This window comes from Alnus glutinosa, chromosome 6, assembly GCF_958979055.1.
Source record: "Alnus glutinosa chromosome 6, dhAlnGlut1.1, whole genome shotgun sequence".
Taxonomy (NCBI): Eukaryota; Viridiplantae; Streptophyta; class Magnoliopsida; order Fagales; family Betulaceae; genus Alnus; species Alnus glutinosa.
This window is the reverse complement of record NC_084891.1, coordinates 19,870,636-20,014,814: the sequence shown is the minus strand read 5'-3', so window position 1 is coordinate 20,014,814 and position 144,179 is coordinate 19,870,636. Positions and strand designations below refer to the sequence as shown.

At 37.2% G+C, this 144,179-nt stretch overlaps 4 protein-coding genes across 7 annotated transcripts; 1 reads left to right on the top strand and 3 right to left on the bottom strand.

Annotated features, from left to right (window-relative positions):
• Nucleotides 1–2,528: 2,528 nt before the first annotated feature.
• Nucleotides 2,529–21,844, bottom strand: LOC133870038 (nucleotide-sugar uncharacterized transporter 1). 2 transcript variants are annotated; one of them, XM_062307070.1, is made up of 8 exons: nt 21,712–21,844; nt 21,346–21,504; nt 14,946–15,097; nt 14,626–14,834; nt 14,455–14,548; nt 12,925–13,091; nt 12,646–12,816; nt 2,529–3,114 (listed from the first exon to the last, which is right to left on the bottom strand). In XM_062307070.1, the coding sequence occupies exons 2-8, from the start codon at nt 21,434–21,436 to the stop codon at nt 2,832–2,834; spliced, it is 1,167 nt and encodes a 388-aa protein (XP_062163054.1). In that variant the 5' UTR covers nt 21,437–21,504; nt 21,712–21,844; the 3' UTR covers nt 2,529–2,831. The 2 variants fall into 2 exon arrangements, with proteins under 2 accessions (XP_062163054.1, XP_062163055.1); XM_062307071.1 differs by having other exon boundaries at nt 21,757–21,811.
• A 7,537-nt stretch (nt 21,845–29,381) lies between these two features.
• LOC133870541 (uncharacterized) lies at nt 29,382–30,235 on the top strand. The gene has a single exon (XM_062307707.1). The coding sequence runs from the start codon at nt 29,485–29,487 to the stop codon at nt 30,004–30,006; it is 522 nt and encodes a 173-aa protein (XP_062163691.1). The 5' UTR covers nt 29,382–29,484; the 3' UTR covers nt 30,007–30,235.
• Nucleotides 30,236–36,822: 6,587 nt separating this feature from the next.
• On the bottom strand, nt 36,823–41,385 carry LOC133870540 (plant intracellular Ras-group-related LRR protein 6-like). Its single transcript, XM_062307705.1, has 3 exons — nt 41,019–41,385; nt 40,025–40,194; nt 36,823–37,768 (listed from the first exon to the last, which is right to left on the bottom strand). The coding sequence occupies exons 1-3, from the start codon at nt 41,217–41,219 to the stop codon at nt 37,081–37,083; spliced, it is 1,059 nt and encodes a 352-aa protein (XP_062163689.1). The 5' UTR covers nt 41,220–41,385; the 3' UTR covers nt 36,823–37,080.
• Nucleotides 41,386–71,737: 30,352 nt separating this feature from the next.
• LOC133872070 (calcium-transporting ATPase 10, plasma membrane-type) lies at nt 71,738–137,607 on the bottom strand. 3 transcript variants are annotated; one of them, XM_062309580.1, is made up of 36 exons: nt 137,439–137,607; nt 135,960–135,997; nt 135,372–135,541; nt 132,513–132,629; nt 132,385–132,424; nt 118,878–118,987; nt 118,648–118,779; nt 118,417–118,506; nt 117,296–117,365; nt 97,849–97,919; nt 97,658–97,741; nt 97,492–97,569; nt 97,340–97,411; nt 91,350–91,433; nt 91,189–91,271; nt 90,988–91,096; nt 90,823–90,878; nt 88,885–88,927; nt 88,685–88,768; nt 88,416–88,553; nt 88,262–88,327; nt 88,070–88,168; nt 87,230–87,340; nt 86,742–86,912; nt 77,580–77,639; nt 75,851–76,015; nt 75,616–75,732; nt 74,996–75,094; nt 74,324–74,461; nt 74,135–74,235; nt 73,621–73,666; nt 73,488–73,499; nt 72,810–72,917; nt 72,631–72,722; nt 72,308–72,412; nt 71,738–72,208 (listed from the first exon to the last, which is right to left on the bottom strand). In XM_062309580.1, exons 3-35 carry the CDS (start codon nt 135,537–135,539, stop codon nt 72,313–72,315), a joined length of 3,114 nt encoding a protein of 1,037 aa, XP_062165564.1. In that variant the 5' UTR covers nt 135,540–135,541; nt 135,960–135,997; nt 137,439–137,607; the 3' UTR covers nt 71,738–72,208; nt 72,308–72,312. The 3 variants fall into 3 exon arrangements, with proteins under 3 accessions (XP_062165564.1, XP_062165562.1, XP_062165563.1); XM_062309578.1 differs by having other exon boundaries at nt 73,365–73,499; nt 137,439–137,606; XM_062309579.1 differs by lacking the exon at nt 135,960–135,997 and having other exon boundaries at nt 73,365–73,499; nt 137,439–137,606.
• Between the last annotated feature and the right edge of the window lie 6,572 nt (nt 137,608–144,179).

Here is a 144,179-nt window from a genome sequence, read left to right as displayed (position 1 = left end):
ATACAAATCTACCCAATCACAAATGACAAAAGCACTTATTTTGGACATCGAATAGGCCAATAAAAAACCTAAAAATAATAAAAATTTAATTCTATCCTACAATTGAAACATGACAAATCCCATTGGCATTGAATTAAAACAAGCATGTGTTAAGGTTCTTCAAAATCACATCAATGTGATCCCTGCCATCCTATAATTAAACATTTTCATAATGACAAAAAATAAAAAATAAAAACTCATACGCGGACAGCCAAAAGAGCTTCCTTTCTGTTTCTGAGTTTAAGATTTGGATGCTTTGCCAGTGCACATGAGGGACTTCTTAGCCCTGCATGCCATCTCTCAGACATCTCTTCAATAAACGATAAGGGCTGAAGAATTCCTGTATACCCTTCTGCCGACACCATGCATCCACTGACAGCAAGAACTCTATCACATGTGAATCAATCCAATGATAATTAATATCATTTCTTCAGCAATTCCAATTTCCAAGGTTAACCAGTTCGAATTATATATATATATATATGTGTGTGGATTATAAACTACGTACGTACTCCATGATATATTTGGCTCATCCAAGGCAAGTCAAGTGCTCCTGATTATGGTCAATTGTAAAACTGGGAGATAACTTGCTGTTTAATTGTTACCGTGTTATGGTGAATTTTCGATGGAAAATAAATTTTCTGTTTGTGCCAGATTCAAAACTAGCTTACTCTATAGTGAAAATAATAAATCAAACTTTTTATCCAAGAAAAACACTAGTTACATCTGCACTATCACTTCAAAAAGATTAGCGAATTTGAAGCTTTTTTAAAATCATTTATAAAGCCATGTTTCACCTAATAATGTCAGACTTAGCACTTATGAGTGTTTTTATAAACCGTTCACTAAATGTGGGCTACATCTTCTCAATATAGGATCAGGGTGTTACAATATTCCTCTTAAATCCCTGATATCCTCGTCAGGGCCACGTCATGCAATACTCCAGTACTACATAAAGTTACTAGCTAGGTCATGACTTTGATACCATTTGTAACGACCTAGGAAAAACGCTATTACTTCAAAATGATTAGTCAATTTGAAGCTTTTTTCATTGTAATACTCACGTCTCATATTGGGAAGATGAGTAGCCCACAAAGAGCGAGTGATTTATAAAAACACTCATGGGTGCTAAGTCTCATAATATTGCTTACTAGGTTAAACTCGGCTTTGTAAATGATTCTATAAAAGTTTTAAATTGGCTAGTCCTTTAATTTAGGTGAGAGCGCATATGTTGGTTAGCGCTTTTTCTGGGTCTTTACAAGATATATATCACTGGGGAGTTGACGAATTCATTTGACACCTCCGGTAATTTACTAATCTTCTTCGTAAAGAGAAAATGTCTTCTCTAGGTAATTTACTAATCTTCTTCATAAAAAGATGACTAGGAAAGTTAGGTTGAAGCTTCGTCAATTCGAACACACACACACACATGTATGTATGCTTTTATTTCGACTGCCTACATTCATGGAAAGACACAAGAATTAACCAGAAAACAATTGAAAATCGCCGAAAATACCCAACATCTCCAAAATTGCAAGCTTATTCCCTCTGGTTTATGCGGGGAATACTAACAATCATATCAACATAATTTAAAAATAAAAACATATTTTCTTGGTATTCATAATTTTGAATATAATAAAGAATAATAGAATATAATACAAAAAAATCGCACACCCAAACGAACCGATACTCTTCAAGGAATAATAAAAGTTTGGGTGGCTGTTTCAAGCACATCAACATCAAAGATTTGGTAGTTAGAGATAAGAGTTAAAGAATGGCAAACAATAGTACATGGTTGTAGACCCATTAACTAATTAAGGACTTGTGCCCAAGGTTCTCAAAGCATTTATCTCGGATGTCTTCTAAGCATATTGGATCAACTGTGGTGTTTTTATTCGTTCTCAAAACAAAGCATTCTAAAATAATACTAGAAATCAATCACTCAAGTGACTCTGTGATAATACATTGATTGTGGATTTTTGTTTGCTAGAATGATAGACTCATATATTATTGAGCGATCATTTAGTTATTGGGCTTTATACACCTTAGTTATGCAAGAATATAATTGAATTCCTACTAAATGTGGTAAATGGTAATTAGCAGCCTGTAAATTGTGATGAGTGAACTCCATTTGGTTTTCTATATATATATATATAAGATAGGTTCTCCTTCCTTCCATACAACACAAACTCTATTCTCATTAGTGGGAGAATTTTAGCTTGTCCCATCAACGGCCACCTTAGAAAAGAAAGAATTTCAGTAAAATCAAGAAGATGACTTCTACTGCAAGTATTTTTGAACTCTTCAAATTGTTTCATATCTATGTTCTAATATTCTATAAGATTAACAATTGCCTTCGTTAAAATTCTTCAACACTAATTGCCATTATATGATTATGAAGCTCCTGGATGGGCTACAGTTTTAGCATTAAACAATTTCCAAAAGAAAATATCTAGAAGGAAGAAGAATTGAGAAATACATAACCAAACTGTATAAACAAGGAAAAGCCTGAACAAAATCGGATTCAGATAAAGAATTCTCCTGACCATTCATATATACAATGCTCAATTAGCAGTCATGATATTAGCAATGCACTCCACATAATCTACACAAGCCACTGGAGCAGGTATAACAATTAGGCTAAAATTGACTCAAATCAAGGTTAACTACAGCACTCAAATAGTCTATAAGCAATGACGGATGAGAAAAAGAGCCCTATTCTTTGAATTCAGAAAAGGTAAAGTGAGTAAATTAATAAAAACTCCATCTTCTCAAGTATCTTCTTATCGAAGTTAGGCGTCTTGTTTGACTGATTCCCCACCACCATTTCCATCATGTGTGTTGCCATTTTCTTTGCTCAGTCTAGATATCGGCAAAGAGGAGGCTTGTCGAGTTGTTTTGCTTGGTTTCTGCTTCAGATTAAGGTAAGTGTAAACAGACATACCAGCAATTGCTGTTGATGCTCCAAAAATACTAGTTTTTCCTTGATTGGAACCAAAGAGATAGTAGTTTCCAAGAAGAAGAACACATGTTTTAAACTGCCCGAGAACAACATGCGTGATGGCAGACGTAGCCCTGTAAATTGAGAGAAAGGAAATGAAAACCAAACAACAAACAAACTCAGACCAAACAACTCCATATTCTCAAATTTCAGCACTAGCAGAATCAAAGTGCTATTAACTGATACATAGCATAATAAATATTTCAGTAATCATCTAATATAGGGCAGCAACTCGCATCATCTGCAATCAACATGATAGTGCCAGTAATCTGGAATGTCTGACAGGAGAGATCTTTTCTTTTCTTTTTTTGACAGAGCAAACCAATCTACTTTTCTACATCAGCAGCAATGGCAGAAAGAACCACAAAACTTGTAAGGGTACTAATACTAGTTTCTTACAATCCAAGAAAGAAATCTATATATATATATATATATATATAGAGAGAGAGAGAGAGAGAGAGAGAGAGAGAGAGAGTGTGCGTTACAGAATTTGACACGACAAAAAGAAGCTCACGGAAAAGCAAAGATTAGAGATGAATATTTCAAAATCATATTCTAAATTTGATGCTGACCTACTTGGAACTTGGAGAGCCTGGGGCATTTTTTATTTTATTTTTCCTTCAATTTCTAGATTCATGGAATTTAGTATTGACCCATGATTCTTAATGTTAGGTCGTGTTGTCTTATCAAGGCCCTTATGCTGGTCTTTGTTGATTATTTCTTTAAACACTAGATTATCAGTACTTTCTAAAGCAGGCCAATCACGTAGGACTAGTGAAATTAATTTTTCAATTTCTGTGGGATACAGCTTTTTTTAGGATTGTGGTGATACGCAGTCAAATACTACATGTGACGCGTGGCGATTTCCATATGTGATGCTTAGAATTTTTCTTCCCTTTTCCTCCTCTTTCTATCAATATTTTTCACTTCTAAGCTAATTACAAATTGTAACGAAGTGGATGTGTCTGATTTCACCCCATTCAACCCCTAAAATCCGATCCAAAAAATCGTAGCCCATCTTTCACCTAATCTATTAAAAAGAGGAACCCTACTGTTCTCCTAGTACGTTACAGGAGAATTTCTTTGAAAAGCATTCCATTTTTTCCAGCGTAACTTGTTGTGATACCTGAATTTCATGGATATGCATTAAATCTCACATTGATAACTGGATTGTGAAGATGTGACATGGATGCTAATCCTACATTAGTTGTTTACTAAATGAAACTAGACTTCATAAAGAATTCCAACGAACTCCAATTGTAATTATAATCATTCATTTTAGGGTATAGCATACATGTGGTTAATTCTTCCAAAGGTCATGACAAATGCTATCCAAACTACTTTGTAACGTCATGTTGTACTAGAGTACTATGCAATGTAAGCCGTAACAAGAACGTCAAGAATTTGAGTCAAGAGCATTGTGACCCCAAATTGAAGGTATTGTGTTAAATTCCATGGTGGGTGGGTGGGTGGGGGGATTGCAAAAGTATACATGTCTAAATCTCATGTTTGTTGTATAATAGATAAGTTTCACAAGTGATTTCAAGGAGCTCTAATTACAAATTTGACAAATTCTTTTAGGATATAGCTGTTGGGATTATATGTCAAAAACACAGCAGCACAATCCCAAGAATAGCATCAAGAAAGCATGGAATCAGATTATAGAAAACAAAAAATTGCAAGGGAAGCATACTCACAATGCTAAAGTCGACTACTATGTTGTAGTGAAGGGCTGATTTGAATTATCTAGCTCCAATCCTCAAAAAACATGTAGGCTAGGTTTTTAAGACCTCTAAACCTTCTCCTCAATTCTAATTAAGAGACCAAGAGTGTGAGCTCTAATGCCTACACAAGCTCTCTTTAAAGAGGCACTTGTCTCCTAATGGAAGTAGGACTTGAAAAAACCTTAGTCTCCACTCCATAAACAGAAATTGGCTTTTAGGGCATAAATCGTAACAACTCACCCCCAACGACTCAATATTGTTCAATTTTAACTCCCCCGAATCAGACTTCTCAGGCAGTCACCCATCTTAGTGCTACTGTGACGTCCTACATCGCCTAGGAATGGGGATGTGCTTAAATATATATTCGCACAATTTTTGACACAACGCGTTTTAAAGTCGTGATGATGATGAACCTATCAGAACTCCGCAGTTAAACGTGATTTTGTGAGAGTATACCAGAATTTGTGATTTTCTAGAAAGTCTGGTTTGAGGGAGCTAAAAGCAGACAATATTGTGTCGTTGAGATGGGTCATTGCAAATTGTGACATCTCACATCGCCTGGATTGGGGATGTGCTTATATGTATATTCACACAATTGTTGACACAACGCATTTTAAAGTCGTGATGGCCATGAACCTATCAGAACTCCGCAATTAAGCGTGCAACTACGAGAATAGTACCAGGATAGATGGCGTCCTGGGAAGTCTGGTTCAGGGGAGTTGAAAGCGAACAATATTGTGTCGTTGGGGGTGGGTCGTTACAAATATTATCAAAGCTATTGTTCAGCCTGAGATGGGGGAAACGTGCACAAGCCCATGAGGGTTGCCAACGGGCACTCGCTGGGATGCCAAGAATGGAGTGATCCCATGAGGATCACCAGTTGGGACATTGAGTCCCAAGAGGAGGTGCTTGTGACGCCCCACATCGTCTGGGTATGGGAATGAAGATGTGTTTATATGTATATTCACATCATTCTTGACACAATGCGTTTTAAAAGTCATGATGCCTACAACCTATCAAAACTCCGCAATTAAACATGCTTAAACAAGAGTAGTTCCAGGATGGGTGACCTCCTCGAAACTCTAGTTCGGGGGAGATAAAAGCGCGTAATATTGTGTCATTTGGGGTGGGTTGTTACATAAACCCTAACAATAGCACAAATGTAACCAACGTATATTTAGGTCACGACAAATAGTATCAAAGCAAAACTAATAATACTCTATGGCACTAGAGCATCGTAGGGCAATACTGGCCCAGACAAATACAATAGAGATTTGAGTGGAGAATGTGATATCCTGGATTACCGTGGGTATGTGTACGTCTCACATTCAGTGGATGAATTGTAAAAGGAGCACAAAATGTAATTAGCACTTTCCTAGGTAGAACAACAATGTTTTGAAAAGAGCACTCATCTTATGTCAAATTTGAGAATGCACCTCCTGATCCTATATCAAAGGAACAGTCCTTAATTCCATCCTACTCCATTTACATATGAGTAGAAAGATCCTATCTTTTTCCAAACAATTAAAAGAGAAGCATGAAGAAGAAGTGAAGCACCAGGAATAAAAGTATAACTAGGCAGCATTATTATGGGGTTTTTTTCTTGAATAAAATTTTGCTTACTTATCAAAAAAAATTATGGGGTTCACAATTTTAATGGTTTGCAAGAGAATGAAATTGATACATCTCCACTCAGTGCTTAGGTATATTATTGCAACACAGAAAAAGAGAACAAGAATGTGAGTTACCTCTATATTTCAAACTTATATTTATTTATTTATTCTTGTTAAGTAATTCAAATATCAGTAAAAGCGTAAGGCGCCTTAAGGCAGAGTCTATTTGGGAGAATGCTATTGAGAAGATAGAGCGGCAATGAGCTAGCTGGAAAAAGGATGTACTTGTCTAAGGGTAGTAGGGTTACCCTTATCAAGCACCCTTTACAATTTGCCCACATATTTTGTCCCTCTTCCCTCTCCCTGCAGGCATTGCAAACCATATTGAGAAGCTTTAACGGGATTTCTTATGAGGTGGGCTTGGCAAAGAGTTCAAATTTCACCTGGTAAGCTGGCCCAAAATTTGTTCTCCGTTCTTTGGGGGAGGGTTGGGGTTCGAAACTTGCTGATGCTCAATTGTGCTCTCTTAGGAAAATTGTTGTGGCATTGTGTGCATGAGAGAGAGGCTTGGTGAAGAATTGTGGCCGAGTCTAAATTTAACAATTTGTGGGCTAGGTGGTGCTCTAATGAGCCTCTTGGGGCGTATCCAAGGGATGGAAGGGAATAGGACTTTGGTTTATGGGGTGGAGATATAGAAGAATATTAGAAAGGGTTGGGAATGTTTTCCAGTTATACCAGATTTGAGGTGAAAAATGACTCCAAGATTAGATTCTGGCATGATTTGTGGTATAGGGACAACCGGATAAGGCCCTAAAGGAAGCCTTTCCAAATTTCTATAGTATTGCTTACGTGAAGGATGCTTCCGTAGCGGCTCACTTGGAACTTTCTAATGGCTCCAATCAGTAGAACGTAAGCTTTGCTAGAGCGGAATGATTGGAAGGTGGATTCTTTGCCTCATTCTACAGTTGTTGTATTCAATTCTACAATTGTTGTAGTCAGCTAGAGGGAGACAAGAGGATGAAGACAAACTTTGGTGAGCGCCCCCTCCAAAAGAGGGTTGTTCGATGTTAGATCCTTCTAGAGTGTCTTGATTTGTAATGATAGCTTTCTTTTTCCTTAGAAATGTATTTGGCGGAATAAGATTCCTTTGAGGGCACCTTTTTTTCTTGGTCGATTGCCCTAGGAAATATCCTTACCATGAACAATTTTAGGAAGCGGCATGTCATTATAGTGGATTGGTACTATATGTGTAAGAGGAATGGGGAGTCCGTAGACCACATTCTTCTCTGTTGTAAGGTTGCTTGTGCCTCACATAATTTTATTTTAATCACTTTGGGCTGTCTTGGGTTATGCCTAGACAAGTAGTTAACTTGTTTGCTTGTTGATGGACTGTTGGTAGCACTCAAGTGTTGTTGTGTGGAAAATGGTTTCTTCTTGCTTTTTGTTGCATCTTTGGAAGGAAAGAAATAATAGAAGTTGAGGACCAGGACATTGGAAAAGCTTAAGTCTTTTTTCTTCCACACTCTTTATTTTTGGACAGCTACATTTGTTTCTCCTACCAGCAGTCGACCAACAAGCAAACAAGTCAACTACTCGTCTTTTGTGGTGTCTTTGAAGGGAAGGAATAATAGAAGTTTGAGGACCGCGGAAGGACGTTGGAGGAGCTTAAGTCTTTTCTTCAATACTCTTTATCTTTGGACAGCTACATCTGTTTCTCCTTTGGTGCTTACTTATAATAATTTCCCCGTTCTTTTTTCTCCTTCTAATGATATCTTCTTATGTACGTAGATGCGCCTTACACTTAATGATATCTTGATTACTTATCAAAAAAAAAAAAAAAGAATTGGAAGGGGAGGGGCTTTTTTTAAAATCTTTAGGGGTCCATGGCCTTCGTGGTTCCATCACTAGATCAAATGTTGTTCTCTTTCTTTTGTTGTGGTGCCTTCTAGTGATTCTATTTAGTATGACACGATTTATGTGACATACACATTTGATTTAATGAATGTGGTAATATGAGTATGATGAGTATCACGGTGGTCAGTGGATAGGCTAACAAGCTTTTAAACAAGTGACCAACTTTATTTGAAAAACAAGGACACAACTAGTACAAGAAAAGCATATGATGGATACAAAGAGATTGACCATATTTTTATAGGTTCAACAGTGACAAATTATTCTCTAATTCCGTAAAAAATGAAGAAATATCACGAACTAGAGAATATTGCTGAAAACAAGGAAGAATTTCTTGACATCCACTGAAAAAGAAATTAAATATGAAAGAAAGGAAGTAAAGGTGGAATGTTCTTTCTTTGTTAAAGAAGTTGACGAATCAGTTAAGCCTACATCCGTATAGAATACACCTCAGATAGCTCTGCATATTATTCAAAAAATAGGAAGATGGTCTAATGAAGAGGTTTAAGAGATGGAAGAATCCAATAGTTGACATCTTAAGAATCACCGACGACGATTAAAAGCAAGCCAAAGAGAAGCACTGGAAATCAAAATTGATGGGCACACCACCATCACAATCTACCAAAGATTCTCTAGATAAATAGGATATTCCTATCTTTGATTTGCCATTATCCCTCTACAAATTGAATGCCGGTAGAAAAGGACCTTCCAATATCATCTTTGTTATATCTTATTAAGAAGGTATAGTGGCATCAATCACGAGTTTCTTATTGCAAGTAATACATCAACACTTCAAAAATTTAGGTCATGTTTTCTCCAACCACAGAAGGATGACACAGGCAACAAGAAGATCATAGACAAGCAAGCTTAGAGATCGCAATATTTCAAAAAGAAATGCTACACATACTCCCACCCCCACGCTCCCAAGTGTACACTCTCTAACGTGACACTGAAAACCACTATTGGATTCAAAATTCAATAGTAATCCATCCAAAATCCAATGGTGATTTACAATGCCACGACAAGGAGTGTTGGAATGGGAGTGTGTGTAGCATTTCTCTAAAACTATGCTCTTAAGTTTTATGCAAGGCTTACTCGAAACCTTGAACTAACCGAGTTGATATTGACTGTCATCTGTTGATTTATTAGCAATAACGTATTGCTGACTTTTTCTCTTTTTGGTTAAATCTAAGACTCAAGGATAATTTATAGTTTCCAGATTTGTTGGATATGGCCTTTAGTAAAGATAAGATATGTTCTGCATCAAGTTGTATGTTAGGTCCTAATTGTAGTTAAAAAATAAAATAAAATAGACTATCTATATTCTTAAATTGGATTGTAGCCTCGTTAGGATTAGAGAAACTCATGGAGGAGCTCAAGACCTTTATTCTCTTTTTACTTGGAAAGTTGCCTACTTAGCTCCCTTAGTGATTAGCTTTAATAATTTCCTTGTTCTTTTTTCTTCTCTTAATTAGGTATTTCTCTTGTATACTCCCTGTGTACCTAGGTTACACTTTGTGCTTTTAATGATAATTCGCTTATCGAAAAAAAAAAAAAAAGGATTAGAGAAACTCATGATCATGGTTTACATATATGGATATTATTTTTTTAATTTTAAGAAACAATGATATTTTTTTGAGAAATTTCAGCAATTATAATTGTCTTTAGGGCTATCTGGTGCGAACAAACACTTGGTGCTGTAGCCAGCAAGAAGATCATGGAAGAGAAAACTTGGAAACCAAAATAACTTGAAATTATGGTTTTATTTGATGTGGGGCCTAGGAAGATGTAAGTTCAGGTTTAATTAAGCTTTCTTAAGTTTTATTAATCCTTGACAAATTTCTAGATTTGATGGAATGAGTTGTGTCAACGTCCACAAGTCCTATTTTATGTTTTGGAGTTCTTTCCCATTTTGTTTAGTAGTTTCCTGTTGGGATTGGATTTGTAGTTCTTTTTTCCTTTAATGTAGGAATCCTAAGTTTTGTAGGAAAAAGATTAGGATAGCCTACATAGATGCCTTTATATATTTTGTCAAATTCTTAGAATGAGTTCAATATAATTCCAGCAGCGTTCGAAACTTATCAGGAGACCTTACCCAGTGTTGAATTTCCTAAAGATCCTGCATCAAGTTGGTAACCAGAGCTCGTTACCCTTTCTATTCTGCATCAAATTGGTATTAGAGCAAGCTTTCAATCATGTATGGGCATTCAAAAAGATTGTTTAGCAGTTGACTGATACACAACATCATATTTATTTTCAAATCTGAAGCAACTTGATGGCATTAATAGTCAATAGTGCTATCAACACCAATGGGCTCAACTTCTTGATTGTGCGACAAGTGGTATCAAGATGGAGATTCCAGATCTCGAGGGAAGGGCTGATCCTGTGGTGTTTGCTAAGCTTGGTTCGGTTGAGGATTTTTTTTATTATTATTATTATTATTATCTGAATTATATTCAGAGAGTGAGCTTTGCAAAGATGAAATATATAAGCCAGATGAGTGAGAAAGTGAGAACTACCACCAGTAAGCACAGGAAAGATAAGAAGAAGGCAAAGATTTTAGAGAAATATATGCATCCGAATTCTCAAGAGTGAGCAACTTGAAAATCCAAAACAGGACAGCGTGTCAATTATGAATAAGCCGAATTTTGGTGAATTTAGAACTCAATGTGAAGCTTAAGTAAATGACTGCCAGGCATTTGCTCCATCCAAAGCTGGTTTAAGGGCTCATATAGGGCAAGAGTTGCTTATGGACCCACTCTTAAACATGGACCACGCATTCCAAGCTGCGCTTACCATAGAGAAGTACTTGCAATATCCAATTACTAGTAAATCTGATTCTCAAACCAAAGAGAGCATTTATATGGCCCTGAACAATGAGACCAGTCAGCAGAAAGGCTAAACAATTGACTAAACTGCCACAACAGGAAACTGGAAAGCAAGAACAAGCATGTTAATGAGTCAGAAGGGAAGGGTATACAGGAGAGCTCAAAAAGCAAGAGGAACCAGCAGCAAGGCTTAAACAGCAAGATCAATTGAAACCACGCAAAAATGATTCAATACTGCTAAGTTAGAATCGGAAACTTTTAATAAAGAATGAAGCTTCTAAAATACTTGACAAAAGGGACATTAAACATTAGAGCAAAGACACAGAGGTCAAATGCATTATTGAAGCAAAAGAAATCAAAAGCTCAGCCATTGATCTGCCTTCTTTTGTGTCAAATAAACCTCAATAAAATTTAAGAATTGCTCTAGAAGAGGTTAAAGGGAGACACTTTGCTGAGTGAAGAGTGATACAAAATCCTTTACTGTTGTTGAGTAATGAGTTCTCAAGAAGAATTGTAAGATTGAAACACAGAAACAACCGAAATGAAAGAGATAGAGAAGCCTATTCCAATACTTCAACCTATGCATCAATTGCGATTGATAGTTCTCACTTATTTATTTTGGATTCCTGAAAATTCTAATGCTCCCTTTGAAAAGAAGAACGTTGCAGTATCATCATTATCTCCACCAACAAAGAAAAGAAGAAAACTCATGCTCAAGCTTTTTATCAAATGTCGAGGACACTGTTCTCAAAGCTAGAACTTTTACTACTTCAAAACTCAAGCTCTGAGTTTTGATATAGGCTGAAAGAGCAAACTTAAAAACCAAAATTATTTGAAATTATTATCCAAATTTGACATGGGTTCTAGTTGGAATCCTACCAAGTCAGTCTAGTTAATGTTAGTCTTATTTTTATGATTACTTGTGTTAGGAAGCAGTTGGTTTAGGTTTAATTAAGCTTTCTTGAATTTTATAATGTCATCAGTAATCTAGTAAATGGGCTATATCAAAGGCCCAATCTTATTTTATGTTTTGGAGTCCTTTTCTATTTCGTCTTAGTAGTTTCCTACTTGGTTTAGTTGTTCTATTTCTTTTTGTTAGGAATCCTAGTCTTTGTCAGAGAAGGATTAGGAATAGGCTATACATAGACTTTTATGTAATCTGCCAAAATAAATAGAACAAATTCAATAAATTTAGGGGCTTTCTTAAAGCTTTGAGGGTGTGATTGCATTCTCCTTCCAAGGTGTGATTACCAGAGGTTTCTCTTTTCTTTCTCTTATTCAATTCACTGTTTAAATACCTACTTACAAAAAAATATAAGAAAAAAAAAATCACTGTTTAAATACCAAACAACCATCAATTCCTTCAAGATTCAATCTTTTTTTCCATTTTTAACCTAACCATCCCCAAGTCATTAACATCAAATCCATCCAGGAAGCCTTCAAGGACTTATCAATAGAATTACCTAAGTATTCTGCATCATGAGACCTGATAGGCTATAGCATGGAATAGTCAAAAGAATGATGCTTACCCAAGTGCTAAAGCACCTGACCATTGAAGCAAGAAGCCAAGAACCGCTGATGTGAGAATCGCCAATGTGTTATTGAAGTTCCAATCAAAGGAAAGGGCACCAGGGGGATCTAACAAAGGTATCAAAGCAACCAGAAATAATAAAGTGATCGGCGTCGTCTTCCACATCAAGCTGTTCAGTGATTTCAAATCATTGGTAAGATGCAATTATGTAACTTTCCTAGAAGTAATGAACATATAGGAGAGCTATAGAAAACAGAAGAAAGAGATTGAAACTTACGCCAAGGCTGTCCAATTCTCCTGCTGCTGCAAACTTGACCAGAGGATCTTGTTGACTGCACTAGGTATTATCCATGCAAATGCTACACAAGCACCAAAGAGGTCGAATTGGAGATCAGTCACCGAAGCCACAGCAACACCAATAGATACAACTGTAAGTGCAAGCACCTGGAAGATTTCACTGGCAAGAGTTCAAACACAAAGCAGGATGCTATAACATTAATCATTAACAGAGGCAGGTCAAGTAAAAAAAATTTACAGTCAGTGATCGTTCAACAAGAATTTTACGTCTTTAACATGAGATAAATGTCAACATTCAATATGCTCAGACCTTTGTAAGCACCTTCCTAGTATCATGTATACAAAGCTTATGAATGGCACAAGGGCAAAAAGAAAAGAACAAATCACAACATTGTACATGACGAGAAACTATATAGCTACAAGATTGAAACCCCAATTATGCGGTGCAGGACCCCATATGTCAAATAGAAGGCTCTAATTAAATACCCTTCCATGGAAACAGATTTCACATAAAGCCACTTTGTTTTATTTTTATTTTATTTTTTGATAAATAATGTCATTTCATAAAAAAAAAACACAGAGGGACGTAACAACCCTAGTACACAGAAAGTATACAAAAGTACCCCTAAAAATAGGAAACAGGAGAACATGAAATTAAGAACTTTGCAAAAGTAACACTACTATGGCTATGATGAACCGAGACCCATAAAAATAAAGTATTAATAAAGCCACTTATTCTATACAGAAAGATTCCTAGATGATGTTTTCAAAGTCCAATTCTCCAATTCACTATTCAGTTTCACTACATGCATACGTAGTATATACATCTCATATGTGCATCTGTATGCGTAGAAAGATAGAGATGCAGGGAACATGCTCCTTGTATCTGATAACTGAGAGCCATGAATCATTTCATCAATTCTTTCAGGCGACATTTTACATCATTGGACAAACATAGAAACTGATAGTAAACCAGCTATACAAGTCTTCGAAAATCTCCAAGAAAAAAAAATTGGATACGGTGACTACACAACAACAACGAAACATACACTAATGTTTCTGTAAGTAAGTTAAAACAACATATTAAGGTCCTAATGAGTCCACCAACAGTTAAATACAAGATCACATCATCTAAGCCACATTTATATTGCCAAAAAATTTACTTCTCCCAGAAATAATTTGGGCTGTCTTATATACTTATCCAAGCATGTCAAAAGAGTATCATGTCCAAAACGTACACTTCTTTCAAGTGAACATCTACTTTGCATGCTGGGAGTCATAAGATTTTAAGGCCAGTCCTCCACATTTCAGAAAAACATTAAGTGATTCTTACCAAATACGATACTTTTCCATTTAACAAACAGTTGAGTGGGACATGATTATATTATTGTAAAAACTAAATATGTTTACACATCATACTCAATTCTTACATTGCAGCCTACTAAAACCTGAGTTATAAGGATACAGTATTTCCATGAGCACATCAACATTGCCAAAAAGAGGCACTTACCTTGGAGAAAGAAACTTTCTTTCTATAAAATAAGAATTCTGCCAGGACAATGGACGGTGTTACAGCGATCTTAGACATCTGATAAAACCCCACACTGAAAACATACATAGTAAACTCAGAGTGCCAGAAACAGAAAACTTACACATAGAAATAGGAAACAACATATCTTACCTATTGTATTTTAAGCTGACATTGGCGAGGCCAGTAGATAGGGACATAACAGTGCCAAGAGTAATTAAAGTAGATAACCGTGTCAATTTTGAGGAAGGAGATGCAGGGAGGATAGAAAAGGTATTTAGAATGGCCATTAATAACCAGCTTACAACATAGTGAATAAAAGTGAGAAAGATAGGGAACGTGAATTTAACTTTATTAAGCACCTGAAAAAACAAATGATGCCAAATAAGATACAAGCTGGGAAGCAGTGACTACATAATTCAATACAGCATTCTATAGCTAGATTAGATATATAGAAACGTGACTATACGAACCAATTTATTCATGAAAATAATACCAACTGCAACCAAAAAATTGAAGGTAAGAGCAGCAATGGGACCACATCTAGATTGCTGTTGACGCTTTACGGCTTCAGACGAGCGAAATTCATTAAAAAGAGAAGCTCTCAACTCTTCCAGAGCTCTTCCTGAGTTGATGAACAATAAAAAATGAGATAAATAAACCATATCAAGAAGACAAAGATTTACAATTGGAATAATCCTTTTATACTTGATATATTTTATGTCAGTAAATACTGAATAGTACAAAAAAAATGCTAAGTACATGAAACAACCTATTAATTAAGTAATTGAATAATGACACTTGAGAAAGCTGGATTATACTATAAATAGGCTTGAAAAGAGTAGAACCTATGGTTCATAGGACGCTTCTGTTATTTGAAAACTGGAGTGCAGACACTTGGGAAAACAACAGCAGTGTGCCCCAGAGTCAGTAACCCAGTATGAGAGTGATAAAAGAATTATTTTTGTTCTACCAGAAAAATGCAAGTATAAGGATAAATTTCAAGAACTACTACATAGTCATTATTTTTCTAATTGTGTCACTATCTATGATTCTTTTAAATGATAATGAAGAAAATCGATCCTCTTTCAAGAATAAATCTATAGCAATCGTTTAATCCCTTGGAGACTCCAATTTCACTATAAGAAAAATGATAACTGCAACATCACCAACAACAACAATATTTCAAAAGATATTGTGAGGGTGTTGTGCATGAGTGTGTATTGGGAGGAGAGAGAGAGAGAGAGAGAGAGAGAGAGTAAACAATAGAAGGAGATAATAAACCGTCCAACTAACAGTAAATTTGATCTAAAACATCCAGAAAAGAAGAAAAAAATGTTACACAACAATTTTTCTTTTAGGAGACAAAAAAAAAATTAAAAAAAATAAAAAAAATAAAGAAAGATATATTGGATCACAAGACTTATCTTCTAGTGATAAAGCTAAAGTAGTTGAGTTAGACTAAGTGTCTTCCTATTTTAGATAAATGTCAAGTTAGTTGAGTTGTAAATATATTAGGTCTCTATGTTAAGAGATACGGTTGATAGGTTAGATAGAAGTTGTTTTGATGTAAATCACATCTAGAGATTATCTAGATGTTTCGGTTCTATATAGATCAAGGTACTGCCATACAATCCAAGTATGCAGATTATCAACAAACACTCTAAATCCTATATGGTATCAGAGCCACTCAAGACCCACGTCTATGGCTATTTCCTCTTGTGAAACCGATTCTACACTAACTTCCCCTCCTCTTTCCACCGTTCTTCCCTCTCTCGTCTCACCAACATCACTCCAGAATGTGCATCATCACATCTCGGAGAAACTGAACCAAGGCAACTATATCCTCTGGCAATTTCTCAAGGTTCCTTCCTAGAAGGTCAAAACCTATTCGGGTATGTCAATGGAACTACTCCCCGACCTCCTCAACTTGTTCCCAACACCACATCCGGGCTTCTTGTTGCGAATCCGAGCTACCAATCATGGTACCATCAAGATCAGATGATATTCAGTGCTATCATCTCCACCCTCTCCGTAGAGGCCTTACCTCATGTCATTGGACTCACAACTTCCCACGAAGTATGGCTCACATTGGAAACTCTTTTCTCTGCCCAATCTCAGTCTCGGATTATGCAACTCAAACAACAAGTCTCTAACATGAAGAAAGGGGCTCAAACAATCTCCGCTTACTTCCAGAAAGCGCAGGGATTCTCTCATCTATTAGCAGCTGTTAGCAAACCAATCGAAGCTTCTGAACTTGTCTCCCACATACTTATTGGACTAGGTGCTGAGTATGACCCCCTTGTCACATCCATGACTACAAGGCAAGATTCTATATCCCTAAATGATCTCTATGGTTATATGCTGTCCTATGAGTTACGTTTGGAACAACACAAATCTGCTCTTGAGTTAAATATCTCCACTGCTAACACGACCCAACGCCAAAGTCCTTCCTATCCACGCAACAACCGTGGCTACAACTCTGGCTACCGCAACACCAATTTTTCTCGCGACAGGAGCCGTGGTCGGGGTCGAGGACCACCTCAACAATCTTTCTCATCCAGCAACAGTATGCCCCAGCGCCCAACATGTCAAGTTTGCCACAAGCAAGGCCACACAGAAGCCACATGCTGGTTTAGGTATGAGCAAAGCCACCAAGCCAATCCTTCTCCGATGCAAGCCAACATGACTTCAGCCAACTCTGCTTCTGACTCCTCATGGTATCCAGACACAAGCGCCAATGTTCATCTCACTAATAATCTCTCAAATCTCAACTTGAATGCTGTGGAATACATTAGAACTGACCAGATTCGTGTGGGCAATGGACAATGTTTGCAAATTTCACATTCTGGTCATGGTCTCTTACCCACACCTTCACGTAATTTCAATTTATTACTCTTGTTTCATGTTCCTTAGATTCAAAAAAATCTTATTTCTGTCAACAAATTCACTAAAGATAACCATGTTTTCATTGAATTTCATCCCACCTTTTTCTGTGTTAAGGATCTTTCAACTCGGCAGCTGCTCCTCCAAGGCCAGTGTAAGTTCGGCCTCTATCCATGGCCATCCTCAAATGTCCCTTCATCCAAGTCTCTTGCTGCCTTTATTGGTGAGAAAGTGTCCTTGGATAAATGGCATCTCCGGCTTGGTCATCCTGCTATTCTTGTTGTCAACCAAGTTATTCAATTCAATAACCTGCCCGTGTCTTCATCCAAGACTCCCGCCTTCTGCTCCCCATGTCAGCAAGGGAAAAGCCATCGTTTACATTTTAGTAGTACTCCTTCCACCTCCAGCAATCCTTTACAATTATTGTTTCTTGATGTATGGGACCCTGCTCCTCACAATTCTGTAAACAATAAAAGATTTTATCTAAGTGTGGTTGATGACTTTAGCAAGTATACATGGCTTTATCCTCTTGAAACCAAATCTGATGTTTGTGCTACTTTTCTTCGGTTTAAACAATTGGTTGAAACCGACTTCAATACAAAAATTATTTCTATCCAGAGTGACAATGGTGGCAAATTTCGTCCCCTTCAGACCTCTCTCACCTCTATGGAAATTTCTTATAGACTAAGTTGCCCACATACACATCACCAAATGGGAACTGTAGAAAGAAAACACAGGCACATTGTTGAAACCGGGTTATCTCTCCTAGCTACTGCCAGCATACCCTTAAATTTTTGGGACTCAGCTTTTGAAACCGCCACTTATCTCATCAATAGACTTCCTTCTAAAGTCACACCGAAAAAGTCTCCTTTTCAGTTACTTTTTCAATAGTCTCCAGATTACAAACTTTTAAAAATCTTTGGCTGTGAATGCTAGCCATTTCTTCGTCCATATAATTCAAACAAATTTTCTTTCCGTTCCACCTCATGCATATTCATTAGATATAGTAAAAATCATCTTGGCTATAAGTGTCTCCATATTCCTTCTAGTCAAGTATATATTGCACGCCATGTTGTTTTCAATAAAAACAATTTTCCCTTTTCCAAATCTGAATTCCCTAGCATCTCCTCTCCCTCAAAATCTCATACTTCCGTGACTCTTCCTTTAGTACTTCCTTCACCTACTACAATGCCTGCTTCCAAGAATGACTCTATTAACATTCCATCTCCAAATCCATCCCCTACTGCCTCAGCTTCCATAGAAACTGACACTGCTTCCCAAATCAATTACCCTATTGTTCCTTTTGAGTCATCCACTGAAACTGAGTCACCTCCTCCAATCCAAACTCATGGCATGAAAACACGGTCTCAGAATCTGATTTTCAAACCTTCCCAGTTCACTGATGGCAAAGTATCCACCTCCTCAAGCCCTCACGGCCTCTATTGCACTACATGAAGAAAAACCAACCTGCTTCTCTCAAGCCAGCAAAAGTGCAGAGTGGCGCCTAGCAATGAACATTGAGTTTGATGCTCTCCTCAAAAATGGAACTTGATCTCTTGTTCCATCTTCACCAGTCATGAATACAGTTGGTTCAAAATGGGTATTCCGCATTAAACGAAAAGCTGATGGGACAATCGAGAGGTACAAGGCTCGTTTAGTGGCAAAAGAGTTTCATCAACAACCTAGGATTGACTTTGCTGAAACCTATAGTCCCGTGGTTAAACCTATCACCATTAGAATTGTTTTACCTATTGTTGTCTCTGCAGGTTGGGATATACGATAGGTGGATGTCAGTAATGCGTTTCTACATGGTCTTCTTCAAGAAACAGTTTATATGGCTCAACCTCTTGGATTTCAGCATCCTACTTATCCCACAACAGTTTGCAAGCTTCACAAAGCTATTTATGGTTTAAACCAAGCCCCCCACGCATGGTTTTCACGCTTAAGTGCACGGTTACTTGAGCTGAAATTTCACAGTTCCAAATCCAACTCTTCCTTGTTCATTTATAGACCTCTGGTGTTACTATTTTTGTGTTGATATACGTTGATGATATCATTATCACCAGCTCTCATCCAGCAGCTATTTCTCAACTCATAAGTGATCTCCACTCCTCTTTTGCAATCAAAGATCTCGGGCCTCTCCATTTCTTCCGCGGATGGTTTGCATTTATCTCAACAAAGGTATATTAATGATATTCTAACAAAGACTAACATGGTTCTTGTGAAGCCTGTGTCTACTCCTATGGCAGCTTCTACAATCCTTAGTCGGTTTGAAGGATCCACTATAACGGACCCAACTTTGTACCGCAGCACTGTGGGCTCTCTTCAATACTTATCGCTTAACCGGATATAGCCTTTGCGGTTAATAAAGTCTCTCAGTTCATGCAAGATCCCCATGACACTCATTGGTCTGCTGTGAAGAGTATCTTACGCTATTTGAAGTCCACCATCACACATACTTTCTGCATTCACAGGAACTCCTCCAAGCAGCTCACAACCTTCTCAAATTCGGACTGGGCCAGTTGTTCTGATGATAGAAGATCAACTTCCAACTATTGTGTTCTTCTTGGTAAAAATCTTCTATCGTGGAGCTCCAAGAAACAACCAACGGTATCTCGCTCTAGTACTGAATCTGAATATAAAGCCATTGCAAATGCATCAGCCGGGTTAGTATGGATTCAAACCTTACTCAGTGAACTTGGTATTATTTCTCCTCGCCCACCGGTTTTGCGCTGTGACAACATTGGAGCCACATATCTCACTGCAAATCCTCTCTATCATGCTCGCACGAAGCATATAGAGATCAACTATCATTTTGTCCGAGACATGGTTGCTGAGAAAACTCTTGATGTTTGGTTTATTTCAGACCAAGATCAACTGGCAGATATCCTCACTAAACCGTTAGTTGCTGCCAAATTCATCCTCCTCAGATCCAACCTCAACGTTCAGCTTCACACGTCGAGTTTGAGGGGGCGTATTTGATCACAAGACTTATCTTCTAGTGATAAAGCTAAAGTAGTTGAGTTAGACTAAGTGTCTTCTATTTTAGATAAATGTCAAGTTAGTTGAGTTGTAAATATATTAGGTCTCTATGTTAAGAGATACGGTTGATAGGTTAGATAGAAGATGTTTTGATGTAAATCACATCTAGAGATTATCTAGATGTTTCGGTTCTATATATATCAAGGTACTGCCATACAATTCAAGTATGCAGATTATCAAATAACACTCTAAATCCTATAAGATATATTGATGGCTGCTGAAGCACATGACCTATAGAATGAGAATGGATTTGAATATGCCAAACTGTGGAGGATACGTCATGTGCTTCAACAATGACACATGAATCCGTATTAAGAAGAAACGATAACAGATTTTATGGTACCCAACTCGTCTTACATCAACAATGGGTCTGTAGTCTTTAACAGATTAAATTAGGGATTTCTTCTCCTCTTTTAACAACATCCAAAAAATAAAAAGACGACAATAATAATACTGCCCACAAATGACAACAACAATTGTACAACACCCAAAAGTAAAAATATAGTGAAAAGCACCAAAAGGACCAAAAGGATTTTTATTTTTATTTAAAAAAAAAAAAAAAAAAAAAAAAAAAAAAAAAAGGAAAAAAAAAAAAGAAAAGAAAAGAAAAGAAAAAAAAGGAAAGATAGACTTGAACTCAGTTCATTAAATTCGTCAACATAAATAAGTGAATCACTCCAAGAATTGCTATATGCTACAAATAGATAATAACAGAAAAGAAATGGCATTATTAACAATATTCATTACCCAAACGCTTCATAGTGGATGGGATCAAAAAAACTAAGAACCCCCTTAAACCCGAGGCAAATGGGTATCAGAAATTACATTGCATCGGATAAAACCATTAAAAAAAAACCCAGATAACTAGCCCAAACAAAACAGAGGGAAACTCAATAAGGAAAGAAGAATAGAATAAAACCAGAAACATTTGAAGTAAGTATCTACCTTTTTGGCCAGCATCACTGTCTTTGCGCTTAAGAATCTTCCTAATATCTTTCCTTCCAAAGAAATTGAACATTTTACGGCTAAACAGCATTCCCAAATTTCCCTTGTTGATTTATTGCTCTGTCAGAGAAATCAATCTGGGTCTGCTTCTCTGAAAGACTAAAACCCCAGAGAGAGAGAGAGAGAGAGAGAAATTAGCATGGCATTGAATTGAAGGAAGGAAGACAAACAGGAAGCGCAAACACGAAGCGGAAACAAGAAGCGCAAGTGCACAATAAGACAAGTTCAGTTTCAGTTTAAAATTCAAATATTCAACGTAAAATACAAAAATAGGAGCACTGCACATTAGCCAACACCGAAGCGTGCCTGTAAAAGTGTGAAAAAAAAAGAGAGAGAGGAAAGAGGCGACACGTGGATCGACGAGAGCGATGATGACGGAAAATTATAGCTGTCGGAGAGTGATTTTGAGGCAATCACGGAGGCAAGCGACCGACAGAAGGTACTACGTTGACGGATTTTGGGTCTGATATAATGATATTATCTAATTTCGTTTTTTTTTTTTTTTTTTTAAGTAATGTTACATTTTTCACTCATTAAAATTACTCATACTTTTATTTTTTTGAGAAAAAATATAAAAAAAAACTCATTAACTAATAGTCAATTTTAAAATAATTCCATAAATTTTTAAGTTTGCTAAAATGACCCATCAAACTACTACCATATTTTGAAGATAACACTTTTTGAATTATATTCCTATAATACACTTATTTTCTTAAAAACTAAACTAAAATATATTTTTAAACCAAAAAAAAAAAACCAAAGTGGTGGATTAATAAAAAAATAAAAAAAATAATTTTTTTGGGATAAATGCAAAATCAGTCCATGTAATTAGTCCAAATTACAAATCGCTCACTGCAGTATAAAAAATAAAAATAAAAAATAAAAAAAAAATTAGAGGTCCTCAAAGTAAGCCAAAATAATAATTTAGTCCCTGCAGTCAAATTCCGTCAAAACAATTGACAGATTCTGTTAGTATCCACGTCAAAACCAATAAAATGATGACATGTGTCACTCTTAATAAAAAAATATATTTAAATTATGAATAAATGTTAAACTATTGTTCGTAGTCAATAATGGAATTGGATATTCCATTTGATAAGACTATAACATATCAATTATGATTATCTATCTTGATCATCTGAAGTAGAGACTTTCTGATTGACATGTTAGTGTGAATACAATGCACTAAACGGGTCATGTGAGTTGTTATTCTTTTAAAACTATTGTCAAAAGAATAACTTGAACTCCAGACTACTTATACCATTGACTCTCAATCCTTAGAAGAATATGAACTAAGATGTCACGTGGATGTCACTTTAACACATTTAGGAGTGCAATATATTTCACGGTCAAAGTCTTGTTGTGTTGGGTGATCACGTATAACATTGTGAGAACACTACCCCTCAAGATGAAATCCATAATCCATTGATTTAATCAAATCAATATGAAATATACCCTAAAGATAGATTTATGTTTTGTTAAATAATTTCGACGAAATCAATTTCAGAAAAAATGATTTTCTCGAGAAAAAAATTTCAATGTTTGGCTCGCACGAAAAAAATTACAAAATGCAAAAATCAGAATTTTGCAAATGTCGCCGGAATCCGGCGACGTCCGGTCGCCGTTGCCGGATTCTGGCCAGAAAGTTTGACCGGATCCTACCAAAATGGCCAGATTCCAGCCGGAAACTTCTGGATCCCAGCCGTTTTGGCCAGATCCAGCCGGATTCCGGCCAGATTCGGCCGGCTTGGCCGGAATCCGGCAATTTTTCGGCGACCGGATGTTGTCGGCTCCGGCGCCAACTAGATTCCGACGTCCGACAATTGCTAAATTCTGACGATTCTGATATCAAACGTGCGTGTTAGGACGAAGAGTTTAATTTCGAAAAACGATTTACGGATTTAAAAATCATAAATTGTTTTCTGAAAATTAAAGAAGCTTTTACGGTCAAACCGAAAATGATTTTCGTTGACCATTATTTTTCGCCCCTACCAAATACCGTAAAATGCCGAAATCATTTTACGCTGAAACAAACGGAGCATTAATGGAATTGATTATTCTTAATCTCGGGGCCTTATTGTTTTATTAAGAGTTATTAAAACTATACGTACAAAGTGAAATGAGATTTTCACAAGTACGAAATGTTAGAAATAATCAACACATTATGTCAAACTAACATGCGCAGTGGAAATAAATAAAATAAGTTTAGGCTTACTTCCAACCATTGTTGCTCAAGCGCTTCTCAAGAACTTCTGCAGAATAAATTTTGAAGTGTCTTCTAACCTATGCCTTTTGCTTTATGGCTGTTTAAATAATTAATGAATTAAATTGAGTATTTATGAATAAGAGGTATTGTATTAAAGTGACAGTTATTTTATGATTCTAATTCCACTACGGATTATTTCATTGAGGGGTCAAATGCAAAATATATGACGTCATTGAGAATATTTAAATAATCAAAAATAAAATACTAAAGTGCAATTACAATTATTTAGTATAATTAATTGTAATTTATAGTAACCTATGAGAAGTCATGAAATGACAAGTGTCATAAGCCTATTAGAGCTCATTTTTATTTTCCCTCTAATCTCTCTCCAAGCTAATTGTTACCCATATTGAGTTTGACTTAATTTACACAAGTACAAAAACCATATGGCCATGTGTGTGGTTAATGGAAGCTAGGGTTTTCAAATCATACTTCTACTAGGAGGCACATGCTTATAAATATGGAACTTGTGTAAGCATTAGATGCATACAACTTGTAAGCTCACTGATGCAGAATAAAACAAGAATAAATTGGTCCATTTGTTTTATCTAGAATATTAGTTTTATTTGAAATTCAATGATAAATTTGGCTCAAAGTTTAAAGTTATTTGTAATTCAATAATGGTCTTGGCCCAAAATCAATCACATTAGTGGTAGGGTTAGAGCTTAGTCTCTTAGGCTATTTAAGCGTAGTGTTCAATTGTAATAGAGAGACTACGATTGAGAAACAAACAGATGTTTTGTTTAAGAGTTGTGATTGTTCTTCTCTTTTGGTAGTGAGACATCTGCTAAGGCCAATGAGACTCTGGTTCAACCCCTTCTTATCATTATTTAGGTGAGACTCTAAATTAACGTAAGAATTATCTTTATTTTATGTTGCTTTCCTTTCCGTGCTACGTCAATTTTGGTATCAAAGCTTGAATACGATTGTTTTCTATAACAATCGAACAATCCACAACTAGTGAACACAAAAGTATGCAGCAATATGGAAGCAGCTTCCTTACACCATAACAACGGAATAATCTTCTTGTGCATATGGCTAACCAGGTACGCACTACCTTTACCGAACAACAACGAAACGATATGTTTGTACATATGGCGAATCACTTATGCCTTCAACGTGTTCATGAGCAATATGTCTTAAGAACCCAATCTCCGCCAAAACCACCACCACCACCATGCCAACCAAAGTCACACCCTCAAGAAACCCACAAACCCATCCCGACACAACAAGGCACCACCACAAAAAAGAAAACCCAAATACCTAAGCCACCATCACAACCTATATCACCACAATGCAAAGAAATTGAAACCAATACAGATTTTCCATCCATAATTAAGACGAAAGAAACCAAAGCAAAACCCCAAACAAAACCGCAAAGCCTTAATCTTTTAGCAAACACAACATCGTCAACGCCAAAAATTCCACAAATCGTGACCACTCCAGCACCCAATTGCCTACCCATAACTAACCTCCCATGTCAACATCACATCAGCACCCACACCACTGGCATCTTAGACATGGCAGCATCCACCCAAACCATCGACATCGCAGTTCACACCGTGAACCACAAAGCACCACCCCGATGTTCCTTTCAGCCATTGTTGACACTCTCTGTTAAAGTGTCCCACATCGTTAAGATTTTCTTCACCTTTACACTTTATAAGTCATGGTGTCCATTCCTCTCTCAAGGCGTCTTTTGAGAGTGAATAAGGTCCAAGGACTTTTAAATTGTATCAAAGCCACAAGTTTCTTATGATGATGGACATTTCCCTCCCGTTATTGTCTACGTGTTTGACCATTAGTTTCCACATGTGAGGGGGCGTGTTAAAGTGTCCAACATCGCTAAGATTTCCTTCACCTTGGCATTTTATAAGCCATGATGTCCCCTCCTCTCTTTAAGGTGTCTTCTGAGAGTGAATAAGGCCCAATGACTTTTACACCCTCTACAGTGCCTCTACGAGCAACCCACCTCAGCCGCAGATCCAAAAACCACCGCACCCAACATCTTAGCCTACGCTGCCAGACAGCCGCACATTGTCGCACCGCCTATCACAGTCGTTGTTCCGTCCAGCAGCCTCCATCTAGCACACGCCTCTAGCGTCTCGCCTCCCTCCCAATTCCTTCAACCACCAACCACTATAAGGAGTCGACTATCCACAAAAGCTTTACGGAGAGGATTGCTCCCATTACTAACCATGTGGCTCAGATTCAGTGCAACAAAAGAAGGACAATAAGATTCGTTTTTGTTGTTTGGTTCAAAAAGAGAAAGGGAAAAAAAGAAAAAAAAAAAAAAAAAAAAGAAAAAAGAAAAAGAAAGAAGTAGTTTTTGTGAAGGTTGCATGTTTCACAAAATAAAAAATAAAAAAATAAAAAAAATCTCTTTTGGGCTCTTGCAACAATCATTCATTTATTCCTTAGCCCATATTTAAAAACGAGTTCAAAATAAAAGGGGAAGCCCATCTCAAAGTTGGCAAATTGGACTTGTTCCGAAGCATTCTCATATAAACTCAAGGACGAGTTTTTTTTCCGAAGAAATGGAGAATGATGCAAAATGAGACAATAATAAATTGGTCCTTTTGTTTTAGTTAGATTATTAGTTTGATTTGAAATTCAATGATGAGTTTGATCCAAAGTTTTAAGTTATTTGCAATTCAATAATAGGCTTGGCTCAAAGTCAGTCACATTAGAGTTAGGGTTAAAGTTTAGTCTCTTAGGCTATTTAAGCATAATGTTCGATTATAATAGAGAGATTATGATTGAGAAATAAACAGATGTTTTGTTTGAGAGTTGCGATTTCTCTTATCTTTTGGTGGTGAGACACTGGTTCAACAACTTCTTATCGTTATTTTGGTGAGAATCTAAATTAGTGTAAGAATTATCTTTATTTTTTGTTGCTTTCCCTTCCGTGCTGCGTCATGCACACTCTTAGTCTTTTAATCAGTCATTTGGAAGAAGGTTTAGAGCTCTCAAACCCTAACCCTAGTCGTGTATAGTGAGAAGGAGAGAAAAATCAAATCAGCCTACATCTCCAGGAGGTAGTTGATTGCTATGTGAGTATGCTTGCATTTTTTTTTTTTTTTTCATGTATCCATACCATGCTCTCTTGAAGCTAATTCTTGGGATTCTTCCATTGTGTTTTATACACATAATCCCAACAATTGGTATCAGAGCGAAGCTGCATAGAAAGCATAGCTTTGGATTGAAGTTTTTGAAACTTTAGGGAATTAGGCATAATATGCGTTCCATAATGTTACTGTTATAATTTTTTCCAACAGCTCCCACTTTAATTTGATCATATTTGGTCATTTTGCATGCCTATTAATATGTTTAGACCTTGATTGGATCATTCTAAGCGCCTAATTGCACGTTTAATGCATGATTAAATTGTTGCATCAAACAGTGTTGCTGCAAAATTATGTTTTGCATGCTTTAAATTCATTAAAAAATTAATTGGTTGATTGATTTAGCATATTAAAAACATGGCTAATATATTATAATCATTGGATCAGTGTTTTTATAATCGTTCTAAACACGTTTTCCAATTGCTTTTAATGTGATAATATGGCTAGAGTTTGTTTTCAGCAATATGCATTAACTATATGATTTGATTTTGGTTGATGATAAATGAAAGTTGGTTTATTTAATTATATAACATGTTCTATATTGTATTTATAACATGTTTAGGTTATTATTGAATCAATGCATAACGTGCATTTCACGTCAATATTATAAGATAGTTGTAAGATAAAAATGTGGTATGTAGTATTACTTAGGGGTATACATACAGGCAAATATTAATCGCCCGCATCCATACATGCGGATGTGGTTAGTAAAAATCACTTAACACATATGATTGCAGATAACGGTTTTAAGGTATGTGGTTACATACCCTATATATATATATATATATATATATATATATATATGTAAGTATGTATGTATGTATGTATGTATGTGTATATATATATATATATATATATATATATATATATATATATATATATATATATATATATATATATATATATATATGTAAGTATGTATGTATGATATATATATATATATATATATACATACATACATATATATACATACATACATATATATAATAAATTTACCAAAGTGACTTATTTTGGATTAGATATAAGTTATGTTTAAATTGGTTTGATTGAATGTGTTGTTTTCTCGTGTAATACTTGAGCAAAAAAGCAAAAGTAACGTGAAATTAATATATTTTCAAAAGATTGGGCCTTAAAAAAGTTAAAATAAGCCCAAAATGCTAAAAATCAGCCTAAATTGTTTTTAAAATTGTTTAAAATATGTCCTAATAGGAACAAAAAATATTAAAATAGGCACAAAAAGCCCAATACCTAATATATAGATAGCGGATAATAACCGTAATAAACGCGCAGATACAGTTAGTAAAAATATGATGTGGATATTTAAAAGTGATATCCGCATTTGCGGATATTGCAAATAACCATATCCGCATATGCATGTACACCTCTAGTTACTCTAAAACCAAGCTTTTAAGAAGTGATACCTCATAGAATTGTATACGAGGATGCGGTTATTGCCTATAACTACAGTATGTGATTATCATTTTTAGGTAACCGCATTTGCTCGCCTAGGCAAACGGTTACTAATTGCTATCTGCACAGTTATTACGATTATTAAAGGTAAAATTGCACCTCTAACCAGCCATCAGGTAATGAGTATTTTAGGCCTATTTTAGCGTTTTGAGCTTTGTTTAAAACTCTTTTGAGTTTGTTCTATTTTTTTTTAAATTTTTAGGCTTTGGTGTTTTTAAATGAAATCTATATATTGATTCCATATTCCAGTTTAAAAATAACAAAGAAAATACATATACTTCATGATGGGTTCATCTAGTTTAAAATAACATAGGTGTTAATAAGTGTCGTTTTGGTATTAACGACATCGTTTTGGTGAATTTGTTTGTTTGTTTTTGTTTTTTTTTGTTTTTTAAATATATATTAGGATACGTGGATGCACTTAACTGAATCTGTTGACTTTAAAACCACTAACCACATCTATACACAGTTATGCGGATAGTGATTAGAAGCATTTAATAGTTAGTTACGGTTAATAACGGCCATTTCTACTGTCCTAAATTACCTATCAACATCTAGATTTTTTTTTGGATAATTTCATAAAAGGATATCGAACTATCGGCCGTTTTGAGAAAATGATACTGAATTATCAAATGTCTAAAACTAGTGTATCTAAGTTTCCAAACGTCTTATTTAAAGGTACTCCGTTAGGATTTGCTGTTAAATCCTGCCAAAATTCCTAGAATACTTCTGTGTTTATTTTTCAAAATTTTTTTAAAGATTCAGGCATGGGTATTTTTGTAAATTCCGTTAAATTTGGACCAACATCTAAGTCTTTGCATTTTTTTTTTTAAAAGAATAAAAAATGAGGGGTATTTTGAAAATTTTGGTAGGATTTAACAACAAATCATAACGGAATACTCTTAAGTGAGACATTTAGAAACTTGAATACACTAGTTTGAGACGTATAGTTCAATACCTTTTTCTATTAACGAAAACTTTATTTTTTATTTTTTATTTTTCTATTAACGAAAACTTTTATATTTTTTTCTCGGATTTCTATTAATTAAAACACAGTACTTTATTTATTTATTTTATTTTTTAGATTAAAACACAGTACTTACTACTTACCCACTGAAATGTGTTGTTAGAAAAAGTCGGACTGGCATAGCACAAAGAAGAGTCACGCTTACTTCCTAGATCCCCTTTCCTCCGACTCAACCTGAACCGCCGTCCAAAATGCGGTCCAAACCCGAAACCCAAACCCTCACCGGTACAACGGATGCGGCATCGTCGAACTCCGTGGATCCAATCTTCCACCTGATCCGGATCCTGCCATTCAGCTTCCTCCGCCCGCCGAAGCTCCGCTTGAAGCTCCCAACCCTAACCCTGCCCTCCCCGATGACCGTCTACGCGCTCGTCCTCCTTACTTACTTCATGGTCGTTTCCGGAATCGTCTACGACGTCATCGTCGAGCCCCCCGGCATCGGCTCCACGCAGGACCGCGCCACCGGCGCCGTTCGACCCGTCGTGTTCCTCCCGGGACGCGTCAACGGGCAGTACATTGTGGAGGGCCTCTCGTCCGGCTTCATGTTCGTGCTCGGCGGCGTGGGCATCGTTCTCATGGACCTCGCGCTCGATCGAAACCGCGCCAAGTCCGTCAAGGTCTCCTACGCCTCCGCGGGGATCTCCTCGGTGATCATTGCCTACGTCATGAGTATGCTCTTTATTCGGATTAAGATCCCCGCTTATCTTAGATGAATTTTGCAATTCTCGTTTGCACATTTTATGTGTTTTCTGGGATTTTTGAATGGAATTATGGATCTGTGCAACTTAAAAGCGCCATATGTTAAGAGTTTTTCTATTTCTGAATTATGTTATAATGTGATCTGTTTGCGTACAACATTTCCGAATGAAACATGTGGCCTTGTTTTCATATAAAGAAATGGGGCTTGAATTGTTATAATTACGTTGCTAGTCCGTTGCTTCCCACGGTTTGAATTATATATATTCAGTTCTCACTTGCTATATTTATGTTTATACGTGAAATAAGGTATAAAGAAATGCTTTAATTATGCAATTAAAGGGTTCTTTCAATTATTTTTTTGGGTTTCTTTTTTGTTTGGATTTCTTCCTATTGAATATATATTCTGCATTACTAAGTGGTGGTTGAATTAGAGCAATGACGTGAACTGATTGGTTGATGCTTTGAAATAGTTAGCCTCTCTATACTGATTACTCGCCGAACCTGAAACCGTGGATGGTATGTAAGTTTAAGCATGATCTATTAAGCTGCGTTTCTGGGCTGCACCAATAGCTACTATGTTTTTGTTTTGTGAAGAGTTAGTGTCTAGATTCTCTGCTTGTACAACCTGAAGCCTTTTATGTGATGTAAAGTTTGAGATTTAGATATCATGCTTCATTTTATTTTTCTTATTTTTTGGTCTATGAATAGCTAGTTTGTATATATGTGTGTATTTGTGAGGATGTAGTAGGTCGTTGTTGGGGGCCAACGAGACAGTGATGTAAGTTATAAAGAATAGAGGCAAGAGTACTCTATAGTCATAAACAGATTAAAACCTAAAATGTATCCTAATTGGATGGGAATAACTGTATCGAAGTATTTAAGAACTAATGAAGTTGTTTTAAACTTAAAAGGTCGAATGCGATGATGTTGCGAAGAATAGGAGTTCAAGCCTTTGTTCTTGTGCGTTTGTGGCTGTGATGTTGGACAGCTTTACAAGGACGCTTGTCTATGTTTAATTGATGTAAAGTTGTGATTTTGTAGTTCAAGCCTTTACTGCAGGAGCATATTCATTGTAGGGTTTTGAGATTGCTGGGGCTAGGGTTTGTGGTGTAAAAGGTTGTAAAATATTAGGGAATTTAAGCTTTCTCATGGGGTAAGTAAGGGAGTTTGGTTTGAAAGCAAAGCAATGAAGACACGAGTTTTTAGATTGCTGTTTCAGGTTGTGAACGGTGATTTGAGAACAGGATTTTGGTATATTAGTGTTTGGGAGCCATTTAATGGATATGTGGTTTGAGGTTTTATATATATATATATATATATATATATATATATATATATATATATAGTTAGGATCTTAAGTTAGGTGTGGGTTTCTTGGAATTGGAGAAATCACTAAAGAATTAAAAGGAAAATAATTGTAATCTAGGCATCTCACCTAGTTTTACTCTAAGCATTGCACCTAAAGTTTTCTTCTTGACACCACATTTTGAAGAAGAATTATATCACACAACTTTAAAAACATAGTTGTTGCAAAATTCTCATCAAATTGTTGTCTAATGAATTGAAATTTTCACATCAATATGCATATGAAAAAACTAAACTTAATCCTTATATGACTTAAACTTAATGGATTTGACTACTATACCCAAGCTATATAACTAATAAACCCACAAGTAAGAATCCAACAATATAACAAGGCCCAAAATAAAACCCAGTGGACGACCACAAATACAATTTGTGTATTGGCTCCTTGCTGACTGCATCATTGGATGGATAAATATTTTTAAGAATTCAAAAAGTTGTTTAAACTGAAAAGGTGAAATGTGACAATATTTCAAATAGTAGGACTTCAAGCCTTTCTTGTATGTGTGTCTTGTTTGGATGATATTTGTAGACTTTAAGCTTTTTGTTTTTTGATAAGTAATGAAATGCATATCAAAGAGCACAGAGAGGCGCAACCCTAATATAAAAGAAGGATACAAAAGAATGCCCAAGTAGAAGAAGAAAAAATACTAGAAAACCATTAAAACTAATCATTAAAGGAGCTAAAAACGTAACTGTCCAAGTAAAAAGAGAGTAAAAGAAGAAGTAAATGAGCTCCTCCAACGTCCTCTCTTGGTTTTCGAAATTTTTGTCATTACCTTTCCTCCACAAGCACCACATAAAGCAAGAATGCACCATCTTCCACACAACAACACTCTGAGAACGACTACCCGTCCACTAGCAAGTAAACAAATCAGCTGCTTGATTAGGCATAACCCATGACATCCCAAAGTGACTGAAGATATCATTCCATAGAGCACATGGAACCTTACAATGAAGAAGAAGATGATCTACGGACTCCCTATTCCTTTTGCACAAACAACATCTATCAATCACGATGACATGCCTCTTCCTAAGATTGTCCATGGTAAGAATCTTCCCTAGAGCCGATGACCAAGCAAAAAAAGCCACTTTCAAAGGAACTTTGGTCCACCAAATACTTTAAGCTTTTTAGCCCCACATGGAAAGCACTTGCATTCTCCATTGCTTAACATGCTTTCGTCTTTCATTTTTCTCTCTCTAGCTTGCTACTCATTCTTTTAAGTTCTTCTTTGCAACCTTCACTTGTTATTTCATGCATAGTTGCTATCTCATCTTTCAAGATCTATACTAACGTTAGACTTGTGGAGTTGCTTGCTCAATATGAGTCTTAAGTAGGCATTGTTGAATCCATATATAGCAGCAATCACTTGTTATATCATACATACACCTTGATAAATAAAGCATAAAGTAAAACATTACTTCCTTTTATATTATTACTATTTCTTATTGGGAATCAAAGTCAAACATACATGAATGGTGTTTCGTTTAGACGACAAAGTTATAATGCTTATCAAAATAGTTTGCCCATTGCCAGTTTTTCTGAGTTCGTGGATTTTTGTTCCTCTTTTCCTCTATAGTAGGGGATTTCTTTTGTATACTTCTTGTGTATTAGGGTTACACTCGTTTGCTCTTTTAATGAGATTGAATTATTATTTTTTTTTTAAAAAGAATAAACCTAACTTTTAATTTTTTGCTTTTTTGTTTATTTATTTTGCTATTTATTCTATATTAATTATAACAGCATGTGTATCGGAGTTTTGCATGAGATCTCTTATTCTCTACTTCTTTGTCATTTCAATCAAATAACAATTAAAATATTAGCTTAGAAATCCCATGTTTATTTATCGATTTTCTTATTCTTTTTACTTATAAAAAAAATGATTTTCTTATTCTTTTTTCTCCTTTTAGCTACGTGGTTTCTCTTGTATATTTTTTGTGTACTTGGGGTGCCTTACGCTTTTAATGATAAAAAAGAAAAAGAAAAAAGAAATCCCATGTACATCTAACAACACATTGCAAGACCTCAATTACAATAGTTTTACTAGAATAAGTTTTAAAAGAAACTATGAACACTTTAAAAAAAGAACAAGTAAATGAATACAATGTAAATCAAGCGTATTTAGTGGTATCAGCTGATATACTTTGTATTGTCATTCCGTATTGTAAGATACATGTGTCGTGTCATAAGATACACTTACATTTAAGATACACCTATAAAATATGTATCAAAATGGTTAAAAATACTGGATTGTATTATAAAACGCATCTTATATCATAAGATAATGACAACTATTTTTGAATCTAACTTCTAGAAGGTTTCATTCACAATTTACTCAAGGTTCTTATTCATGTTATATTTCCCTTTCCTGATGCATTTCCATTCAAGATTTTCCTGTTGTTGAGAAGCTCCTGTTGCCCATATTGTGCTAGCGAATTTGCATGTCTGTGTTTATGGTATTTTCCATTTTGTTGGCATGGCATTTGCAGAATTCCTCTTTTCTCATATTATGACAGATTAAAAGCTAAATTGATTTGGATGGGAATAACAGTATGATTGGTTGGATATTTAAGTATTTCACAGGGAATAGAAGTTGAAGCCTGTATTCATTTGTTTGTGTGCATGCCCATATATGTGTGGGTTGCTTGGATGCTCCCTGCAGATTTAAGCTTTTGAACATCATAGTAGCCACTTGCGTGCTCTTGTGCTTTATTTATTGCTTTTGCATTAGTTTTCTTTTTCTCTTGATTGCTGCTAGCTTCTCATCCTTTAGGCTCTTCTTTACAGACTTCACTTATTTCATGCTTATTAGTTGCTTTCCCCATCTTTTGTGATGCCTATAGCTTACATCGGATCTGCTAGAGCTTTTCATGCAATAGGTTTGTTAAGCGACTTTCCAGGCTTATATTCAGCCACGTGGAACCCCCTCTCTACCTTACTAGTGGCTCTCTCTCTTGTTTGTTAAAAACATTTTAGAAGTGACGAAGTCATAATTAAATTGGGAACAATGTAAACTGACTTGAACTTAATTGTTTGGGATTGTGTCGAAAAATAGAGCTTTTATTTTCAGAAAGAGCTTTATATGCTTTTTATCTTCAAGTTTTTTTTCAGTATTTTTGAGTTTTGTACAATTTTTTATGTACTAAAACTACTTTTTTAAGTTCCATAAATTTCTGGATGAAATTTCTCTGGCACCCGATTCAACTGAATTAGATTCTACTAAATGTGAATTCATTCTGGCACCCGACCCCACGTAATTGTTCTCAAATTCCCACGCCCACCACATGACATAGTAGCTACTAGCTAGTTAGTGAAGGACCAAAGAAGGTTTTCCCCTAAAGTATTAGGGGTTTTGTAATTATAATTTTGAATTATTAAAATTTGCAAAGCAAGCATATGAAGTTTCAGTCTCTTTTAATTTCATCCTTACTGTTATAAGGTTTAGGATTAAATCAAACAGCAAACATGTGAGAAATGTCTCTTATACTTTTATAAAATTTATAAACATACAAATTTACTCATTAAAAATTATTATTATTATTATTATTATTATTTTTTAAAAAAATCTAAACCAGTCCACCAACGGCTGGGGAGACCTATGCCATGGGTTGCAGACCCATGGCAAGCCGTAGAGGTAAAATTTGACATTTTTTTTTTCTTTAATTTCTAAGGGAGTATTTTGGTTATTTTCATGTTGAAGGGTGAATTTAAAAGGGGCTGAAACTTGAGATATCGACATTACAAATTTTGATAATTTGAAATAACGATTACAAAATCCATCCATGATCCGCGAATTTATCCCAACACAAAAATAATAAAGAAAAAGGAGTGCAGCTTGTGGTGGAGTGAGAGACAATCAGCGAGAAAGAGATTCCTGGTGAAAGTCGTGCATAAAAAACGAAAAGAAAAAGGCAGTAGCTATTCCTTATGCCTTATGCCCTCGCACAACCTATTGTTGATGAAAGTAGAAGAGGTATATATGTATAAGAAGCAATGGTTTTGATGAGAGCATTGAGTTGAAAATGGAACGGGAAGCAGATGATGTAAGGTCTTCCTCCGAAGCAAAGAAATATATCAATCCAGGGGCTCTGAAGCGGGATCTGCCGCCGCCACCCTCCCATTCCAACTGTAAAGGTAGTCTACCTCCACCAGCCAACCCTTGGAATAGAGGCTGCTCCAGGTTTTGCAGGTGTAGGAAGGGGACGGAAACATGATTTACTCACTTCTTCTGCGATCGCCTTTTTCTTTTTGCTTATAATAATCACTGTACTTGAATCTTATGTTTCTTTGCTTAAACACACCTAGTGTTGTGTAAGAAATAAACTAAATAAAGCAAAATATATATATTATATATGGAACTGAACTGAGTCCTCCTTATAGTATTACTCATATTTCTGTGGTCATTTAACTGTACCCAAGCTAGACCTATTTACAATTGAATGAGACCTGTTAGAAATTTAGGAATGTAAACGAGTCGAACTTGGGCGAGTAGTGCATGTCCACACTCGGCTCATTTAAATTTATCACGAGCTCGAGCTCAAAAACAAGTTTTAAAAATTAAGCTCGGCTTGACTCACAAAAAAGAAATACCGATCTTTTGTGGTAGAGTGATCTATTTATCACTAGTTCTTAATCTTTATAATTTACATTACTATGAATTATGTACTTATGAGTTATAATTTAGGAATTATGTGACATTATATGATTATAATTTATAGTTATAGCATTATATGCTTATATATACACACATACACAAACACATAATTATATCACATATGAATCTTTATATCATATCCATATGAATTGTTAGATCATATTACATAATTTACACGATTAGATGATACTTAGTCACTAGTCATACAAAATAAGTGTGTTTTCTTGTTGATAAGAATTATATGTTTATTACATAATTTACTTTATATAATAAAAATACACTATGCCATATCAGTGTATCACCTAAATTCTAAGATTTAGTATCATATAAATGAGCGAGTCGAGTTTTATACGGGTTTGTATCGTTTAATAATTGAGTATAGTTTTGCATCCATTAAGGGCTTATTTAATAATTGAGTCGCGCTCGAGTTGAACTTTATTAGGCCGAGCCTGAGTGAGCTTATGGGTAACTTTGCTTCGTTTACGCCCCTAGTTAGAATAGGAAATACAATAAGAAAGAAATAATAATAATAATAAAAATTAACACGAAGTATTAGAGAATTATATCAAACTATATTGGCAAGTGGCAACAAGGAAGGTATTCAAAATATATTCAGATTATTCTAAAATCACTTTTAACACTCAATATTTCTTTTTAGTTTGCTTTATTCATTTGTGTTGCTTTCTCAATCTCTATTTATCCGGCATTAGTTCATTCTTTTTGTTATCCATTCTAGTTTGTTGGAGAGAAATTGAGAGCTTACCTCGAAAATTAAGAGACTATTTATAAAATCGGCATATAAAGGGAAACCAATTATCTCCAACACTTGAAATTTATTAACAGGAACATGATATCCATTCTAATTGCGTAGCAATGTTGCATGGAGATGATACAGGCCAAGAGACCAAACAAATCAGAATTTCTGATCCATACAACATAGAAGACATCTTCGGAGAGACCTATAATATAGTATGCAAAACCACTAATAGTATACACCCCAAGAAAACATGTACAGTAAAACTAAATTCACAAGAGTTTTGTGATACAAAAGAAAGTTTTGCTTGCACCTCATCATCTATTGAAGTAAGTCCGGGGAGAGAAGAGGCGGCGAGGTGAGAACATACCCATATACCTCGGCGAAGCAAGGCCGTCGATGGACCGATACTCTGGCATGATGAACCCTTCACGCTCCTTGTGAGCTAGGCCGGCGCCACTTCTTGTGTTCCCATTAAAGGTCGCATACTTGACTAACTTTCCAACCCATGATTTCCCCTTTTTTGGGCTCTTGTGGTCTGCATTCATCTTCTCGCTAAGGTAAGTCTTCACCGCATACAATCCTTGCTCCACCACGTCCATAGGAGGCGAAGTGAGCGGGTTTCCTTCCACGCTGAGCTTCTTGAGCTTCTTGAGGCATCCCATGGAGTCCGGCAAGGTTTTGATCCTGTTGTAGCTGACATCTAGTTCGATGAGGTTGATTAGTAGGCCTATGGAGTATGGTAGGGTGTCGAAGTACTGGAAGTTTTGGCTCACGTTGAGGACTTCGAGATTGATGAGGTTCTCAAGGTCTTCCGGGAGCGATCGGAGGCAGTTAAGGCGGGCGTCTAAGACTCGCAATGAAGTCAAATGAGAGGTGGAGCTTGGAAGAAAGACCAGCTTGTTTGAGTTGACAGAGAGCTTCTTGAGGCTTGTAAGCTCAAAGCCAATAGTGTCTGGCAGCTTGCTCAGCTTGTTGAAGTTGGCATTCAGTTCTTCTAAAGATCTGGTGGGTGAAATACAATATGTTCATGAAAATATCAATAAGGTTATTATTATTATTATTTTTTTATAAAAAAAATAATAGAAAAAATGATTTCTAGTTAAAATCATCCTCCTCTTTATTTATTTTTATTATATATATATAATGAGAGAAAAAAAAAATTATAGTTTAGCATGGTCTATCAATTTCATTTATACAGGGGAAACATGGTTGAAAAAGCTTCGTACTGGAATTAAATAACTTAATGGCATTTAAATTTCTCCTTTTTGAGCATTTAATTTATAAATGTGGAGAAGAGAAAAAGAGAGTGAGGAAACCAAGATTTAATTAAAATTTACAAATTTCCAATATTACCTACAGCCTATTTTCCGCAGAAAATATGATTTTTCCGGAAAAAAAACTTGAGTATTAAAAACAAGAAGCAAAAATAAATTGTCCTTTATTAAAATATTATCATTTTTAACCTCCTCACATAAAAATAGGTGGAATTAAATAATTTACTAATTTTCTATTATTTTCCTAATATATAAGTGCATAAGAGACTTGCATAAGACGTACAAAGGGCTTCCGAAGCAAAGTTATCACAAAGACCACCAAAGTCGATATTTACATTAAGAGATATTTTAGCGCACAATAATTACACAATAATGCTGATGTGTCTAGTATTTTTATTTTTTATTTTTTTATTTATAGAAAAAAGGCTGTACATATCAGCATTGGTGTGCAATTGTTGTGTAAAAGTTGTGCAAATAACATATCTCTTGCATTAAACTTATCTCAAGCAAAACTTTCACAAAGATTACCAATTTTTTTTTTAATAACTTTTAGTACTATCCAAAAGCATCTACAACAAAGGCTCTAAATGACTCATAATAGATAAATATAGACCTTTCCAACTAAAAATTTTGCTGCAGTAAACTTTCTGTTTAATATATATATATATATTTTCTCCATCTTCTCTTTTTGTTTATTAATCCTTTATCTCTCCCTCTCTCTTCTCATTTTGTTTTAAAAAACAATAAAAAATTATTAGAAAATAATATTTAAAGAAAGTAGAAAGTCTAATTTAGAGTTTGTATTAAAAAATTGGTAGCTAAAATGAAAAAAATAAAATAAAATAAAATAATTTTGAATAGTTAAAATAGCTATTATTATTGAAAATGAAAGAGAGCAACCATTGAATTAAAAAAAATACAAGAAAGAGCGACCAGAGTAACACGTACTTAGCCTATTGTTAGTGATAAGTACTTGATCTCATTTGTAAACTTCCTTTTCACATCTTTTGTGCAATACAATTCTCATCAGTATTATTGATATCATATCCAATATTGATTTATACTATTAATCCCACATCTAATCATCTATATAATTAATATCACATCCTTTTTAATTTTAATTCAAAATTAATAATAATAATAATAATGAGAAGTGTGTATAAAAGAGTGGACAGTTTCAAAATGCTAGATTTTCGTATGCATGAGTTTTGACTTTTTTTTGTCTTTGTTCCTGACTTTCAAATTCGTAAAAGTCAAAATTGAATGTTGGGAGTCCATAATCAAATCAAATCCAAAAATATGGATATAATTTATTGTTTACACGGCAACGGCAACAATTGTGAAAGTCACCTATTTATATGTCCGAGTAGGTGGACGGACCGCTCAAATTTTATTTAAGCAGGTGAATTTTATAAGGATTTTTTTATATTTGTTGTTCAAATTACTAATAATCTAAACAACAAAGTTGTTGAGAATCTCGATCTTTTTTATATATGTCTATCATAATTTAATTTGTTATATTATTTAAAAATATTAAATAACACAATTACGTGGTCATTGTTGTGAGTATACTTGTGAGTGTTGAGTCTCATATTAAGAAAGTGTAAATAAAAAAATAATAATTAATATACTTAAATATTGGACTCAAATTAATTTATTAATTTAGGCTTTTGAGCTTGGATGATGTCAAAAAAAAAAAAAAAAAAAAAAAAATAATACGTACATTAACGTGCTTGATTAAGTCACGTCAAAATAATAAATTTTCAAAGAGCAGTCACTTTCATCACTTCTTACTTTTAACAAAGAGATCTAGGTAGGCAATAGTCAATAAATCAAATGGAATAATCTCTTTCCAATAAATTAATTATAATTTGAAGAAAAAAGGGAAAATATATATCTTTTCAAGTTTAAGGTCGGCCACTGAATTGTAAAAGGCTGATCATGTGCGACGTGTAAGAAGTTGACGAGGCTAGAGAGGACAAACCTGCAGTTCTCAATAGTTTTAGGAAGGGATTCAATAAGGTTGCCGGAGACATTCAAAACCTTGAGCTTAGAAAGACAGCCGATCGAGTTTGGGAGCGATTTCAGCTGATTTGAGTGCATGTCCAACACCACCAGATTAAGCAATCTCGCAATTAAGGACTCCCCTATGTTCTACACCAAAACATAATTACCACATATAAGTTTAATTTTCCACCAACAAATTCCAAATAATAATACATATATATATATATATATCTCATAATTCCAAATTTCCAACCAACCGCTGAATATATATATATATATAACAAAGAGTTTCGTTCTAAAATAATATTTCAAACCTTTCGTATATATCATAGGGATCAATTTCTAGTCGCATAGCTTCATAATAATTCTGTAAAGCTTCCGGATAATTTCCTTCAAATTGAGTCGACATCTGTTATGGTCGTCTTCGATTCAAGGAATCTTCGTTCTAGAACTGTACGTGACCTAATTCAAATTTCGGTCTGTCCCGATATGGAATGAACTTATAATCTTAGAATTGACTCGATCATCATATTAGAGATTATAAATTTATAACTCTAGCCCATTTCAATTTTGGACGGAACAGCTCGATCTACTAATTTTTTTTTTAACTCCAATTAAGTAAGAGAGATCTTGAACCAAAGCATAGATTTCTAGAAGCTAAAAAAAGGCATCATGAGCAATTTCAATTATTGGGTTCATTGATATTCCTGGTATAGATGGAGATTATATATCACATCGGCATGATGGAATAACGTTTGAGATGTATAACAAAGATTGATCTAACTGTTGATTGAGATTATCACATCGATCAGCATGATAAAATAACTATAAGATAAAACTGCAGTTTCTAGCGTTAGTTCTTTTGCAAAGATAGAAAAAATGAAAGAAAACTAAAAAGATGGTAGTGCATGGGGAAGGAAAAGCACAAGTGGAGTTTTTGTTGTTGAAAATATGAGCTTAAAGTAAAAAACCTGAAGATTGTTGCTGGAGAGGTCCAACTTGCAAATAGTCGCTAGATTGAGGGAAGGACAAGGGAGAGACTCCAAGGACATGCCACTCAAATCCACTATTTCCAGTCTCTCTTCCTCTATGGATTTCTGTCTCTCCATCCTCCTCCTCATATGCTGCTGCTGCTGCTGCTGCTGATGCTCCTTACCATGCTCGTACATCATGCTCGCATACCCACCAAGATTTTCTTTCTCTTTTCCAAGAAAATAACACTCAGATTCTCACACACAGGAGCCAAACAGAGAGACGACACAGAAAAGGGTCTGTCTGTCTGTGTCTGTGTTCTGTGTTCTGTGTTTGCTTGGGAAGAAAGAGCTAGAGATCACATATAATTATATCAAAAGAGTAAAAGGACTCGGAAGACGTACGGATGGGGGTCCTTTGGGTACCTGCCACGTACGCATGACGTTTGTTTTGGGGGAAATGAAGTACAGAAGGCCGTATAATAGCGGGTTGCGTGGCCATGTTTCCCACTTGAGCAAGTCAACCCTTCCTTTTCTGTCGAAGGCTGAACCCCCTTCCCGCCCCACTAGGCTGCACGCCAATCACGGGCAGCTTATGCGCTCTTCGCTATTATTTTGTATTAGACTAAATCCAACTTGGGTACAAGAGTTGTCTTTATTTTGTTTTCTAAATGCCATTTGCAATGGAACAAGCATACTCAATCGACTAATGGTATTCTTCACCGACTCTATACGGATTGGCGTAATTAAAAAGTAAACGTAACGTCAATATGTAAAATATATAGATCTAGTAAATAAATATGTGGAAGTAGTATTACTCTTACCTATATAGAGTAAATTTATTTTTCCCCAACTTTAAGATATACAAAACTACATTTTGTTTAACATTTTAAGGGTTAAATATACTTTAGACCCTCAACTAATAACTATTTTTTTTTTTATAAAGCCTTACGAACTAATAGAAGCGACACTTAGACATATCACGCTACCATTTTATTGAAAGTAAACCACTCCGTTATTATTGACCGTCTGTTTGGATGGAAAATCCATATTTGACCAAAGACTTTCAAAAATACCATTGTTTTGACACTTAAAAAACTAAATTTACCCCTTCTAATTAATAATAATAATAATAATAAAAAAAAGACATATTAAAAGAAAAAAACAAAAAATTAGAAATTGGGGTGGCTAGAACCCGCCCCCCCTTCCTTAGTGCGTTGGGTGTGGCCACGAGCCAGTCCCACCCCTACCCCCAGTGGGTTGGGGGTGGCTCACGAGAAACTCCATAGGTTGGGGGAGGCCGCAAGCCACCCTGTAACCACCATGGGGGTGGTTTGCAGCCACCCTCTATGTAATACCCAAAATAATAATATAAAATAAAGAGTTAACCCATACTCATGTTGTTTAGTTTATCCATCAAATGCCTAAAATAATTTTTTCAAAAAAAAAAACAATAATTTTATTCTGGCTGAACGTTTGAAGCTCCATTGGAACGCTCAAAGTGGACCCTGACTCAAACGTTTGGAAGTATCTTTGGAACATTCGAGGAAAACTCTAGAACCGTTGGTCCAATAGTACACCGAATGCTTGACCTTGCCTGAAAAACAATTTTAACAATAAGTTTTGTTTACGAATAAAATTTAATGTTTTTAAAAGCAATATAGAGAGCTAGTACTGTTGGCACATATGTGCATGGTAGATGATGGATAGTAAGGCTTCTGAGTGTTGCCTTTGATGTCTTTACTTGTGCATGAGATTAGGATTTTATGATGAAATTTTAGTGTTAATGAAAATGGCATAGCATCGAAAGATCGATGAAGGTAGGGAAAGTGTAATTAAGGTGTCAATGTATGATTACGGTTTTCACGTGTAAGATTAGAGTTTCTAGTGTGAAATATGCCTAATATTAGAATATGTTTTGTAGTGACGTGAATTTAAGATGTCCAGGATTAAGGATGAGCATTCAAGCTAAGTAAATGCTTATGGAACGATTGAACTGTTTTATCAAACAATGTGTTTATTAAACTAAATATTCTTTAATTGCATGTTTTTTTATTAAAAACTTATGTTATGAGCTTAATGTTTCCGATGAATGCTTATAAATGCATCGAGAATGATATTTGCTTATTAATAAATGATGATAATTGACATAAGGTGTGGATCGTCATATACCGATGGCAGGCATTCGGTTATAAAGGCTTGACCTTATGGTCCAGAGATTTATGTTTATTGATTGACCTTGGATCCAATTATTTTATAGGTGACCAAAATGATGTCATATTTAATGGTATGGATCACCCGGGGTTTAAATCCGGTCGGGGCACTAGAGATGACAGTATGCGTGCTTTACCGGGGTACCGGGGTACCAGTGTTGTACTACAGGTCCCTCAAGATAGCTTCAACCCTATCAAGAATGAGTTAAATGATCGAATATACCATATGGAGGAAATTTATGGAATAAGTACAACTATATATAATATATTATCAACATGATTTCTGCATTAAAATAATATGTGAATTGGCCCTAGAATTATGCAGGTCCCAATTTCAAACAAAACCATTTTTATATTAGCATCTTAGAGGCAACACTTACCAATTTTGTAAAATCCATGACATTCTCAATCACCAAAGTCAAAGGATTATATTTGTAAATAAGGCTAATTAAATGACAAGTTTCATGATAATTTACTTACTAAGTCGTGGACTTAGAGCATTCCCAATAGCTACCCAACTATTTTCCCTAAATATAGGGAACAAAACCACTTTTTGTCTTCCTAAACAAAAACACTACACAATAGCTTCCCTTTAACTTTCCTTATAAAATTAAAATATTGTTTTAAATTTTTTTCTTTTGTTTTTTTTTATTAATTTATTTTCTTCTCTCTCGTTGTCCCCGTCTCCCTCTCTCGCAAGATGCAGACCCATAGCCCTCCTCAACCCCAATCAGCCCCCTCCGCCGGCCCCACCCAACCCTCCCTCCTCTCCGACAGTTCTGGAGGGCATGGGTCTGCATACTAGCCGAGCCCAGTGAGTCGTCCAAGCCCAAAGTCCATAGCACATTGATTCAACTAACTTCGCTCATGTTTCCAAACCCACCAAAAGTTGACCCAACCAACATAGCAACAGAGTTCAAGTTGTAGAGAGAGAAACCAAAGACCCTTCTAGATAGATAAATTGAAAACTGGTGGGATCGATTGTGTGGCTAGCGAAGATTGTGTGGGTGAGGAGGAGGAGTGGGTCATGGTGGCCGGGGAAGATATTGGGGTCCGAAGAGCTCTCCACTTCGCATCTCACGTCGTCGCGCTCTGGGACTCCCGTCAAGCTTATTGGAAGGGAAGACGCTAGCGTGTCAGTCTCTATTTCTCTCTCTCTAACTTGATTTTCATCTATTCAATTAGTGTATGGCAACAACTCTGGCGTCGGCTGTTCCAACTCTTGCGAGAGAGAGAGAGAGAGAGAGAGAGAGAGAGAGAGAGAGAGAGAGAGAGAGAGAGAGAGAGAGAGAGGAAGAATTTCGAAGCTGAAAACGAAAGGGGAGAGACGTTGAAGGGAGAGAGAAAATGTATTTTGGGAATAAACAAAGGAATGTGAAAGCTACAGTGCTACTCAATGCATTTGGTACCACTATAGTATTCCTAATGAATAGAAAAATATAAGAAAACTACCGTAGGTGGCTTTTTGTGACTTTCTTGAATTTTTTCCTACAATTTAGGAAACATAACACTTATAAGGTAGCTCCGTGTTCAGTTTCCGCAGCGCAGGGGCATGGGGGGTGAGTATCGCTACGGGGGCTTTCGGCAAGAAGGAACCCCGGGAGACGAGCAGCAATGGAGGGCGGCTGGAAAAACAAAGGACACCCAGCCGTCTAGTCCTCCGGTGGAGGGGCAGGCTTTCGGCGGCGGTAGGAAGGTTTCCGAACCAAACCCTAGCACACCACGAAAAGATCCAGCTATGGAAAGTGAGAAGATTCGGCGGGTGGATTCTGCGGCGAAGAAGGTGCCCCTGACAGAAGTGCGGAATTCGGGCGAGATTGACGGAGAACTCAAAAGGAAAGAAGGGAGGCTTTTAGAAGGAAAGAAGCTGAGGGATGAAGATGTCGCGGGAGATTTAAATATGGAAGTAAGTGGGCTGGATGGAGAGCTAAATTTAATAAAGGAAAGGCCTGAGGGAAAAAAGAAAAAACAGTTTTTGGGCCGATGGGATCCGACTTTGGGCCAGATGGTGTATGAGTGTGTCGATGAGGAATTTAGCACTATCATGCTGGAGAGGGACCCATGCAGTGATTCTTATCATCCGCGTGTTGTAACCAGTGGGGTTGCGAAAGACTGGACTGCCCCAAACTCAAGTCAAGTAAGGGGTGAAATCGAAAGGGAGCTCCCAGACAATGATATTAGCGGTTTTAAAAAGAAGGGGCGGGGTATGTCGACAGAAGCACAACCGCTAGTCACTCAGTCAAATGAAAGAAAGAAGGTAGCAAATGGTTCGGTGGCCAACTGGAAGAAAAGAGCTAGACATGAGGCAGCCTGTACACAGAGAGAGACTCAGGAAGATACTAATGCGGATGGAAGCAAGGAGGATCAGAGAAGTATGGAGGAGGGTGGTTTCCAACAGAAAAAAGGAAGGAAAATGGTGGAAGGACAACTCTGCTGCACAAAAGAATTGGCGGTGGCTGTGGAACAGCCCCGCCAAGCCCAATGATTGTTTTGAGTTGGAACTGTCGGGGGCTTGGGAACCCCCGACCAGTTCGTATTCTCCACCGCTTGGTGGGAGCAAAGAAACCCAGCCTGGTTTTCTTGATGGAAACCAAGCTTAGACGGAATAAAATGGAGGCTATAAAAACAAGACTTGGGTTTGAGGGGCTGTTCGTAGTGGACTGTCACGGACGCAGTGGAGGTTTAGCCCTTCTATGGAAAAAAGAGGTTCATGTGACAATACAAAATTACAGTAGAGGCCATATATGTGCAGTAATTCAATCTGGGAAGGTAGGGAAGGAATGGAAATTCTCGGGCTTCTATGGGAACCCGGATGTGGCTAAAAGGCCGGACTCATGGGCATTACTTAGACACCTTTCACGCCTGGCTCCTGAGCCATGGCTCTGTGTTGGTGATTTCAATGAAATCACCAATGCAGCAGAGAAAACTAGCTCTACTATACGGCCTCCCAGCCAAATGAAAGCTTTCAAGCAGGCTTTGGATGATAGTCATTTAGCTGACTTAGGCTTCTCTGGCCCTAAGTTCACATGGTGCAATGGGAGAAGTGGCAGTTCTTATAACAGGGAGAGGCTGGATAGGGCAGTGGCGAACATGAAATGGACTGAAATTTTTGACGTTGTGGGAGTTAGTGTTCTGCAACGGGGCATTTCGGATCACCACCCCATTGCAGTGGAATTCTCCAATAGCAGAGATATATGTTGGAACAAAAGTCGGTTCTTCAAATACGAGGCCAGTTGGACAAAACAGAAGGAGCATAAGGAAATTATCAGAAAAGTATGGAGGGTAAAACAGAGAGATCAAAACCCGTGGAGCACTTTTCACAAAAAGCTTAGCAGTTGCAGAAGCTCATTGAAACAATGGGTAAGGAAACAAACAAACCCAGTTGAAGAACGGATCAAGTCCATAGAATAGGAACTCCAGCACCTACAGGAACAAGAGCAATGGGAGCTGCCTGCTCCTGAAGCCTCTCTTAAAGATGAACTGCACAACCTGCTAGAACAGGAGGAGCTGAAGTGGAAGCAAAGAGCAAAAGAGAACTGGTTGCGAAATGGGGACCGAAATTCAAAATTTTTTCATGCTTGTGCTAACCAGAAGCATGGCAGGAGTAGAATATCAGTAATAACTGATAAGGATGGCAGATCATGTGAATCTAAAGAAGAAATTGAGAGTGCCTTCGTGTCCTATTTTCAAGAGCTCTTCACTGGGGGTGCAAATTTGGAGGTGGCAGCTTGTACTGAGGCTCTGGAGTGCAAGGTAACAGAGGATATGAATCAGAAACTGTTAGCAGAATTCACTTTGGACGAAATTTCGGTGGCACTAAACCAGATGCCCCCTCTAAAGGCCCCGGGGCCTGACGACTTTTCTGCTTGCTTTTACCAACACAACTGGGCCACGGTTCACCATGAGGTTTGTTCTGTTGTTTTACACTTCCTAAATTCCGGTATCTTGGATGCTAGGATCAACCGGACTCATATAGCTCTTATCCCAAAAAATTTGTCCCCTGCCTCAGTCATGGACTTTCGCCCTATAAGCTTATGCAATGTTATCTACAAACTGATTTCAAAAGTTTTGGCCAATAGATTGAAAGTTGTTCTGCCCAAAATAATCTCTCCCACTCAAAGTGCATTTATACCCGGCCGGTTGATATCTGATAACATTCTAGCTGCGTTTGAGACAATGCATTCCATGCAGACAAGAATGTGGGGTAAGACTGGTTATATGGGTTTTAAACTGGACATGAGCAAGGCATATGACCGAGTCGAGTGGGATTTCTTGGAGACGACGATGAGGCGGTTGGGATTTGATGGAAAATGGGTGAAGTTGATAATGACCTGTATTCGGACAGTAACTTACTCGGTGGTGGTTAATGGTCATCCGGTGGGCAACATCCGTCCTTCTCGGGGCATAAGGCAGGGAGATCCCATATCACCTTACCTTTTCCTCATCTGTGCGGAGGCTCTTAGTGCACTCCTCCATAAGGCGGAGCAAAGAGGAATCATTTCAGGGGTCCCTACCTCTCCAAAGGGGCCCAGGCTGAGTCACCTCTTCTTTGCTGACGATAGTATGCTGTTTTGCAGATCAAATTCTGTAGAATGGAGAAGACTTTTCAGAATACTGGGGACTTATGAGGAGGGATCAGGGCAAAAGCTTAACCTGAATAAAACATCCATCTTCTTCAGCCGCAACACTAGTGTTGAGAAAAGGCAAGAAATTCTCTCTTTGTCTGGCCTAACCGAAACACACCGCATTGACAAGTATTTGGGACTCCCATCTTTTGTAGGTAAGTCTAGAAGATTGGCCTTCCATGACATCATTGATAAAGTGACACAGAGATTAGAAAACTGGAAGGTGAAATTTCTATCCCAAGCTGGTAAGGAGGTACTTTTGAAGGCGGTTATCCAGGCCATTCCGACTTATTGTATGGGAATCTTTCAGCTCCCCATAGGCCTCTGCAAAGAAATCAACCATTTGATGCAGAAATTCTGGTGGAACCATATGTCCCAATCATCCAAAATCCATTGGATGAGTTGGGAAAAATTGAGCCGATCAAAAGCTATTGGAGGGCTTGGATTCAGAGACTTGGTTCTGTTCAATAAGGCAATGTTAGCGAAGCAGGGGTGGCGAATTCTGCAGGAGCCCTCCTCTTTGACGGCACAAATCCTTAAAGCTAAGTACTATCCAAAGAATTCCTTTATGCAGGCCTCTTTGGGATCTCGGCCATCCTTTGCATGGAGGAGCATCGCTAATGCTCGTCCTTTGCTGCGTAGAGGGCTGGTGTGGAGAGTGGGAAATGGAAAGGATATTAAAGTGTGGGGGGAGCAATGGTTGCCTACACCTACAACATATTCAGTGCAGTCTTATCCAAGAATTATAGATGCAAATGCCCATGTAGCAGATCTGATCAACGTGGAGACTCAATGCTGGAAAGCTGACCTGATAAGATCAGTCTTTGAGGAGGAAGAGGCCAAGGTAATCATTAATATCCCCCTTAGTCCGATGCTACCCAGCGACAGGCTTATATGGAGAGGAACGGAGAATGGCATCTTTACGGTGAGAAGTGCATATCACTTGGGTAAAGAGCTTCAGGATCAAGAAGGGGGTCAATGTTCTAAAAGGCAAAAGGAACAAGAGGTATGGAAGTCTATTTGGTCTATGGAGGTGCCAAACCCGGTCAAACTCTTTATGTGGAAGGCCTGCAACGATCTTTTGCCTACCAAGACCAACTTGTTCAAAAGAAAGGTTGTCGAAGACTCGAAGTGCCCTTGCTGCACTCTAGAAGAGGAAACTACTCTCCATGTGCTATGGTCTTGCCCTGCTGCTCGAGATGTTTGGGGTAGCCATCTGTCTGCTTTCCAGAAGTGCTACTGTGAAGGGGAGTCCTTCAGAGCATTAGTCGAGTACTGCTTTGGGAAAATGAACAAGGAAGACCTGGAACTGTTGGCAGTGCTAGCTAGACGGATTTGGCTCCGAAGAAACTCGTTAGTGTTTGAGGGAATTTTTGCCCATCCGGACAAAGTATACAATGAAGGGACTATATCGCTGGATGAATTCAGGAGATGCAAAGAAAAGACAGTTGCTGACTTGTCCACAAGGGCCTCGAGTTCCCGCCAACCTTCCTGGTGTCCACCTCCCAGTGGGGTGTTCAAAATAAACTGGGACGCCTCTCTGAGCGTGGAACAAGGAAGAATCGGGATTGGAGTGATAGTGAGAGATTGCAATGGGGTGTGCATGGGAGCTAGGAGTGTGACAAAGCAAGTGAAGGTAGATCCCAAGACAGCAGAGGTGATAGCGGCTCTATATGCAGTACAATTCAGCAAAGAAATGGGTTTTTTAGATGCAGTTTTTGAAGGCGATGCAGCCCAAGTGGTAAAAGATATAAATTCTGCTCCCCCGTATGGGTCACGAGTTGGGCACTTTCTAGAAAATATACATTCTGAGAAGAGGAACTTCAGGTCGGTGAGCTTTGTTTTTATACCTAGAGAATGTAATGCCGCAGCCCATGTTTTGGCTAAGGAGGCTTCTAGTAAAACTGTAGACATATGCTGGTTGGAAGAGACTCCTAGGAGTGTTCGGGAGATTGTACTTAGGGAATATGTGTGTCCCTAGATCCTTTGGTGATAGGATCAAATTTCTGATATTCTCAGCAATGAAATTGATGATGATCTTCTGTTCCAAAAAAAAAACACTTATAAGGTAGCTGCTGAGAATGCTCTTACACAGTTACTTTTCTACCTTCAAAACAACTTGGTGATTTGTAGAGTAGGTTTGACGGATAGTTGGGTTGGAGCATTTCGCTGGGCTGAAGATGCTAAGCGAATAGCTCGTATAGCCAGGTTTGCGTTGTATAGATAAGATAGTATTGAACATTAATTGTAGTTAATATCTCTTTGGAAGGTATGTGTTTGTGTTGATGATAGTGAATAATATTATTGAAGTTATTCTAGTTTCGACTCAGATCATTATTTTCCACTTTCCGCTATGTTTTACTTTGATAATTTGTGTTTAAGGTTGTAATTCCAGCTAATTACAAGTTGATTAATGTGGAGACAGTACGAGTAACATTTTGAGTTAGTTAATTTTGGAGGCGTTACAGCGTGTCTATGGATCTAGATAAGGTTGTAGCAATGCGAGAGTGGCCAAAGCCTAAAAATCTGAAAGCTTTATAGAGGTTTTTGGGCTTAATAGAATATTATTGTAAGTTCATACATTACTATGGCAAAATCACAAGACCATTGACACAAATGCTCATGAAGGAGTACTCTTTTACATGGACTCATCAAGCTGAGCATGCATTTGAAGAGTTGAAACAAGCTATGACAAAGGGACCGGTGCTTGTTTAACCCAACTTCAATAAAAATTATGATTGAATGCGATGCATTTGGGCATGGCATCCATAGCTTATTTTAGACAACTTTGCCACTTTCAACATACGAGAAAGAGATGCTTACTCTAGTCTTGGCAGTATACAAATGGCGACCATATTTGCTTGGGAGCCATTTCATCATTCAAATTAGTCAAAAAGTTTTACAATACTTATAGCATCAAACCATCACAACCTTGCACAACAGAAATGGTTGGCAAAACTCATGGGTATGATTTTCATATTGAATACAAAAAAGGAAAAACGAACCTATGGCTGATGCATTAGCACATAAAGAAGAATTTGCCACCATAGCTGCTCTTTCCCAACCACTACATAATTGGATTGAATCAATCCAAGAAGAGATCCTCTCATTCTTTAGTGTACAAGCTTTGCAAAAAATAATTCAAGACGAAGAAGTAGTGGGGTCGTGGGAGTTTAAGGCAGAGCTGATTTTTTTCAAGAACCACATTTTTCTCAAGGATGACTCTCCACTCACAAAGGATATCATAAGACTCTTCTGTGCGTATCAAATTGGTCTTCTATTGGAAGAGATTGCAACATCAGCTTAAGTAATTTTTTAGACAGTGTGATGTGTGCCAAAGACATAAGACCAAGAATACCACTCCAGCAGGTTTGTTACAACCACTGCCAATCCCTACACACATATGGTTTGCTATATCAATAAATTTTATTGAGGGTTTATACCGTTCCGGTCCCCACCCATTGCCGCATAGATCTCACGTGCCTGCGCGTGAATACATCAACGCTTGTCCTTCGAACTACTGGCAAAAGCTCTCCCATCGGCCTTCCTCCGTCTCTCCCTCTATTGAAGTTGCTGCTTAGTGGGCTTTATTTTTATTATTTTTATTTTCATTGTATTTTTCTCTTGCTTGTGTTTTGCAACTTTATTTGTATTTTGCGGGTTACTGTCTCCCAGCTCTTTGGTGTTTAGATCTTCGAGTGGAGACTTTTGTAACCGGATTTGTGTTGATACCTCTCTACTCTTCAATCAATGTATCGGACTATGGCAGTGCATATTCGACTTCAGCCTTCTTCTGGTAGTTGTTGCAGTTTTCAAGTGAAGGTTCAAATAGGTTCACCTTAATATTTGTACCCATTTTGCTTATGTAACTGCCTTGTGTGGCCCATTGAGACAACCGAGTCACTTGTTTGACCAATTTTCAAACTTTTGTTTATATTTTCATACTATTGTATTTCATTTTGGGTCTGTTGTTAGGGAGCCCACCCTTTTCTCGTTTATAAGATCACCTACTTTCTATTTCTTTCGGATCAGATAGTGAGAATGATCCCCCTTATAATTCTTTTCATTATTCAATTAGAAAAAAGAAAAAAAGAAAAAAAGTGTGACATATGGTAGTTAAGTTCTTGAGGACAATGTGAAAATGAGTGGTAGTTTAAAGGGAAAATGATAATTATCTCAAATTATTTTATTATGAATCTTTTTAAATTAGTAGAAAAGGATTTAACAAAACAAGCTTTTTGTAGAATCACCTAGAGAAGATTGCTACAATTTGATTTGTTCAAATTTCCCGCAATTGGCCGGTTCTACAAAGAGATTTGTGTGATCGAAGTCCACTAACCTATAATAGTTCATGGTGCGGTGCTCACTTATTCAGAATAAGTGAGTCCTGCACCTTCTTTATCAGTGAAACTGTTCAAATTACATGTAATCAAGACAACTAATTATAGTAAACTCCAATCCAAAATCACCTTCCTCTAATTCTTGTCATGTCGATAAGCAATAAGCATCCTATAATGTTTTAGCTATGCTGACCTGCATTGGTCAATTCATTTACATCTATACTCTAATATCTTTTGAAACTTCATCGTATCACCTATTACCAAAATTTTAAATAATGCATTAGTCAAATTGGTCTTTTTTTTTTTTTTTTTTTTTTAAAAAAAAAAAAAAAAATCTCTTTTATTTATTTATTATTATTTGAATTCCACACAGATTAGCTAGTGCTGGCATAATGAGTGTCTTGCGTTATCCTATTATTCTTATTTATTCTATTAATCATTCTAGCTGCACGTTTGTCAAGGCACCTAAAAAGATTCTGAGAGCCTGAGACATCCAACTTCTTTAAAGTAACATTAAACTAACTTGATGGACCTTCTTAAAAAAAAAAAAAAAAAAAAAAAAACCTTGCTGGACAAAATAAATAAATATATATATTTTAAAATTAATAAGAGAGATGCTTTATCATCATCACTTATTTGTACCATGACTAAAAGCATCTTCGACAGATACTCTAAATATCCTATATTATTTAGAAAAATGCTAAATTTATTACAATGACATAATATGGGCACAACGCCCCTTCACATGAGGATGAGCCTCTAGTTAATAGCTTGACCCACTCTCATTTGAGAGGGTGTTGTGCCTATGTTGTGCCCATTTTGTGCCTATGTTGTGCCCATTTTGTGCAACAATCATTTTCTTATTAACTATATTTAGTTAATATGAGTCATTTTTTTTTTTTTTTCAGTAGAATAACTAAAGTAGAATTTGTGCTACAGTGAATAATCAGAAGTGGCTATTTATAGTTAAATTTAGATATTAAAAATTCAAACACCCAAACGTGCCACTAAGATTTTTCCAAAAGGAATAGAATCTTCTCCATTCCAATCAATTTCATTTAAAATGGTGAGGATCCGATTAGTTATAAAACAATGGGTAAAATTGTTTAAAAAATTGAAATGACAATTTTTTCCCTTTTATTATAACTAACCAGCCCTCTCCATTTCATTTGAAATGAAGAGGATTCGTTTCCTTCCCAAGCCTACCTAGAATTCCGCCTTGATCGAGATTGATAGCCTCCAATTCGGCATGGACCAGCAGCTAGGCTTCGGGCCACTATAAGCCTTCTCTTCGAGATGGAGAGTCGTAGCAAGACGTGGACCTCTCTAGCGTCGACCTCCTATGGGTGTACTGTAGGAGGGTTTTCGAAGGAATGGAAGAGGGGCAGTGAGAGTGGGGCGGCGAGTGTTGCCAAAAATAAATAAATAAAAAAACAAAAAATGATATTTAAATAAAATAGAGAATATAATAAAGAATCTGTTGAAGTGTGTATAAAAAAAAAACACAAGTTAAAATATTAATTTGTACTTTTTTAGTAGCTATTTTAGCTACTATTGCTGGAGATGCGCTAACGAGTAAGGCTAAAAATTATATTTTTATCCCATAACTATTTCACAATGTTGACACTGCAATCCCAATCAGCTATCTTATCAGTTATTATTAAAACAGAAAATTCAAGGGTTGGTTGGGACTAGACATTAGGATCGTGAAATAATTGTAGAATAAAAATACGGCATATATCATTAATTATAGACTAATGACAAAAGAATAATGTTACATATTACATTTTTATTACATAAATATCTCACAATGTTAATGTGGCAGTCTCAACCAATTATTGAATAAGTCATTTTTTTAAAAATAAAAAATCCAAGAGCTAGTCCACGACAACAACATTATGAGACAAAAAGTAGTATATAGCATTACTGATCATAGCAAAAAGATTGATCAAAATTAAACCGAAATCTTTTATAATAATTTATATAGTTCAACCTCCCTTAGCTCACATCCAATATCAGACTTGACACATAAATTTTCATAATCTACTTATCTAATTTGAAATTTCATTTTGATAACTTATTAAAAAAATTATTGAGATGCTTCCTTTGAAACCCAGAATAAAAACAAGAAAAAGAGATGCTTCAATTATAGTTTATTCAGGTCTTCCACCTCGCAAGTAATAATGTAAGATTTATTACAACTGTACAAGAAAGGTACAATCACTCAATCGTGTGACTCGTCATGATTCATGAGGATTATCATTTTTAATTCTTCTTTTACCACTAAAAAAATAAGTATAAATTTTATATTAATTCATGTAACATATATTTAAGTGGTTAGTATTTTACTTTGTTAAAATATTAATATAAAAAATTATTTAAAATATGTCACATTTTTTTTTTTTTTTTAACAAGGTAACATGAGCTACATATATTAATCTGAAAGGTCCAAAGGCAAATACAGTAAATAGAGACACAATAACACCCTACACACTAAGCCAAAGAATTGACTTGAGTGCTGCCAACAAAATTACAAATATTACAGGGACAGACATTGAAGCCACTCTCTGATAATAACGCTCCTCTAACAAAGAAAAAAAGTTGATCCGAACTAACCAGCCATAATTAGTCCAGTAATACAAGAAAATCACCCACAGACTTTCTAAAAACTAAACAAAAATAAAATAAAAGCCACACATCAGGAAACTACACTCAAAGCCGCCGTAAGATTATAAATTTAGGTAAAAAATCTAATGTTTTGAGTAGCATTTACTCTTTCTCTCATTCAAGTGGACTAACCATTAGAAAGGAAAAGAGTAGAAGGAAAAGGTCAATAAAATCCACTTCCATGGCAGTCAATGATCACGTCAGTTTTTGTTTTTCTTTATTTTTTTTTTTATCAAAATTATAAAAAATATTTTGAGAAGACAGTGGCGGCAAAATATGACTAAAAAGTCTTCATAATTATCTCATAGTACATTATTTTTCTTAGGACATTTGTGAACACTTCTCTACCATCCAAAAGTTGGATTACGATGAATACCTCGTTCGGGTAAAATGTGCGATTTATTTATTTATTTTTGTATTGTATTGTTTTTAAAATTATTAATACCCAAAAAAATTTTGAAATTATATTTGAATGACTTAACAAATGGAAAACAAATTAAAAAAATATATTTGGAAAGGTGAATTAAATTGAATATAGGGTTAAATATTAGGGTTAATTAGGTTACAGCCCCATGTGGTTTATTTTTTTGCCCCATGTGCTTCATTTTTTATCACAGGTGATACGTGTGCTATGGAAAAAGTCAGAGATGGTATCTCCATCCAATTTTTTGTCCAAAACTAACGGATTGCTACGTAACACACTTAAAATTCCGACACCTGTCATAAGATGTCACGTAAGTCGCCACATCAGTGTTGACATGGCTGCCACATCAGTGCTGACGTGGCTATCACATATTTTTTGAAAAAAAATTTAAGGTTTTTTTTTTTAAAAAAAAATAAATAAAATTATAGGGGTGACTCAGCCACCTCTTTTGGCAAGATGGGGGTGGCTTTTGGCCAAGGGGCCAATTTTGGGGGTGGCTGAACCACTCCCAAGGGTAAAAAATGGGGATAGATCGGCCACCCCTAAGGGCCAAAGTTTAAAAAAAAAAAAAAAAAAGAAGAAGGGGGGGGCAAGGGGGAGGGTGCATAAGGTGGTTCGGCCACCCCACCGATTTTTATTTATTTTTTAAAGCCTTAAAAAAAAATGTGACATCCACGTAGGCAATGAAGTGGGGACTTACGTGGCATCTAGGGACAGGTGTCGCGTTTTAAAGTGTGTCACGTGTTGCTAACGTGGAAAACCGTTAGTTTTGAACAAAAAAATGGACATAGGTACCTTATCCGTCTTTTTCCATAACCAGGTATCATCTGTGATAAAAAATAAAGCATAGGGGGGCAAAAGATAAAAACTTGAAACCACAGGAAGCAAAAAGGTATTTAACCCTAAATATTATTTAGCTCCCTGAACTAACACATGTTTGTGATGTATCACCATGAACTAATAACTTATATGATATGGTTCTCTAAACTATAAATTTGATATGATGTAGACACTCCGTTAAGGGATTCCGTCTTATTTGACCTAATTCTACCAATTTTATCCCTGTCCCCATCGTGTGATATACCCAAGGCTTCAGCGTTGATATGTGCATACCCATAACTCAAACTCAAAGCCTTTTCTCCACTGTATGTGTGGTCGAGCAACTCTTCAGCATTGATGTCAAATTACATAAGTGGTGTGGTTGATGAAGCTAAAGCTAAAGCTAAAGAACTCATGGTTAGTGGAGACGCAGACTTTGCCTCTTTTCCAGCAAGCATAGCTAGGGTTTATCGTAAGAAATGTCTGTGCAGTATAGAAGTAGTAATGAAAACTTCATTGACAAGAGAAAATTTTGGTAAATGATTTCTTGAGTGTGCTAATTACAGGATAAGTACAGATTCTAACCACTCAAATGATTTTGGGTATTTTTGCGAATTGGGTCTTTTCTGAGCTTTGGGGTTTCAAGATTTGGAGTTTCAAGATTTTGGGGTTTCGAGAATTTGGGGTTTTTTGATACTTCACAGTTTCCTTACTAAGCTATTCACAAGTAGATCACACTTTTTGGAATGTTTTGAACCAAGCCCTAGATCATGTGCCGGGTCAATCTTCGCCAAACACTATACATCTATACTCATTACCTTTATTTCTTCTATTTCTCTAAGGAAATCAACTTTAGTGTAAACTGCAGCAACAACCCATAATTTCTCTTTTAATGCCACCCCACGATGACCTTCATCTCTACAATTTGCATACAAATACCTTACACAAGTTTTGTGTTCGGCACCGGGAATCATTGCCTCGAAACTCGATATCAAGCCTTACACTCAAAAAAAGTTCAAACCAAGTATTAGTATTAAATTGGATTTTTTTTAATTAAATAAATTACAAAATGCAAATTAAAAAAAAAAAAAAAAAGTTACCCTTTGGCGATCAGAAATAAATGTCCACCCTTGTGCAGGGGATGGGCCAAGATAGGATAACAGAGTTTCAAGAAACCATGTTCAGTTGTCCTTCATCTCTGCTTCAACCATTGCTATTGCCACATGGTAAATGTGCATCTCTTTCAATGGCAGACAAGAGTTGCCCATTAAAAGGTCATTTTAGGAAGCATCCGTCCAAACCATTGGTCGGCCTACATCTAGCTATGAAACCTCTCTTCATGGCAGTCAGTGAAAAATACAATCTTTGAAACTTGGCCGGATACTCAGGGAAAGATCTCTCAACCTTCATTAATACACAACTTACCCTTTTTGTCTGCTTGATTGTCTCATAGTAATCCCAAATCCTATGGTATTGTTCTTTCTGTTTCCCTTGACTCCTTTCTTTTGCCATCCTTCTAGCCGCATACAACTGCCAATCAGGAACATCCGCCCCCCCACTTATTCTTTACTTCCCCCGGAAGGGCAGATATAGGTATGTTGGGCTGTGTTACAAACTTTTCAATTAGTTTGTTGCAATCCATCTAGAATTCACAATTGAATTCTTATGCCTTCTCGTACATGTATATTTGAGTTGCAGTGATCTAATCTCAAAGGATTTTTCACCCTTACACTTACACCCATACACCCTATACTTACAATTGGTATCCCTGCATACCGTTATAAACCTAGCATAGTAATTTCTTTTAAATTGTATATCTTTTCCATTCTTCAGATTGCTCTCCCTAACAGCTTCTCTAAACACTTTGATTCAGGAAAATTTCAGCCCAACAGACAACTGTGAGTTTCCTAGTTCAGACAACTGGAACTTAGAATACCTAGGGAGACATGCAGGTTGTTGCCCGAATTTAACCTCAACCTCCTCATCACTTTTTTTTTAAGGGGGAGGGGGGGGGGGGGGGGGGGGGTGGTAGAATGATGCTGAGTTATCCCCATCATCGTCAACTATCTCATCGCAATATCTTACACTTGGCCTAGCAGAGGCACTAGGCCCTGCACCATTTTCACCACCATCATGCCTATCCTCATTAAACTCCTTGCCACCCTCCACTTGCTCCTCACCAATCTCACCACCCTACTCATCACCATTATCACAATGTCCTTTATGATCCACATCTTCTTCAATCATTGGCCCCTGAGTGGATGCCCCAACAACATCATTATCTTCATCAAACAAATTAGCCTCATCCACCTCATCCTAATATGGATCATCTCTATCAATCCTAGAATGCCCTCCATTACCACCATAATCATCATAATTATCCTTATTAGTTCTACATTCGTGGAATGAGACAAGGTAAAACTCAACAATTAATGTCCCTTTATGGGTACCAACCATTTCCAATACATCATGGTCTGATGAAATTAATCTCAGGCTATTTTGAAGGCTATAAGCTGACACTAAATAATAGACAAGGTACCTTGACTTGTATCTATATTTCTTAACAATACGCTCAACCTCAAAAAAGGACAACTTGTCCTGATCATATGTCTCGTTATACATGTCTACGTCACCCCCCACATATGTGCACATAAAACCTCTACTCATCTTACCTCCATAATGTACCTCAAAGATAAATTTCCTTTCAGCCATCCTTACAGCACAATACAAAATAAATAAATAAATAGCATTAATGTACATTCATCCCACAAGACAATAAGGCTGGTAAAAAAGGGAGTTTGATTTAGCATACTAGACAAAATAACGTATAAAATCATAAGCACACAAAACAAATCAGAGATACATGGGACAAACAAATTTTTTTCCATTTTCAAAAGGGCTTCTCATGAAAATCATACACCCAACCAATAACAACTGAAAAAATGAGTTAAAATCATCACAAATCTCTTTTAACATAAAAGCCTTATTTTTAATATCATTGTGTTTTTCGACTGGGTATTGTTAAATATGGATGAGAAACCAAAATTAATGGCAGTATTCTTACCTTAGGAGTACCAAAAAACTGAATCATTAGTTTTGCCCGATTGAACTTCAATCCTGTACTTGATGTTTGTTTGTCAACGTGTGCTACGGAATCTTCGAGAGTGACCTTCGAGTGTGTGTTCTTTAGATAAGGAGAAAGAAATGAATAAGGTATTATTTTTTAAAACCAAATCGTGTTTCAAAGGGTGTATTCGAAATTGGAAATGGAGTATCATGTGCCTTTGCGTCCTTTAATTGCACAATTTAGGTTAGTTTTATCTTTTTACTTCCATTTTATATTATAGCACGCGTCTGACTTCTAGAAGGGAAATTCTAGTAGATCACATGATGGAAACAAATGAAAAATGGGTAGAATTATGTCAAATTGGTCAGTGCCATGCATGTGACTAGTCTTTCGTCCAAGAAGCCGGAATCTCCTAACAGAGTGTTTACATCATATCAAATTGGTAGTTTAGAGGATCATATCATGTGAGTTGTCAGTTCATGGTGTTACATCACAAACAGGTGTTAGTTTAGGGGACCAAATAATATTTAGCCTTCGAGAATAATACAAAATTCATGTTTGGGTGATAGTAGTTTTTATCATCAATCGGGTTGAATTTTTTAATCAATTCGGGTCTTTCAGTCGGGTTGAATAAGTCTGAAAAAAATGAATATGGAGAAATTGTAACCCAAACATGAATTCAAGAAAAAAAAAAAAGGAGTTAAAAAAAAAAAATACAACATCCAAACAAGCTTACTAGAAAACATCATTCGAAATCCAAACATTTAGACTTATCACTTATTTGTTAGTTATGACAAAAATACTGTCATCTTTCTTAATTGAAAGCCATTTATCAATCTTTTATGGAGCCTAAAAGTGGGTCTAAAGTGATAAAAACATAAAAACAATTAAAATTACTTCATTTTATTTTTTTTCTACAATTTCCAGCATAAAATACTCGAAATCAAGTGGCAAATTAAATTAGACATTATTTTTGGGTAAGTGAGTATGTATTTGCATAAAAAAATTAAAGCAGAATAATGTCACAATGACATATTCCAAAGAAAGAATCACCCCAGGATTGGGATTGGGATGCCAACATGAAATTCCCCATAGGAAAGAAGCAAAACATGATCTAGGGCTGGCATTGGTTAAATTGGTGATAGTAGGGATATCTTCGCCCACTGAACCGTCACAGTCGGTTAATTAATTGACTTCATATCGACGTAACAATTCTCACTATTTTGATTAATTTAGTTGTCGATCGGTTAATTGGTTAACTTTGGGCTTTTTATATTGATCCAAAATTATTTTTTATAGGCCAAAATGAGTTTTTTTTTTTTTTTTTTTTTTTTGGGCAAACAAGTGTTTATTGGACATATTTTGACATTGATTTTTTTTTTTTTCCTTATTAAAAAGGCAGGCGAAGGAGATCAACTGTAATTATTCTACCTAGGCGTGACCATAGTAGCAATTGCCCGCTGAGAGTTGTACATGAAGAGCCTAGACTGTGGGAACCGCATGCGTTTCCTCAAATCCGAGTAAACCATATCCTGACTTAGCCCCATCATGACATCAGTAGGAATTAAGGCGGTAAATACTAATAAGATTGAGGATTCTATATTTAAAAACTGATTAGCCCACCCCATTTCAAATGAAATGAAATCATTTTGATTTCAAATAAACAGCAGGCGCTTCCTCAACTCCAAGTAAACCATAGCATGACCCAGTTTCATCAGGACATCAATAGGACTTAAAGCGGCTAATACTAATAAGATTGAAGATTCTATATTTAAAAATTGATTAGCTAGCCCACCTCATTTCAAATGAAACGAAGTCATTTTGATTTTAAATAAATAAATAAAACACGATTCAGTTAAAAAAAAAAAAAATACACTGTTCGGTTAGGTCTGGTTAACCGTCTATGAAAAAAAATCTCTACCACCTATCGAATTGAACCGATGTCGAAACAGTAATTTTATTCTGCCTATCGGCCACTGGAATTTATTTGTTGGGAAGAGTTAACATTGTTAAGGATATTGCGGAATCTACTCCTCTTCCACGAGGAAAGAAAAAACATCTTTCACCACTATATTCGTCTATGAGAAATGATATAAATACATCTCTTACACATATCATTTTCAAATTGTTAATTTTTCTTATTCTTCTTGTAAATAGCAGCATAACACACTGATGTAAACTGTTAATATTACTTATCGTAAATTGTCAACTTTCCATATGTAACCCAGATTCATGGGATTGCTTTTGTATACATTCTCACTATACCCGTGAATATTATATTAGTGTGGAACCTTTCATAATCATGACTTCGTCTTCCTCTGTAAACATACCAAACACTCGAGCCCAAACCTCTTCTTCTTCTCTTTCCACATGACCCACACCTATTAATTACGTGACAAATTTTTTACCATGGCAAATTAAGCTCAACTGGTGCCTTATTTTTACCATTGCCAATCCTGAGTTCATGACTTGGCTGAGTTGACAAGATCAAATTGTTTTTAGTACGTACTATAACACTCAGGGAAAATTAAAGGATGCAAATAATAAATGAGAATATTGAGAATAATAAGATGTTAATAAAATATATGTCTAATCATTAGAAGATTAAGCGATGTTATGATTATTAAGCATGGTTATGATTATTGTTCTTGGTATTTCATTTGTTCCAAAGAACAAACACCAAGAGAGCATAGCATTAGATCATGCAAAACAAAAAGTTGCAAAGGTAGAACATACTACCTGAAAAGTCCACTAGCACATAGTGTGGCTGGCCTAATTTGATTCCTCTTGCTCCTCCTTCAATATTGCACGTGTAGGATAGGGTTTTGAGATCTCTAAACTCCCTTCTCAATTGAGAAGGATTATTAAACTAAGAGTGTGAGCTCTAATGTCTATAGAAGACACCTTTAAATAGGTTTGTATTTCCAAGTAAAGGTAGGACTAGGTTTCTTTGTCAAAGTATGACTTGGAAAACCTAATTCTCATTTTTATAACTAAGTCAAATCTTACTATTGTCTGCATTTTCTTTAAACTTCTAACACTACATTGTTATCATGACGACTATCTAGAATGTCGATACTTATATATAATTTCCATATGTAAATTAAAACCTTCATTGTCCATTTTCTAAGGCAAAAATTCATTCTAGCATGTTAACTGTTTTATACACTCTAAAACAATCCTAACATATTAATATCGCAATCTATAGCATTTATTTGGACATTATAACGACTATACATGCAATACGGAACTATGTTTTAAGAATGCTCACCATTGGAGCAACTCTTTGAGATTCTTGTCTAAATACACTCCGTATAGCACAACCCTACCAAATTCTAAAGCTTTGCACTCTACGCTCAAGATTTAACATATCTCTCAAGGATTTTTGTTCATAAAGCTCAAAAGTATCTCTTTGTGGCTTTGGAACGAAGGTTGAATAAAATTGAAATTTCGTTTAGCTTTTGCCTCTTTAAATAGAGATTTTGTGTGAATATTGTTTATTTCGATATATCAAAATTATGTTTGACCGATTGAATTTTTCATTAAATGATGTCAGCCAACATCAACCTAACTCCACACACTGAGTGACACGTGGAGATATTATTTTCGATCGATCAAAATAACTTTTAATCGATCGAACTTGTATTTAATGCAGTCAGGTGACATCTCGTCCCTATCACATCTCACTTGACCCCACACATTTACTAAAATGTGGAGGTACTATTTTGATCAATCAAAATTATTTTGAATCGATCAAAATGTGTGTTTGTTCGATTCGTCTTAAGTTCTTCCTCTAGCTAACACGTGGAGATTCCTATTTCGTTCGTTAGATCAAAATTCTTTTAGCTTCAAATTTTTCAAGTTTGCGCATGTGATAGTAATTTGGTCATAACTTTTGATACGGATGCCGAAATCGTGCATATGACCCTAATTCGGAAAACTCTTTTTCGTGCGCATGTCATTGTCACCTAGTTACGCTCGGTGAGCTCTTTTTTGAGCTAATAATCCATTGTTTTCTCCTCAAAAACCCATTTTCTAGTTATCCTTTGCCATTTTCTATAAGCACTTATTTCTTTTAGGAGAGGCTAGAGTTTATTCTCTCCTAATCCATGATTCTTTTTTCTCTTCTCATGAGTCTCTTTTCATTCTAACTTTAAGGTTCTGACTTACTATCTCATGTTTTGTTAGAACATACCTAGTTCTACTCAAAGTCCTTATGCATCAGTCGCAAATTTTCCAATTTTCTACTTTCTTTTAGTACTTTTCCTGGGTGCTTCACCTTGTGTCCTAATCTAGCAGGCATGGATCTAATAGGCCCTGATCATCAGACCTAGGATTGTTATCGAGCTAAGTATTGAATGTTCAAGCTCAGTTTATTTAATTTTATTTCGAACACAACCTGAGTTCGAACTTATCACCGAGCTAGATAATATATTCAAGCTCGATTTAGTTGTTTTTTTTTTGAATAAACTCGAATTTATTCAGCTCAATTAGCATATTCATTCCTTATATAAGGTAAATAGCATGGTTGTTGTTGTTTTTTTTTTTTTTTTTTTTTTAATTTTTTTTTTTAAAATCCATACTAATTATTAGTTAATTTATTATTGTTATGATTCTATTACTTGTATTAATTAAATAAATTAACTTGAATTTTAAACAATCCAATATCGAGTCTATATGTATGTTTGTGTGTGTGTATTGATAAAACATATACGCGCACGCACGCACACACACGTTTTATCAACATGCAAGAAAATTTCTTTTTATCTTTCGAAGTATATAATGTCATCACAAAATTAAAATAATATTTTAAAAATAAAATTGTATAAGTCTATACAAGCTTATATGAGTTCAATCGAATTTATACAAGTATAACTCATTTAATTTTGTATTCACAATCCGATTATTTAATAAATGTATGAATCCCTGTGACAGTTGGACCATTTCAAGCGATTATTCTTGTCTTTTCCAGTATTTATTTATCTCTATCCATCATTTCTTTGATCAATATTTCCCCAAAGAATAATAAAGTGGGCGGCTGGTTGTCTGCCAGTTTGGCATTAAGAGTCAAGGGGATTCATTCATTGTGTACTTGCGTTTAAAGGCTGTGTTTTAATTGAAAAATAAATAAATATTATTTTTAAATAGGTCAATTGAGTCATTAATAGGTTAAGCGGGTTCACCTATTCATTAAAAGGATTACACGAATCGACATAATAGTAACCCGAACTTATTATACCAAACTCTAATTCACTGTTTTCTTGTTGGTTCATATCGAATATGCGAAGTTTTATCAAAAATTGTCTTTCCTAATTAGAAAACCCTTATCCGATGGTCTACCAAAGGAAAAAAAGATTCCTTGCATTTGTATGGATTCAGTACATTTCAATACGATCTAAGATGACAACAATTGTGGAGGAAAACGTAACAATGACTAATCGTTAACATTGTAATCGAATCGAACCGAGTCGAGTATTGAATATTCAAACTCAGTAGTTAAGCTAGCTTAGTGAATCGATTTCAGTGTGAAACTCCTCCCCTTCATCCCTTGCTTCTTTGAAATTTCCTTTGAGTGAAGGCAGCATAAGTGAATTGGTCACATAGGCTGGAAAGTACCCGCTCGTGTCCTATTCAGTCAATTCCTTGTTTAGTCTTCTTGTAAAAGTCTCGCTGATTGGCCCTGCTAGTGTGCGAATCCTGTAGCCTCTTCTGTCCATTCCTAGAGAGTCTTATGTGGCCTGGCTTCTTTCATCGGTGGAATCTGCCCTCCAACCTTTCCCTCTTCTGCTAGCCCTTCCCGGTTAACTGCAGCTTCTCAATTCAATTGCCGATTTTTCGCGATGGGTGTATGTGGATTAGAATAGAATAAGCCAAGAGGGTTTTTTTTTTTTTTTTTTTTTTTTTTTTTTTTTTTTTTTTTTTTTTTCTAAACAACACAAGCCACCATTGTTTGCGTTTGCGTGTATTTCTATATGACTTGTCGTCCCAATTTTTCTTTAGTCACTTCACTTTTAAATTAAAAGTGAGTGGTTTTGTCTAAATATTTCTTAACTAAATAATTGTTCTTTGTTCTTTTTTAAGTATTCTTCTCCTTCTTTTTCAATCTAAAATGATAAATGAGACATCACTTAAAAACAATAATTTTTCTTTGTTCCTTGTTCTTTTTTTTTTTATTCTTCTCTTCTTCTTTTTTTCAACCTAAAATGATAAGTGAGACATCACTTAAAAACATACATAGAAATCTATAAGAGAACTTCCCATCCACCTATACTTTTCAGATTCAATGTCAACATCTGCCAATAGACATGAAATAAAACAACATTTTCAGATTTGCCATGACATTTTCTGTAACTGCAAGAAAAAGCATTTGCCAGCTGATATCAAAACTAAATGGAGTCATTGATAATGTCCAAAATATTTTAAAAAACAACCATCAGGCCCTCCTTCACCTTCAACAACAATGAGAATGCAGTGGGATGATAACTTAGTGGAAGATCGATAATGATAAATATGCAACTTTCCATTAACTTGGTGGAAGATAATGAAATTATGCAACTCTCCACTGTTCCTGCTCATTCATAATTTAGCTAATCACCACATAATATTACCCTTCAAATATAAATGATGAATGTCCAAATTACAGAACAACTTAGAAATTTTCATCTTCTTATTTGGAGAGAAAATTTGAAGAACGACTAAAATGGTCCATTCTCACTAACACATGAAAATCTTGACGAGTACAGATTTTTGTAAATAAATAGTCCATGGCAAGGAAAGACTATAAAAGTTTATTGTATAAAGCGGTCCCGATTAAAAAAACTGAGCATTAGAAGTTAGGGATGTATATGTGGGCGGATATTAATCGTCAGCTTGCTATTCGCACGAGTGGATGCGGTTAGCAAAAATCATCATCTGTATATGCGGATAGCGGTTTTAGGATATGCAGATGCGGTTAATAACTGCATCTGCATACCCTTTATATATATATGATTATCCACTAGTCTACAGGTGAACTATCTCCAATAGAAATCAAAGGCCAATTGTGGCCTCCTCCATCATAGAGCCTCATATTCAACTAAATCACAACTATAACCCGAGGTCCCAACAACATCCACAACTAGTTAAGTCCTACCAGTGAAGGAGTGTGTGTCAGACTAGAACGACCTTCTATGAAAATAGCATTTTGTAACTCTAAACAGGGAGAAGTATGAGATATCAAATGGTCCTAAACAATCACTGCCATGATGATGATTGTTCATATAGATAAATCTAATACCCTAAAAGAAAAACAAACAAACTAGCCCAATTGGCTCATCTACTCTTCCATAATTCCATGCTTTACTTTCTGTAAGAAATAAGGAGGAGAAAACAGAGAGAGGGAAGAAGAAGAGGAGAACACAAAGTAAATCAAAGGACTACATCTTGTCTGATTTCATTACATAATTTTGGTTACAAAATACATCAATATAGGCTAATAAAGGAGAGCACATCCCACATAACATGGCATACAATATGGAGAGAATCAGGGAACATTGAAGAGGAAAACATGGAGGAAATCAGGAAAAATATTGGAGAGGAAAACAAGGAAGAGTCGGCTCTTATAGGGCTACTACATGCTGCTGTGTCTTGGAGGATTTTCTGCATGATTTGAGAATCCTTTGCTTGAATATATTTTATCCTCTAACACTTTTAAACCAAACTTCAAGCATTAATACATGTGAGGATTGCGTTATAGCAGCAACACAAACAAACAAATTGAAGTTACTTTATTCAAAATGAAAATATTGCAAAAATAAACTGACTGATAGGATGTTAAGTAGTGCAAGAACGTTTACCTTTCTGCAGGGCAATAAGCAAGGGCTCAGATACAGGTGGAGACATCGGATTGGAAGACGGTAAGGATGATGGTGGAGGTGCAGGAGCTAATGGACGAGGTTGACAAGTATATGCCTCGAGTGGAGCAAGTGAGCGTGGAGGCAAGAATTGAGGAGAAGGAGAGGTAGACTCGGATAGAGATGGAACATGGAGTGGAATAAACGTGACATCAAGCTTGAGTGTAGAGTCACCCAAAGAAGTTGCAGCAGGAAAATAGGGAATAGACTCAACAAATGTGACATCGACATTATTAAAGTATCGTTGAAAAACAAGACTATAGCAACGATATCACTTCTAGGTTGTGGAATAACCTAGAAAGACACATTTAGTAGCATGAGGGTCAAGCTTATGATAACCATGCCCAAATTATGAACATAGCAAAGACACCAAAAAACCTTAAGGGGCAAGGAGAACGGTGATGAAGAACATAATAGAGAATGAGGAGAGGCACCATCTAAGATTGAGGAGGGCATCCGATTAACGAGATAACAAGCAGTGACAACAAAATCACTTCGAAATTATTGGGGGACATGCATATGAAACAAGAGACAACATGCAACATCCAATAAATGATGATTCTTTTGTTTAGCCACACCATTTTGTTCTGGAGTGTAAGGACATGAGGTTTGATGGATAATGCCTTTATCAGACAAATAAGAGGCAAAAGAACTAAACGTATATATTCTTTAACATTATCATGATGCAAGATATGAATTTTTTGAGCAAATTGAGTCTTAATCATGTTATAGAAAATTTGGAAAATAGAAGATAACTTTGAACGATTTTTCATTAAAATTAACCAAGTCATACGGGAAATTCATCCACAAAAGTCACAAAAAATAGTGGAATTTATTGGATGTTATATTAATGGGACCCCATACATAAGAATGAACTAACTCAAAAGGACTTGAAACCCTATGAACAAATCTTGATGGAAAAGAGACACGGTGATGCTTACTAAGCTGACAAGCTTCGCAACACATACAACTCATAACGAAGACTCGAGACGTGATGCTTCAATGTAGGAAGTGAAGGATGACCAAGACAACAATTCCACTGAAGAGTGGAGGTTCACTGCAAAGCGTGAGAGGGAGATGCAGGTGCAAGATCCATATAATATAATTCACCAACTTCATGCCCCATTCCAATCATTCTCCTCGTATTGAGATCCTGAAAAATTCACAAAGAAGGGTAAAAACTAACTCAACAATTAAGAACTTTGGTAATTTTACTAATGGATAACAATTTTGGCCAAAGTTGGCCACTTGGGAGAGGGAACCATTAGCTAGGGTGACACCGTGAGGTGTATCAACAGGATGATAATCAAAAAGGGAAGTAGACAAACTAGTCATATGTTTATTGCTCTAGAATCAATAACACACGGGTCGCTAGTGGAGGAGAAAAGATAGTGAGATGCAGTACTTGACTGAGTAAGAATAGCAGTCGAAGAGGAGGAGGCCTGCTTATGGGCTAAGAACTGAGCATAGTCATCTTTTGGAATGGTCCATAGGGATGTAAATAAATCAGTCCGTTCGATAACCCGCTCGATACCCACTTGGTTTAGCCCGATCCGAACTCGAGCTCGATACTGTAGAAACTCGATCGTTACTGTAGAAACCCGCTCGATTAGTAAGTGATACATACCCGATTCGCCCGACAAAACTAAATAGAGGCTCGGGAGCTCAGCTCGTTTAAAGCTCGACTGGATCGCTCGTCCGGCTCGTTAGTCCAACTCGTTAGCTCGTTAGTCCAACTCGTTAGCTCGTTCATATCTTACATATATATTAGTGAAAATAGTAAATATAGTATAATATATATAGTATTACATATTAATTATAATACTTTGATAACAATATTTAGTATGTTAAGTTAACATATTAAGTTATTAATAGTTAGTATATAACAATATTAAATAGTTAGCATATAAGTATATATATATAAACACATATATCACATCACATATGGTTAACAATAGTTATATATTATACTTATATTATAGTTACTTAGTTATATAGAATATATTAGACTTACTATTTGTTCACATTATACATATATCATAGTTTATACTCTCTAGTTATATATAATAATATATTGTTAATTTGTTACTTATAAACTATAGTTATATACTATATTTTATAATATACCTTATATAGTTACATATTATATATTTATGTTATTAATAAATGCATACAGGTTGTTCATAAACTTGGGCTTGAATTCTGCTTTGATCACTCATTAAAAAATTTAATAGTCTACATCAAGTTCTACTTGAGCCGAGCTTGTCGAGTAACCCGGCTCGGCTTGAATGTCATTTTCAACGAACTCGAGCTTGAGCTCGAGCTCGCTCGAGTTTTAAACGAGCCGAGCTTGAACATGCAATTTATAGCTCGGCTCGAATTCGAGCTCGACTATTTAGGCTCGACTCATAAACGAGCCAGTCTTGAAATCTTCAAACTCGACTCGGCTCGGCTCGATTACATCCCTAGGAATGGAGATTAGATCATCATCTAGAGTTGGGCTTGAACTAGCATTTGGTTCTGATATGGCTGGAGAATCCTCCTAAGAAAAAGCCTGATTGGCAAATCCAGATGACTTGCATTTGCGAGGCTCACGACTTTCAGTTTGACCACCATCGCAAGAATCATGTCCACCATGAAAACCCCGACTACCTTGACCGCCACGTCCCCCACCGGAACTACCAAAGCTCACAAGTAGCAATAAAAGCTGCGTGCTCACCATTACACTCAGAATTCAGCTGAGGGCATGATCAGAAAGAGTAGCATGCTGAATCCAAGAAAATACTTTAGGAAGAGATGGTAGGTCGGAACCACCCAAAACCTGCGCACAAACCGACTCATAGTTGGGTTTCAAGCATAGAAGGAACCAAACCACATCCACATCTTGACTTTGTTTTTCCATTTTCTTTAGGCCAGTAGAGAGCAGTTGATACATGTTCCTCTCTTTATAGATGACCACAATCTGATTGTAGTACGAGTCCACAATCTGAGCACCTTGTTCAAGCCCAAAATATTGTTTACACACCTCATAAATCTGAGTGATAGTCTCAATACCAAAGTACATATGAATGAGATGATCCCAAATATCGTTGATAGTAGGAAGATAGATACACGAGGATCCAATGCGAGACTCGCTATTGTTCAACATATGAGAGATAATTTGATTATCTTCTTGTTCTCAAAGGCTAGTGGAATTAGTGTCTTGAGGTGTATTCGAGGTCAAGTGATTAAACAATCCCTTGCCTTTGAGAAATACTTTGACAGACCGTGGCCAATGAACAAAATTCTTCCCATTCAACTTCTCATAAGTCATAGGAGCATTAAATAGAGAAGCGGAAGAGGGCAATAAGTTTGCTCAATCCCGCCAATCAATGTAACCTCAACAAGAAGGAGCCAAAGAATCCATTGCAACAGTACAACAATATTGGAAAAGGGCCAAAACCAGCTCAAACCAAAGCAAATCAACAAAATAGTTATAGGACGATAGAGGAATTGGTTGAAAGACTGCTGAACCGCCCAAAAAGCAACACAATCAGACTAAACCAGCCATTAGATAAGGAGAACCAGAATGAATTGACCTAAAAACAGTGAGAATTAAAATGAACTAGAAGCAGAACACCGAGAACCGGACTGAACTGGCTGAAAGTAGTGAAAACTGACTTGAGCCGGATCTAGAAGAAAATCGGGTTGAATCTACTCCCAACCTCGATGAGGATATCCTTATCTCTATTAAGGAACACAAGCCATCGGTAACCAAATACGGACCTTCATCCCATACAGCTCGCCGGAAATTCGACAGCAACAGTCAGACTTTGCTGGCGACAACAACGACTGTAGCCACAGAATCAATTGACGACCACAAAGCAACTTTTCAACATCAACTCAATGTGCCACCGAAGTAAAATTTTCTCTGATGACCACTACAACACTCCGGCCAACGTATACATCACCAACCATGACAAAAAACGACGACTGGCACACCCATACACCCTGATTGATTGTTTATATTCAGGGTAGAACTCATACCACAACAGCCGCAATACTGGTTCTGCTGTTTATACCACAACTACCGATGACGACAAAGTTGATAACAACGTTGACGACGATATCACACCACTGATGACGGTGATATCGGCGCCATATACCACCAATCACGGGCATCAAGCCCAATTCTCATAAGTCCTCTATTAGAAGAGAAAAACACAGAGGGAAAACAGAGAAAAAAAGAAAGCAATAATCAAATGCATACTGGGTAGGAAATAGTTAGATGCAGTAAGAGGATGTGAGATGTAGTGATGGCTCTCATACCATGTTGTAGGGTTTGCATGAAAAGAAAATAGAAGAATAGGCTATATGTTTTTCATGTAGCCTCTCTCCCCTCATAATGCATATATATATATAAAGGTCATAACTTCTATAAGGTCATGACAGAAACTAGGCCTTTTTTGCTCACCAATGAGAAGTTGACACGTGAGCCTGGAACAAGAAAATCAAATAGAATCAAAACACCCGAACATGATCTGATTTCTTCAACGCTTACCACTGCTAAAAAGAAAAAGACCCTCTCTGTCAGTCTCCTCATATTCTCTTCAATGTTTACTACTAATTTCTAGCGATTTTTGTTTGGAGAGTGACGAAGTGAGGGAAAGTGAAGGAAAATTAGAGAACCGTTGAGGGCCAATGTGAGTGTGTGTACAAATAACACTTTTTGTATATTGGTATTTGCATTCAATTGTTTGAAATCTTTAGAAGTCCGAAGAGGGCCAAACTCTGCAATCTGCCATCGGCATCTGCAATCTTTCATGACAGTTGAAGTGGTTGGCCTAAAACTTACTAAAAAGAACATTTAAATAAAGTACAGAAATATGTAAAGAGTTTGATGTTTGGTGCCTTTTGGAAGTGGCTAGCGAAAATAACAAAAATAGATTTTTTCGCTAAACTTCAAGTCCCTCATTAGGAATGCTCTTATGATGTGAAAAGCCCGAGAAGGCCACAAAGAAACAAAGCTCCCACAGCTCCATTTGTCTAACTCAAGACTGACAACTCTTATTTATTCTTCTCAACAATCTTGCGCTGCTTCATCTCGGATGCACCCAAATTTTTTTGGTGGAGTATGTTCCATCCAATTTAGACCAGTGTTATCCTATAAACCAAAAAAGGCAGAGGAAAAAGCCCAGAGAGAGAGTGAATCTATAAGACAAGAAACAAACAATTAACAGTTTGAATCACCGTAAATAGTTACATTTTCTAACTTCGAGAAGTTTTTGGCCGACGTAATCTTTTGAAAGGCAAAATGAAGGGAGTTTCTGGAACAGGTATCAGTTTCCCAATTGCAGCAAGGGGCCAACTGTATTGAGAGAGAGAGAGAGAGAGAGAGAGAGAGTTCCATTAGTTGAAGGGGAAACATTAAGATAAGCTTTTTAACCTATAATATAATACATGCATATGGTCTGCCCAACTATTATTTTTTTCAAGAAAAAAAGAAAATCACTTCGAAGGTCCCAAACAAAGAGGGTGAAGATGCAAGATGCCCGTCAAACCATTTTATTATCATTACCAACTGACCTTAGGAAACCAATAATGATGGAGATCAGCCACTTTGACCAATTCAATCTTACTGTCGAGGTAAACTTCCCAAGAAACTCGATGATAATAACCTATACAGCAGCAAAGAAATGTGAAGTTGAAGCAAGATCATAAGGCCAAAAACAAAAGCAAATTAAGAGGCTATGAAAGTCTCTCACCTGAAGCACAACAGTTGCTCCTACTATCCCCATGAAAAGATAGTTTTTAGTAACTCCTTCGAATACATTGAATTCATCTAGCTTCCGAGCATTAAATTCATTGAAAATCTGCAGTTGGACCAATTGGATTGTTCACATGCTTATGCTAACATGCAACAGCCCTGATACAACAATTTACTTATCCAATGGGAGGGAGGAGGGAGATCAGCTTAGCCGGCTAACTTTATAGGCACAAATTCATTTCACCTCTCCAAAAGGTTGAATATGTTAAATCACCACTTATCCTAAAAGCTTAAGCTGATAAAAATAGGTAAATTTAATTATTTAATTAATATTTTAACACTCCCCATCACGTGTGAGCTCAAACTCTCTTTTAATAGGTGAGACCCAACATGTGAAATATTTAATTGAAATGAGAGGTAAATAAATGAGACAATGTTCGAATTCAGAACCTCTACTCTAATACCATGTTAAACTACTATTTATCCCAAAAGCTTATATTTAAGCAACTATCCATATTCAAATAAAAGAAGCTTAAAGCAAGTTAAAATTTACCTGACAAAGGACAAAGGAATTGAATATCAAAGTATTCTTCACTTTGTTGGCATGTTCGCTCGTATAATCCTCCAAATTCAGTAAAGTCCTACCTCGGAAATTAAGTACAAGAAGGACGCTTACTTGATATAGAGCCTGAAATTTCCCAATCAACATTAATGCTAACATTAACATGACAGACAACTGAAACACACAGCTTATGACATGAAGATTCCTCAACAGTAACATAAGTACTGGCCACAAGAGAAACACATACCTGTATTAGCAAGTTCCTCCACATGATATTTGTTACAAGAGGTTCTCTGGGAAACATACAATAGATCATCACTATATTTCACAAAACCATCAAGGAAGCAAATACAAAGTAACCAAGTTGATCATTTTCATAAAAGAGCTCAAAATACAAGTGACATGTCAGCCAATAAAAATTTAAAAAGCTTCAAATAACCTTATCAGAAAAAAGAAAATAAAAAAAGGAAAACAATTTTGGGTTGGTCCTGAAAAAGTAATTGGTCCATACAGCCACTAAAATTTTTTGATTTACCATTCAAAGGTAATTAGTGTCATTAAATTTATAGTCTTGTCTCATGTTCAGAGGAAGTTTAGTGCCATTTTGAACCTTCAAAACCCTTTTCAATCCCAAGGAAAACATAGTTCAAAATGGCCAGATTGACATAGCATGACACTAAATTGAATGTAAAATAGTAGGTACATTTTATTTTCAAGAAAACCAGAAAAAAGTAAAGCTCCCATGATTCAAAAATTGTTACCTTCGACCAACTGGTTCCCTAAGCATCAGGTGATCAGTTGGTGGTTCAGTAGCCAATGCTAGAGCTCCAAGAGTATCCATAATAAGATTAACCCAGAGGAGCTATACAAAGAGCAAGGAACATCAAGCCATCAGTATAGTGTACACAGACCCATGCACAGAGAGAGAGAGAGAGAGAGAGAGAGAGCACCTGCACAGCATTTAGTGGGACATCACCGGAGGAAATAGCTGCCACAACATTTATAACCAGAGCTGCTACATTCACTGTAAGTTGGAACTGAATGAATTTTTGAATATTTGCATATACAGATCGGCCCCATCTCACAACCTACATTCAGTAGACAAAACTAAAGCATTCTTAAACATTGCCTTTTCAAATTAAAAAATTGAAATTACGCCTGGATAATCTAAAAGATAATCTCATGAATTAGTGAGTCCCAATTCTACTCAATTGTGTCGTTTAACAGGGAATATCTGAGAATCTTAAAAGTTCCCAAAAAAGAACCTTCAAGCAGGAGAAGTCAATGATCATGAACATAAACTAATGTGACATATTAAAAGGCTGCAATGACCGAGGACCAATCTTTTTTGAAATGGTATCTATTTGCAAATTTTTAAGTAAATCGAAATACTACATGTTCACCCCAGTCCATGCAGCAATGGTCCCTAATACCTAATTCTCTCTTGCTCATTTACCTTTCTCTACAATCAACTCTAAACATAACAAAAGTCATTACAGCTTACAACAAAAACAAAGTCATAGACATTTTAAGTGGACACAAGGCATTAAATTTTTTTACGCATCATTCATCCGATAAGAAAAAAGAGAGGAAAAAACAGGCACTTATAAAACAAGACTGACCTTCACAACAGAAGCAAAATTGTCGTCCAAGATAATGATATCTGAGCTCTCTTTAGCAACCTCGGTCCCTGAAATACCCATTGCAAGACCAATGTCTGCCTAAACTCCAAAATAATAGAATACCAATCAAGACCAAGAAATAGAAAACTATGTTTTAGGAAATTGAAAAACAAAAAAAAAATGATCATTTTATGTCTAATAAATATCAAACTTCACAGGCAAGATAAGGCTCTAACAAGTAGGCGGTAAAGTTCCACAGCCAAACCACTGATGGAACCAGTCACCTGGATCAACATTTACATTGTTCTATCCCAAAGCCAAAATGGTCAAAGTTCCTGAGAACCCCCTTTATTGCTCATTACAGAAAACACACATTTAACAGGGAATTTTGAGGATCAGGAACCAATTTATTAGATTGCATTAAATGGTCTATGCCACTACATCCAGATATGTATAATTAAATAGGTTCATTTACAGACTTCACCATTCCTATGTTAACTCTATAGACAACACTAGTCGTAGTAGGAACAACAACAACAATTATTATAGAAAAAGACATTGCCAAACTTAAAACTCCATAAAACAACAAGAAGAACATGAAACAGAATATGTTGTCAAACCTCATGCAGAGCAGGAGCATCATTCGTGCCATCCCCAGTTACAGCAACAACATGTCCTCTCTTTTTCAATGCTTGCACAAGCAAAAGCTTGTCATTGGGAGAAGACCGCCCCATCACCTATACATTGGACAAGATAGTTAATCTTCTACCTAAGTCACCACAATAATTTAATTAGAGAACATGTACACATGAAAAAAAATGAAACCAACAATGATATGAATGAAGCAGATCATACAGATATCTGGTCTGCAATTTTTTCTCTGTCAATATCTGATAAGGCACGAAATGTCTTTCCTTCAATGAGATTTGGCTCAGTAGCATCTGCATCAGAACCCAGTAATCCACATTCCAACGCTATTGCTTTCGCAGTTTGAAGATTGTCGCCAGTGACCATGCGCACCTGTGGATCAGAGAAAAAGGTATACTCCTTTCAATATGATGTATCACATTTACAAAAATATAATTACACACACGGCATACCGCCATGATCAACAGTCAAACAGCACCAAATAAAACCCTAGATGACACAACAGTGAAAAACTCAGATATGATATCATACATATGCAGTATGTTTTGATCAGTAATCGAATTTCATGAAAGACCAAACGGCACACCCAAGTACACATAACGTATATATGAAACATAACTAACCAAAAAAAGATAAAAGAAAAAAAAAAAAAAAGAGAGCCATAGAACTAGAAACATTGAAACTATAACAAAGATGTTAAAGCTTCTGAAGGTAAGGCAAAGTTATCCAATTGAGACATTGAAAGACAATATTAGACTACTGAAAGACATAAAGAACTACTGCCAAACTTAGACTACGTACTACAACTACAACTCATATTAGACTCCTACTACTACTACTACGGCTAAGAAGATAAATAGAACTTCCAACTCTTGTTACTTCTGCTTAGACTTCTTCTTCTACTGCATGTGGGACTATTCTTTGGCTTCCCATCATGGCTATGACTCTAGCTACTGCACGGTGATGTGGAGCTCTATCACCCAGCAGGTTGCCTATTTGTACATCATGCTAGGCAATGGTTGGATTGTTTTAGATTTGATGGTGGCATTTGTTGACGGGTTGCATGGCAGCTTGGAGGGGTGGTAAGCTGAAGGTTTTGGAGCATCTTTGGCGAGGTGTCAAGGCTTGATTCGCTATTGGCATCAGCATAGGGGTTTGGTGACCGTTGATGGCTGAATGGCCTAAAATACCAATGTTTCGTGGTAGAATCACCTTGGAGGAAGAGGAAACATAATTTGTACGATGGAAATATTAAGTTTTGGCCGGAAGCATATATATATATATGTTAGCAACTCAAATGGAAGGGGGAGTATAGGGGTTTATTTAGAATTCCGTATACCTCTGGGGTATTAATAGAGTAATTGGAAACTGAATGGATTTCAGTAGAATTGACCCTAAGTGCAGGCGGTGTACAACATATATTAGAATCCATGACTTGGACTCAACATATACATATCTTCTCCAATTTCATTCCCAAGACCTAGATATCAATTTCTAGCTTTGCTCAGGTTCATTCGGTTGGATATTTGCATCTCATTCTTTTAGGTCTGAAACCCTTGGATTTGGTATGGTATATGCTGATCATGTGTGGCTACCTATGCAATTAAGTTGGTTTTCATGCCGCCAGAACCACTAACTTGAAGACTTCTTCAAGAAACAGAAACATGAGAGGTCATCAAAGTTGCTAGGGCTACAACTTGATGGAGGGACATGCAAACCAAAAAAATATTATAAAGTGGTCCGACACCAAAAAAAAATAAAAAATTAGTATGGGTTTGTGTTTATGTATGGAAAAGTGGACCACTAAAACCCCCTTTCCAATTACTCACTAGAACTCATAAGATTAGCAATCATAGTGGAAACCATATGATTAATGACAGAAACAGGTCTTCAACATCACAAGCAACTAAGAAAACTTTTAACACAGAAAGAGTACCTTAACACCGGCATTTTGGCATAGTCGCACAGCATCTTTGACCCCGGGTCGACAAGGATCCTGCATTGCAATATCTACATAAGCTATAGTACTAACACAAAAATTAACTTTCAAAAGATGATGCTAAAATAACACACTTTTAAGTAAAATCTTCTAGAGAAATTTTTTATGATGCCCAAAGATGAGCCATCTCAATGGAAAAACTCAAGAGTTAAGATCATCGTTGGACATCGTGAAACATTAAGAGTGCTAAAACAAAACAATGTAGCCGAATTAGTCAAGCATATTAAAGACGTGGAAAAGAGGTCAAATAGATGTAGATAAGCATTTTAAGAAGATATCTTAACACAACATAGGCAGAGTGCAAAGCATGCAAAGGGGCATTACAACACAATGTCATTTTAGTATCTCATCAGATAATTCCCTCCATACAAGCCCCCAAAATGATATGAAACTTTCTTTTGCACTGTTTACACGCCCAGTGGGTCCCAAAACAACAAATCCACCGTCCATGCCATTTTCACAAAGGGAGGAGGTCCAAGTTGAGCAAGAGCTCATTTCAAGAATGCGCATGCTTTTCTTCCTTCCCCTTCTCCCCGGAGTCTTCATCTAGGTGATTGGTGCTGTTCTCTGTGATGGCACGACGTGCTGGGAAAGGGTGAGGAAGGAGGAAGAGTCTCAATTTTTTTTTTTTTATTGAGAAATAATGGCACATCATTGAAAAAGCGCATGGGCCCAATCCTACCACACATAAAGTATACAAAAGATTGAGGAAAAAGAAGAGCATAAATTTAAAAACTCTGCAAAAGTAATGCAACTCAGACTATGATGAGCCGATATCCATAAATATAAAGTGTTAAGCACATTTCTTCGCAACTCCAATACCGATGTTTTTACATCTTCAAAATGCTGAGCATTCCTCTCACGCCAAAGACCCTACATTAACCACAAAGGGACCTGCCTCCAGATCGTGTTTGCTTGACCACACCCCAGCGAACCGCCCCAACTAACAAATCCAGCACCCATCTTGACATAACCCACTCCACCTTCAACAAAGTAAGAAAGTAGCTTCATAAATCTCGTACAACATCGCAATGCATGAGTATGTGATCAACGGATTCTCCACTTTTCTTGCACATACAACACTACTCAACCACCACGACATTTCGCCTACATAAATTGTCATGCGTCAAATTTTTTTCTAAAGCTGTTATCCACACAAAAAATGACACCCTCTTTGGAGCCTTTACATGCCAAACCCTCTTCCAAGGAAAGGAAGAATCCTCTTGGGTGGTTAACACCTTATACAATGACTTCACTTAAAATTGACAGAGATCGTGTCTGATTCTATGGTTGATGGACAAGAGGGTGGTGTTGAGCAAGATGAGTAGGGCAAAATTGATAGCGGTGTTGAAGAGAATTTAGGAAGTGGGGATGACAGTGTTAAGGCATAGGGGGTGCCTCTGATTGTGGGTCAGTCAAACGAAGGCTCTGTTTGTGGGGAGTGTGCAATCGTTTCAGTTCAAGCGAAACAAATTCAAGAGGTAAGGGATGAAGCAGAAAAGGGAAAGAGGTTATGAATACAGAAAAGGCGTGGTGATTGTGGAATCAGAAAGGAGGAGGAAAAGGTGATGAAGGCAGGGCTTAATCTGGTCAAACAGGACTGGAAAAATCTGTTTAAGGAGAGGGAACAAGGGCGACTGCAACTCTTTGAGCCTGTCAGGGTTGATGGGAAAATAGTGGTGAAGCCTCTCGTGGAGGATGTGGAAGAAGGGATAGCTCGGTGGAAGTCAAGCCTAGTAGGTCAGTTCTTGGACAAGCCATTGCCTTTCTTTCTTGTGAAAAAGGCAGTGGAACAGCTATGCAGCCAATACGGTAAAATTAAAGTATTTTCAATGGAAAATGGGGTGTACATCTTTTAGTTTGCTGACGAACAGATGCAAGATGAGGTACTTTTACAACCAAGATATGGCATATCGCCAAATTAAGCCAATTATTCTAAGAAGATGGCAACCTGGGATGCAATTATTGAAACTTTCACCATCTTCGATATCCATATACGTGGTGTCTCGAATATTATTTATTATTTTAAAAATAATTTTAATGAATAAATGATTAAAATTAATTTGACGATTAAAATATACAATAGGATACGCAGAAAATATTTTATAGTCCAAAGAAATAAATTATGTAAAAAAAAGAAATGAGAAAATGAATTAGAAAGTGAATAAAAGAAGAAAATAATGCATATATATATATATAAGTGGCACGTCCAGACGCTATATTTTGGGCGTCCGGATGGCCCTTCTTGGGTGCACGTCCGCAAGTGGACGCTCGTCCGGACGGGAGCCAATGCCCGTTCGGACGGGGCCTGCTTTAAGTGGGCATACGCTCATTTCTTTCGACAGCTCTGAATTTTTTTCCTTTTTCTCTACGATTTTTCACCTAAAAACCGTGATATCTTGAAATCCAGCCGTCCAATCTTAGATCTAACTTCGGTAACGTAATCTTTGAAGCCTAATCTACGTTTTGACAGAACGTTTTGAGGTAAATCGTTAAACTCACATTTTTTGAGATTTTTAATAAATTTTGTATAAATAAGTTTAACTTAGTGTTTTCTTTAGATTTTGTATGGTTTGGAGTTGCTAGGAGTTTCCCGAGCATTTGGTCTTGGCTTGGCTTGGAGAATTTTTAGTAAGTTTTTCATAAATCCTAACTTTTTGGTATTTTGTTAAAGTGTTATTTTTGTGTGATTAACCCTAAGTAATGCTTATGGGTTAACAATATTGTGTTTAAGAAAGTTATTCGAAATTATGGAGAAATATTTAGGAATTTTAGGGTTTTATGGGTAAATTAGTAATGTATCTTTTAAGCGATTCAAAATGCTATCTAGAGTGATTATTGGTTAGAATACTAAATGATACAATGTATTGTATTTTTAGCGGCATTTTGCGGTTGAACTTATAGTCGTTTGGAATTGGGAGTACAAGCTATCTGAGGTGAGTATTTTACTCACTGAAAAAATATATTTTTATATATTATGGATTTGTAAAATATATATATTGTTTTTATAATTCCAAACCGACCATATGATGAATTATATGTTTTTGATAATTTGAATAGTTTTAATTATGTTCAAATTATATCAATGATGTTTATGAAATGATGCATGAATGAAGAGTGTTGAATGGTTTTAAAGTGTTTGAGTGTGTGCTGCGGTTGAGATTTAAATTATGCAAATTGTTTGCGAACATGTCATGTTGAAACTGTTTATGTTTTATGAAGAAATTATGATTTGAATGATTTTAAAGTGTTTGATGAAATGTTGGATGGTTTAATTTTCAGAGAACATGATTTAGCAAAAGCATGATTTTACAGTATGATACAGTAGTAAAACATATACTGATCAAGCACAGAACATTAAGCATGTAGTATAGAGCATACATACAACAGCAGCAGAACGCAGTAAAACAACAATAAACACAGTTAAACAACAGTTATCAGCATCGTGGGGGACTTAAGCCCCAGTAATGCAGCTTCATGCATAGCATATATATCATTGTTTATGAGTGTGATGTTTTTATACTATGAGTAGTTTTACTAGACGCGTTGGTATGCATAAGAATCTTAAATAAAAAGAGCTTATGTATATTTCTATCGGATGGTTGCATGTGTTTAAGAAACATTGAACTTGAATGTACATGGATTTATGATTGCCCAGGTGCGAGTAATGTCATGTCTATGAGTAAGAAGATTGACTGTTATTGTTTTTCAGGAAATACGTGTTAGCATAATAAAGTTTTACTCTTGTGCTTACATGATCTAGTGACGTTCAAGGCATGAAGCTGAAATATGATTAGAGATGGTGTTGCGAGTATTATGTTGAAGGATGATATCCTAGTATGGAAGAGTAAGATGCCAAGTTTTCTTGCTTAAGACTTATGTGTAAATGTGATATCTGTAATGGAGTGATTGTGTGCACATATGTCTAAGCCACCATTCAAAAGTATTATTATAGAGGGGTTTATATGTAGAAAATTCCAAGCGGTAGACTAGAACTTCTATATATGTTCACAGCTATATAGTATGTCTTAAATATTTTCTGGATAGTCAGTGTTTACTGTATTAGCTATTGGTAAATTGTGGTTGATATAATACTCGCATGACTAAAAATAAAGGAAATGTTGGTTTTTTGTGAAAACTCAATTAGTTTAATATCACTGAGGTCATAATATGTTTTATACTGAGATAGTAGACTCATTATTTCACATATGTGGATGTGGATACTACCACAACCATGCAAATGATGCTCTTATGATTGTAGGTACTCCTGAGACAGATGATGATCCGGTAGCGTTCTATTTGGGTTACTACGATTGAAGCCCGTAGCGACAGTCGTAGTGGGATGGACTATGGTGTCCTTATTTTGAGTACTTTTGTTTATGGCTTGTGACGTATGTGTAACGTATTCTTTTGTATAAGCCATTCTTTTGTAATAGTTATACGTTGTTAAGCCTTAAACAATTAGACTTGTGTTATGGCTCACTTTTGTATAGACATCATGTTTATTTATAGTTATGCTTTTCCGCTATGATTGATGGTATTATGATGTATTCCGCTGTAGATATAGCTCTGTTTATCAGGTGCATGTTATGGAGCATGTGCCATATGTTGGCTGAGCCACAAGTAGTCGTGCTATTGTGATGACTTGTTTTACGTTTGTTAAAAAAAAAAAAAAAGGGTCGTCACAGCAAATGGTATCAAAGCAGTTAGCTTTAAGGTATGTTAGGGAAAAGCACAAAGCAGAAACATAGGATTGTTTTAGAGTGTAAGATTATAAAAGAGCCTTAATACAGATAAAAGAAAATTTTAAGACTCTTGCGAGATGTGGTGCTTACAGCCAAGATATGGCATATCGCCAAATAAAGCCCATTATTCTAAGAAGATGGCAACCTGGGATGCAATTATTGAAACTTTCACTATCTTCAATACCCATATGGATCAAGTTGATCCATCTGCCAATGGAATATTGGACCCCTGTATGTCTGAGCCATGTTGCAAGTGCTATTGGTAAACCTATCTTTGTGGATTCAGTTACGGAGGATCAAATCAGACTAGGATATGCTAGAGTCCTGGTTAAAATCAATGTAAATTCTGAGCTCCCAAGAGAGATAACTTTGGATATGGGTGGAGGGAAGTTAGTTTCAGTACTAGTTGAGTACCCGTGGATCCCTGTCAAATGTGCAACCTGTAAAGCATTTTGCCATCCAATGTATACACGTGCAAAAGAGGAAAAAAGGGTTTGGAGACCAAAGCAGATGGTTATGGTGCTGATAAGGGTGTTCACATGGAGCAGAAAAATGATGGGAAGAGAGTGAAGAAAATGGAGTGTGGGATTGAAAAGGGTGTCCACACAGAGCAGCAAAAGAATGGGAAGAAAGAATTCAAGAAGGCTGATTTTGATAAGACCATCAGAAGGCCTAGTGGTGGGACAGGTGAGAAGTTTGATAAGGTTAAAAGCCCCTGGTCTAACTATTTTTCTGTTTTTAGTAATGGAAAAGATTTAGAGGAAGGTGAGGTTTCGCCTGTCAGATGTAGTTTGCAGAATATACTTGAATCTGCCTTGGACAAGGAACAGAGAAGGAGTGCTGCCCTTAAGGATAAAGGGAAGGATATAATGAGTGAGGAGGCAGATAAGACTACGAGAGGTTTTTCTACTACTAAATCAAGTACATGAAGATACTTTGTTGGAACATAAGAGGCCTTACGACCTCTTGAAACAGAAGGAGGTGAGAAAATTTGTAAACAGTAGTAAATTTACTGTCTTGTTGAAACTAGGGTTAAAGAGTATAAAGCTGACTGTATAAAGGAATGAATTTATGAAGATCAGAATACCACTTTCTGCCATAAAATGGTTAAGGTTACAAATGCAAAAAATGCTATAAACCATTTATGGGGTGATCAAGGGAGTAAGGTAGTTGAAGTGGAGCATATCAAGAAGGTAGCTACGGACTATTACAAGAATTTGCTTGGCCATTCTAACCATGTGTTCGATGACAGTAAAGCAGCTAGAGTCAGAAGCCTCTTAAGGAAGAAAATCACAAAAGATCAGAAGATGGAAATGCAGAAAGAGGTTAGTGAAGATGAAATTCGAAGAACAATCTTAGCAATGAATAGTTCAAAAGCCTCAGGGCCTGATGGCTACTCTGCTAGTTTCTTCAAGGCAGCTTGGCCTATTGTGCGAAAAGATGTGGTGGAAGCTGTCAAATCCTTTTTCTTCACGGCTAGATTGTTAAGGGAAGTGAATGCTACTATTTTATCCCTTGTACCTAAAAAGATTAATCCATCATCTATGGGAGAGTTTAGGCCAATGCATGTTGTAATGTAATTTACAAATGCATTAGAAAGATATTGGCTAATAGAATGATTCCATGTTTGGATGGCCTTGTTAGTTTAAATCAGTCAGCTTTCATTTGGGTAGAAGTATAGCAGAAAATATTCTTCTAGCTCAAGAGGTGGTAAAAAACCTATCATTAGGAAGATGGGTAACCACGGTGTACCATAAAGGCTGACTTGATAAAGGCGTACACTTGGGATTTCCTCCTCTGTTGCCTAGCTTGCTTTGGATTTCCTGAGCAGTACATTGGATGGATCAGGGAGTGTTTCTCAACCCGAAGATTCTCAATAGCTTTGAATGGTACTTTGGTAGGATACTTTGAAAGCCAAAAGGGACTAAGGCAGTGGGATCCCATCTCCCCCTACCTATATGTTCTTGTTATGGAAGTCCTTGCAAGGCTTATTGAGGAAGCTGCAGAATCAGGAAATGAATTTCAGTACGACCCGAGATGTGCTGGGGTTAAATTGAACCACTTGTGTTTTGCCGATGATGTGCTCCTATTTTCAAAGGTTTCTTTGCAATCAATTGAGAAGGTAAATCTAGTTTTACAAGACTTTTCTGGTCTGTCTGGGGCTTGAGAGCAAATCCAATGAAGAACACCTTATTCTGTGATAGGGTGTCTTCCAGAATTCAAGAGCAGCTTCTCAACTGTTTGAACCTGAAGGAAGGGAAGTTCCCAGTACGGTATTGGGCATTCCACTGATCTCCGAGAGGCTGTCTTCCACAGATTGTGAGATTCTTTTGCAGAAAATCTCAGGTAAAACCGATTCTTGTCTTTCCAAACATCTCTCATTTGCGGGCAGACCCCAACTCCTTACTTTGGTCCTCAATAGTTTTCAAATTTATTGGTCCCAAATTTTTATCTTACCAAAGAAAGTGATTAAATTAATGGAGCAAAAATTTAATCGCTTTCTTTGGAATGGAAATGAGACCTGTGCTGCCAAAGCAAAGGTGTCTTGGGATTTGGTTTGTATGCTGAAGAGGGAAGGGGGTTTGGGTTTAAAAAAATTGGAGGTTTGGAATAGAGCTGCTGTGCTGAAGCATATCTGGAGTCTTTTTGCTAATTCAGGATCTTTGGTTGCTTAATGTTCCCCAAAATGCAACATGGAGTTGGCGTAAAATTCTTATACTTAGAGATATAGCCAAGCAATTTTTGAAGTTTAAGGTCGGGGATGGTAGCAGAATTTATGTGGTTAGACTCTTCGCGTACGGATGTATTCTCTATGATTTATATGGTTATAGAGTCATCTATGATGGTAGGAGTAAAATTGATGCAAATTATCAAGTGTCATTAAAGGGGGTGGATGGGATTGGATGCCAGCTACATCTGAAAATATGGTTCATATTCAAAGCAAGTTATCCTTGATAAGAAGAGAGAATAATGATTTTCCTTTTCTTTTTTAAAGGTAATCAAGCAAATATCATTAGTATGAGGCACCTCTAAGTATACAGGAAGTATACAAGGAACATCAAAGCAAAAAACATAAAGAAGAACCCAAGGAAAGAGAAACACCAAGACAATAATGATTTTCCTATATGGACGGCAACAAAATCAAAGACATACAGTAGCAGGGAAACATGGGAAGAATTAAGGGCAAAGAAACCAGAAGTGGATTGGTGTAATCTGGTATGGTTCTCTATGGTCCTTCCAAGACATGCTTTCATTCTTTGGGTGGCAATAAGAGATGGCCAATCTACTGGGGACATATTACTTGAATGAGGTGGAAAAGGTGAAGTCCATTGCTTAATCTGTAGGAGTGTAATTGAAAGCCGTGACCATCTTTTGTTTTTGTTGTGGTTTTAGTAAGAGAATTTGGAAGGCACTTATGCAGAGATGCTTCCAGGATAACATTCCTATGCATTGGGAGGATATTCTAAGGAAGGGAATTGGAGATTGGCAAGGGAAAAAATTGAAGGCAGTGGTGTGTAAATTGGCATGGGGCTCGGCAGTATATAATATATGGATGTACCGAAATGAGGTGAAGTTTGGAAATAATCCGATCTCAGAAGAAATGTTGTTACAGAAAATATGCTGGGAGGTGAGAAGGTAAATTTAAGAAGAGTATTCCTCCAACTATCTTGTGTTAACAGGAGGGTTCCTCGGTTTGCTATTGTTTCCTGCTGCATTTTGAAGCAGTTGAAGCAAATTCGTTTCAGGTCTTTTTCTGGAGCTAGTTTGCAGGTTCTGGTGTTGCTGTTGCTGACTTGCAAAAACAAAGTTGTTGCTAGTTGCAGTGACTGCAGTTTGCAGTTTTTGATGGCTTGTAGCTATTGTTGTTGTATAGATTGATTGAGTTGAGGAACTCATTGATCGGGTTGTATAGTTACAGGTTTTGTAGTTCTGTTTTGTAAAAAGTGGGGCTGATCTGTAAGGTGTCTACTGACACTTCCCTGTAATTGTGGTCTGTTTAGGATGTGTAGAGTTGTTTGTAGTTGGTTGTTTTTTATATTGTTTGTAGTATCTTGGTGTGTTCAGCTGGGAAGGCTGAAGTGTTGTAATTCTGTGTTTGGTTGTTAATAGAAATCTTATTCATATATAATTAAAAAAGAGCTCGTTGGCTGACAAGGATGTTAACCTATAAACAGAAACAACATCAAGGATGTGGTAAAATTTTGAAAAGGCTGCAGCCAAGTCAATTACATCAGTGATTCACAAAGTAAAATGATGCCACAATCTTGAAACCACAACCACCACGAATACAGATGATATGGACTCTTGCAATATATGTGTATATCTTGATTAAGTTTCCGTGGAAAATGAATACCTTTATACCCACAATAGCCAGCAATACAAGGTCATCCGCAGGTAATGCCCACTGAGCTAGTTGCTCTTCATTAGATGGAACCTTTTCCACTTCACATGATCTATATGCAATTGCAACACAGCGCAAACTACTAGCTGCCATGTTTTCAATAGCTTTCTTAAAAAATAGCACCTGCAAACCAAATTAAACTTCACCAAAGGCTCAAAATTATAACAATAACAAGCAAAATACTTATACTAACAGCCCACATACAGGTTTTATATGCTATTTAGTATATACTTCTAGAAAAGAAAAATTCTTATTCTTTCTTAAGGTAAATTTTAACTTGATTACATTTTTTTCAAGATTTAAATATTTAACACATACCAAATGATATCCAAGCAGGAAAAAGAAAAGAGGAAAAAGAAAGATAGTGACATAACGGAAACAACCCATTTCACAACCACAATAAAAACTGTAAATCTTCAAAATCAATTACACTCTCAAACCTTATCTTCATCCATTGCTACCAACTTATCAGTTGCGTCAATATACTGCGTGCATGATTCTAAAACTATTTCAGCAGCCCCTTTCCAATGAATATGAACGTTACCATCAGGCTGTAAATATAGCAAAAAAAAAATAATAACAAGTCATTAGTAATGATCATGATGATTCATATGCAATACAAATAGTATCTACAGAGTTATTTCTGAACTTCAACATAACAATTCCCTGACTCGCGAAAATTTCTTTTGGACCAAGAACGCATTTTTACAGGTTGAGTTGTGGACATTCCATCACAAAGCATGACACAGAGCTGTATGATCGAGGAAGAAGACTTCTATAATTTTCCAGATGTAAAGCTATGAAATCATCTTTATTGAAACTACTTGCATATATCCCAATTGCTTACTATAATCCTCTCAAGTTTTGATAACGAAGCACGTATCAAGCACATTGTGTTACCATGTTGCGTCTAGACTACTTTCTCTATTGACACTAGTTTCATATCCCACAATGCCATTTTTTTTTGGAGGTGCATGGATCTATTCTTAAGTTGCATATACACAACATCAGGAACAAACCATGAAATCAGGGTACCCTAGACAACTAAATGTATGACGTTACCTATCTGATTAATGGTACACCCAGTGGTGTTTTCAATAGTTCTAGGGGTCTGAGACAGGGGGACCCTTTCTCCCCCTCCTTTTTGTGATTGTTATGGTGATCAAATCAGAAAATCATTTGGCAGATTTGTTCACCAAAGCTCTTGGTCTAGGATGAGTTGCACTTATTGGCTTTGAGTACATGATAACTGAACACAAAGGACTATGCATTAGCATTACCAGTAGCACTGCAGCGCCACCTTGTTTTTTCTCTGAGTTGAAGGGGAAGACATGAATAACGGAAGATTCAGATCTGATGGCCTCAAAATTCATCCCCAGCTATGAAGAAACATACCCATCACTTTCATTAGTCTTACAAAATAAATTCACATGAGAAGTGGCAAATGGTATATATATAGTTAAAGAATTAACCTTAACTCCCCAAGAAAGAATGGCCTTTTCTGTTGGTGATCCAGAAACCTCCACATTTACACCACCCTGCAGGCGACCAGTTACAGCATTGTCACACTGCGGATAGGTTTGCTACTTCAGTTTTTGTGGAATTATTTACTACGAAAAAGCATACCTCAGACTCATACACACCACCATTTGTGTTCTGTGCAATGCCTTCAATAAGTAGAGAATATACCATGGGAGACAACTCTGACTTGTCCTGAGGAGGATCAACTTTTTTCTCACCAACATAAGCCTTAACCACAGTCATCTATCAATAAAAAAAATTATCTCACAATTAATAAACATAAATACATTGAAAGAAATAGAAAAGTGATAAGAACCTCAAAAGGCACTTCCAAACAGCAAAAGAATAAATCAATCAACAGCTTCAAAATTCACCTGATTCAAAGTTAATGTTCCAGTCTTATCACTGCATATGGTTGTGGCAGATCCCATGGTCTCACATGCAGAAAGCCTTCGCACCTGTTACGTGACTTCTGTTATATATAAAGGTGTACTTAATTGCATGGCATGTGTGTGTGTGTTATTTAAGATCTAAAGTAATGAGCAAAGGGTTGGAAAATTTCTTTATTACATACCAAGGCCTTATCTGCCATCATTTTTCTCATAGAGTAGGCAAGGCTGTATGATAGTCAAAAAAACAATAAGGAAAACAAATAATATGAGACGAATAGAGAAATAAACCAACTAAATTTCATATAATTTTAGATATGCATATTACTAATGTCTTAGTTAATAAGAAACCAAAAAAGTAAATAGCCAAGGCTATGTCATATACAAAGAAAATAACTATAAGAAACAATTGAGAAATGAGAGGAACATAAAAACATATGCATATATATATATATATATATATATATATATATATATATATATATATATATATATATATATATATATATATATATATAAAAATTACAATTCCCCTTCCCAAAAATAAATTGGGTACCTTCATTTTTAGGCTGTCCCAAAGCACATAGAATTTTCAAAAAAATGAAAGCATTTATTGTGACATCCAAGAAAATTAAGTACCATATTGGGTGAGTAGATTTTGAAAGTGTTGCATGAGTACTGTTAAATCACTTATTGTTTCCTTACTAGATGATCGAGACTAAGCGATATAAGTAACTCTAAGGAGGCCCAACTTTCTGGCACTAGCACACTTCTTGAATTGTCACATGTATCCCATTTAGTTTCCCGGCCACATTACCCTTAAATTTTAACTCAAGCTTTCATGACCCACCTAAGGATATATTAAGAAGATTGTTATAATTGTTTTGTTTTGTTAAAGTGTGTCATTTACTAGCTCCCATCAATTATGGGGAGGGAGTATATCCTTCTAAATAGGTGCATTATTAGAAGTGGCACCCATATGCAAAACGAGTGGAACATATATTGCGACTATCTTGGCATGCCAAAATGAAAGGGGAGTATTTATATCAGTCTTCCCAAAGCTGCTTCTATTCCCTAAGTATAGGGAAAATCTAAAAAAAAAATTACAAAAACTCGCATACAGCAGCTTCTATATGTCTTTCCTATACATTAGGATTCTTACAGTGCTACCAAATGTATTCTCTATACATTAAAATTGCTAAGGTGCTAGCGTTATTCAATGCATTGGGTAACACTGTAGCATTCCTATATATTATTATAATCTTAAAAAAAACACTCACACTCTCTCTCTCTCTTCTCTCCTCTCACGTCTCCCAATCTCTTTCTTCTTCCGTAGCCCTCCCATCTCCCCTCTTGCCTTCGAGTAATGCTACATATCATCCCTTTGTCCCCCCAAAATTGATGTGGCTCTTAAAATCACCATTGAATTTATGATAGATCATTATTGTATTTTGATCCAATGATGATTTTAAGAGCCACATCAATTTTGGGGGAACAAAAGGGGGGACAAATGAAGAACAAGAAAGATCCTCAATTGCACCTCTCTGTCTTTCTCTATTGGTTCGTCACTCTCTCGTTCTCTCACTCAATCCGCTACTCTCTCTCTCTCTCTGTGTTCATCTCTTTCTCAACATCTTTTCATCTCTCTCTCTCTCTCTCTCTTGGTCTCTGTTTCGTGGTATGGTGTGACAAAGAACAGATGGAGAAATATGATGAGAAAAGGGAAAGTGAAGAAGTCTGGGAGAGAGATGTGGTTTGAGACAAAGACAGAGAGAAAGATTGAGAGAAAAGAGAAGATGTTTATAGGATAAAGAAAAAAAAATTATTTTAATGATATAGAGAAATATTAAGAAATTTACCGTGGGGTGTATTGTGATAGAGAAATAAAAAATAGTTTTGTTTTTTATATTTAGGAAGAATAGTTTGATAGCTGCCGGAAATGCTAGCTCTAAGTTGTCATATATCTAGAATGAATACATTAAAAGGACCAAGGAAAACAAATAATTAGAGAAATGATGCTGCCCTAAAAATATGGACACCCCATTCTTTGAGATTAAGTGACACATGAATGAAGAAGGTTTTATTCTCTTAAAGAAAACATAAATATAGATAGTCAAACTTACGTCAAAGTAACGGCTAGAGGAAGCCCTTCAGGCACAGCAACTACGACGATTATGACCTAAAATAGTTGAACAGACCAACAAATTTCTCTGCATAAGTTATAACTACATGCATCTACGCATACACAAGCATAAAAAAAAATAGTATATATATTTATATATACATACCGCAACAGTGACAATTTTAACGGCATCATCTACCACACCACTAACTTTAGTTTTGCCAGCTTGAAACTGCACACTTCCATCTGGGTTTTTGGTATGGCCGGTAAAATATCTACATACGTCCGGCCAACTTATCAGATCATCCACAACACTTCATTACTAGAGAGAGAGAGAGAGAGAGATCAATCCCAATATTTGAGTTACCTTGCCAAAAGGACAACCAAGACGGCGATAGCTACTGAAAGTCCAACCATTCCAATGAAAGTCGCAACCCCATTTAGGCGTACCTATAACAAGTCATTTACAAGTAAACACAGCATGCAAAGCGTGTAATTCCATGAAAGAATGAAGATAAAATGGTTGACCTGCAACGGCGTCTCTTCACCAGTGTCTTCTGAAATAGTAGCCATGAGCAATCCCCACTCAGTATTGATCCCAACACTAGTTACCTAGAAAGAAAGAAAACAAGAATACTAAACAAAAGGGAAGATACAACGTGTGTGATGGAGCAAAGCAAGTTGGCAGAAAATGAGAAAAAGACAACAAGGTAAATGTTTGAAAACACAAGTACAACTTGATATTTGACATCAAATGAAATTGTTACTATTTCCAACAAGAAAATAGGGCACTTCTAGAGAGTTTATGTTGACTCTTTGTTTGGTTATAAGAGTTTTGATTCATCCAAAATGACTTTTTTTTTGGTTAAGCTTTGAGAGTTTATTTTTGGTCAGCCTCCTCTCAGTGGCAGCACCGCCCGTGTTGGCTAAGCCCACACGGGCAGTGCCGTGATGAAGCTCTAAAAGAGCTGCTCTTGGTGACCCAAAAAAGTCTCCTTTGAAAGAAAAAAAATCCCGTTACTCTTGATGTCGGTGCTGGTTCAAGTGGTTTTTTGTGGCTGTCGGTGTTGCCATTTTCTATATTGGCTTTTTTTGGCATTTTCTAGGTTGGTTTAAAGACCTTCAGGGTGGTTCTCGGCGATTGATGTGATCTCCGGTGACGTCTGTGGTGTTTGGTGGTCCTTCCGGTGGGTTCTATCGTGCTCGCAACCGGAAACAGCGGTCGGCGCCATCTCCAATAACAGGGAAGACCCCTGTTTGGTTCCTCAAGCTATACACTATCCTGGATAAGGATAGCTAGGTGTGGTATTAATCCTGTTTGGCTATAGGAGTTTGCTTTCTTTTTCTTTTCTTTTTTTTGTTATAAGTTGATGGGCATTGTCCAACCCAACGCGGTTCGTTTAAAAACCAGACCAAACCTGTTTTTGGCCGGGTTGACCCATATCCTATCGACCCAATGGTTTCTGGCAATGATCCGAAACTTACCGGCATCGATATGTCATTTTCGACTCAAATGAAGCTATTCTAGTGGCTGGAAATCGTTCCGGTGACTTTATGGTGAGTTGTGGGGCCCATTCTCAATGTTTTCTAGCGATATTTCGTCAAATCTTTGTTTCTCCAACTAAATTTCGGTGTTTTCCAACAATATTTCGTCGGATCTAAGTTTCTTCAGCCAATTCTCATAGCTTTCCTGCGAGATCTAACCGGCCTTGATGTTTTGCAGTGAGATATGACCGGCTCTTGGTAGTTGCCGGCAAAATCCGACTAACCTTGGTATTTTACGAGGAGATCCAAATGTACATTGTATATTGCGGAGATCCGACCGCCTGTTGAATTTTTATTTTTATTTTTTATTTTTGTAATTTTATATCATTAAAAGCGCAAAGTGGTATAACCCTAATACACAGAAAGTATACAAGAGAACTCCTTATACGAAGAAGAAGAAAATATAAATTCAAAAAATATGCAAAAATAGAAACAATCAAGCTATGATGTTCTGCTATCTAGATATGTAACGTGTTAAGCATAATCTTCTGCAGCCCTATCACCGATGTCTCTATATCTTCAAAGTGCCAAGCATTCATCTCTCGTCAAAGGCACCACATTAAACACTGCGGAGCCAGCCTCCATACTCCTTAACTGTACCGCACCAAACCGAACCGCCCCAGCGATTCAACAAATCGATGACCCGTCTCTAATAACCCACACGACACTAAACAAATTAAGAATACAACTTCATAGTTCTCTTGCAACTTCACAGTGAAGCAATAAGTGTTAACTGGACTCCCCACTCTTCTTACACATACAACATCATTCAACCACCACAACATTCATCTTTTGCAGATTATCAAGCGTCAAAATTTTCCTTAAGGCTGATGTCCACACACAAAACGCCACCCACGAAGGAGCCTTGACCCTCAAGATATTCTTCCATGGAAATGAATGACCATCCTGGCTAGTTAACACTTTATAGAACGACTTCACTCCGAACTTACCCCTCTTGGAAGGGCTCCAGCCTAATCTATCTTCCTCTCCATGTCGTATTCAAAAAGAATACAACCTCGAAAGAAAAAAGTACCAGCTCCATCTGCCAGTCTTGAATTGGTCGCGTAAAAATTACATTCAACTGGATAATCCCATATTGAACATGCATATTATTCGCCACCCAGACATCTTTTTGCCAAGCAATACTAAACAAAGCCAGATAAGACAGTTTCAACGGTGTATCCCCACACCAAATATCATGCCAAAAAATTACTTTTGACCCAACCCCCACATCAAAGTGGATTAATTTGGAAAACTTATCCCACCCCCTTCTAATATGTTTCCAAACTCCCACTCCAAATGTCCCCATTACCTCATTCGAACACCAACCACCCATTGTACTCTTATATGTAGCTTCGACCACCAATCTCTTTAAAGCCTCTCTCTCCATAGCATATAGCCACAACCAGTTCCCCAAAAGGGTTAGATTAAATTGAATCAAATTTCAAACTCCCAATCCACCTGAGTTTATTAGAGGCAGATCCCCATACAATTCACTAAATGGAATTTAAACTTATCCCCAAAGCCACCCCATAAAAAATCCCTTTGAAGTCTCTCGAGTCTGTTAGCCATTTCCATTGGAATAAGGAACATGGACAAGTAATACATAGGTAGATTGGATAGAGTACTTTAAAGCATAGTCAATCGACCACTCTTTGAAAATAAAGTTTCTTTCAACCACCCAACCGACGTTCTATTTTTTCAATATCGTCATTCCAAATAGAAGTGGCCTTATATGAAGCAGCCAATGGCAAACCCAAATATTTCATTGGCAATGAAGAAACTCTACACCCAAGAAGATGAGCCAAATCTTCAATATCTTCCATTTCTCCTATAGGACCAATTTTTTATTTTCCTCAATTGATTCTCAAACCCGAAAGTACTTCAAAACATAAGAAAATACATCGTAAATGTCTAATTTGATCAAAATTTGCACCACAAAAAATCAGCATATCATCGGCGAACAGTAAATAAGACATTATCAAGGCTTTGTTATCCCTCGACCCCACTGAGAACCTTGTCAAGAGACACCGGTCCATTGTCGCAGTCAATATTCAGCTCAATGCCTCCAAAACCACCACAAACAATAAAGGCGATAGCGGATCCCCCTGTCGCAACCTATGAGAGCTAGTAAAAAAACTAGGTGGAGTTCCTTTCACAAGTATGGAAAATCGTGCTGTAGATATGCAAAACTCTATCCAATACCTCCATTTCTCCTCAAACCACATCTCTTAAACAAATAGAGCAAGAACACCCACTTGACATGATCATACGCCTTCTTCAAATCCAAGCATTCATTATCAATAAGCACTGAATCTAAAACTTGTCTACCTCCAATGAAAGCATTCTGTGAGTTGGAAATAATCTTTCCCAACACCAACTTAAACCTGTCAGCTATAACCTTGGAGATGATTTTATACACACCACCCACTAGACTAATAGGCTTGAAGTCCTTCACATCTACAACACTTGTCTTTTTTTGGAATCAGAGAAACAAAAGTTGCATTAAAACTCTTCTCAATGGTCGTCAACTATGAAATTCCAAAAACACGACCATAATATCCTTTTTCACTACTTCCCAACACTTCTGAAAAAAATTCATAGCGAAACCATCCGATCCCAATGCTTTGTCACCATTCAATCCCCTCACCACCTCCCACACCTCATGCTCCTCAAACTCTCTTTCCAACCAAGTACTCTCATCCGCATCAATGGTTGGAACAAAAGAATATCCACCCTTGGCCGCCAAGTACACTGCTCAAAATACAATTTGCTATAAAAATGCATTATATGCTCCTTTATCTCCATAGTATTATTGGACATTGAACCATTGATATTCAAAGATTCCACAATATTACTTCTTCGATGTGAATTGGCCACCTTGTAAAAAAAAAATTGTATCTCTGTCACCCACCTTCAACCAACCACAAAGCCTTTGATTTCTGTCTCCAACTCACTTCTTCAAAAACGAAAGTTTTCTCCAACTTCTTAGAAATATCTACCTTCCTCATCCTTTCCTCCTTCACTAACCCACGATCCTCTGCAATTATATCAAGATCCCGAATGCCTTGCAATAGTTCCTTTTTTTTTTCTTCCCTACATCACCAAAACCCTCTTCATTCCCTTTTTTCAGATCCACCTTCAAAGCTTTCAACTTACTAGCCAAAACATAACTTGGTAAACCATGAAAATCATAAGGCAACCACCAAGTTTTAACCTGTTCAACAAAACCTTTAGACTTCAACCTCATGTTTTCAAACTTAAAATACATGCTTCTTCCTCTAGGCATCCCATAATCCAACAACAAAGGAAAGTGATCTGACAGAATACTTGACACTTGCCTCTATCACCTCTGAAAAATGTTCTTCTCACTCTGGAGATAGTAAAAATCTATCAATTCTAGACCATGCTTGCTCTTCCTGGTTATTGGACCAAGTAAACTACCCCTACAAGTGGTATATCCACTAGGCCTTGCATGAATATGAAATTCGAAAACTTCGCCATGGCTGCAGAATAACTAGAATCACTTGATCTCTCACTTGGAAACCAAACCACTTGAAATCTCCCCCAATACACCATGGCATCTCCCACCAGCTCATCAAACTAGCCAACTTAACCCACAAATCTAGTCGTGTAATGATGACTTGCATTACAGAAGTCATGGTGGGCCCGTTGAATTCTTTGTTTTCTCACTTCTTTTGTCTCACCCGTAGAATTCTTCATGGAGATGTTTTGTTTACTTTACTTCATGGTGAAACTTTGACCGACTTAGCCACTATATATTGAAGACACATTCAGTCAACTAGTGAAGTAGAGCGCAATGACTTCGTGAAAGTAACAAAAAAAAAAAAAAAAAAAAAACAAGAGAAAGACAGTGAAGAGAAAGAGCAACTCTCTTTTAGTTTTCTCACATTTTGGCCGTATGGTGCAGTATTTTGATTTAAAGAATGTTTTCTCTTTTGTATTTAATTCTCTTTTATGTGTAAGTGAGATTGAGGTGTATTGGGGCTTTTGAGCTTGAGTGGTTTTCTCCATACTACTCTTTGTACTCAATTCTTTTGATAGTGAATTTATTTCGAGTCCTCTCCACCAATGAATGTAGGCTTATTGAGCTAATCCACTTAAATCTTGGTGTCTTGTGTGATTGTATTATTTTATATTTTATGCATGATTTACAAGTGCATTCGACTCAAGATTATGCAACTCCAGAGAAATATGATTCCTTACACTACTTGTCCTCTTCTCAATCTCCTCATCTTCCAAGCATAGCCAGTAACTCCCCTGGACATATCCTTTCCATCTGTACACTATTGAATTACACTTAGTCCCTTCCTACCACGGTTCTCCACTGAACTGAGATCTCGCTTCGGACTAGATGAACACCCACAATCTATTTCCGCCTTGACAAAGCCACACCCCCGTCCTTGGCCCATCCTCCTCCTCACAGCCACTGCATGTTGAAGTTTTCCAAAGAGGTTTTGAACGGCATTGAAGTTTTTGGTGAATTTTTGATCGGTGTTGGCTTTTTTGTGGAACTTCAAATTATTTATGTTTGGTTTAGTGCATTTTCTTGTTAATGTATTTTTATAAAGTCTATATGTTTGTTTGTTCCAAGTTATTCTAGCTTGAGGCGAAGTATTAGAGTTCGTTTGTGTTCTTCATTTTTTTTTTGTTTTGTTTGTTTCTTCCAAGTTGAGCATATACTAAATTTGTTTCAGTTTGATGGGGAGTGTTAATCAATAATATGCTATGTATCCTATCCTAGAAACATGGTGAGGTGCTCCTAGTGAGTTGTCCTGGTATGAGCTGAGTTGTCTATTATCCATAACACTCTATAAAGCACATATATATTTGGAATAAATGCAGAAATAAGATTCACCCCTATTTCTCTTACATTTGCCTATTCTCAACATAACTAACAAAAATAAAAATAAGGAAAAGAAAAGAAAAGAGCTAAAAGTATCTTTTTTTACCAGCATGATGCCACTACCATCAGCGATTTTGCAGCCAGACATTAGAAATGGATCTTTGGAATCCTTGTGAACCTAAAAGGGAAAAAAAAAAATCAAAACAAAAAACATAATTTTTTATAAATTAAGACTACAAGATAGGTAGAAATTCTCACAATTTTACTCTCTCCAGTCATACTCGATTCATCAACAGCAAGAGAGTGAGCAGATATTAATACACCATCGGCAGGGACCTACAGAAAGATATAGAATGTCAAGTCGACAAAAAAATTGAAGCACAACTATGGTACACTACAATAAGAACAAAAGATAAACATTTACCTGATCACCAATGTTGAGAGGCACAACATCACCAACTACAACGTCATATATCGATATCTGAATTCTTCTGCCACCTCTAATAACCTATTAATGTGTATCTTCATATATAAATCAAAACAAGAAAAGACGCAGAGGAAGGAGAGGGGTAATGAAATCATAATCATAGAGCACAAAAATTCATAAAAGCAAACCTCCAAATGGATATTTCGCTTCTCCTCATTTAAATTCTCGAACTGAAGAGATTGTCTATAATCACTTATAGCTGTGTAGGAGTGAATTAAAAAAAAGAAAAAAAGAAAAAAAGAAGGATGTTAGAAGAGTTTATTAGGGTTAATATTTTACATGGGTATTTTGGTCATTGTATTGAATTGAATTATGAGAGGAGAGAAGCTACGTGAGAAATAGAATCCTTATATTTTGCATGCAAACCTATTAACATAGTATCAGAACCAAATGTCGTGAGTTTGAACCCTTTTTTTTTTTGATAGGTAATCAAAGAAATTTTATAAAAAGCGTAGGCACCCTTGAGCATATAAGAAGTATACAAAGGACACAAAAACAGAAATGGAAAAGAAACAAGAAAAAAATATGCAAAGACCCAACCACAACAGAAAACCCAATAAAATCCCGGGTAAAACCAGCCTAGAAACCCCCAGCAATATTATATCACAGCAAAGCCTTCTTGCTTTTTCCCCGAGTAGAACCAAGACTCCTAGCATCATAATTGATATCGCACTCAAGGTTATGAAGTTCTTTATTCCCTTTAATCTTAGGAATGGAGACAGGGACCTCAAGGCGCTGCCCCTCAACCTTTTGAGCCATAACATCCAAAAAAACCTTTTCATTCCCCACAAAGGAAATCCCCGTAGCTTGAAGGCACAACATAACGTCGAACATTGCCTTGGGAGAACCAATAGCCTCTCCAAAATCACCTCCCATCAAAGATCCTCCCACGTCAAATGGCGGGGAAGAAGGATTGGGCAGAAGAAGGAACCCACGCCTAACAAAGCTGACCACAAGCTCCCTATCGGCCATGATCTCAATAAGAGGCGAAGAAAGAGGACCCAGCGGAAGAGGAGAGGCAGTGAAAGCTACCAAAGACTCAGCAATCAAGCTCTTGTTAAGCTGCGCATCCTTTCGCTTCAAAGGAAACCTCAACACCGACTTCGACTCTAACGGATAGATAGGCGCCCTAGACTCCGACATCATGGGAAGTGAGAGCCTAAACCATTCACCCAACGCTATCGCCCTTGGCAAATCTAAGCTAACAACAGCAATGACCGACACTGAAGGAAACACCTCAAAACCCGGATCGTGCTCAGAAAAAGCTGGACTAGAGACTTACACAGAAGGGATAGAAGTGGTAGGGAAAGCAAGTACTGATACATGCGAAAAAAAGAGGAAGAAGAGGCGTGCATAGACGACTCTAGAGCAAAGAGTCCCACCAAGAAAATTTTGGAATTGATTCTGGTCTAGAGTACAATTGGATAGGACCAGAGAGGGAACCTGGAAATGCCGTTGAAGACCGCAGACCAGGAAACGCTTTTGGAACTATGGCCGCTGAAGATGTTGCCTCCGGGAAGAGGAGAGAGATCTGATCAAATCCTAGACTTGGATTCGCACATGGACCCGAGACCCACCCCGCATCCGCACCAGAAAACAATGAGGGCTTAGGACCTGAATCCACAGGAACCCTCTTGGTATGGCTTAAGCACCAACTGATTGGACCAAGCCTGAAACCGGAAACCTTTGAAAGCAGCCTTATACTTCTTAATCACCTGGCCTACCACAAAATTACCCACCCTACGTTTAAGCCCAAAAGAGGACTTAATGCCTAGTCTCTTCGAAAACCCATAAGCCCAATCTAAAGCCTTGGAGAAGTGTCCAAACAGCTCAAGAAACTTTCTGAACGCACCAAACTCACCCTGCATTGAAGTGTCAACCTCAACTTTTGCATCCCTAGACACGCAAGCTGAGCTACCTCTAAAGTCTATAGAACTAAAGCGATCATCAACATGAAAGTTCTTACCTAGGGGACCAAACGTTTGCTTTTCCAAATGAAGTAATCCATCGCCTGTCGAATCACCTCCATCTCCATACCCAACTGATGAAGCTTCTCCAACTCGCACCATTCCGCCACCAGCCATGCCTTTTCAACCTTTTCCGCACCCTATGAACCTGATGTCTGACCTAGAGGCCGACAACCCATGCAGCACCACCTCCATGAACGACGGAAGTCCTGCTTCCTTTACCAGCCTATTCCCTGCCGGAGGACCACCAGAAGACGGAAACCCATCCGTGGCTAGAAGAAAGGCCAAAGGTTTGCTCAGCTCCCCAAAAACACAGCTCCAACCCCGTTCATCACAACCTTCAGGAAACAGAATCAGCCATCTCCGGCCTCCCATGGCGTAAACCGCTACCTCTAAGAACTGACCAGACCTATTCTCACCTCTCCAAGTGAGGTTGCCTAAGACCCCTCCCAAAAGGATTTGATGAAATCCTCGATCCCAGGATTTCTCAATACCTTTTCCACCATCGACAACAGCCAAGCAGTGCATCTCGTCCCCAAAATAACACCCTTGAGAACCCTTTCCTCTTTTCCTCCAACCGAAGCTCTGCTAACCTTTTCACCATTGAAAAACGGAAGGATTTAGCCTCCACAAAGAACTGGCTCTCCATCTCTAACCGCAACTGGCAACCCTTACAATGAATGCATCCCTTTCTCGCTTTGCAGAGAGAAAGGGATGTACATGAGGGAGGGAACAAAGGCTATCCACCTCTGTTGTGTGGTCGATGGAGAATGGTGGCAGTCACCTGGCTGTGTAGTGCTCGTAGGGAAGGAGAGACAAAGGCTATCCTCAAACCTTGACTCCATCATTTATCCCAATTTCAATTAAATATTCTACATGTTGGGCCTTACCTATTAAAAGATAGTTTGAGCCCACACATCAGGGGGAGTGTTAAAATATTGGTTAAGTGATTAAATTTACCTCTTCCTAATAGCTTAAGCTTTTAGGATAAGTGGTAATTTAATGTAGGCCAAAGAAAACACTAATAAGTGGAAATATCCTTCCATATAGAGGCAACCAATATGACATAATTCTTAAACTCCTCCAACTTGTAACTACAAAAGAAATGACATAACAAACGGGTTGCAAATTTCAAAGGTTCATAGAGAATTCAAGACACAAAATGACAGAATAAAAACAAATTAAGATTTAAAATTTAAATTACAACATATACCACACATACACATTAAACTTGTACCTGGGCAATTATAAATGAAGCAAGAGTAATACTAACCGGGAAATTTATGAATTGCCATAGAAAACTGTTAGTATTTTGATTGGCTGCATTATGTTGACAAAAATTACTATTATGTAATGTAACTGCTTTCACAGGGATGCCGTTTAGTTCAGAGTCTTCAAGATATTCAGAGTTTGTTATCTGATGTGGAAAGAGCCTCATCATGACAAGATCAATGTCACAAGCATCAAGAAGGAATTTCTAGACTCCAAGAAGACTCTGCAATGTCTACAGCTTAGCAAAAGTCGGATCCCGAGTTTATCGTCCGAATGGCCTAGTGAAACACCTGGACACTCATCAAGTCAGTAACATAAATAACGATGCTGTTTTACAAGAGATTCCGCTATTCAAAAGTGTTTCAGAAGATTCTGCACTGCTTGCAAGTCAGAAGATTTTTGGTTCCCTATCAACCGTCCGGACGATCGTGCCATCCCGTTCGGACGCTCATCTGTCTACTGTTCCATTTGTCCGGACGACGTGCCATACCGTCCGGACGCCCAGACAGGCCTAGCATCATTCGTCTGGACGACGTATATTTCCGTCCGGACCCTCCACTGTATCGAGAAGCTTCTGTTCCATCTTGCATCCCTCCAGACGCCTCTCAGTATTCAACCAAGCTTCATATTCTTTCCAAGTTCAGTAATGGGAAAATTGCTTCAACCGTCCGGACGACGTGGAATACTGTTCGGACGCTCTTCTCCTTAAGGCAAGAATCGCAATTCAAATTTGTTAGTATTTTGGCCTCATTCTGTGTTTGGACAAAATCACTTATATGTAAGGATGCTGCAAACAGGGATTCCACTGTTCAGAGTGAAGTCAGAAGAATTTCAAAGTTCCCTGTTAGCCGTCCGGACGATGTGTCATCCCGTCCGGAAGCCAGATATTCCAGCATCATTCGTCCGGACGACGTGCTTCTTCCGTCCGGACACTTCACTGTATCAAGAAGCTTCTATGCCAGCTTGCTTCGTCTCGACGTTTCAGCAGCACGTCCAGACGCCTATCAGTTCTCGAACAGTTCACTAATTCTTTCCAAGTTCCAAGAAAGGAAAGATCAATCAACCGTCCGGACGATGTGATATACCGTCCGGACACGTATCTCCGTAAGGCAAGAATCGCAGTTCAAAATAAACCGTCTGGACATCTGACAGCTGTGGTCCGAACGTTGGTGCATCGTATATGGTAACTGACGATTCGACTTCAACCGTCCGGACGTCTCCTCCTTATGGTCTGGACGCACACGCATCAGATATGGAAATTGTGTGCTGAAGTTTAGCCGTCCGGACGCTCCTGCCACTTGGTCCAGACGCGCGAAGCCTGTTATGGAAATTACTTGCAGCAGACGTGCGTCCGTCCGGACGATCGAGCCATCCCGTCCGGACAATGTTCTTATACAGGAAAGATTTCTCCGTGAAAATTTCAGAAAATCCTGTCGCACAGTTGTTTGTCCGGACGGTCATGGTCCACCGTCCGGACGGCTCACAGGCTTATTTTGCCTGACGCTCATTCTGACCCCCAGACTATAAATAGGGGTCCTTGGGCACTTAGAGCTACAAGAATTCGGTGTGAATTCCATTAGAGCTTAGAGACGTGTTATTTCCTCTAGAGCCGTTTTTCAAGTGTGCTGCGCTGTTAACCGAAGTCTATCTTAGAGGGCGGCTCTAAGGTAAGGAGTTTCATTGAAGACCCCTTCAGGTAGGTGAACCTGATTGGGAAGCGTTCGTGTTGGGTTACACGTCAGAGAGCAAGGTACGACCACTGCATCGGTACAAGTGAGTGTTACTATCTTGTATCTAGCTTTGTCTTCTGAATAGTGAAATTCCTGGGTTTGGCTGCCCCGAGTGGTTTTTCTCTTAACTGAGTTTCCACTTCGTCAACAAAATTCTTGTGTCATTTACTTTCCGCTGTGCCTTAATTTTTGTTGACACTTATGCACACATTTTACTTTTAGAAGTCATTTCAATTTTTCAATTGGTATCAACGCTTGAACTAGTCACTGAAAAGAACACTCGTCTTTCAAATGACAAAGCCCTCCATGCTCTATGCCAAGCACTTTCTCCATCTGAATTCGCTAAGATTTCAAATTGCGAATCAGCCAAAGCAGCATGGCAAATTTTGGAAACAACATATGAAGGCACAAAACTTGTAAAATCTGCCAAACTTCAGATGTTGATTTCAAAATTTGAAGAAATTAAGATGTTAGAGGAAGAGACATTTGAAGAGTTTTACTCCAAAATAAGTGACCTAAGGAACTCCATGGTGATTCTTCGGAAACCTATCTCGGATGTAAAACTCATCCGAAAAATTCTCAGATCTTTGCCCGAGCGTTTCAGGATTAAGGTGACGACCATTGAGGAAAACAAGGATCTTGATGAAATGAAGATTGAAGAGCTGGTTGGATCTCTTCAAACATACGAGCTGTCTTTGCCCCCGATCAAGAAATTAAATACCATTGCTCTTAAGGCTTCCAAGAAGAGGGTAGAAGCCTCATTTGAAGAAGAATCTGAGGATGAAGAAAAGGCTGTGGCAATGCTTGCCAAAAATTTCAGAAGACTAATGAAAGATGATCGGTTTAAGAAGAAGTTTTCTGAAAAAGCCAAGAAACCTCTCAGAGAAGCTGAATTAGAGGATGAGAAAGATCCCAGAGGACCCCGATGTTTTGAATGCTCAGGCTATGGGCATATCCGGGCCGATTGCGGGAATCTCAAGAAGGGCAAGGGGAAGGCTTACAATGTGACTCTCAGTGATGAGTCCGAAGAAGATGCTCCAGAGTCTGACAAATTTATGGTTTTTGTGGCCCCTTATGTTGAAGAAGAAGACTCATATTATTCGGAGCATAGTGAGAATGAGGTAGAGCTCAAGGAAGCATACAAAACTCTCTACAAAGAGTTTGAGAAGCTGAGGGAAGGCCGAAAGCAGCAAGTTAATGATCTGAACAGTATGCATACTGAGAAGAGCTCACTGCTACTCAAGATACAGGAGCTCGAGGAAAAGCTACTTGAGACACAGCTCCAGCTAGAGAGAGTCACTGATGAGAAGTTGACTCGTATGCTGTCCATTCAGAAGAGCCCACATGACAAGACTGGTCTCGGGTATGTAGCTTCCTCTTCTGATATTCCTTCTTCCTCGAAGACTGTGTTTGTGCCTCCTACAATCCCAGAGCTTCCTCCAGTTATTGAAGATAAATAGAAGGAAAAGGTCAATGATGATGTTCCAGGCACTCAGCAGCCTCATTCCATCAGAAGACCTCCTATTTGCCATCACTGTGGTCTCAGTGGGGATGTACGGCCTTAGTACTCCCTCTTGAAAGCACAAAAGGCCAAAGCCAAGAAAGAAGTGCCTAGACAAGCTCAGTATGGCACTGTACCTGCAGTTCAGCATCAGACTCCTTGGCATCAGGCACCATGGGGACAAGCACCAAGACATCAGTTCCAAGCCTCTTGGTCTCATGCTCCTCAACATCAGCGGCCTCAACAGCAGTTTGTACCAGCCATTTAGAGTGGCACTTACAAGAGCAAACCCAGGCATTTGAGAAGGCCTCAAGAGCAATACATCGGTGAGCCTCCTGTTTGGATGCAAAACATGATGGAGTGGATGATGCAGTCTTGTCAGCCACCACCCACTAGAAGGATGACTTGGGCTGAGAAGGACAGGTACCCCAGGAGGGAGAATAGACGCACCTAGCGGATTCAGGTGTTCATGCCTAGGATTTGGTTCCTAATCCTAAGGCATCAGGTTTGATTGTTAGCATATTTTCCTTGTCATATTTATGTGCTAGTTATCTAGGAACCAGTTGGTTGTGCCCCCTTGTTTTTTTCTTTTTTTCTCTTCTGAGAAAACTTTACAGGTATTTTTGGGGAAGACAGAAAAAGCAGGTCGAGCGACTGTTTTTCTGTAGTGGCATCTTTGAGCACACACAGGTTTGATTGTACCTTAGCATATGATGTCTTTTTCCATATTGCTTGTTGTGTTGGTTTATTTCCTTTAAAAAAAAAAAAAAAAAAAAAAAAAAAAAAAAATTGGGGAGAATTCGCAGGATATTATTTCTCTTGGCTTATTAGATATTGCATGCATTTTTGCCTAATATCTCAATTCGGTATGCATTGATTAAATACGCTTAGATATAATTGAGAGTTTTGACTATGCTAGCCAAGTGTTTTTCCTGTTGATGCAAAAAGTAGGATAGCTTCTTTCCTCATGAAATGAAAAAGTGCACTATCCCGGGCTTCCCTAAAGGTACATGTTTCCTTCTCTGACTCTTTGCTTTTGGAAATTTTGGATAAGAGAAGAAGTCCTTGATTAGATGGCCAATTTAACCACAGGCTAGTTGAACCTAGCATCTATAAATTCTGGCACTCCCTTCAGTTTGCAGTACCATAAGTTTCGAGCAGTAATTCATAAAAAGTTATGTGCTTTAAATTTTGTTTAATCACTGCTTATGTGCTTAAATTTACCTTGTCCTCTATGAGCAAGTAAAAAATTATGTGTTGTATCTTAGGGAGAGTGTATCAGATGATGGTGTCTAGGCCCTAGCAAGCTATAAGGTTTGACTTTTGGCTAATCTGTCTTGGATTTTCTCTCATGTCTGGAAAATCTAGTTGCATTTTGTCATGTCTTGGATAGTCTTACCTTGTGGGAAAAGAGTCTCCACACACACACACATTGCTTGAGTTGAGTTTCCTATTTGATTTTTATATGATCAGGAAAAATTATGTGTGCTAATTGAAATCTCAACTTTCTTTTATATCTCTGTGTATTTCTGAGATGCTCTCTGATTGTGTTATTAGTTAATTATGCATGCGTATTCTAACACTGACTTGAGAAAATTTGATCTCTGTAAATTCTTCTCATCCTTTCTGGTGTTTTAGTGTGGAGCGTTCGGACGGTCTACATTGACGTCCGGACGGTTCTCCCTTGGAGTCCGACGGAGATGGAGCCCACATGTCCGGACAGGACCTGACGGAGTCCGGACGCGCGCTGTCATCATCGTTCGAATGGTATCTTTATATCGTCCGGACGCGCATGACCTTTCTGCTCCTTTCCGAGGTAGCTAGCGTCTGGACGTCATCAATCCACTGTCCGGACGGGGACCCCACAGCGACTATAAAATGCTCAGATCGCCGAATTCTCTTCATACCCCACAAAATCAGATTTTTTGGCTGTTTGTGAGTAAGGTTGGCTTTATGTTTTTGGCATTTTGCATATATCTCTCATATTTTAGGTATTTTTCTAGTCTTTTTCTCTTCAATTTTCTTTAAAACTGTTAGAATGTTATTTATTTTTGGAATATGAGATGCATATATTTGCTATGCTGAAATTTCTTGGACTTAGTTGATATTGTTTTTGAAGTCCCTTTACTACTGTTATTCTGCCAAATTTGTTTTATCCTAACAAGAATATTTTTGGAATATTTTTTTTTGGAAATTCTTGTTGGATCTTTTGCAGAATCATGTCTGCCAGCAGTCCACCCCGCAGGGTCCGTCAGAGGCTTGTGGAAGACAAGGCTGAATTTCAGGCCAAAATTATGGACCGCTCCGTCATTGCTGAGTGGAACGTGCTTCGGCCTGATATCATGGTACCCCACTGGACAACATTCTTGACATCATTCAGACGTACAACTGGGGATATCTCCACAGTTGTGCTTGTGTGGTGTACACTAGACTGGTCAAGCTATTCTACGCCAACCTGGAGGTGGTGCAGAATGATGATCATGGAGTGGTGCTCCAGTCCTCTGTTGCAGGCCACCTCATCACTGTTGATCCTTAGGTCATCAGTAACATCATCCGAGTCCCAGTGCTCGAGATTTCGGCCAGCCCCTACAATAAGGTGGTGCTGCCTCCATCCCTAGATGATCTCAGGGAATTTTTTCGTGCCGTTCCACAAGGTGTGGAGCGCTCTACTGCCATCCGGATTGGTGCCCTATCACCCTCCCACCGCATGCTGGCCAAGATAATCCAGTAGAACATCTGGCCGGTTGCTCGGCGCAGTGATCTGATCCTGAAACGGGCCCAGTTTGTCTATGCTATCCACCTCTGCCTGCCTTTCTGCCTATGCAAGCACATTTTGGGGGTTATATTAGAGGCCCGTGATGAGAGCACTGCTGGTCTCCCTTTTGGCTGCCTCCTTACTCAGATTATTCTTCAGTCGAGCATAAATGTCAATGGCGAACCAAATAAGAAAATCCAGTTGCCCATCAGCAAGCAGACATTGATGAAGTCTAATGCGCAGCTGAGGAGAGATGACTCTGATGATGATGAGGCGCCCCCACCTGCTGCTATGCCAGTCAGCTTTCCAGATATGGCTTCATCCTCACGTACTGTACCGCCATCTGAGCCAGAGGTAAATTATGCTCAGATTATGGAGGCTCTTGCTGCACTTCAGGGAGGGATGAGCAGCTTGCAGGTGTCTATGTCGTCCATGCAGCAGTCTATGAGTTCCTTGCAGCTTGCTGTGCACTCCATCGACAGGCGTGTGGAGCAGAACCAGTTGGACCTTCAGGAGTGCTTGAAGTATCATCATCCTAACAGTAGTGATGATGAGGATGGTGCAGATGGGATTTTACCCATGACTGAGGATGTTTGATTCCCTCTTATGTTTTTTTTGTAGTCTATTTGTTATTTTTGAGACAATTTCTGTTTGTGGTTAAAACTTTTTGGATATATATTACTTTGTTTCCCGGGTCCTTCTGAGACTGTTAGGGGGAGTAATTTTTATGACAGTTAGTTTTTATTACTCTGTTTACCCTTTGTCCCTTTGTGACAAAAAGGGGGAGTAATTTTCATTTTGGACCGGGAATATATTTCCAAACCGATCAAGTGATTTTTGTCCAGAATGGCCAAAGGGGGAGTTTGTTAGTATTTTGGCCTCATTCTGTGTTTGGACAAAATCACTTATATGTAAGGATGCTGCAAACAGGGATTCCACTGTTCAGAGTGAAGTCAGAAGAATTTCAAAGTTCCCTATCAGCCGTCCGGACGATGTGTCATCCTGTCCGGACGCCCATCTGTCTACTACTCCATCCGTCCGGACGATGTGTCATCCCGTCCGGACGCCAGATACTCCAGCATCATTCGTCCGGACGACGTGCTTCTTCCGTCCGGACACTTCACTGTATCGAGAAGCTTCTGTGCCAGCTTGCTTCGTCTCGACGTTTTAGCAGCACGTCTGGACGCCTATCAGTTCTCTAACAGTTCACTGATTCTTTCCAAGTTCCAAGAAAGGGAAGATCAATCAACCGTCTGAATGATGTGATATACCGTCCGAACGCGTATCTCCGTAAGGCAAGAATCGCAGTTCAAAATAAACCGTTCGGACATCTGACAGCTGTGGTCCGGACGCTCGTGCATCGTATATGGTAACTGACGATTCGACTTCAACCGTTCGGACGTCTCCTCCTTATGGTCTGGACGCACACACATCAGATATGGAAATTGCGTGCTGAAGTTTAACCGTCCAGACGTCTCCCCCTTATGGTCCGGATGCACACGCATCAGATATGGAAATTGCGCGCTGAAGTTTAGCCGTCCGGACGCTCCTGCCTCTTGGTCCGGACGGGCGAAGCCTGTTGTGGAAATTACTTGCAGCGGACGTGCGTCCGTCCGGACGATCGAGCCATCCCGTCCGGACGATGTTCTTATACAGGAAAGATTTCTCCGCGAAAATTTCGGAAAATCCTGTCGCACAGTTGTCCGTCCGGACGGTCATGGTCCACCGTCCGGACGGCTCACAGGCTTATTTTGCCTGACGCTCATTTTGACCCCCAGACTATAAATAGGGGTCCTTGGGCACTTAGAGCTGCAAGAATTCGGTGTGAATTCCATTAGAGCTCAGAGACGTCTTATTTCCTCTAGAGCCGTTTTTCAAGTGTGTTGTGCTGTAAACCGAAGTCTATCTTAGAGGTTGGCTCTAAGGTAAGGAGTTCCATTGAAGACCCCTTCAGGTAGGTGAACCTGGTTAGGAAGCGTTCGTGTTGGGTTACACGTCAGAGAGCAAGGTACGACCACTGCATCGGTACATGTGAGTGTTACTATCTTGTATCTAGCTTTGTCTTCTGAATAGTGGAATTCCTGGGTTTGGCTTCCCCGGAGTGGGTTTTCTCTTAACTGAGTTTCCACTTCGTCAACAAAATCCTTGTGTCATTTACTTTCCGCTGTGCCTTAATTTTTGTTGACACTTATGCACATACTTTACTTTTAGAAGTCATATCAATTTTTCAAAATTCAACAATCCGGACGCCAGTCTGCCATCGTCCGGACGCGCGTGCATCTGATATGAAAATTGCGTATTTAACTTCAACCGTCCGGACGCCTGCCTATCATGGTTCAGACGTGTGCACCACAGATATGGAAATTGTGTGTTGAAGATCAACCGTCCGGACAGCCCCCCTTGATCCGGATGCTTGACGCCTTATATGGAAATTACTTGCAACGGACATGCGACCGTCCGGACGACAGTGTCTCACTATCCGGATGCGGCTCTCAAACAGGAAAGATTTTCAGTGAAATTCTCAGAAATTCTGGTCGCACAGTTGTTCGTCCGGACGGCTCAGGTTCACCGTCCAAAAGGCGTCCGTACATATTACTGCAGTCGTTCATGTGAACCCTTAGCCTATAAATAGAGGCCCCTGGGCATTGAGAACTGCAAGAATTCAGTGATGAATTCCATAGTGCGTAGAGAGTTGTATTTTAGAGTTGCTGTGCTGATCTGTTCACTCTAAAGCTGTTGCCAAGTGCTGTTGCTGTGCTAAAACTGAAGTCTATCTTAGGTGTTAGCCCTAAGGTAAAGGATTCCATTGAAGACCCCTTCAAGTAGGAGACTTGATTGGGAGGCGTTCGTGTTGGGTTACACGTTAGAGTTCAAAGTATGACCACTGCATAAGGGTATGTGAGTGCTACTGTTTTGTAACTAGCTTTGTCTTCTGAATAGTGGATATCCTGGGTTTGGCTGCCCCAAAGTGGTTTTTCTCTTGGTTGAGTTTCCACTTCGTCAACAAAATATATTTCTCCTTTAATTCCGCATTTTGATATTTTGTTGCACACTATTTTACACACTTGTTAAATTTAGAAGTCCATTTAATTTTTCAAAAACAAAGCTCTTAAATACATGTATGCAAGTAAGTAAATGAGGGTATGAAAATATCAACAAGTATTACATAAGTATTTACCAATTCGTGTTTTAAAATATATATATATATATATATATATTTTAAAACACGAATTGGTAAATACTTATGTAATACTTGTTGATATTATATGTTAATTTGTGATTGACTGCATTCTATTGGATAAAATCACTTTTATGTAATGTTGCCGTTTGTTCAGGGATACCAATTTTTTTTCAAAGTCTTCGTTTCAGAGATGTGCTTCTCAAAGTTCAAAGAAGATTCTGTGCAGTTTCCAAGTTAGAAGAAATTGGATCCCAAGCTTCCATCCGAACGGCCTAGTCATGCGTCCGGACGCCCATCAATGTTTACTATTCAAGCTTGCATCCGTCCGGACATCTCAGTAACATGTCCGGACGCTCTTCAGAGTTCCAGAAGAATCCAGCGTTCAAGTACATCCGTCCGAACAACGTAGCAATACCGCTCGGACGCCAGTCAGTGTTCAACAAGTAAAAGGACTTCCTTCGTAGACACAGATATAGGAAGACAACTGCAACCGTTCGGACATTAGGTCTACACCGTCTGGACGCTATCCTTGATAAGGCAAGACGTGGAGAAGAATTGTAACCGTCCAGATGTCAGGGCAACACCGTTCGGACGCCACTCTTTATTATGGAAATTTCGTACAACAGAAGTGTAACATCGTCCGAACACTAGGGCAACATCGTCTGGACGCCGCCTTATTCAAGAAAGATTTTCAGCGCTTTTTGGAAAGCCGGTTGCATAGTTGTCCATCCGGACGCTTTCAGCTACCATCCGGACGCCGCCAAGAGAAATTCGTTACAGACTCAATTTAGGTCTGCTGAGCCTATAAATAGATGCCTCTAGGCATGTACAATTTACAGAATTTGGTATTGAATTCTTTAAAGCTTAGAGAGTATATTTTAGGAGATATTGTCCTGATCCGCTTACTCTCAAGCATTGTCATTGTGTGTTGTTGCTGTGCTCGTCAATTGAAGTCTATCTTATGGAAGAGCCCTAAGGTAAAGGAATCCATAAAAGACCCCTTCAAGTATGAGACTTGGTTGGAAGGCGTTCATGTTGGGTTACATGTCAGAGCACTAGATACGATCGCTGCATCGAGTATATGAGTGTTACTGTCTATGTACTAGCTTAGTCTTCTAATAGTGGATTTCCTGGGTTTGACTGCCCCGGATTGGTTTTTCTCTTAATTGAGTTTCAACTTCGTTATCAAAATAATTGTGTCATTTAAATTCCGTTTTTACATTATTTTGTTACACATTGTGCACACACACACACACACACGGTTAAATTAGAAGTTATCTATTTTTCAATATATATATATATATATATATATATATATATATAATTGTTGATAGAAAATAGGGCTAGTGGGACACACTCTCTACGGTGGGTGTAGACGCGTCCCGTCATTTCTTTCTTGCTTGTTGGTTTCTTGGCTCTCGTGTTAGGATTCTTTGATATTCTGGCCTCATTGGTTTTGGGTTGGTCAAGAAGGTTCTTTGTTGAATCTAAGTCCTTAGAATTCGTCTGTGTGGAGGGGTCTCAGTTTCACAAGTGTATGAAAGAAGTAAAGGTCTTGCTTGTTTAGTCTCTTTGAGTAAGGTCAATGTGTCGTGATTGTTGGACACCATCAGATCTTTGCTTCAAGTAGAGCATTCGAAGGAATTTGTGAAGTTATCGAGGGTGGGGATTAAAGCCTTCATTTCCCAATGTAGTTTGAATCATTTTTAGTTGTTTCTTGTCAATAGCGGATAGCGAAATGCGAAGGTAATGGTAGGAGAGACTTGATCATCTTGGAAGGTAGAAGAGATAGCGGCTAGTCAAGTTTCACTCTCAAGTTGAGTAGGTTCCTTGATGATTTTCAGTCACCCCACGAAGGTGGTTTAAGGAAATCATAATTAGTGATTGTTTAAGATGGGATGCCAGCGTCTACCTCAACAGAGCAACCTTTGGCGCATGTAATGCAGGATTCAACTGTGGTGGTTGACAAGTGTTCATATAGTAGGTCTTGGTCGAGCTGAGCCAGAATGGAGGTAGCCTTGCCTATCTCGACGCTACAGTATCAATAACTTTGAGTGCCAACGGTTGAGAAGTGAACGAGGAAAGGAACACTAAGGTTTCCCGAATTTCTGTTGGTTTTGTCTGTACTACATAAGGTCCATTATAGTGGATGTTAGTATTGTGCGTGGCAATGCCAAGGATGTCAACATTGTCCTTTATTCTTTGAAGAAAGGAGAATGATACAAATTCATCCCCTACTCATCTCACTTTCATAATTTCATATCCACAATTGAATTTGTAGGACTCAATGCAAATCCAATGGTGGATTTCAAACTTGGTTGAATGGAGATGGGTAGGAGATGGACGCAATTGTTAACTCAAGTCAGCTCTTTGGCCCTCCATAGCTCCACAGCAACATCACAAAGTCAATTGTGTTCAATGGAAAGGTAGTTAGCATGTTTCGGAGGGCGAAGTACCAGAAATCTCCTTCGATGGCAACTCCCAATCTATGGCACTATATTAGGTCACCGAGTCACGGGGTCTCCCTCAGTCTCCAAGCTAGAGTTTTGCCGACAATGAGGCTGAGCGGGTTGTCTCCAGGTCTAGGACCCCCATCGATGGTGATACCTAAAGTTTTGGTGGGTTGCAATGCATCGCCACTAAAGAGCTTTTAACGTTGACAATATCATTTACGCATAGCAATTGCGTCATGGAGGTTCGGTGGCAGAAGTAGACGTTACTATTATTGGTGTGGGGGATGTTAGGTCCTCAGTTTTGGGTCCCCTTACAGATAATGATGGTATCTTTCCTCTGATTGATTCTCATGTGGGGGTTGTCAACAATGTGGTTGTTTCTTAGGCCTTGAATTGGTAAGTTGTTCTAAGGAAGGGGAAGAAGGTTTTTGCTCCTAGTTTAAACCCTTGACCCTTTTTCCATCTCTAACATTGAGGAATGAGGAGGTTTGTTGTGTGGGTCAAAGCCCAATCAAAGGGTTGTGATGCAAGGAGCGGCCTGAGCCATGGTGCAACCAATTAATGTTACTTCTCACTAGTCTTTTCTTAGTTAGGGTAGGAGCAGAAAGGTGGATAACTTGGGCCTTGCTGTGATTCCCACTATGGCCAAGAACTTAGCAGAGACTAGAAGCCCTAGAAAAAAGTTGCTACCTGCCTCGAATGTGAGAGTATTGGAGGGCTGTGGGTTAGAGAGTGAGAATAGCGCATCGGACTTGGATAACTCTACTTGGGGCAAGCCAATTAATGTTTGCCCCCCTGCAAGTTCGAAGGAGATTGGTTTTTCTAAAAAAGAAAGTTTGGGGTATGTAAAAAAATCAAATATTTTAGTACATTTTTTGGTCTACGTTGTGATAAATTTGAAAAGGAGATTATGACTCTTTTGCTTCTATTGAAGCAAGTTGCAACAAGGATGTTTTGAGCAAGGGTTCTTTATATAAGTAATTGAAATATCATTAAAAGCGCAAAGTGCAACCCAGGTATATAGGAAGTATACAAGAGAAACGCATATCTTGAAGGAGAAAAAAGAACAAAAAAATTATTAAAACTACTAACAAATGGAGCTAAAAAAACAGTTATCTAAGTATAAAGAGAATAAAAAAAAATTAAAAAAAAAAAAGGGAACTTAAAATCCTTCAATGTCCTCTCGTTCTCCTCTAAATTTTGGTATTTTCATACGACAGTACTTTGAAAGCTACCACCTATCTAGCAGCAAGTAAGCAAATCAACAACCCGGCTAGGCATAACCCGAGACAGCCATAAGCGATTGAAGAAACCATTCCATAAGGTGCAAGAAACCTCACAATGGAGAAGAAGATGTTCCACGAACTCCACAAATCCTTGTACATACTGCACCAATCAACCACAATAACATGTCGTTTCCTAAGGTTGTCCATAATTTGAACTCTTCACTTATCCCATCCTATAAGAAATCTTGATGGAGTTCCTCTAAGCGGTTGGCAACACCAGCAGGAAGTGGGAAAAGAGACACGAAGTACATAGTTAAATTGGAAATGGTGCTCTTATTTATAAGGGTAACCCATCCACCATTTGACAAATACATCATTTTTCATCTATCCAACCGACGCTCAATCTTTTCAACTACACCATCCCAAATAGACTTGGCCTTATAGGAGGCCCCCAGCAAAAGATCAAGATACTTCAAAGGCAAAGAAGAAACCCCAAAATCCAAAATGCCAACCAGCCCATCTACATATCCACATTACCCACAGGAACCAATTCCGACATAGCCACGTTAACCTTCAACCTGGAGACAGCTTTAAAACATAAGAATAAAGCACGCAGAAAATGAAGGTGATTCGTATTGGCCCCACAAAGAACTTAGGTATCATCTGCAAACAACAGGTGCGATATATTAACCACACCAGAGTACCTACACCCCACATAGAAGTTGAGAGAAAACCCCCATCAACAGTTGCAAAAAGCATTTTACTTAAGTCCACCATGACAATAACGAACAAAACAAGAGTCAAAATGTCTCCCTGTCTCAACCCATGGAAGCTACTAAAAAAACAGGTGGATTGCCATCCACCAAAATAGAGAAGCGCACCGAAGAGATACAATGCACTATCCAAGAGCACCATTACTCTTCGAATCTACACCTTATCAACAAATACAGTAAGAACTTCCAATTGACATGATCATAGGTCTTTTTAATATCCAAAGTGCAAAGCACCCCTGGATCACCAAATCTGATCCTACTATCCAGACATTCATTTGCTATAAGCACAAAATCAAGGATTTGCCTACCTTTAACAAAGGCATTCTGAGGCTTTAGAATAATCTTTTCCACACCCCTTCTCAACCTATTGACAAGGACTTTGGCAATAATCTTATATCCTCCACTCACAAGATTAATAGACCAGAAGTCCTTAAGATCAATAGCCCTTGATTTCTTCAGGATGAGAACAGTGAGCATAGTATTAAGGCTTCTTTCAAACTTACTACAAGCATGAAACTCATGAAACAACCATATAATGTTTGTTTTGATCACATCCCAGCAAGCTTGAAAGAAAGCCATAGAAAAACTATCAGGACCTAAAGCCTTATCAATATTCATACATTTTTCACCACCTCCCACTTCTCAAAAAGGCAATTAAACGTTATGTACAATTATGGTTCAACCATTAAAATCATAGTTCGACCTTTAAAATCTTGTGTTTTTAAAAGTTCATCCTCTTACCTGTGATTTGAAAATGTATAATTTTTTTTTTTTTTTTACATTTTCAATAAATGTACTCCCAAACAAGACATTTTCTGCAATTTTATTCAAAAATGCACTTTTGACCTCTGAAATCATGGGGCCAAATGGACTCTAAATCTAAATTGCTGCCGGTTGATAACGTGCCAAATGTGAATGGCATGGCTCGTATTATGTGTTGTAAGGTTTCCTTTGTGCCCACGAAATACGTGGGTCTCCCTCTAGGTGCTCCATTCAAGGCTAAATTTATTTGGTACACAATTATTGAGAAACGGAGAGAAAAGTAGGGGGGTGGAAAAGGCTATTTTTATCTAAAGTTGGTTGGTTAACATTAATCAAGAGCACACTTTCCAACCTTCCTACATATTTCCTTTCTTTTTTCCCTATCTCAGTAAGTGTTATTAATCCGGTAGGAAATTGCAAGAGGATTTCTTGTAGGGTGGTTTGGATAATGACTATCTAAGTTCTATCTTGTTAATTAGAAAAAGGTTTGTACTCCCCTTCATCTTGGAGGTTTGAGAATTAGGAGTTTACTCACTTGTAATCATGCTCTTCTGGGGAAGTGGTTTTGGAGGTATGATGCGGATAGAGAGGCCTATTGGAAATAGGTAATGGATAAAAAAAAATGGTTGTGTGACGCATGAATAGTTCTCTAATGTTGTTACTGGGTCATATGGAGTAACTCTATGAAAACACATTAGGAGAGGTTGTGATGCCTTCTCCAGTTTAGTTAGAATCGAGGTGGGTGATGGTGCTTGCACCAAATTTTGGCATGACATTTGGTGTGGGATCGTTCTCTGAAAGAAACATTTTCAGATTTATTTTGCACTGCAAGGGATATGGATACTCTAGTGTCTGACCACAAGGTTGCTCACAATGAAGAAGTGCATTAGGACATGAATTTTATCAGATTGGTGCATGATTGAGAGGTGGATTCTATATCTTCTTTTCAGCCTCTGTATTCTATTAGGTTGGGTCAGGATGATGAAGATAGTTCTATTGGATTCCTTAAAAAAAAAAAAAAAAAACAATCTTTTAAGGTCTTACGGCTCATTTGAGGGTAGCTTCCTTCACTTGGACAACATCTCTAGGAAAAATTCTCAGTATAATTTTCATAAGCATCACATCACAGTAATGGATTGGTATTGTATGTGCAAAAATAGAGGGGAAACACCTTATCACCACCTTCTTCATTGTGATATTGCGAGAGAGTTATGGAATTTGGTTTTTCAAATATTTGGAGTATAATGGGTTATGCAAAAACAGATGGCTGAGGTCTTGGTGCACTGGAAATGAAGGTTTTGCTAGAATTATCACAACACTGTTTGGAATGTAATCCCTTCTTTTTGATGTGGTGCATTTAGAGAGAAAAAATTCTCGAAGTTTCAAAGATTACGAGAAGACGAGTTTAGAGCTACGACTTCATTTTCTTAAATAACTCTTTGAGTTGATCTCTATTAACGCCCTTCTCAATATCTCTAACTTTGTATATTTTTGTGCTCTCTTTTCTCATTCTTGATCTTGCTATATTTTTCTCTTGTATACGTCCGGTGTACTTAGATTGCTCCCCTTATGCTTTTATTGAGTTTGGTTTACTTATTAAAAAAAAAAAAACAGTACTTACAAGTTTTTTCACTGGTCTACATAAATCTTAAAAGAAGAAGAATTTTAAGGCATGGTGTAGGAGTAGTTCTTTTAATAGTTGCAATTTATAATCCTCACTCCAAGAACAAAAAGATAACTATAATACTTCCATAATACATTATCCCAAGATCTTGTCCAAAAGAAGGAAGATTATATAAAAATAATAAGAAACAATAAAACCCACTACGGTTGAACAAGCTTAACATTCAAAGTAAACCATAGGAGTATCAATCCAACACATTAAAATTATCGAATAAAAATAGAAAAAGGATTCGAGGAAATAAATACTGTTAACAAAATATTCAATTCAATACCTGTAACAACAATAACAAGAATAACTGCAAAAGCAATGCTCCCTCCATCATACCATCCTTCTTTAATACCCTATAACAGAAATATGAAGAATAAGACATAACATCTTAAGATAAGCAAAGGAATAAGTTTCAAGTATTTTATAAGAGAAAACCAGTGAAAAAACACAAGGCCAAAAGAAAAAGGAAAAGCAAACTTGAAAGAAAGCCAAAACCAGAGAGTGTGTCTCACAAACAAATAATGATCAAAAGCACAATAGAGATAGCCATTAGGAAGCTCTTAAAATGAATCTTCAACTATTTATACTTTCAACAAAACATTCTATTCAAAATAGTGAAGTGGTGTACACCATGTGTACAGGAGGAAATATAGAACAACATTAGGCAAGCAAGACAGCTTTCTCTGGCACTTTTCAGCCTCCAACCTCTCAAGGGCCACAGGATTCTTCAGAAGAATGAAACAAAAACTCAACCCAAGAAGAAGAAGAAGAAGAAAACATTAAGACTGTTCCACATATCAAACCTAGACCTTCCTCAACACTTGAAAAATAAAACTTCTGGCTCTTGGTAAGCCTCCATCCACCTTACCATTGATGGGTCACATAACAAGACTACAACATAAATCTTATAAATCATCAAGAACAAAATGACCTCAACATAAAAAAGTATCTCTATGCCAAGTTACAACTCATTAGGTTGGACTGGTGCCTCCAATTATACATAATTATGATCTAAGACTTTGAAAAGCTCCAAATTATAATATTGCAAAGACACAAGAGTACCATATATACATAATCATGATGAAAGACAACTCACTTCTATTTTAATGTCTTAGCCCAAATTGTATTTACGTAAGCACATACATGTATTTTATTTACATAGTCAACCGCGCATAGCAAACTCTTTGCTTTTATCAAAAGCATTGGATTTCTTTAAAAAGAAAAAAGAATCTGGCTCACATAATTCTTAGATACAACAACAGAACAAATACTATTGTCTTGCAGGGAAAGAAGGGCACCATAAATTACAAAAATTACTGCCAAAGACCCTTCCTCAGACACATAACACTCTACTGCAATACAAAAACCAGATAACAATCTATTATGCCCCCCACCAAAGCTCACCTCAGTCTTTATACCCAGTGCCAAAGAGGCCACTGCAGCTATCATCAATATGATTAATGTGAGGTCTTGCCAAGCATCCCAAAGAAACATCTAAGAGAAACAACAAAACAAATGAGTAGATAAATAAACAAATAAATGTAATATTACATATTCTCTTATTTAACAAAGGAAAATATAATAATACTAATAAAACAAAGTGTGTTAAAAGATCAAATTTGTAATGGATTTTACCCAAAAACTCCTCCCTTTTTTCCGAGGATATGTGTTTGATCCAAATGCATCCCTCCTTTTCACTAAATCAGTATCATCTCCTTGAACCCCTTTCTCTAAATTTGTTTTTAACAAATCCACTAGCCCTTTAACCTAATGTAAAGGTACAGAAGTCAATAACATGTGAAATTATAGTAAAACATACAAATAATAAAGAAATCAGACCAATAAAAGAGTAGTGAAAAACTTGCCCCTCCATAGATCTCCAAAGCTGAAACATTGTGATCCCTTGACATTAAAGTAATCTGTTCTTGTCCAATTCCAAAATTGCCACTAGGAGTTGGACGTAGTTCCAACGTTCCTAATAGTTGAATGCAGCAAGTCAATCATCACGTCGACAAACAGTATATGTTTACATTTTACATTCTTAAAAAAACAATGATTCATACCACAACAATGCAATTAAAAAGCCTTATTGCACCACAAATCATAGAACACAAACAAGTAATTTAGATCAAGATAAAATAGCACAATGGCTAAAAACATTTCCTGTAGTGCCTTGTATTTCTCAATTCAGGTGGGGCCGGACCTTTTTCGTACTCTCTCTTGGATTGTTTTTTTATGTTAGCCAACTTCTTTCCCCTATACAACTTGGAATTGGAGATAAGTCTTCCCACACGGAGAGCTTCTCTTATTGACCGACTTTTAACCTTATAAAAGGAATGTGGCCTCAACGAGTTGAATCATAGAAAGAGAGAAAGAGACTTGCGTTGCTCACTACATTTTTTCACAAGCCTTGTTGTGCCGCAAGGGCACTAAGAGAAAAAGAAAGTGGTCTCTTTTTGTTACTTTTATCCTTCGTGTAAGAGTGAGATTTGAATGTATTAAGACTTTGGGTTTTGAGTGGTTTTCTCCCTACTACTTTTTGTACTCCATCTTTTGATAGTGAATTTCCTTCTGGTTGTCTTAGACTGTGGATGTAGGCTTGTTAAGGCAAAGCATGTCAAATCTTGGTGTCCCGTGTGTTTGGGTTATTTTTATTTTGTATTTTCTATTTCTTTAGGATCCTAAAATTATTTTGTCACAACAAATTGGTATCAGAACTATGGTTAGATTCCACTTAAACGAGTATCTTTTTCTTTGGCATGTTTGGTTTGGCCTCGATAAAGAGTGTGGATAGCTCTTGGAGCAAAGATGTGTTCCGTCGCTTGCAATTGGGCAACTCTTATATGCGTGACACTCTTAGATTTGAAAAAAGGACTCACACGCAAGGGGGAGTTGGGTTAATGTGGTAGAGACTCACACGTGAAGGGAGACTTGTTGTGAGTGCACATTGTGTCCCATATTGAGAAAAAATTAAAATAAAGAAAGTGAGTAGTTAATATACCTAAATGAACCCAAGGTCATTAGCTTAAACTTTTGGACCAAAGTAGTGTCCAAATATGTATATTAATGTACTCTTGGTGTACTCCCTAGGTGATTATCTCCCTAACAATCAGTATCAAAGCTTGGGTCTTTATTTTGCAGGATGGCTACTACAAAAATTGAAGTAAAAAGTTTGATGGTTAGAACAGCTTCAGCCTTTGGCACATCAAGATGTGGGCTTTGTTACAAAAACAAGGTTTGGCAAAGATTTTGGATGCCAAGGCCCCATCAACATTATTAGAAGAGGAAATTGTGAAACTTGAAGAAAAAGCCCACGGTGCAATTTTGTTGTCTCTTTCAGATACATTTTGAGAGAAGTCGCCGATAAAGAAACTGTCGCTGGAATTTGGATGAAACTAAAGTGTTTGTACGTGAAGAAGTCTCTCACTAATCAATTGTATTTGAAGTAATGGTGATATACCCTCAAGATGCAAGAATGTACGCCTTTTTGTGATCATCTTGATGAATTTAATAAAATTCTTATAAACTTGAAAAATATTGATATTCAAGTTGATTATGAGAATCAAGATCTAATTTTGTTGTGTTCACTACGTGAGTTCTTTGATATCATTAATTCAATGTTGTACGGTAGAAATACTATCTTTGTATCAGACGTTAAGTTTGCTTTGAATTATATGGAGTTGAGGACAAGATTGAATGGAAAATGTAGTGATAATCAAGCAGAGGGCTTATTTTTTTTCAGGGTTGTTTAGAAAATTCATCTAATTCTAAAAGTCAATCCAATAATAGGGACTCATGTAAAGGTGAATGAAGAGGCTGATCACAATCAAAGTCGAAGAAGAAAGTTAAGTGTTACTATTGCAAAAAGTATGGGCATTACAAATCCGTGTGTCCAAAGCTAAAAATAGAGAGATATGTGATAAGCCAAGCTCATCTTCTCTGGCCAATGTTGTCAAAGAAAAATCTGAGGGTTCAAAACTTGTCCTTACGGTTACCCTTTTTTATGGTTGTTTTAATGACACATGGGTCCTTGATACTGCATGTACATTTCATCTCCCCTAAAAGCTATTGGTTTACTACCTATGAGTCAATCAATTATAGTTTAGTCTTGATAGGAAACAATGTTGCCTACAAGATTTGTGGTATTGGTACAATCAGAATAAGGATTCATGACAGAATTATTAGGACTTTGAAGAATGTTTGACATATACCCAAGTTGAAGAAAAATCTTATTTCATTGAGCACTTTAGACTCCCTTTGATATGAGTATTCTGATAGAAATGGAGTCATTAGGGTTAGTAAAAGCTCATTGGTTGTGATGAAAAGTAACAAGGTTGATGGCCTCTACTTTCTTCTGGGAAGTATGGTGGCAAGTTCAGCTGTTGTATCTTCTTCAAATGATCTAGATTTAGACAATGCCCAGTTAAGCATATGCGGTTGGGTTATATGATTAAGGGGAGAGGACAATCTTAAGCAAACGAGGTTTGCTTTGTGACTAGAAAATAGGATCACTTGACTTTTGTGAGCATTGTGTCTTCGGAAAGCAATGCAAAGTCATGATCAATACAAATATCCACAGAACAATTGGTACAGTAGATTATATACATTCATATCTTTGGGTTCACTCTCAGGTTCCATCGAAAGGTGTTGCTTGTTATTTTGTGATGTTTATCGATGACTACTCGAGAAAAGTCTAGGTGTATTCTTTTTAAGAAGAAAAGTGATGTGTTCGTCACTTTCAAGCAATGGAAGGCAGAATTAGACTAGGAAGAAAATCAAGCGACTCAGAATAGGCAATGGCATGGAATTTTGTGATGGTAATTTCAATAAATTCTATAAGGATGAAGGCATCTCTAGACACTGTATAGTTAGTCAAACACCACAGCAGAATCCAGTCGCTAAGCAAATGAATAGAACTCTCTTGGAGATAGCACATTGCATGCTTTCGAATGCTAGATTGTTTAAGAATTTTTGGGTTGAAGCGATCAAAACTGCTTGCTATTTGGTCAACCGTTCTCCATCAACATCTATTGATCGTAAAACTCCTTATAAGGTATGGTCTAATACTCCTGTTGATTATTCTAATTTAAAAACTTTTGATTGGACTGCTTATTGTCATGTGAATGAGAGTAAGCTTGAGTCTAGGTCAAAGAAATGTATATTTCTCGGCTATGCTAATGAGAAGAAAGAATATAGATTGTGGTGTTCTCACCCTAAATCCCCTAAGTTTATAATTAATAGGTATGATGTATTTGATGAATCTACCATGATTCACCCGATGAAGAAGTCTATTGTTTTTACAGGAAAAAAATAGTGTCATAGCAAGGAGGTGGAGCTTCAGGTGGAAGCTGCACAAAGGGGGCAAGATGGCACTCGAGATCAGACCGTTAGAGATGACCATGGTTCCAGTTTTAATGATGATAATCTATAAGAAGAGCAAGAGTCCAGTATTGCGAATGGTAGACAGAGGAGGCAGATTAGGCCACCTTAGAGATATGGCTAAGCAGATTTGGTAAAGTATGCACTTATTGTGGCAGAGGACACTGGAGTCTAGGAACTTTCCACTTATTTAGAAGCTATCACAAGTAGTGAGTCTACACAATGGGTTGTTGCTATGAATAAGGAGATAGAGTCTCTTCATAATAACCAGACTTGGGTTTTTATGAAATTGCCTAAGAGTGCTAGGACTATCAGTTACAAATGGGTCTTCAAGAAAAAAGAAGGGATCTTAGGGGTTGAGGATGCAAAGTTCAAGGCATGTTTAGTAGCAAAGGGCTATAGTCAGAGAGAATGTGTGGACTTTAATAAATTTTTCTCTCATGTTATGAAACATAGCTCTATTCGCATGTTGCTTACCATGGTTGCTCTATTTGATTTGGAGCTCAAGCAACTTGATGTGAAAATAGCTTTTATACATGGTGAGCTTGAAGCCATCTACATGCATCAACCAGAGGGGTTCATTGTTGAAGGTAAATAATATCATGTTTTTCGGTTAAGGATATCACTATATGATTTCAAACAATCTCCAAGACAGTGGTACAAGTGCTTTTATAGCTTTTGTTTATTTGTTGCTTTATGTGGATGACATACTTATTGCTACTAAAAGCATGTTAGAGATTAAAATATTGAAATTTCAGTTAGGTGATGAGTTTGAAATGAAGGATTTAGGTACTACGAAGAAAATCTTAGGGATGGAGATTCACAAAGATAGAAAAGCGAGAAAGTTGTACTTATCGCAAAAAAAAAAAAAAAAATACATTGAGAAAGTATTTGAATGCTTTGGTATGCAGAATTCTAAACCAATGAGTACTCCACTTGCAGCTCATTTTAGCACTGCAGAGTAAGGAGGAGCAGTTCATGTCATGAGTCCTTTACTCTAATACAGTTGGGAGCATCATGTATGATCTGATGTGCACTCGTCCAGATATTTCACAGGCAATCAGTGTTGTTCGTGATTACATGGCCAATCCTGGCAAGATTCACTGGCAGCAATGAAATGGATGCTCCAGCATTTACAGGGCATTACAAATTTTGGTTAGGTCTATGACAGAAGCAGTGGTATCAGTTCTAGTATCATACAGTATGTCGATTTTGATTATGCTAGTGAGTTGGATAAGAGAAGATCTTTGGCGGGTTATGTTTTCACTCTCTCAGGGTGTACCATTAGTTGGAAAGCAACATTACAACTGACAATTGCTTTTTTAAATACGAAGGCAGATTATATGGCAGCGATAGGGGCAATGAAAAAGCAAATTAGCTAAAAGGTTTGGTCAGTGATCTTGCTTTACAACAACATGAGACTGTTGTGTTTGTGATAGCCAGAGCACAATACATTCTACCTAATAATCTTTGTACTCTATCTTTTCTTTTTCTTTTTCTTTTTTTTTGTGAATTTCCTCCTGGTTGTCTCCACCTGTGGATGTAAGTTTGTTAACCCAAACTACGTTAAATCTTAATGTCCCGTGTGTTTGGGTTATTTTTGTTCTGTCTTTTCTGCTTCTTAGGATCCTAAAATTATTTTGTCACAACAAAACACATGCATCAAAAGTTCATAGAACATTTCAACATAAATGGTAGATAAAGATAAACTTGAACTCTGCTACAGCGTATCACCTAGCGGCAAAAAAAAAAAAAAACTCAAACCAACATAGAGAAGAGGAAGAATTAGGCTAAAGTGCCATACAACAAGTCCAACAAAATCGTAGTATTCAAAGTAGAATATAGGTAACTTGGCCAATATCATAAAAGGGCCAAAACAAGGTTGAAGCCGTCAAGAAAGAAATATTGATCTGCATTACAACTAACAAGGCCCTCAATAGCACAAATTGAAGGGGAAAAAAAGAGAGAAGGGAAGAAAAATAGGGGGAATATTAAAAAGTAGTAGCGAAGCCAAATCCAAGAAATTGACACAAGGCTTCTTAACTTGAATCCTTTTTTTAGTTTTAATAATTGCATAAAAAAATAATAATAATATCGACTGCCTAAGTGCAACTTCTGCGTGTCTTTGATCATGGTATTTAAGATTATGGTTACAATGAGATTCCACCAATTTGATTATACTATGAATCATGTTCATGTACGCTCAGAGGTTTAACAAGTACATGGATTGCCATCATCTTCCTTCGCTGATAGAGAAACTTATATTTCCATTCATGTTTTGATTTGTGGTGTTACTCCATCGATAGTTAGCAATAATCATGGGACATTTGGGATTTTGTTACGCATAATCGAAGTCATTTGAGTTTTGGTCTAAAGTTAGCGTGGGGGTGTTCGGTTGGCCGAGAGGAGTAGAGGCATTATTCGGGCGGTGATTCTAGGATGGCCAAATGTGATCTGGTTGATGCATGCGTTGAAGGTGTTCATCAAGGGTGAAGATATCAAATAGAATTGGAGCACATGCCATCAAGGGAACACATCGTATGTGGTCTAGAGATGGGGAAACAAATATAGACACTTCATTGAGCTATTGAAATATGGTGGGGGAGGGAGGCGAAGTTTCGTTATCATCCCAGAGGGTAGAGACGGCAGGGATGGGGGAATTGTTGGGAATAGATGTAGTGGTTGAAAGGATATTATGAAAAGCAGCGTCACAAAGGAAAAAAGACGGGAAAGCAACTTGTGGTACCACCGGCAGTGACGGGGATGCACCAGGAAGGGCGGTCATATGTGGCAGCGGTGGAAGAGAGGACAACCGGCTTTGACGTCAAATATACGAGTAAGGGCAGTTTGGGCAAATCTAGGTCTCAAACGGAAGCAATAATGGCAAGCCCTCAAATGATGGCCAGAGAGCACGCTGTAGGAATGGGTGAATTGACGTAGAAATTAGAAGGTACGAAGAATCTGGAATTGTTGAAGAATTTCTTGCACTCATTGAAGATGGAAGCTAAGAGGTGGTTGTGCTTTTTGTAGTTGGGCCTTAAGAATAAAGAAGCGGGGAAGACAGATGGGCTGGAGGTTGAGTTATTAGCGAAGTGGGGATGTACAAGCCCAATTGGGATTAGAAGTGGACAGAAGCTATAAGATTGGATATATCGATAAAGGGCAGGAATTAAAAGCCTAAACTGTAAATGAGCCATAAGCAGAACAAACCAATATTAGTCTTCATGTCTATTCTCGTCGGTCACCGCTCAAGGTGACATCTCAGTGGAGAGCCAAAGCGGGGGGGCCGGGAACGATGGTGGTATTGAACCGAAAGTTAGCTTTAGATGTTGCGCAATATGAGAGGGCCGAGATAGACATTGGAAGCAGGGCAAAGACTGTTTCTGAAGCGACAGTGATAGTGAGTACGAGCTCATCTGGGTTTCAATCAGATACTACAGGAAAGTGGTCAGAGGTTGTCAACGAGGTGGTTGAGGGTGTGTTTTCTGCCAAGGGAAGAGAAAAGTTTGTTTCGATACTAGATGGGGGCTCACCGGTGTTGTTGGAGGTAGGAGGGTGTGGGTCGAGATTGAAAAGCACTGTAGAAGAGGGTGCACAGTTTGGGTCTTGCTCAGATCATGCCGCATGGTTGAAGTGTAAGTTTGGGGATTGTTCAGAGAATGTTGTAGAGAGGCAAGCTAAGGAGGTGGGTGACATTGGACGAGGAATACCATAGGCACAAGCACTCTTAAGCATGTCAACAAAGGTGGGTTTGCAAGGAATGATTGGGCGTGAGGTAGAGTGTGAGGAAGAGAGGAGTGGCAAAGGACTTTCTAGGGATGTAGAAAAAGGGTCGCTGGTCTCAATGGTTGATAGGCTGTCGAAGGAGCGGAAGGTGGGAAAGGAGGATGGGTATTATACTAGCAAACTGGGAGCGATTATATTAGTGGGGAATCCTGGAGAGATGGTGGGCACCAAGACAGAGACTTCATTGGAGTTGCATGAATTTGAACCTGAAGCTTTCCTCTTACAAGATAAAATTAGTGGAGATGGGGAAGAGTTGGAGGGGAGACACCCATTATCAATTGTACCTTTGGCAGTGAGTGTGGGTGAGGATTGATGAGTGCCAAATATTGTATATTTGGACCCCTTAAGTTGCATTAGTTAGGCCTTTAGTCTTGTTATTTTCTGATGTATTTTGCTAGTTTTGGTGTTTTAGCATTTTTGCATATCATTAAGTGAAAAATGGAGGTTTTGAGGCAAAAAGGTGGAAATTCAAATTTTAAGGAAATAGGCTCGAGCACAGCCCTACTGGGCTTAAGCGCACTCACCTAAAGCATGCCATCAGCCCACAACAATGTGCTGTTCAAAGAGCCTTTTAGCCACATGAGCTCGAGAACAGCCCTGCTGGGCTCGAGCGCACATGCCCTTCAGTAGCCATTAGAGCACCAGGATGCATGCAAGGAAGTCTTTCAAAGCCCGAGTGAGCTTGAGCGCAGGCCTGTTGTGCTCGAGCGCACCCTGCAGAACTGGCAAAAATGCAAACTTGTACCAGAACTCCAATCAGACCATTTCTTGTCACAAAAGCAATTCTCCCTCTGATTTTCATAGCAAAACACACTGGTTTCATGTTTTTGGTTGTCTCTTGCAAGAGAGGAACCCTAGAAGGGGGTAAATGAGTCTTTCTACATGGCCTTCAAACCCTAATGCTCCTCTATAAAGCCATAACATTCTCTCCTTTGAAACCCAATGAATTTGGCAGTAGTTTTAGGCCAATTTCTCTTCTGTAATAGCTTAGTTTCAGAAACTTTTTACATTTTGTAGCTCTTTTCTTTAAGTCTTCTTTAAGTTCATGTTATTTCTTCAAGTTTTAGTGGTGTTTTTAGTCATGGTAGACTAAAACCCTCAACTCCCTCAACTAAGGTTGAGGATGAAGCCTCACCATTGATAACACTCACACTCTTGTTATGCTACTTGTACATTTGATGTTCTATTAATATGTTATTCAAGTTCCATTCACTTTAATGCTTTATCTTTTGGAATGAATGTGTGTTTATTGAAGTGGAATGGCTTTTAATGTGTTGCAACCAATGTGTACATAAAGTTGTTGATTTGAAAGAGGGTATCCATTGTGATTTATTCCTTGAATGGGTACAATGGATGATTTGATTTCAAATGGGTATTCTTTGTGATCTAAGTTGGATTCATTAAATAGTTATAACACATGTGCTTAAGTACTTGAATGACAATACAAAGCTTAAGTGTTCTTTGAATGTTTAAATAGAAAACAAGAGCGTGTGTTGTTGGATTTGGTTTGGTGGATTCTTAAGCCTTAGTTCTTTTTATATTTTGTTTTTCATCATCTTTAACTTAGAGTTATTTTGCATGTTTGAACCTCAACATTTGGAACTAGGTTAAAATGAGATTAGTTAAGGAAGAACCTGATTTTTGACAATTTCCCTATGGATTCGATCTCGCACTTACACACACTATATTGTAAACGATTCGTGCGCTTCCAAGTACATAAAAAACTCACAACAAGGATCACCCCTCTAGTGTGTCTCCCAAGTGGTGGGTTGAAAGGGTGAAGGGTTTTTACAAAGTAGTAGGTCTTTCGTGTGATCGCTTTGAGGATAGGTTGATGGCGCTTTTTGAAGAGATTGAAGCTAGTAAAGATCAAACATTAGTAGAAACAATGTCTACAGTCCCATCTACATCAAGGATAAAAGTTCAGCGACAGTTAAAGAGGTTGGATTGGACTATTAAATATGACAAGAAGGGGAAACGTTCTCATAGAGTGGGTGGAAGGGAAATGGGTTTTTCTCATGCTTTTGAAGCCTAAAATAGTAACGTGGAATGTAAGAGAGCTCAATGCGCTAAACAAAAGATTGAAGATTAAAGGGCTTCTTAGAGAGTTGAAGGTAGATATTGTTTGTTTGTTGGAAACGAAGATGGAAATTATCATAAGGGTGGTGGTTCAGAGCTTATAGGGATGCCAACATGTGGATTGGTGTTATATTGGAGCAAGTTAGGCCTCGGGCAGAATTTTTCTAATGTGGGATAGGCCGGTAGTGGAGAAGATTGAGGAGTGTATGGAAAGATATACAGTTGCCTGTTCTTTGTGAAATACAGATGATAATTTTGTTTAGGCGTTTGGGGGGGGGGGGGGATATATGAGCCAAATGATGACGGGGAGTGGAGGTTTTTGTGGGATGAGTTGGCTGGTTTGATGTGTTGGTGGGAGATGCCATGGTGCTCTAGGGGAGATTTTTCAATGTGGATAGGTTTCCTAGCGAGAGATCAAATGATTCTGGATATTTTGCGGCAATGGCAGAGTTTTCAGAGTTCATTTTCATGCAGAGCCTAGTGGATCTATCCCTCGAAGTGGGCCAGTTTACTTGGTCTAATGGTCGAGAACGCTACATATAGTCTAAAATTGACACATTCTTATTATCTTCGGAGTGGGAAGAACATTTCCCAGAGGTGACACAGAGGCGTCTGCCAAGATTGCTGTTAGATCATTTTCCTTTTCTGTTGGACTGTGGGACACCTAGAGGAGGGAGAATGTATTTTAAATTTGAAAACATGTGGCTAAAATCGAAAAGTTTTGTTGAACAAGTAAAACTTTGGTGGACGTCTATGAGTTTCATGGCCTACCTAGTTACATTTTAGCAAACAAGTTGAAAGCTTTGAAGGCAGATTTAAAGAAATAGAATGAGAAGGTATTCAATGATGTGGGGAAGAAAAAGCAGGAATTACTGGAGGGTATTTGAGAATTGGGTTTAATTGAGGAGGGTCATGGCTTAGTTGCGGAGGAAAGGATGAGGAAGATCGATATAACAAAGGAGTTGGAAAAAACGCTTCTTTATTAGGAGGTGAAGTGGAGACAGAAATCACGTGCATTGTGGTTGAAGGAGGGGGGACAAAAACACGAAATTTTTTCACAAGGTGGCCATCTCCCATCATAGATACAATCATGTGGAATCTTTGAGTATAAATGGTTCTATGTCTAATAATCCCATTGATAAAGGAGCATATAGTACATTTTTACAACATACTGTATATTGAGTAATGTACTTGGCGGCCAAGGGTGGATGAACTTTCATTTTTATCCATTGATGAAGAGGAGATTACTTGGTTAGAACGAGAGTTTGAGGAGCAGGAGGTGTGGGAGGTGGTGCGATGCTTGAATGGCGAAAAGGCACCGAGACCGGATGGGTTCACAATGCCTTTCTTTCAAAAGTGTTGGGATGTATTGAAAATGGATCTTGTGGTAGTTTTTTCAGAGTTCCATAGTCGACGACAGTTTGAGAAGAGTTTTAATGCAACATTTGTCTCTTTGATTCCAAAGAAGACAGAAGTTGTGGATGTAAAGGATTCAAGCTGATTAGTTTGGTGGATGGGGTATATAAAATCATATTCAAGATACTTGCCAACAGGTTCAAATTAATATTGGGCAAGATTATTTCCAATTCTCGAAATGCTTTCATTGGAGGTTGGCAAATTTTGGATTCAGTACTTATAGCAAATGAATGCTTGGATAGTCAAATTAGGTCGGGGGAGTCTGAGTTGTTGTGCAAGTTGGATTTGGAGAAGGCGTATGATCATGTAAATTGGGCATTCTTGCTTTACTTGCTGCAGCTTTGTGGCTTTGGGGAGAAATGGAGGGCTTGGATAGAGTTTTGTGTTTTTACAGAGATTTTCCATCTTGATGAATGGAACTCCGACTGGTTTTTTTACGAGTTCTCGTGGACTAAGGCAGGGGGATCCGCTTTCACCATTTTTGTTTGTGGTGGTTATGGAGGCATTGAGCTGAATGTTGAATGCGACGATGAATCAAGGTTTATTGACAGGATTTTCTGTAGGGTCCAGGGATAATGAAGATTTGGTAATGAATTATTTGTTGTTTGTTGATGACACATTAATTTTTTGTGGTGCACAGTCAAAACACCTTCGAATTCTGCAATGTATCTTCTTATGTTTTAAGGCAACTTTAGGGTTAAGGATCAATTTAGGAAAATCACAAATTGTTCCCATATGCAAGGTGGAAGATGATGACAACATGGCTCATATCCTTAGGTGTCGCGTAGTGTCATTGCCTTTGAAATATTTGGGTTTGCCATTGGGAGCTTCTAATAAAGCTACTAACATTTGGAATAGAGTTATTGAAAAAATGGACCGTCTATTAGCTGATTGGAAGAAATTATATTTTTCTAAGTGTGGTCAGTTGACTTTGATTAAAAGTACTATTTCCAACATTCCTATATATTACATGTCATTGTTCCCTATTCCTATGAGTGTGGATGCTAGACTTGAGAGGCTTCAACTGGACTTCTTATGGGGGTGGGATTGGGGATTAGGTAAATTTTTATCTAGTAAATTGGCACAAGATTTGTACTTCGATAAAGTCAAGTGGGTTGAGAGTTTGAAATTTGATTCAGCTTAATCAAGCTTTATTGGGAAAATGGTTGTGGAGGTATGCTTTGGAAAGTGAGGCCTTATGGAGATCGGTGATTGAAGTTATGTGAGTATGAGGGGTGGATGGTGTTCAACAGAGGTTGTGGGGACTTATGGTGTGAGTGTATGGAAACATATCAGAAGGGGGTGGGATAATTTTTTGAACTAGTGTGCTTTCAGGTGGGGGTTGGGTCTAATGTATGGTTTTGGCATGACTTATGGTACAAGGATAGTCCGTTGAAGCTATGTTATCCAGCTTTGTTTAGTATTGCTCAATATAAAGAAGCATGGGCAGTAGATCATTTTTCTATTCAAGATAGAGTTGCACAGTGGAATGTTGTCTTTACGCGCCTAGAACAAGATTGGGTGGTGGAGATGGTACTTTCTTTGTATAAGCGGCCGTACTCTTAGTCGATTCGACATGGAGTGGAAGACAGGTTAGTTTGGAGCCCTTCCAAGAGGGGGCAATTTGAAGTGAAGTCATTCTATAAGGTGTTATAAATTAACCACCCAAGATTATTCTTCCTTTCCTTGGAAAAGTCTTTAGCGTGTAAAGGCTCCGTCGAGAGTGTCGGTTTTTGTGTAGATAGCAACCTTAGGAAAAATTTTGACGTATGACAATTTGCATAGGTGAAATGTTGTGATGGTTGAGTGGTGTTGTATGTGCAAGAAGAGTGAAGAATCCGTTGACCACCTACTAATGCATTGCGATGTTGCACGAGATTTATGGAGCTACTTTCTTACTTTGATTGGGGTGGAATGGGTTATGCCGAGACGAGGGCTGGATTTGTTGAATAGCTGGGACAGTTCGCTGTGATGTGGTCAAGGTAAGACGATCTGGAGGCAGGTCTCTTTGTGCTTAATGTGAGGTCTTTGGCGTGAGAAGAATGCTTGGCATTTTGAAAATGTAGAAATATCGGTGATGGAGTTGCGAAGAAATGTGCTTAACACTTTATATTTATGGATATCAGCTGATCATAGACTGAGTTGTATTACTTTTACAGAGTTTTTAAATTTATACTCGTCTTTTTCCTCAATTTAGGGGATCTCTTGTATACTTCATATGTACTAGAGTTGTGCTCATTTGCGCTTTTTTAATGATATGTCATTATTTACAAAAGAATAATATCGAATGCCTAACATATGAATCGGACTATAATTGTTACTCTTCATGGCACTGATGGAAATCTATTTTCTTAACATTGTCAAGAAGCAATTACGTACGTGCTACAGAAGCAAATGTGTTTATATATTAAGAATAATATGAGACAAAATACGAAACAAAGATAGATAAATAGGTTGAGTCAGTGAATATTTGGGTATACACATAATATAAACTGTTGACATAGTCCAAAAAAGGGCATCATAGAATAAGAAATGAAAATATAAGATTTTGTCTGAAAGCATAGCTGAAAATACAAAATATTACAAAGATTCATGTACTTGTTCTTAAATATGTGGAGCAAAAAATGTCATGAAAATGATGTTGAAATAAGAGAGCACTATTCACCAAGGACTCATAACAAATAACACTAGAAAGTAGAGAAATAGAAGTACCATTTTTTGGATTCCCAGCATCCTTGAAAACATATGCAGCCTAGCATAGCAAAATTCATTAATTAAAAGATATGTTCCAGCTACGTACAAACAGTGGACAAGAAAATAGGTTTAAGGAATTAAATTACTCGTATGGCTTGGATATGTGCTCTAATAGTCCCTATCCTTTGCTTCCTCTCTTCTTCCCTTTCCAAGTCCAAGGTGTAACGAAATCGACGAGAAGCATTTAGCACAAGCGCCGCTTGCTACAGATGACATACTTTTGAGTTAGCTCGTACATTGAAATACTCAGCATTTCTAGCAATAAAAGTCAAAGTAGTTATTGAAAAGAGTACAACTCTTTACTTTAACTATTTTTTTTTCTATACTCTCTCAAATAGATTATCTATTCTACCTTTTATTTGCATTTAAATATTATTTTTTTATTCTTTGTTTATTATATTTTTGCCAACACTCAATGAAAGAGAAAATATTGATTTTCCACACATTCTCTGAGCTATACTATACGAATGTTGCACCAGTTCAATATTCTAGCAAAATTACATAATTTATGAAAGCAAAGCAACCAAAAACAAAGCAAATGATCATTTAAAAAAAGCAACCAAAAACAATAATGAAAAAAGAAAAACAAAGCTACTAAAAACATACAATAAGTTTGACCATGCAATTGCCACATGTGCTTAATAAGGTCAAATTGCAGGTGAGAATGAGTTTGACCGTCTCTAATTTTCACATTCCTTTCAATGAACACCAGAAATCCAGGAGTATGCTCGTGAGAAATTTGTAAATATGGAGTTTCTTCGATTTGTTCATATTCAATGTCACTAGCATCGTCAGTATTTCATTCGTCTTCAATAATCATGTTATACATTATTATACAAGCTTTTATAATGAAAAGTGGGTGGGAGAGATAGTGGGATACATGAATATCATATTGTTTTAGTTTTAATTTTAATTTTTTTCAATATTTTATTAGTTATAGAATGAATAGTAAATAGGCTATAGAGCCTATTCACTATTCATTCTAGAAGGAAAGTAGTCATTTTGCCTCATCTGTTGGATTGGAAAAAAAAAATGATAATAGTCAAATTTAACTATTTTTAGGCATTTAACTAGCATGCTCAAGCAACATTGTCTTCAAATGACAAAAATTTTCACTTAGCAACCATTGAACATTAGGAAATATGAGAAACGCACAGTTAGATTTGCCATTACTGCCAAATACAATGAGATTACATAAATGTATATACATAGCTTCTAGCCTTCTAGTGCATGAGGATCAGCTGCAACTATGAAATGACTATTCCTAAAACTTTTACAGTACAAAGAAAAAAATCAAGGGAAACTTCAAACCCTACGAGAATTAGGGGTGAAAATGCGAGTGGATAATAATCGCTTTTATTCGTTATTTGCATCTAACTGTTATCCGCATAGGCGGATGTGGTTTTAGGGTATGCAAATGCGGTGAATAACTACACCCGCATTCCCTTCACATAACATTTATATTTATTAGAACAACGTTGTTTTAGATTCGGTAAGTTTAGGATTTTTAGGTTTATGTTAGGTTTTTTTAACTATTATCTCAAATTTATACCTCACTATATTTACTTTTCTTTTTCTTTTTTTTTTTTATTTTCTTGAGTAATCCAAATCTTGATTACTCTATGAAATAATAACCCTTTATGACTGATAATCATAAATTGTGTAACAAGTGAAATTTTAATTTATTTAAACTTGCATATACTCACTTAATTTAACTTTCTGAACTTTCATCGTTTTTGTAATTTCTCCTTCAAAGTTCAAAAACTCTCAATTTAATGTATTTAACTTTCAATTTTTTTGCAATCTCACCCCTCACGTTAGGGTTAAAGGTTAAATTAGACGGTCAAATGATAAAATGACCCTTATACCCCTGTAAAGTTTATGAAATTACAAAATTATTCTTAAATTACAATTAAAATTAAAAAATAAAATAAAAAATACAGGGGTATTTGGTATTTTCCACGTCCTCTATTAAGATTTAATAGAAAATCTTAACATATGGGTGAGATTGTAAAAAATTAAAAGTTGAATGCAAAAATTTAAAAGTTGGATATACTAAATTGAATTGAAAGTTTTTAAACTTTAAAAATAGATTACAAAAGCGATAAAAATTCGAGAGAATTAAGTGAAGTTTCTTCAACAATTTATATATCCAAAATAAGAGCCATCTTATTGTTGCAGCAAGAAAGAATACAGGCATATATCATCTATACGTCCAACTAAAATCATTGAAATGACAAATTACCCATAGTTTATCCACCAACAGGTAAATCCCTCACCATTGGGGAGGAATCAAAGCCAATAAAGAATAGCATTAATTAATTCCTACCATTAAAATTTCCTTTTTCTTTTATGTTTAAAAAAACATTGCTTATCACCTTTGGTCTTTTATTATTTTTACAATTATATTCTTAAACTTTAAAAAATGTCAATTTAAGGTTATCATCTTTTTTAGAATTTTTGCAATGTCAACCCTTCCTGTTCAAATTCAGCTTTAAATCAAACGGTTGATGAGTGAAATCCTTAAAATACCCAAATTTTATCAAAATTCTCAAAATATTCCTATATAAATAAGAAACTCGGACGTAAATATTTTTGCAAATTTTATTAAATCCTTACCGATATCTAAATTCTTGTAATTTTTTTTTTTAAACAAAAAAATAAAATTAGTATTTTAAAAATTTTAACATTAGGATTTAACGAAAAATCATAACAAAATTAAAAAATTAAAAAAAAAAAAAAAAAAAATCAAGGATGAAATGTAATAAATTGAAAAATTTAAAAGTTGAAGAGTAATTACAAATGTAATGAAAATTAAGAATCAAGTGAAGTTTTCACTAAAATTTATATATATATATATATATATATATATATATATATATATATATATATATATATATATATATATATATATATATGAAAGAGAGAGAGCATCGAAGACGTACCCTCCACCGACGGAGACGCTCCACAGAGGCATTCTTAGTGCTGGTAATATCGAAAGGACCCGATGACTCCTCGTCGTCTTCGGCTGCTGAAACTCCGTTGGAGCGGCTTTCCCCGGCCTCCAAATCGTTGTTGCGCCGGCGGTGCGGTGAGCCATTCAAGAAGCTCATTACTGTCGCAGGAGAGATGGCACCGTCACACTCTAATTCCATGTCTTCTCAATACCCATCATATCAAAGAATACAAAGAAAATCCCTCTCACAATCTCAAAATTCTCGCTCTCAAACCACTATTTCTTATAATTCTTGTTCGTTTCTCAATCACACTTTTCTTTTCATCATTAAAACCATAAATATGACGTGGGTGACTGAATTTTTTTTTTAAACTCTAATCAACCTTGGAAATTAAATGTTTTTGGGGGGCACAATGATAAAAAGGTCTCTGTTTTATTAACACTAAAAAGCTTATCACGAGGTTTCAGAGAATATTAAAGTGAATGATTTGCTTCCGCACGAGATGATGAATGGACAGTACCGTTGATTTAAACAAGTGAAAGACCATGTAACTGCAATTATTAATTCATGACTGACCTTTTGAGTACAATTTCTTCTTTCTTGTCGAAACCCTTCTGAGAGTTTGAGCAGCAGAGAGTCAGTGAAGCACGAGGGAATCTCAAAAATGTCGGAAAATGCAAACCATCGATCTCAGAAATAAATATTAAAGAAAATGGTTTTTTTTTGGACAGTCGATCAATCACTTTTAACGTGTTTCTTTCATTCTTGACTCCTTGACTCATTGTGGGGGGAGAACGTTGGCAGGGGAAGTGGGAACTGAGGGAGGAATTTCCTTGGAGACAGGACGGAGCAAGACATTTTTATGGGAAGTGATCAAATGAAAAATATATTAAAATAAAAGGCCTAACCAAGAGATACATGGTCCCTTTAGCGTATGATGTGAAGTTTGTGAAGGGCTTTCAGGGTGTAAATGCAATATCAGGAGATGTGGGAGAAGAGAGACATGGGAGAGGAGTGAGCTTTTATCCTCCTCTGTTTTAGGCTCCATAAACAGAGCATCAAATTTTCTAATAAGAATGGCCAAAATGCTTAAGGGGTAGGGGCCAAATAATTAAGCTGAAAAGAAAATTTTAACTCGTTAAAAAAAAAAAAAAACTTCAGACGAACTGTGGGGGCCTTACCCCCTAAGCTCCATCTCTGCTTGGAATAATACTCTCTCTTTTTTAATAGGGAAAAATCATATTTAGTCCCTAAGTTTTTATCATACTTGAATTTAGTTGTTTTAAGTTTTCAATTTTAAAAATAAAGTCCTTAGGTTTTACCCAGGTTTCAAATTGAACCCTTTATCATTTTACTGTTAAAGTTAACAGTTTTTCATTTATCACATGTATTTCATTTGGCACGTTAGGGTTTATGTCAACACCCAATATAATGTAAATGTCCACGTGAGCATCAAAGTTAACTATTTTTCCTCTAATGTTACGAATCTAGAAGATTAGGATGATGAAGAAGATAATTTTTGTTTCGGTCTTTTCTTTTTATATATTTTTTATTTTTATGAATGACTTATCGCTTAATGACATGACATTTGTATTAAATGCTGATATGAACACTAATGTGTCAATTGAAACACACATAAAATACGCCAAACTAATAATTTTGAGAAAAAAAAAATCACAGAGAGACTTATTTAAAATTTGTGCAAAACTAAAAGACTATATTCTTGAACTTAGAAACTAAAAGACTAAATTCAAACAAAATAAAAACCAAAAGGCTAAATATGATTTTTCCCTTTCTAATATTTAGCTTTTGTAGGAACATAAAGTAAACAGTCATTTATCTATTGATCTTTCAATGCGTTTTTAGTAACATTTATTGTTGAAAAAACTCTTTTATTAATAACCGGAGCAGCTGATAGAATCAATATCAATGTCACTGATGAATATACAATATTGTTTTTCCATGTCCAAATAAAATTCATATTTTTGATGTTATATGATGCCAGAAATTGAAAATGAGGATGCAAAGAAGTACTGTAAAAAGATACTTAATTACGTTATTGAGGCCGGAGAGGAAAGCCACCAGGAAGCTCAGTTCTGCGCTTATTCGATCGAATCTGCAGCCCCCGGGAAAAGAGACAAGATGATCGGCTTGGATAATGTGGAGGTGTGAACAGCATTATTTATGTCAAAAGAAGAGGAACAAGAACAGAGAGAGATATATAGCAATGGAAAAGCATAATAAAATAAATAAAGTAGATATATTGCGCAAAAATCAATATGCTTTATGACGTGGAAATTGAAATTTCCACGAAAGAGCTCTCGATCGTACGCTAGCAGCCTAGCAGAGATAGGTACGAGGACAAGAATAAAAATTAATTGCTGCAAGCCAAGAAGAATGACGTGGAAATGACTCGGGTCATTCAATGAAGTTTCGCAGAAGCTAGCGAGGTGATAGACTTCCACCTTGGGGCCAGCTCATAAAGTGGAACAATTTTTTTTTTTTTTTTATTTATTTATTTTACTTTTCAATAGGTGCAAATAACGAAAATGAATTACGACAGATAATAGTTATAATTAAGAAAAAAAATGAAATTAAATGAAGATCAAGAGAAAATCAAGAAACAGTATATGTAATTATTAAATATATGATATATGAAGATCAAGAGAGACATCATTTCCATTTGAAAGGCATTTTTACTATAAAAACAAAAGAATTGGAAATATGTGTTTTCCCTCCAGACATAAGGTTAAAGGTGGAATAGTAATACTGGTTACCAAGGCGCTCTTTGGGCCGGTCAATGCAATTCTTTTGGGACTGGGCAACAACAAAGCCCATACCCTTATTACTATTTACTAGCCTAAAGCTCGTCCAGTCTTAAGAGGCCCCAAGCCCGTTGGGTCAAGGGAGGCTGAAGAGATCTAACACATAACTAGCCCCGTCCAAGAAGCAAACGCACACATGACTAAAGTGCTGGGCCACCTCTATGGCACGATGGGCTACACCTCCCTCCCGCCCCGCCCCCCCCAAAAAAAAAAAAAAAAAAAATCGATAACTTAAGTATCGGAGGTAGTCTGCGCTATCCTCCAGCGAGTCTCTATAACTTTTCGTTGTCATTTTCTGAAGATCTCTTGGATCAAATGTTTGGCATGCAAGCACTATATCAACAATTGGCGTTGTTTGTGGGAATCGATTTTGTAGTTCAATGACCCATGCCAAGCACTCGGTTGAGGAGTGCCCCAAGATCGCAGTGTCGGAACCTCCAGCCTGAGCAGCAGCTTTTGGTGTTAGAAGCCCAATTGTCCCAACTCTCCAAAATACGAACATCGTCGATCTTCCAGCAAAATTATGAATTCATGCAACGCCTCTAGCAACCTCCAAACCAAAACACTGAATCTACCCAACCAGAACTGACTGTCAAGCATATTCTTGAAGCCAACGGAGAAGACTGTGAGAGGAGCATTGGGGACCATGTATAGAGGACTCACCCCATCGCATCAACAAGAACCCAAGCTCAAGCAATTGGAGTAGCTGGCAATGGGTAGTTAAATGGATTTTAAATTTAGAGTTGTGTTCTAAGGCAAATTTGGTATTTGTTGGGGATAAATTCCAATCAACCCGATCGAAGGAGGAAATAGACATTTAACAACTACTTCAGGAAAATCAAGTATCAGTTATCTTAGTAAATGGAGATAGGACTCTAATTAGTCCAAGTATATTTTGATCAGTAGTCCTATCCCTGGTGGAATTGGGATAGGAGTCATAAGACTTATAGTCCAATCAGATAAGAAGAATGATCAGATCAGAAGTCTAAGAAGATATCATATTAGAAGTCTAATAAAGGATCAAAGTCCAATTAGAACTCTGACATCAATTCTAGATCTCGATTAGAACTCTGACAGCAGTTCTAGATCAACAAGGAGCAGAAATTCTAATCCAACTTTAACTCCACATATTTGCCTATAAATAGGCTCATACCCCAGTTATAAACTAAGACTCAGTTTTTATGCATAGAACATTATTTTCTTACATAAGCTAATTTAGGCATCAGAACGAAATCACCGGAAGGGTCCCTAGCTTTTATTGTTTTGCAGAATTATTGAGAAGAGTGAAGAACATCAGAAGAGCGCACAGATTCACACCATACTAGAAACTGTACCAACAGTACTGAAAAAAAAAAAAAAAAAAAAAAAAAAAAAAAAAAAAAGAAGAGAGAAAAATCAAGAGTTGAAGATTTGGATCAATCACACTCAATTTGGATTGATCAAACTCACATTGGATCATTCAAACTCAATTTGGATTGATCAAATTTGTCTGGACAAAGAAATATGGCCGTCGGCTTTATTTCTTTTACGAGGACCTTTTAAAGTTTGTGATTGTCTTACCTTATAGAGATGATCAGTAAGGGTTATCTTTCTTTAAGTCTTCTTGCCTTTATTTTTTATTTTTTAATGATTTCTAGGTTTGATTGACTATTAATGGGGTGGATCCTGGTTCCTTCAATTTACTCGTCTTAATTTTGAGGGATAATTGCACCGTTGGTCCCTATGGTATGCCATAATTATTTTTTACTCCCTATAGTTTTAAAAATTTATAGGAAGTCCTCATGGTATGCAATAATTACAAATCGATTCATGGCGTCAAATTCTGTTAAAATTTTTAACAGATTCTGTCAAATTCCACGTCAGCGACACGTGTCGCTAATAAAATGGCGACACGTGTCCATCGTAATAAAAAAATATAAATTTATTAAAAAATAAATAAAAATTCTTATTTTTAAAAAAAAAATCAAAAATCAAAAAAAAAAAAAAAAAAAAAAAAAGAAAGCTGAAAGGGGTGGCCCAGCCACCCCTATTGGCCGGGGGTGGCGCACAGCCACCCCTGTGGCTTGGGGGTGGCCCAGCCACCCTTTCAGCTTTTTTTTTTTTGTTTTTTTTTTTTTGAATTTTTTTTATTTCTTTTTTTAAAAAATAAGTATTTAATTTATTTTTTAATAAATTTATTTATTTTTTATTAAGATGGACACGCGTCGCCAATAAGATGTCGACACGTGTCGCTGACGTGGCATTTGACGGAATCTGTTAAAAATTTTAACAGAATTTGACGCCAGGGATCGATTTGTAATTATTGCATATCATGAGGACCTCTCATAAACTTTTTAAACCATAAGGAGTGAAAAATAATTATAGCATACCACAGAAACCAATGGTGCAATTATCCCTAATTTTGAGGCAAAAGTCTTTCACGCGTGTCCCTTGATAGGCTCGAGTCTCTTACAGGAGATTTTTCTCCTATAGGCATCCTTTTCATAACAAGGATCAAGCACACCTTTAAACCCCCCAAGGCCTTTTGGGTCGGGCCTATTAGGTCGGATCATAATCTTACCATTACATTTTTCATCCTTCAAATGGGAGAGTCTAGGGGTGAAAATACGGACGGATAATAACTATTCGCATTCGCTATCCGAACATAATCGCTATTTACATATGCGGATGCGGTTATCAAAATTCATTATCTGCATATGCAGATACTGATAACGATGTTAAGATATGCTGATACGATTAATAATCACATTTACATTCATATATATATATATATATAAAGGGAATCGATGTTGTTTTAAATTTGATAAGTTTAAGACATTTAGGTTATATTAGGTTTTTTTCACTATCATCTCAAAGTCATACCTCATTACATTTACTTTTTTTCTTTTTCTTTGGGTAATAAAATTCCGATTACTCAATGAAACAATGACCCTCTATGGTTGATAATCGTGATACCCACATTATTTAATTTTGTATATAGATTTAGATATTAATCTAAAATGTCTATTACCTCATATACGAATAGTAAATAATAACCTCATTTAATAAACGCAATAACCTCATTTGCATCTGCATTTTCACCCTAGAGAGAGGAGCCTTATTCTTGCTTTTTTTAGAACATTCCACGTAAAATGAAGGAGTCTAATTATTTAATATTGTGATTACTTTATCAAAGTTGAACCATCGTTATTGTTTAATATTGTGATTAGATTATCGTATTCGAGTTATGGAATATATATATATATATATATATATATATAATTTTTAAAGTAAATATGTGATTTGAAATCACTCTTACTTTTTAATTTTGAGTTTTCACGAAATCAAAATAGGTTTGTCCGGAAGTTTTTTGTCGAATTTTTCGATATCCATTACTGCTACATTAACATTTGTCACATTACCTTAAAAATAATATTTTTATTGTGTAGTAAATTAAAATCTAAAAGATAATTTTAAATACGAAAAATCTAAAAAAAGAACAAATAAAGTGTGGTTTTTACCATTTTACTTATTTAAAAATATATATATATATATATATATATATATATATATATATATATATATATATATATATATATATATATATATATATATATAAAATAAAATAAAATAAAATAAAAAATAAAAAAAGAGAAAATTATACATACTCCCTCAAACTACTACCACATTGCTAATGCCCCTCCAAATTATCAATTGTGTCATGTTCTCTCTAAAAACTATAAAAACATGTCAATGTCACTCTCAATGACAAAAATATCCTTTATAAAATTTTTTTTTTTTTAAAAAAAAAAGTTTTATATTTTTCAAATTTATAAGGATATATTTTGTCTTATTGATTTTTTTTTTTTTAGGATCAATTATTAAAAAAAAACATTTTTTTAAAAAAAAAATTGAAAAATCAAGACCCCCTTGGGTTTTTTTTTTTTTTTTGGTTTTGCTTTAAAATTTATGAAGATACTTTTTGAAAGTTGGAAGACCTAAAAATTTGAAGCCAAAAACTCAATTCTTTACACATTGTTCCCAACAACATTCAGACAAGAACATGACAGAAAATGCCAAAAGTTACAACCGACAAAAACACACAAAACACAGTTCATTGGGGACCCTAAATAAAGCTCGGCACTTTATGTTTTGCCCACAAAACCGAACTCATATATATATAAATTACTTTACCTAACAACCAACCCCAACACAAAAGATGTATATAAAGCTTCTTGGGTTTCCGCATATCACAAAGAAAGTTCACACAAAGCATCAAGAAATATCACATTCGGGTCCTAGAAATACCTTATGTCTTTTGCTGGTACTCTATCGCGAGTGGGTTCCGAGAAGGTTGGCCGAGTGGGTTCCGGGAAAATCTAACTGCTGCCTCCAACAACAAATTCGGCCTAAATGCTGGAACTAGCTTTGGGGGGGAGATTGAACGGGGCTAGAAGGAATGAAAGAGATTTGGGGAAGAAAGATAAACTTTGAGGATTTAGGGCTACAAATTATCGGAAGTTAAGAAAAATAGTACTCTCTGCATCGAAAAGAAATAGTTTTACTCTTTGTTTTTTTGAAAAGTCCCAATGTTTTTGAAATTCCCTCTTAAGTGATGTGGCAGTAAAGAGAGGTTGACGTGGATGTCTCTCTGTGACATCCCACATCGCCTGGGAATGAGGATGTGCTTATATGTATAAATGCACCCTATATGACAAACGCGTTTTAAAGCCGTGATGGCAATGAACCTATCAGAACTACGCAGTTAAGCGAGCCGCTGCGAGAGTAATCTTAGGATGGGTGACCTCCTGGGAAGTCTGGTATGGGGAGCCAAAAGCGGACAATATTGTGTCATTGGGGGTGGGTCGTTACAAATGGTATCAGAGCCATTGCCCAGCCTGAGATGGTGGGAGTGTGCACAAGCCCAAGAGGGTTGCCGGCGGGCACTCGCTGGGATGCCAAGAATGGGGTGATCCCATGAGGGTCGCCAGCGAGGACGCTGGGTCCCAAGAGGGGGTGATTGTGACGTCCCACATCGCCTGGGAATGAGGATGTGCTTATATGTATAAATGCACCCTATATGACACAATGCGTTTTAAAGCCGTGATGGCAATGAACCTATCAGAACTCCGCAGTTAAGCGAGCCGCTGCGAGAGCAATCTTAGGATGGGTGACCTCCTGGGAAGTCTGGTATGGGGAGCCAAAAGCGGACAATATTGTGTCATTGGGGGTGGGTCGTTATACTCTCTCTGGCTGAGGTGTGCGCAGAGACAGGCGCATGTACGCCGATACTTGAAGGATGACGTGGCTAGGGGTGAGCGGGGGCCGGATTGGGCCGGATTTACATGTTTTCTACAACCCGCCCCACAGTGAACGAATTAAAAATCAGGATCCGCAACCCGCATAGTGAATTGTCAATCCGTTAGGCCTCAGGTAGCACGGATCGGGGACGGATTCTGCGGGTTCGAGTATTCTGCTGTTTTTTTTTTTTAATAAAAAAAAAAAAAAAAAAAAAAAAAAAAAAAAAAAACTGGACCCAAAACCAGGTGGGCTATTTACATATTTGAAAACTACTATATTTTGAAATCCACTGGTCTGTCCTCATCATTCATCAATGAGAATGGTATGTAATCTACTAATCATATTCTTTGAATCTGCAAGCAGCCAAGCATGAGATTAAGGAGAAGAGATTTGAACATTGCTATAAAATTACAGTAAACCATAGGATTATAATCACATCAATATCAAGTTCTGCAGAAACAGAACACATAAATTAATACAAGCAGCAAAACAAAAGGCCAACTACAGATGGAGAAAATCTGATCTTTCCAAATTTTCCCCCCAAAAAACCCAACAAGAGCTGCGATCTTTCCAAATTTCCCCCCCAAAAAACTAGTTCTGCAGAAACAGAGCCATTCAAAGCCATACAGACCTAAAAACACCAACTACATCACCAAAGGCTAAAATGAAAATAGAGCAATACAGATTACAG

Coding starts and splice junctions, on each gene's coding strand:
- LOC133870540 (XM_062307705.1), bottom strand. CDS start 41,219: ATGATGTACGAGCATGGTAAGGAGCATCAGCAGCAGCAGCAGCAGCAG. Junction 40,195..41,018: donor TCTCCAGCAACAATCTTCAG/GTTTTTTACTTT, acceptor GTTTTGGTGTAG/AACATAGGGGAGTCCTTAAT. Junction 37,769..40,024: donor AAAACTATTGAGAACTGCAG/GTTTGTCCTCTC, acceptor TTCACCCACCAG/ATCTTTAGAAGAACTGAATG.
- LOC133870038 (XM_062307070.1), bottom strand. CDS start 21,436: ATGCTGTTTAGCCGTAAAATGTTCAATTTCTTTGGAAGGAAAGATATT. Junction 14,835..14,945: donor TTATTTTCATGAATAAATTG/GTTCGTATAGTC, acceptor TTGTTTTTTCAG/GTGCTTAATAAAGTTAAATT. Junction 3,115..12,645: donor TCAGGTGCTTTAGCACTTGG/GTAAGCATCATT, acceptor CTCAATTTACAG/GGCTACGTCTGCCATCACGC.
- LOC133870541 (XM_062307707.1), top strand. CDS start 29,485: ATGCGGTCCAAACCCGAAACCCAAACCCTCACCGGTACAACGGATGCG.
- LOC133872070 (XM_062309578.1), bottom strand. CDS start 135,539: ATGAGCTTCTTGAATGGCTCACCGCACCGCCGGCGCAACAACGATTTG. Junction 118,988..132,384: donor TGCTGGGAATCCAAAAAATG/GTACTTCTATTT, acceptor TTCAACTATTAG/GAACGTTGGAACTACGTCCA. Junction 88,928..90,822: donor CCTCTAGCCGTTACTTTGAC/GTAAGTTTGACT, acceptor ACTATCATACAG/CCTTGCCTACTCTATGAGAA.